Source organism: Sphaerodactylus townsendi, linkage group LG15 (assembly GCF_021028975.2).
Source record: "Sphaerodactylus townsendi isolate TG3544 linkage group LG15, MPM_Stown_v2.3, whole genome shotgun sequence".
NCBI classification, from domain to species: domain Eukaryota; kingdom Metazoa; phylum Chordata; class Lepidosauria; order Squamata; family Sphaerodactylidae; genus Sphaerodactylus; species Sphaerodactylus townsendi.
This window is the reverse complement of record NC_059439.1, coordinates 28,238,978-28,350,153: the sequence shown is the minus strand read 5'-3', so window position 1 is coordinate 28,350,153 and position 111,176 is coordinate 28,238,978. Positions and strand designations below refer to the sequence as shown.

At 49.0% G+C, this 111,176-nt stretch overlaps 3 protein-coding genes and 1 long non-coding RNA gene across 7 annotated transcripts; 2 read left to right on the top strand and 2 right to left on the bottom strand.

Annotated features, from left to right (window-relative positions):
• Window positions 1–20,732: 20,732 nt before the first annotated feature.
• CDC42EP5 (CDC42 effector protein 5) lies at window positions 20,733–43,329 on the top strand. 4 transcript variants are annotated; one of them, XM_048518106.1, is made up of 3 exons: window positions 20,733–20,753; window positions 33,969–34,342; window positions 41,983–43,329. In XM_048518106.1, the coding sequence occupies exon 3, from the start codon at window positions 41,983–41,985 to the stop codon at window positions 42,634–42,636; it is 654 nt and encodes a 217-aa protein (XP_048374063.1). In that variant the 5' UTR covers window positions 20,733–20,753; window positions 33,969–34,342; the 3' UTR covers window positions 42,637–43,329. The 4 variants fall into 4 exon arrangements, with proteins under 4 accessions (XP_048374063.1, XP_048374059.1, XP_048374060.1 ...); XM_048518102.1 differs by lacking the exon at window positions 20,733–20,753 and adding an exon at window positions 21,431–21,750; XM_048518103.1 differs by lacking the exon at window positions 20,733–20,753 and adding an exon at window positions 22,218–22,767.
• Window positions 43,330–51,655: 8,326 nt separating this feature from the next.
• LENG9 (leukocyte receptor cluster member 9) lies at window positions 51,656–55,468 on the top strand. The gene is given in 3 exon segments (XM_048517804.1): window positions 51,656–51,950; window positions 53,668–54,192; window positions 54,194–55,468. Coding segments are annotated over 2 exon segments (1,551 nt in total). The 5' UTR covers window positions 51,656–51,950; window positions 53,668–53,686; the 3' UTR covers window positions 55,239–55,468.
• A 2,672-nt stretch (window positions 55,469–58,140) lies between these two features.
• On the bottom strand, window positions 58,141–81,857 carry LENG8 (leukocyte receptor cluster member 8). The gene is made up of 15 exons (XM_048517070.1): window positions 80,955–81,857; window positions 77,699–77,873; window positions 77,036–77,146; window positions 76,246–76,359; window positions 75,633–75,912; window positions 74,234–74,372; window positions 72,628–72,813; window positions 71,521–71,835; window positions 70,569–70,697; window positions 69,957–70,245; window positions 68,488–68,589; window positions 64,876–64,944; window positions 64,392–64,521; window positions 62,300–62,507; window positions 58,141–59,934 (listed from the first exon to the last, which is right to left on the bottom strand). The coding sequence occupies exons 1-15, from the start codon at window positions 80,990–80,992 to the stop codon at window positions 59,772–59,774; spliced, it is 2,448 nt and encodes an 815-aa protein (XP_048373027.1). The 5' UTR covers window positions 80,993–81,857; the 3' UTR covers window positions 58,141–59,771.
• A 3,300-nt stretch (window positions 81,858–85,157) lies between these two features.
• LOC125444722 lies at window positions 85,158–90,004 on the bottom strand. The gene is made up of 2 exons (XR_007246243.1): window positions 89,922–90,004; window positions 85,158–86,790 (listed from the first exon to the last, which is right to left on the bottom strand). It is a non-coding gene; the product is annotated as an uncharacterized LOC125444722 (long non-coding RNA).
• Window positions 90,005–111,176: the final 21,172 nt, after the last annotated feature.

The following is a 111,176-nucleotide window of genomic DNA, read 5'->3' as shown; positions in this document are numbered from 1 at the left end:
TGCAGTGTAGGGGGCAATAAGAGGTCAGCGTATGGTTTTACAGATAGTAGAGTTTGGAAGCCATACACCATCTGTACAAAAACTTGAAAAGACAGGAACACAATACAAGAGTAACATCATTTGCATTCTGTTTTGGGTTTCCCTGATTGAAAAATAACTTAGCTGTTTTTATCATCCACAATGATGATAGCATCTAAGAATTTTTAAGCCCTGCGATCAATTCAAAACGATGTAATGATATTCTAGACTTCTCACAAGGGCAACACGAAATGAAATTAAGAGACGAATTAGTGGCAGAAGGGAATACCTGTCATTTTTTTTTCTATGCACAAGAATGATAAAGATTCAAAAATAGTCTTCAATTTACCTTACATTCCAATTTTAATATAAATTGAAGACTGTTGTGTTTAGTTGTATTTTCTCTCTACAGAAATTGAAAAAATGTATAGAAATATTCCAAATGTGTGTTGGGAGTGTGAACATCATGAAGGGTTGTGGTGGGTTTTCTGGGCTGTATGGAGATCCACCAGACCTGGCCACACAGCCCGGAAAACCCACCACAACCAGTTGAATCCGGCCGTGAAAGCCTCCGACAATACATCGTGAAGGGTCCTTCTATCATTTATGGTGGACTTGTAATAAACCTTTAAAAATTGAATATATATTCAATAATCCAAAAGACTAATATACACTTGAATCCAGAGACTTTCCTTTTGGGTCTTATGGACAGACAGTTTGCAAAAAGATACGGAGTTTTGTTTTTATATACAAAATTGGCAGCAAGAATGCTATGCGCACAAAAATGGAAAACTTCCCCATTGGCCATACAGGTGCTTGTTGGGACTGTTAACCTCCAAGCAGAGGTGGGATCCAGTAGGTTCTTACAGGTTCCCGAGAGTAGGTTACTAATTATTTGTGTGTGCCGAGAGGGGGTTACTAATTGGTGATTTTGCCACGTGATTTTTGCCTTAGTTACGTCCCTCCTCTCAGCAGTAGCGCACAGAACTTGAAGCAGTCTAGCAGGAGGTGCACCGGTGTGCGTGGCAGCCTGTGCCTGCGTGCATTTGTTTCCTGCCCAAGGACCGGCACAGCAGATGCGTCCTTGCCACAGCCCCGCCCAGGAATGCCCCTCCCCAGGAATGCCCGGCCACGCCCCCGTCGTGCCCCGCCTAGCCCAATTGGCGCTATGCCACAGTTTGAATCCCACCACCATGGGAACCTGTTACTAAAATTTCTGGATCCCACCACTGCCTCCAAGTGAAGCCTGGGGTTCCTCTACAATTACAACTGTTCGCCAGGCTACAGATATCTGTTCATCTGGAGGAAATGGCAGCGTAGGAATCGGTGGCATCAAATCCCCACAGATCCCCTTCCCTCCTCAGGCATGCTCTCCAAATCTCCAGAAAATTCCCCAAGGGGAGTTGGCAACCTCTAGTTGCTGACCAAGGACCCACCCTTTATTCAGTTTTCCAGAGTGTCAGCATAGTTTGTTTGTTTTGGATTTATATCACGCCCTATCCCCCGAAGGGCTCTGGGCGGGTTACAATTCAAACAATCCATAGACATTAAAATATAAACCCACACTTAAAACCAACCCATAACCATTCAAAAACCATTCAAAATAACTGATGCCATAAGTTCATTCTTCCCTATTAACTGATAATAATGGATGCCATAAGTTCGTCCTTTTCTACACTCCCTACAACCCCGTGCTTCTACAGTTCACCTCCTTCCTACGCAGCGTCTCCCATCTTTCCTGCAACCCCAAATTCATCGAAAACCACCTCTCCTCATCATATCCACTGTTGACGGGGATATGAAGCAGCCTGCCCAGGTTCTCTGGGATGGGAGGGAACAGATCCCAGCAGTTTATTTGGGAGAAAACATCTGTGGTTTGCAATATTGTGAGGGCTGTGGTAAGCGGCGTTTATGGAGTGGATTCTTTTCATTCCTGACGGAATGGCCCAAGCTCTGTCAGAGCGGGTCTCGGCCTGCTTTATGGGGTAGGGGGAGGAGATCAGCTCCTGTTGTGGGTTTAGAGCGACCCACTGTTGAAGTGGGGCAGGGGAGGGAAGGAACTCTACTTCAGCCACATCCGGGTACATCGCCAAAGTCCTGTGGCATTTGGGTGGAGTAGAGGAGCTTGGCGTGCTATTCAGAGACTGGCGAGGGAGAGTTGAAGAGGTTTCAATGTATTGTCGAAGGCTTTCACGGCCAGATTCAACTGGTTGAGGTGGGTTTTTCCGGGCTGTGTGGCCGTGGTCTGGTGGATCTTGTTGCTAACGTTTCGCTTGCATCTGTGGCTGGCATCTTCAGAGGTGTACTGAAAAATTTGAGGCCAACCAAGCCTAAAAAACAAGGACTGTATATATAGGGATCCAAGGCAATGAGGTATAAGCAGTTGGTTTGAGTATAATTTCAATAGATACTTCATAAACCATTCATAAAGATTATTCAGAAAGATATATTGTGATTATTTAACTGGATATAAAGGTAATAAACAAACATATAATGAGAGCATGTCATAAACATTGTCCATGAGGCACGAAACCTGCAATAGTCATATTGCGTTCCAGTCAGTTGAAAGAGTCAGTATCACCAATATTCAATGAATAAAAAATATTAAGACGAATTGTGGTAGTAGACAGCAGCAGCTCCAGCAAGCGATGAAGAAACTACGGCGGCAGCAGCCACATTCGCAGAACGCGTTGCGCGCTCGTCCACGTTTTCAACAGAAATGTCTTCAGTGCGTTCAGGTAAATCTATTAGAAATAGAGATTGGATTCTCTTATTTTGTGTTTAGCTAAGTAAAGCAGGGTGTAACACATTTCTCTCTGTGATACACCTCTGAAGATGCCAGCCACAGATGCAGGCGAAACATTAGCAACAAGATCCACCAGACCACGGCCACACAGCTTGGAAAACCCACCCACAACCAGTTAAAAAGGGCTGATTGTGTTTGGGAGAATTAACAAAGGTGTCAGGATGGTACTAGGAGATGCTGAAAGGGTGACTCAGGACTTAGTGAAAAGGAAGCACCTGGTTGCAGATGCCGTTCATTGCCACATATGCTCCTTCAGGGACATTCACACTGCTTATATCTTTCACAACTCACAGCATGCTCCGTTGAGCAACCAGCCCCACAAGGTGCCAGAAACCGGGCTGGGCTGGGAAGAAAAGCCAGCAACCCCGTCTTCTGAGCGGTATCCCTGGCCTAATTCTCACTTCTAAGGAGCATTTCTGCATCACTAATTTAAGGCTCCACTATGCAACAGAAAACAGAAAATACAAGGGTGGAAAGCGGTCTCGCCAAGCCTTCGGGAAGCTAGCATGTCTAGAATTATCTCCCTGCGATGCTAGATTTCTAAGTGTGGGGAGAGTTTTCTATGAGAGCTTTGTGAGGTGGCAGCTTGGGATTGTGACTGATCTGCAGGCAACAGAGGTCAGTTTACCTGGAGAAAACGGCCGCTGAGGAAGGTGAACTCGATGGCATTATATCCCACTGAAAGTGTTTCCCATCCCCAAATGCCATTCTCCTCAGACTGCACTCCCAAAATCTCCAGTTGTTTCCCAACCCAGAGTGGGCAACCCTACTTAGGGGGCTGGTTTTGAACCTGGGCCTTCGAGCTGCCAGGTTGCCAAGCTCCAGGTCAGGCCTGGGGAAATCTCTTGAAACTGCAATTGACCTCCAAGCTACAGGAATTGGTCGTTTCCCGCCCTCCCCAGAGAGTGTGGCTGCATTTTTGAGTGGAGTCTATAGCCGTCCCCTCCCCAAACTCCACCGTCCCAGACTCCAACTCCAAACCTCCAGGAACAACCCAACCGCAAGTTGGCACCTCTTCTCGGCTGCGGAGCCCTCACACAAACGCAGCAGCCACCGCTGAGTGTGACAATCGAGGACCAGAAGATGTGTGCAAGCTCTAAAACGGGAGATCTGTGCTGAATCGACCAGAGACAGCATTTGGCTGGGTTTGGAAATCTCCTGCTTGTCCCCCACCCCCCCACAAAAAAAATCCACTCCGCCTGCTTTCCCTCTCCCCTATTTGAAGCCCCAGAACTGGCTGCATCTGACCAGCCCCTGGGGGAACGGCGGCAGCTGTTTTTCAGAGTCCTTTGGCACCGGCGAACAATCTTGTGTTTAACCAAAAACATTTGTGTAGCAGCTCTGTTTTCATTCTGAAATCGGATCCCGTCAGCTCCAGCCTGACCCTGCAGCGCAGGCCAAAGAAAGGGGGGCGAGTGGGAGGAAGAGGCATGCTTGGAGGCCTTCCACTACCCTCCTCTTATCTGTGATGCCCTTTGACTTCCAAAAGACCCCACAAGAGCCATTTTCCTGATGTCCTCCAGGTTGCCAATCTCCAGGGGAGGCCTGGATTTTTTCCAGAATTATAATTGATCTTGTTAGGCACAGGGCGAAGGCCCTGTCCACAGAGCAAAAGCTCTGACCGGTTACAAAAATAACCATCCAAAAGCTTCTTCAGTGTTCAGAGATTCATTGTTTTCATTCAATTCTGTGCAGAAGAGGGAATTCTCCTCTGTTAGCCACAGGGAGGAGGTTCAAGGGGCTGTTGCTTGCGTAACATGATTTATACCCCCTTACAAATATCCCTCCTTGTCTTCTGACCATTGGTTTGAGTCTAGAAGACGTACAGACCTGGTCATCTCATCCCACCTTTTACCACACCTTGCCCATTCCCTTATTTATTTATCTATCTATCTATCTATCTATCTATCTATCTATCTATCTATCTATCTATCTATCTATCTATCTATCTATCTATCTATCTATCTATCTATCTATCTATCTATCTATCTATCTATCTATCTATCTATCTATCTATCTATCTATCTATCTATCTATTTATTTATTTATTTATTTTAGGCTTATATACCACCCAACCCCCAAAGGGCTCTGGGCGGTGAACAACATAAAATTCAGTACAAAAAACATAAAATCAAATATCATTTAACCCACTAAATACCTAAGTTAAAAGCAGCAATTCATACATAATACAATAATGCAATATAACAATGCCCGCTAGATCCCTCTTAGACCCTCCCAAGAGGGGAGAGAAAAAAGGGTGGGTTCTACGGGTGGTAGTGGACCCTGTACATAAGATAGGGAGGGGGGGGGGCAACTTAAGTCAAAAACACCTTGCGTAAAAGGTTTCTATAACAACTACTGGTTTCTATTTTATCTTTATCTGTATTTGTGAGCTTCTGCTAATTCTTTTTCTCCTTGGTGGGGCCCTGTTTTCCCAAACCACCCGAAAAACTCAGTGTCAGGCTGCCCCATGAGTTTTGTTTCTTCCAACTAAAGTAAGCTTCTGAAGTGCTCGGTGCCCAGTGAATTGCTCTCATATAACTTGTATGATTAAATACAATGGCTTAAAACATCATAAACTATATGTCCATATCAGTCTCTAGACTTACAGAGATCATTTCCCTGGAGAAAACAGCTGATTCGGGGGGGGTGTGTGTGTGTGGAGCAGCAGTGGCATAGGAGGTTAAGAGCTCGTGTATCTAATCTGGAGGAACCGGGTTTGATTCCCAGCTCTGCCGTCTGAGCTGTGGAGGCTTATCTGGGGAATTCAGATTAGCCTGTACACTCCCATACACGCCAGTTGGGTGACCTTGGGCTAGTCACAGCTTCTCGGAGCTCTCTCAGCACCACCTACCTCACAGGGTGTTTGTTGTGAGGGGGGAAGGGCAAGGAGATTGTAAGCCCCTTTGAGTCTCCTGCAGGAGAGAAAGGGGGAATATAAATCCAAACTCTTCTTCTTCTTCTTTCTTCTTTCTTCTTCTTCTTCTTCTTTCTTCTTCTCTTTCTTCTTCTTCTTCTTCTTCTTTCTTCTTCTTCTTTCTTCTTCTTCTTCTTTCTTCTTCTTCTTCTTCTTCTTCTTCTATGGCATTATGTCCTGCCAAAGCCCCTTCCCAAGAGCCGCCCTTCCCAAACTTCATGCCAGACCTCCAGGAATTCCCCAATCCATAGTTGGGGAATTCCAGCAGTGCCTTCAAACATCATCACTGTTTCCTCAAAGAATACAGCAGTCTCGGTGCGACGTAGGCCCTTCCGCACATGCAGAATAATGCACTTTCAATCCACTTTCAATGCATTCGGCAGCTGTGCGGAAGAGCAAAATCCGCTTGCAAACCATTGTGAAAGCGGATTGAAAGTGCATTATTCTGCGTGTGCGGAAGGGGCAAATCGCACCCCTCACGATTCAAATCTGTCAATTCCCCTCCCCCCCCACGCACACACACCCAACCAGTGGTGGGATTCAGCCGGTTCGCACCACTTCGGCAGAACCGGTTGCTAAAAGGGTGCTGGTAAACAACCAGTTGTTAAATTATTTGACTCCCACCACTACCCCGCCCCCCCCCAGTCTCCAATATTTCTCCAATATTTTCCCCTCCCTCATTTTGTCTTAGATGCGCTTTTTTTCCAAAGTCAGTTTACCTGCCTGGGAGCTGTGAATGAAATCCCCCCCCCCAAAAAAAAGAGGCCCCTCCAGGAACTGTTAGGGGCTGTGTGTTCATCTTTCCACTATCCGCATTATCTCTCTATGTCTTCTCTCTAGGAGCAGCAGTGGCGTGGGAGGTTAAGAGCTCGTGTATCTAATCTGGAGGAACCGGGTTTGATTCCCAGCTCTGCCGCCTGAGCTGTGGAGGCTTATCTGGGGAATTCAGATTAGCCTGTACACTCCTACACACGCCAGCTGGGTGACCTTGGGCTAGTCACAGCTTCGCGGAGCTCTCTCAGCCCCACCTACCTCACAGGGTGTTTGTTGTGAGGGGGGAAGGGCAAGGAGATTGTCAGCCCCTTTGAGTCTCCTGCAGGAGAGAAAGGGGGGATACAAATCCAAACTCCTCCTCCTCCTCCTCCTCCTCCTCCTCCTCCTCTTCTTCTTCTTCTTCTTCTTCTTCTTCTTCTTCTTCTTCTTCTTCTTCTTCTTCTTCTTCTTCTTCTTCTTCTTCTTCTTCTTCTTCCCATAATCCTGGTTTCTAGTGCGACTTTCAACAGTCTGAGATGGCCAATGGCAGTAGGCATGACAAACAGCCCCTCAGCCAATTTACAAAAATCTTCAACTCCCTCCCAGAGTGCTATGTTTTTTTAAAAAGTGGATTGAGACATGTTTTCCTGACAAGACATGCAAAAATTGCCAACACGTATTGGAAAGGGAGGACAGAAGTCCACCAGGAGAGCAGATAGAATCATAGAGTAGGAAGAGACCAGAAGGGCCGTCCGGTCCAACCCCCTGCCACGCAGGAACACACAATCAAAGCACTCCCGACATATTTTCATCCAGCCTCTGTTTAAAAACCTCCAAAGAAGGAGACTCCACCACTCTCCGAGGCAGGGAATTCCACTGTCGAACAGCCCTGACAGTCAGAATGTTCTTCCTGATGTTTAGGTGGAATCTCTTTTCCTGCACCTTGAATCCATTACTCCGTTCAGTGTGGGTTTTTCCGTGTGGGTTTGTTTGTGGAGAAGCCCCTGCCCGTTCCCTGTACGATCGCTGTGCATTGCAGAAGATTCTGGGTGTGTTCAGAACAGTGGTAGGAAAGTAGCACCAGGTCACAGCTGATTTACGTTACGACAACCCCTTCGGGTTTTCAAGGCTCCTGTAGGATTTGAGGTTGGCATTCCAACACACTAAACTGGGTGGCCCAAGCGAGCCCAATCTCATCCCGTTTCAAAAGCTAAGCAGGGTTGGCCCTGGATAGTACTTGGAGGGGAGACCACCAATGAAGTCCAGGGTTGCTATTCCAAACCCGGCAGTGGCAAACCACCTTGGAAACTGAATGTGCACTCCGGTTCACAAAAGCTTCTTGCTACAGTAAAGTTGTTATAACACGCCACAAAATTTTCCATTATTTTGGACAGCTGGCTGCTCCAACCAACAAGTGGGTTCCATTACTAAAGGTGGCATCATGCTAGTGTAACCCCCATGCTCAGAATGGGTTGACCCAGTAAGGGGTGGAGACTCAAAGCAGCAAGAGGCTGCAGACCTCATGTGGTTTGGAGGAGACAAGGTTACCAGACTCGGACCTTGGTTGTATAAGCCCTTAACATCTTGTTAAGGGTTTCTTTTTTTGTGTTTGTACTGGGTGAGAGTTCTCCTGGAAACCTTCATCATGTTGAATCCTGTTCACCAAGCCCTTGGAGTCTTCAGGAGCCAACTCACTTGCAAAGAAGAAATGGACTTGGCAGTATCAGTAGACTGTAAATATAAGGACTAGAAAATGGAACCTGAACAGGACCTTGAAGTGTGACGTTAAATGTTGATGTTTGATGTTATATGTTAAGAAAGTAAAGCATTTTGTTTTAAAAATTTGTTGTTGCAAACTCATTCCAAGTTCTGCCCCACAGAACCCACAGCTGAGGTTACACTAGCAGAGGGCAAAAACCTGCAGCAGCCATCCCTTGGGCCAACTTCTCTGCCTTGTCCTTCAGGTGTCAACATGTGCCTCTTTTCCTCCAGATCTCAAGGGAAGGGTTGTGTTGGCAAATGTCCATCATTATTCATCACCCTTTCGAACAGCAAAACGGCTAGCCCAGCCAGAAGGAGAGCTGCAACACCAGAGAACCCGTAGATGAGCAAGAGTTCTTGATGTATGTGGGGTGTGGTGGTTAAGAGCAGGTGGATTCTAATCTGGAGAGCCGGGTTTGATTCTCCACTCCTCCACCTGAGTGGCAGAGGCTCATCGGGTGAGCCAGATGTGTTTCCCCATTCCTAGATTCCTGCCGGGTGACCTTGGGCTAGTCACAGGTCTTTGGAGTTCTCTCAGCCCCACCCACCTCACAGGGTGTTTGTTGTGGGGGGAGAAGGGAAAGGAGATTGTAAGCCCCTTTGAGTCTCCTTACAGGAGAGAGAGGTGGGATATAAATCCAAACTCCTCCTCCTCCTCCTCCTCCTCCTCCTCCTCCTTCTTCCTCCTCCTCCTCCTCCTCCCCAGGAATGCAGAAACATATGATTTTGTGAATCACCACAAAGGAAGTCCTTCTGTCTGCCTGGTTCAGACCGAACACGCACCCAGAGCCCGAACATCCAAGTGCAGCTAAGAGTAATAATAAAAAAATAAAAAGACAGGCAGGCTGCATAGGAGGGCATTGCGTTGTGGTAGTGGAGATTCGGCTGGAGTGGTTTTCCGAAATTGTTCCCTGCTCCTGAAATTCCTCACAGGCTCCCAACTTGTCACCGTCTGTTACTGATCTTGCATCCACCAAGCACGGTGCCACTTGGGTTTCCCAGAATCCACTGGGGTCTCCTCCCTTTCTAACTTACCCTGACCCCGATGTGTAAAGGAACTCAGCAGGCCCGTGTGGAGAAGCAGCCGAGGGTGTCTCCCTCCTTCCCCACCCACTGATGTAAGCGCCAAAGAAGCGCTACCCTTTCGCCTGGGGGTGTGAATGGCTCTGTCTGGCTAAAGCAGGGTAGTCTTGTTGGTGCTTAATTAGTACTTCTGGGCTGAAGCATTTCTCACTTTGCTTAGAGCAGCTGTTTGCAGACTTTGCTTCTAGGAACCCTGGGGTTCCTCAAATGCTTGTCGAGACTTCCTCAGCAAAGGGGTCTGCTGGGCCAGCTTCCCTGGAAAGCAACACGTTGATTGCTGGTCTTCTTCTTGCAACTGTGGTACAGGGCACAGGATGTGTGTCAGACTAGCCAGGCCTGGTCCACACCAAATATGAAATGTGAGCATCCTATCAAGCTCATTCCCTGTCTGAATTGGCTATACAGGCAATGACCTGGAAAAGAATTCCCCGAGCCCCAGAATTATCAGGGAAATCCCCTGAAGGGAGCACATGTTGCTGAGCATATGGAAAGACTGTGGTGTGGGCAGGGTCATCTTTACAGCTCCACAGGCCCCCGGGCAAAGCACGGGAGCCCCTACCTACACAACCACTCACGGGAATAAATATGTAGTGCGTGAGATACACACGCATACATGCACGTGTGGTTGCAGAGGTGACCGTGATCCTAAATTGGAGGTGAATGCCAAACGCACACTTCTTATCATAAAAATTAACATTTAATATTGTTCATTACCTTAAGAAGAAGAAGAAGAAGACGAAGACGAAGACGAAGACGAAGACGAAGAAGAAGAAGAAGAAGAAGAAGAAGAAGAAGAAGAAGAAGAAGAAGAAGAAGAAGAAGAAGAAGAAGAAGAAGAAGAAGAAGAAGGGAGGAGGAGGAGGAGGAGGAGTTTGGATTTATATCTCCCCCTTTCTCTCCTGCAAGAGACTCAAAGGGGCTTACAATCTCCTTGCCTTCCCTCCCTCACAACAAACACCCTGTGAGGTAGGTGGGGCTGAGAGAGCTCTGAGAAGCTGTGACTAGCCCAAGGTCACCCAGCTGGCGTGTGTGGGAGTGTACAGGCTAATCTGAATTCCCCAGATAAGCCTCCACAGTTTAGGCGGCAGAGCTGGGAATCAAACCCTGTTCCTCCAGATTAGATACACAAGCTCTTAACCTCCTACGCCACTGCTGCTCCTAAAATACATGTAAAATATGCATTTAGTAAAATACATGTTAAATATGCATTTTCCAATAACAAATATTTACAGTTTCGTTTATAGTATTGATTGATTGATAGCAAGTCACAACATACATAGATTAGCAGGGAGACCCTATGCTTGTGGGACCCCCCGGGCTTGCCTTTATTTGCCCATCTTTTGTTTTGTTTTATTTATTTTTAAGACATCCCCAGTTGCAACCCTTCTGTGTTTAAATTATTAGGGCAAAAGTGTCCAATCACTTGTACAAAGCAGAGAAAGGGGGCCGGCATTGTGAACCCCTACAATGGAGACACAATATTCCCCAGACCTTCTTTTCCCAAGGATTGGGATAAAGATTTGAGCAGTTTTCCGGGTTCTTGCCCCTTTCTCTCCCTCCCCCCCATTCTGAGGAAAAAGAATTGCATGAAACTTAGGCTCATTCCGCACATGCAAAACAATGCACTTTCAAACTGCTTTCAGTGCTCTTTGAAGCTGTGCGGAAGAGCAAAATTCACTTGCAAACAGTTGTGAAAGTGGTTTGAAAACGCATTGTTTTGTGTGTGCGGAAGGGGCCAGAGAAAGATTGCAGGTAGCCCCTGGTTGCTCTGCAGAAAAACTGCACAAAAAATACTTCTTATTAGGAGCGATGAAAAAAAAAATCACACCACCATGTGCAAACATTCAAATGTCAAACCCTTTGTGAAGCCAAATATCTAGCTCAAAAAGGGAAGATGTATCCGGGCATGATAGAGTAGACAGCATCCCCGCTCCCAGGCTCATTCCGCACATGCAGAATAATGCACTTCAAACTGCTTTCAGTGCTCTTTGAAGCTGTGCGGAATAGCAAAATCCACTGGCAAACAGTTGTGAAAGCGGTTTGAAAATGCATTTTTTGCGTTTGCGGAAGGGGCCCCACAGTCTAGAAAAAAGTCTGTTTCAGGAAAGAGAACTTCAGACGTGATAAAACCTCTTAACCAGCATACAGGAGTCCCTCACAACAATATAAAGGACGGACAGGGGTGGATGGGAGGCCGTGGTAATGATATTCGGCTCACGGAGCAAAATAGCTTGAGTCAGCTATTTGGCTGGGATACACACTCAAATCCTCTGTGGTACGCAAGGCCTCCTTGGTAAATGCACAGGGGTTATACAGCTGACGAATCAGCGCAGAGCAGAAAGGGACTCCCGGGGAGAAAGAAGCTTAGAAGCCGCCGGCGGTTTCTCGATTTGCTACCAAAACCAGGTCTAACCACTTAGCGAGCATATTCTGAGCTTTGAAATCCTTGCAATTATAGTGTTGGGGAGTTAATTTGTATGATTCACGGCAAAGGAAAACACGCTGTTTGGAGTAGCTGCATGTTGCCCAAAAATGGGTCTTCTGAGCAGTAGGGGTGTGCACATATCAAAGGGAAAGTTTCCAAAGCCCTGACAGGAAGCAAGTCACTCCACATACAACACAGCCATGAAGCAGTTAGCTTTCGTTGCAGCGCGAATGGCTTTGGAGGATGAGTGAATTTCACATGGCAGCTGTCATCTATAGCCCTGGTCTGTGTGCTCTGTTGGGAGATCCACACCTGGTGCGTGTGTATCCCTTGAAAAGTAGCAGAGTGGCACAGAGGCTAAACACAGGGAAGCTTACCTGAGCACAAACGCGTGGTTGAGCTTGCTAGAGAGAACTTCAGACACAAAAGAAAGTCAGAGTCATTTGTAGTTTCTAATCTAATGAAAAGAGTATTTATCAGTGAACTCCATTCTGGATAGAAAGGTGGAGAGTTAGGTTCACTATCTAATCTAATCTAGCTGGATGGAGGCGGATGCGTAGGAGACACATCCTCTCCCTAGGCATGGTGAAGGTAAGATGGAGAGGGTCGAGAAGAAGGCGGAAGCAAGGGAGGAAGTCCCTAAGAGTATCAGTCTACATCAAAGGGATAGACTCAGCATGATAGAGTAAAGGTGACAAATTCCTAAGTCCCTATCTCGCCACTAGCTCACTAGTAAAAACCCCCTCTGTAGGATGAGGCAGGAAACAGCGTAAAGTCCCTTTTCTTCCAACATGCTCAAGCTCAGGCTGTTTGTGCTTCTCCACAGCTGCTCCAGAGAACAGAATCGCTGCCCCACACCTTCGCAGTAAATTTGACATGGCTCGCATATAACCACTGAATCCACCCCAAAAGCATGGTCACTGGGTAGGTGAGTTTGGTGCATTGGTGTCGTTCTGGCTCTGTCAGAACAGCTTTCTCCAAAAAGCCACGCCGAGAGAGCGAATTCCCTTTGGGCAACCCGGCAGGGGAGCTAGTAAACGCTTTTATGGACCAGTATCTTGTGCAGCCTTATTTGCGAGGCTGCCGGCTACAAAACGAGTCAAACAACTCCCTCCTAACGTGCATTTTGCTCTAAGCTTTTAATTGGCGGCTGGGCGGACCCAGGGCCTTCTCCAAGGAACCACCACCCGCGGGAAAGCTAGTTTGTTTCAGCCTGTCCACTCCTCGCCTTTTTATCCCTCCCCCTTGTCCTGCCTTGCTCGGCCTAGTAATTTCCCAGGCCGGCAAGGGTTAAACAATTTCCTCCTCTGTATATCTACCCTCAAATTCTCATGCCTGGTCTTCTTGCAAGCGAGACCCAGGACAGGAAATCCGCTCAGCCTTGGCCCCACAGGGGGATTAGGAAGGCCTGCAACGCATTTCCTGCCTTCAGTTCGGGCTTGGAAGGAATTGATTTACTGGAGGAAAGTGAAAAATTATTCCCTTCTGCAGTGTAGGGTATCATATCTTTGCAAAATATGTGCTGTTTCGAAAACAAAGCTGGCTAGATTTCTGTGGGAGAGATACCGATTACAGAGGGGGAAAAGAAGTGTGAGGGAGTGGATCACGGTAACGCTCTTTCCCTCTCCCAAAATACTATAATTCTGGGGCATCCAGTGAATTTGACAGGCGATAGTTTCGGGATAGGCAGAAGGAAGTACTTTTGCATTCAGCATAAGACTAAAATGTGGAATTCGCTGCCTGGGAGGACCTGGTTAGAAACAGTGAGGGCCATAAGCAGAGATTGCTTCAAAAGGAGACTAGACAAATTTAGAGAGAACAGGTCTTTGAGTGGCTGCTGTCCATGGTGACTAAAAGGAACCTCCACATTTAGCAGCAGTGAAACTCGGAAGCCCAGTATCTGGAGGCAACGCCTGGGGAAGGTCTCAGCCTCTGTGCCCTGTTTTTTGGCTCTCTACTATAACTGATTGGTCAGTGTGTGAAAAAGGATGCTGGACTGGGTGGACCACTGGTCTGATCCAGCAGGGCTCCTCTTATAGCCCCCTTCCGCACATGCAGAATAATGCACTTTCAATCCACTTTCAATGCACTTTGCAGCTGGATTTTACTGTGTAGAAGAGCAAAATCCCCTTGCAAACAATGGTGAAAGTGGATTGAAAGTGCATTATTCTGCATGTGCGGAAGGGGCCATAGTCTTGTGAACTCCTCAGTACTCTCTGAGGAGTGAGCGATCAGATGGGACGGTGGCAAAAGAAGACGATAACTGACTCTGCTAAATTTCGCACTAAGGGGTCACGGAGTGTGTCATGGAGGGGTCAGCCACTCAGGGGCCTCAGGCCAAGTTCAGTCTCTGGAGGATATCCCCAGTTGCCAACTCAGAGGCAAAACAGGACTACGGACAGCAGCCACTGCGACTGCATAGTTCACCTTCACTTTGGCCCCTTCCGCACATGCAGAATAATGCACTTTCAATCCACTTTCACTGCACTTTGCAGCTGGATTTTACTGTGCGGAATAGCAAAATCCACTTGCCAACAATTGTGAAAGTGGATTGAAAGTGAATTATTCTGCATATGCAGAGGGGGCATTCAGCAGGTGAAGTCTCTGTTAAGCCTCCCGGGTGCCTTTCATACTTTCCCTCTCGAGAGTGGCGTAGGAGGTTCAGAGCTCGTGTATTTAATCTGGAGGAACCGGGTTTGATTCCCAGCTCTGCCGCCGGAGCTGTGGAGGCTGATCTGGGGAATTCAGATTAGCCTGTGCACTCCCACGCACGCCAGCTGGGTGACCTTGGGCTAGTCACAGCTTCTTGGAGCTCTCTCAGCCCCACCTACCTCACAGGGTTTGTTGTGAGTGGGGAAGGGCAAGGAGATTGTAAGCCCCTTTGAGTCCCCTGCAGGAGAGAAAGGGGGGATATAAATCCAAACTCTTCTTCTTCTTCTTCTTTCTCTCAAACTCATCTGCATTTCCTTTTTTTAAAAAATAGCTTTTTATTAATGTTTACAATGTATTTGACAGACGTAGAAAAAGATGCTTCAGATCACTCAGAAGCAGAACAGAGAAGACATCTACCCAAGACTGTATTAATGTAACCATTACATCATGGAGCCGAATGTGACATTCTGATATTATCTGAGAAACCATCACAAAATATCTTTAAGTCACTGTCCACCAGCTCTAAAATGCCTTTACTGGCTAGGTCCCTTCCGCATATGCAGAATAATGCACTTTCCATCTACCTGTAATACTGCACAATACTGCACAAAGGATTATCGGCTGCCCTCTCCCCTCCTTGGAAGAAATCTATAATGCCCGAAGTCTAAATAAAGCCCAAAATATTCTAAGGGACCCGTCTCATCCAGCACACTCTCTTTTTAAACTGCTACCATCTGGCAGACGATACAGGGCCCTCAGAACTAGGACAAAGAGGCTTAGAGACAGCTTCTACTCTAGAGCTGTGGCTATGCTAAACTCCGCTGCTTCATATTGATGTATTTGGGGCTATGTAGGGATGGGTGGAGGATGATGATGTATGAGTCTGAAATTGCATGAGTCTGAAATTGTATGAGTCTGAAATTGTGTGCATCGAGGAATGCTGCTGTAAATTTCGTTGTGCGTGCACAATGACAATAAAATGCTTATATAGTACAACTTATATAGTACTTATATACTTTCACAACTGTTTGAAAGTGGATTTTGCTATTCTGCACAGTCAAATCCAGCTGCAAAGTGCATTGAAAGTGGATTGGAAGTCAATTATTCTGCATGTACGGAAGGGGCCTTAGTCTCTTATATCTTAATCATTATCAAATTATTAATTCTCAAGTTGTTTTTCATCTGCATTTACTTGTTATGGCCTACAAGGGGCTGTTTGGGTTCCCCGTTCCATCTTTCAATCAGATGGACTTTACAGATTCCCTTGAACAAGGTGCCCTTTTCTGACTGCGGTTGAGATGAATGGAGAGAATGCTATTTTCGAAGGCTTTCACGGCCGGATTCGACTGGTTGTGGTGGGTTTTCCGGGCTGTGTGGTCGTGGTCTGGTGGATCTTGTTCCTAACGTTTCGCCTGCATCTGTGGCTGGCATCTTCAGAGGTGTATCACAGAGGGAAGTCTGTTACACACTGTGTAAAGTCCGTGTTTTTACGCAGTGCAGACAGCCACGGCCACACTGCCCAGAAAACCCACCACAACCAGAATGCTATTTTCCCAAATGGAAAAGTGGCAAATAGCACCTTCTCCCCACCACCACCCCCAGACCATTTAAAATGGCGGCTGAAACTCCTCCCCAAATGAAGTGCTCCCAACCCAGATTGAATATGGCACATGGGGGAATTAATGGGAACCTGTAATTCATGTCTGACTGAAAGACGGAATAGGCCACCCAGATATAACCTGTGTAACCTGTGTTTATATTAATTTATCATTTTAAATGTTTCTCATTGTTTATGTTTCCAGGTTCACTGCCTTGGGGACCCTAATTGGGAGGAACGGAGGCCTGAAAACACCTTAAATAAATAAATTGTAACATGAGAATTCACTGTCACCTAGTTTCTAGGCAGGGCCTAAGTTGAGGTGAATTTGAGGAGAGGAAGAACTTTCTCACCTGATGTGTGCCTTACGGCCAGCTTCACGTTTATATTAACACCTCCCCTCATTTACTTTCCACAGACAGTCAGGAATTAATTTTAAATGCCATGACCTTTGCAAGATTTGTCTTTGCTAGATACTGGAAAAGGAACTGAACTCCAAATGAAAAGGAGTGGTTGAAAACTCTAAAGGAATGTGTGCAGTTGAGTAAACCAACATGTATGTTGGGTACAAAGTTAGATAAGTTTGATAGGTGGAATGTTATAGCAAGATAAACCGGACTTAATAATATCTGTTTTGTTTACAGAACGCATTTTAAAAGCTTTATATCCAACTTTTTAAAAACTGTATAATATTTTTATTTAAAAAAACACCTCAGCTCCTAAATGGGTCATGTTAGCATGCCGGCCTAGCGCCTGCCTGGACCATATATCCCTGAAACACTAATGCTGCGTGCCCAGGCAAAACTACCTGGTAAGACACCGGGCACCTGGAATTGTGCACAGGTGACCTCGTGTGCAGGCAGTGTGGCATACTGGTTAGAACACCAGATTAGTAGTCGCAAAACCCAGGTTCCAATTTCCATGCAGGCGTGAAGCTGATCGGTTGCACCAGAAACCCCTCTCGCAACAAAATTTACCTCACAAGATTGTTACGAGGAAGATACTCCTGAGCTTTCAGGTCAACCAGAGCCACCGAGGCAGCTAATAAATAACAGCAGAGTATTATAAAAGAATGCAAAACACCAATTAAGATCCAGAACTAAAATACACAGAGGTGTCAATTAAAAATAGAGACCTCTGGTTTAAAATATGGAGCAGCCTCTATCCCGAATCATGTTGCAGTATAAACTTGGGGGAGGGGGGGGTGTTGGTTGAATCTCTGCCGGCAGTCCAAAGAGGTTTGCCTAACCCTGGATTTAACTAAATTTGATTGACTGTTGATGGTTTTCTGGACTGTGTGGCTGTGGTCTGGTTGCTTTATTATTATTATGGTTGACTTCACACTACAGCTGCCAGATCTTTAGCTGGTTGTTGGCCTTTCATTACAATTCGAGCCTCACCCAGAGGCCTAGGAAGTTGTAATGTATTGACATAGTATTCGTGCAGATTCCAGTAAGGCTGCCTTCTGAATCTGACAGATGTTAATTTTGTCCATTTGAAGATGTTTCAAGTGCTGCCGTAGGGTTTTCGGGGTGGCGCCCAAAGTGCCGATTACCACTGGGATGATCTCAGCTGATTTTGTGCCATAGACGCTGAAGCTTGATTTTCAAATTGTGGTATTTTGCAACCTTCTCATGTTCTTTTTCAGTGACCCCGCTGTCACCGGGTACTGCTATGTGGATGATGGTCACTTTCTTGTCCTCGATCACGGTGATGTCTGCTGTATAATGTTTCAACATTGTCCGTTTGGATTCTTGACCTCTCATTTTTAAAATTATTTTTATTATTTATTGAATGTATTATACCGCCCATCCCTGAAGGGCTCTGGGCGGTGTACAATTACTCATAAAATACCATTAAAACCCTAATTTACAATTTAATATTTAAAACCATAAACCAATATATACAGGCATGGCAAACAGAGCTCCTAGTATTCCACCCGCATCTCTGGCTGCCATCTTTAAGAAGAAGAAGAAGAAGAGTTTGGATTTATATCCTCCCTTTCTCTCCTGTAGGAGACTCAAAGGAGCTGACAATCTCCTTTCCCTCTCCCCCCTCACAACAAAGACCCTGAGAGGTAGGTAGGGCTGAGAGAGCTCCGAAAAGCTGTGAGTAGACCAAGGTCACCCAGCTGGCGTGTGTTGGAGTGCACAGGCTAATCTGAATTCCCCAGATAAGCCTCCACAGCTCAGGTGGCAGAGTGGGGAATCAAACCCGGTTCCTCCAGATTAGAATGCACCTGCTCTTAACCACTGCTGTTTTAGAGGCATGTCACAGTAAGATGCACTCCTCTCTGTGGCACAATGCAAAGCAGTGGTGTCAAATATGTGGCTTGGGGGCTGCATCCGGCCCCTTGAGGGACTAATCAGGTCCACTAGCCAGGTGAGGCACTCCTGATTTAGCAAGCCCTGTTGCCAGGCCAGATCAGGAATTGGGGATTGCCTCACCTGGCTTGCGGATCTGATAAGGCCTCTCAAAGGCAGCCATCCCACCCAGCTGAAGGCTTGCCAGTCGGGGCAATGTCCCCACCCCGTGCCGTTCTGGGGTCGGCTGACGCAGCCACCCCGCAACCCCACCAGGCCCCGTCAAGTCACATTTATGTCATATCTGGCCCTTGAACCAAATCAGTTCAGCATCTCCGGTGCAGAGTGTTTTGTGCAGTAGAATATCTGTTTCCTCCACCTCCCAGTTGGGAGGAGGATGAGGCGTATTTGCATGCGTTCGGGTGGAGTTTCTTGGCAGTCGCAATTGAGTCTGACGGCTTTCAAAAGGCGGCAGTGACTTAATTTGTTTGAACAATCGCCTTAATCATACCGGGACTCCGGAGCTGACTGAAGTGTGACGCAACGCGGCCTGGAACTGGATCCTCCAAAGCCACTGATTGGATTAACAACCTCCCAGTGGGGGCAAAACACAACTAAGTTATTAAAAGAATTTTGTCAATTTCCTTTCTCGACGCAGTAAATAGAATTTCCGCATTAACGTTAATCTAATGGCCAAGTTTTGCTTTATTTTAAATGAGTTTTAATCCCACTCAAACATTGCTTTGGCTAGTAAATTAGTCCGTGTTCTTTGGTTTTTGTCCAACAGCAGGAAGAAACTGTGTTAGTGTATTGTTGAAGACTTTCAGGGCCAGAATCCACTGGGTGTTTGTGGTTTTCTGTGGCATGATAGTGGCTGTGGTCTGGTAGTTTTTGCTCCTCATGTTTCACCTGCATCTGTGGCTGGCATCTTCAGAGGTATGTCACCCATGCCACTGTCACATATGCCACTGAAGACCGTGGCCACACAGCCTGGGAAAGCCACAACACTCAACTGTGGTAGTCTTTAAAATATCAGTAGGATCCTGTTTGATTTTTCAGATTGTCAACTAACCAGATGACCACATAAGGCAAGGAGTGGTGTCCCATTGACTGGCTCTGTGTTAAGTCCGTGGCATTCCTTGGTGATCTTCCATCCAAATGCTAATTAGGGTCGACCCTGTTTAGTTTCGTGATTAGACCAAATCGGGCTAGCCTGCGCTATTCCCTTCAGGGGCATGCCCCTTTAACAAAGGGTTAATGCATAGAAATAGGCAGGCAAAGGTTTCCATGGCAGGGAAATAACAAACCTCCTACTAACTCTCTGTTAAAACAACTGGATATTATTCTCTGGGCCAGTTGGCAACCATGTGTTTTGCTACTACAGACTTAACACGGCATCCCTTTGAAATTACAGAATTTAAGGGTTTTCCTAAAAAGGGAAGTCCATTTCTTACTAACCCCCTCATAAATAGGCCTAGATGTACCCACTGTTGGGTGGGATCTTTTTCCTTTTTTATTCATTTAAGGCTGTTTTATACTTTAAGTTTATTAAAGGGCTTGGTTTAACAAGGGGCGGAGAAATTATCGTGTTTGTACGAAGATGGAGGAGGCCAACTTCCCATGAAATGTACTGGTTGACTTCAGTTCCACTTCAGTCTACCCTACCTCACAAGGTTGATGTGAAGGTAAAAATGACGAAGAAGAACGTAGGGAATATAAGAAGGGCCCTGCTGGGTCAGACCAAAGGCCCATCAAGACTAGCCTTCCATTCACTTAAGACCCCTTCCGCACATGCGGAATAATGCACTTTCAATCCACTTTCAATGCACTATGAAGTTGGATTTGACTGTGCGGAAGAGCAAACTCCACTTTCAAACAGCTGTGAAAGTGGATTGAATGTGCGTTATTCTGCATGTGTGGAAGGGGCCCACGGTTTCCAGACAGCTCTTTCCAAGAGGCCCACAAACACCCTGAGCTCCTTCCAGGAAGAGTGGGCAAAAAAAACTCGAAAAGAAACACCGGCACAGGTGCAGATACAGGTCAGCTCCACACACGTGCAAAGTTTCCACACAAAGGAGGAAAAGGAGGCAAGAGACTGACACCCATTTCACACGCTGCAAAAAAAAAGAGAGAGAGAAAATAATAATAATAATAATCATAATGCTTGCATGGCAGGCTTGCTGCTGGCCACGTGCAAATCGGAACGCCCTGCCCAGGGGCGGCTTCCCAAAAACAGGCGTGAAAGCTGCAACCAGCAAACCCTGCAGGACTTCCCCCACCCCTCTGAGCCCATAGGAGCTCGCCACACCCTATGCACACCTGAGCAGCCAGGAAAGTAAAAAACCAGATTTTATTCTACTTGTCGATGTCAAGGGTGAAAATACCGCCTGGGCCCGGCTCCTTTTCTCCACCCTGGCCCACTTCGGCTTTCCATTCAGGTAATGTGTGAAACATGTTACGATTTAGGCACCCAACGGGGTCTGCAACCACCCCCTTCCGCACATGCAGAATAATGCACTTTCAATCCACTTTCAGTGCACTTGGAAGCTGGATTTGGCTGTGCGGAAGAGCAAAATCCACTTGCAAACAATCGTGGAAGTGGATTGAAAGTGCATTATTCTGCGTGTGCGGAAGGGACCCATTGACTCCAGTTCATCCCAAGTGAGAAAGAAAAAGTCTGTGTGGTTGTGGTGGGTTTTCCGGGCTGCGTGGCCGTGGTCTGGTGGATCTTGTTCCTAACGTTTCGCCTGCATCTGTGGCTGGCATCTTCAGAGGCGTATCAGAGAGGGAAGTCTGTCCCACACTGTGTAAAGTCCGCATTTTTATGCCGTGCGGACGCCCCCCCCCCCCCCCCGCCCAGAGCCATCCCCCGGGTCTTTTCTTCCTTCTCCTCTGCATCGCAGCCCTTGACGTCCTCCGCCCCCCTGCTCTTCTCCCCCCAACTTTTCTGCCTCTCCCTCCCCCTTCCCATCTGGAACAGATTATTCGCGCTGGGAAAGGAACTTTTCTGCAGCGTTCAGGAAATTCCAGCCAAGGGTTGGGCTTTGCCAGAGGTGGTGCTATTGGGGTGGGGGTGGGGGGGGGGCTTCTTCTGCTTTAAATTTCCTTTTTCTTCTCCCCTCCCCTGCCCTCGCCCGTGCCCAGCCATGCCCAGCCCCGCCGCCTCCCTTCCCTCTTGCGCCCTGGCGGCGCCTCTACTCTAAACCTTCCCTGCGCGCTTCTCCCTTCCTCGTTTTTCCCGGTATCTCTTTAAGAACAGAGCCGAAAGGGGAGGGGCGGCGGCGGCTGGGCGTGGCCTCGGCCACGCCCCCCCTCGCTTTGTAACTGTTGGCATGCCAAAAAAAAATCCCCCGAAAAACTGGGAACGGAGTTTGCGTAACGAGGAGTTGCTGGAAGTGGATGGAGTCGCTGGGCGAGGACGGGATGGAGAAGGAGGTGAGGGCGCCGGGCTGGGAGGTGGGGGGGCAGGAGCCAGGGGGCAGCCGTGGGGCGCCTGGGCTCCCTGGGATTGGTTTGCAGGGTTTGCAGGTTCAAGATCAGCCGGGCGCCTGGGCTCTTTGGGTGGCGGGATGGGTCAGAAACGGGTGTTTCTTGGAGACTCTGGCAGCCGGGAGCCCCTCTCTGATCCTGCAAAAGGCGCTTGGATTGTAGGGAGCTGGGTGGATTCTCTTGAAAAAGAGCTCAGGAAACCCTTTGGTGTTGGTGGGATTTCAGAAGAAAAGTTTGGATTTATACCCCCCCCCCGCCCTTTCTCTCCTTTACTCAAGGCGCCTTACAAACTTTCCCCCCCTTTCTCTCCCCACAACAGACCCCTTGGGTGGGGCTGAGAAAGTTTTGAGAGAACTGTGACTAGCCCAAGGTCGCCCAGCAGGCTTCATGCGCAGGAGAGGGGAAACAAACCCGGTTCACCAGATAAGACTCCGCTGCTCATGTGGAGGAGTGGGGAACCAAACCCGCTTCTCCAGATTAGAGTCCCCCGCCTCTAACCCCTAACCCAGGCTGGCTGTTTCAAGAAAGGGAGTTTAGCTTGTGACTGAGAGCATTACAATAAGGAGTCTGGGACTGTCTGAGGTTATCTGGACTATTGGCAAGAGGGGGTTTGGAGCCACCTGGGGTGCTCCTGTAGTAGGCTGTGTCCTGGACAATTTGTGCTGGATGGCGTAGAGGTTTCTGTTTCTCTGTGTGGCTCCAATCCAAGAGGGTGGGTTATCGAAAAGAGGGCATGTGTGTACCAGAGGGCAGATGACAACCAGTCCAAGAAGAAGGAACAGATAGGAGGCCAGGCGTCAGGAGAAAACTAATAGGGTTATGTACAGATGTATCTGCTCTCTGTGTGTGTTTGGGTAAGGGTCTCCATACTCCTGCTTGGGAACACGAGTGACCGTGTGAGAAACGGGTTCTTCGATAAATACACAGTCAACAAGGATGTAGGCCGGTGGTTTCCAACCTGGGGTACGTGAGTGTTTGGGGATGCGTCAAAAAAGTTATGGGTTTGCTAATATGGGGGCACAATATTAGAGAAATGGGTTGCCACGAGATGCGTGAGTGGGCAAAGATTGGGAATGTAGGCTATAGATCTTGGGCAACAAGTTTGTATATAGGTCTGAAATGTCTGTGTGGGTGAGCTGGGGAGTAAATTAATGGCACCTAGGAAATTGAGGGTATGTTTGCACGCAAGGGAGTTGTGCAACCGTGCGCACGTGTGTGCTAGCATGTCCAATTATGGCAAGCTGGCCGACCGTCTCATATTTCTGGAACAGGACGCTTTCGGTGAACGAATCTCCGGGGGTTTGCTGTAACTTCTTGCATGTGGGTAGAAAACCATCGAAGGGTTTGTTTTGTTTTGTTTTGTTTTTTTTCACTTTGGCAAAGCCCATCTGCTTTCCCAGGCGAAACCTGCCCTGTCGGGGCACGGGCCCGCGCTGTCCCGGCCGCGCCTTTGAAGATTACATGGCGCGAAGCATGTTCCAAGCGTGTTCCATATCTCCAGGGCAGCGAGAGAGGGCAGGGCACCGTGTTATATAAATTGGCGTTCCGTCACTGGTGTAGGCCTGCGATTGAATTGTGTCATGTGATTTTCTTTCCTGCGGGCCTAGTTGATTGATTTCCCCCCCTGCTGTTTGCTGGTGTGGCCGCTAACGTTGTTTGTTAAAAAGGTAAACTGAGGTCTTGTGTGCATGCTCAAATATTTGCGTATGTTATTGCTGGTTTGCTCTCCTCTTAAGCTAACCCTCGGCCCTTTCCCAGAGGAAACAGAAATCCTGTTTCTCAGTCCCCTTCAGCTCTCGGTATAAGAACATAAGAAGAAGAAGAAGAGGAGGAGGAGGAGTTTGGATTTATATCCCCCCTTTCTCTCCTGTAAAGAGACTCAAAGGGGCTTACAAGCTCCTTGCCCTTCCCCCCTCACAACAAACACCCTGTGGGGTAGGTGGGGCTGAGAGAGCTCCAAGAAGCTGTGACTAGCCCAAGGTCACCCAGCTGGCGCGTGTGGGAGTGCACAGGCTAATCTGAATTCCCCAGATAAGCCTCCACAGCTCAGGAGGCAGAGCTGGGAATCAAACCCGGTTCCTCCAGATTAGATACATGAGCTCTTAACCTCCTACGCCACTGCTGCTACGTTGTTCTTTCTCCTCTGTTGTTCTTTCTCCTCCAGCATCCTGTTTCTGACAGTGGCTGCATGCAAAAGCTATTTTAAGGCCACTCCACTGTTTGACCTCAGTATTCTAAGGTATGCTGCCTGTGAACATGGAGGTTCCATTTTGTCAGTCATGACCAAAAAAGTGTTGATTTGGATGATACTGACCTCCTTAGCAGACACTGTGCTTTGGCCGCACGGCATGTGATAGAAACGTCTTATTTGCCAGCAGTTTCATATCTGAGAAGAGGCCCCTATCGTTCTCATTTCCCCTTTGCGCAGCGAGGGGAATTGGAATCCGAGAAAACAGCTTCTTTTAAGGCATTCAGCCAGCCTTCAGCCAAGCGGAGAACGAATGTTGTGGAATGATCCTCGAACACACTGCTTTATAAAGCCGCATAAGCGAATGAGATGCGCCCTTGCTCCAAGGAACTTACATGTGACCCTCATGTGATGTCCCCCGCTGTGGCCAGATCACACACACACACACACACACACCCCCGCTTCACTTCTCTCTCCAGCATCCCCAGGTTATTCCTGTTTGAGCCTCACTCCCTCAGGGCTTTTGCTGAATATCGGCATCGGGACAAAGTGTTGTGTTGGGGCCTTGCTATTTATTTTGCTATTTATACCCCAGTGGGGATGGCATACAACCTCCTCTAAACAGGAGCAGCAGTGGCCTATGAGGTTAAGAGCTCGTGTATCTAATCTGGAGGAACTGGGTTTGAATCCCCGCTCTGCCGCCTGAGCTGTGGAGGCTTATCTGGGGAATTCAGATTAGCCTGTGAACTTGGGCTAGTCACAGCTTCTGGAACTCTCTCAGCCCCACCTACCTCACAGGGTGTTTGTTGTGAGGGGGGAAGGGCAAGGAGATTGTCAGCCCCTTTGAGTCTCCTACAGGAGAGAAAGGGGGATATAAATCCAAACCCCTCCTCTTCTTCTTCTCCTTCTCCTCCTCCTCCTCCTCCTCCTCCTCTCTATTTTACCATTGCAACAGCCCTGCGAGGTGGGCTGGCCTTTGAGAATGACTGGCCCACTGTTGCCCAGTGATCTTCCACGGTAGAGTGAGGATTCGAACTTGGGCCTTCCAAATTCTGGCCTTGTCTAGAATGCCTCTTTTGGTCCAATCCAGTGAAGCTCTTTGGGGGTGTCTTGTGGGGCCAGGCTGTTCCTTTAGGAAAGGGCCTGACAGGCTGTTTCTCTGGAGGGTGACAGGTGACCAGGAGTGGGGCTGAGCAAAGCGTCCCCTGCAGTGTTGGCCGACTCATTATCATCATCATTATCACTGTGGCCAAAGGTCTGAGCCAAGCAAGTTCTCCTGCACCACAGGGGGCGTGTGACTCCGCTTGTTCCAGGTCAACTTTTAACATCCTAGTCCAGTGGTGGCGAACTTTTGGCACTCCAAATATTATGGACTACAATTCCCATCAACTCCTGCCAGCATGGCCAATTGGGGCTGATGGGAATTGTAGTCCATAACATCTGGAGTGCCAAAAGTTTGCCACCACGGTCCTAGTCCCTGTTCCGTTGACCTGGGCCCGTTATACCCTCTCGGTCTCACCTACCTCGCAGGGTTGTTTTGAGGATAAAATGGGTGAGAGCAGAATGAGGCACTGCCTTGAGTCCCTGCTGGGGGAGAAAGGCAGGGCATGAATAAAAAATTAAAATTAAAAAAAAGGAAAATAAATCTGCTGGATGTTATTGATTGCATATAGGGAAGTCAATTCCCTATATAAAAATGCACAACCCCCTCATTCCTGTTATAATTATGTACATATGTGTGGTATCACTTGTTAACAGTTGCGCAATGCTGCTCTTTACCCAATTCTTCCACATTTCTTTGCCACAGCTCTTCCCTGTGATGAAATGAAGCCTAAAAATGCATGGCTGGAATGCTGGCACATTCTTTCCCTGTTCATCCGTGCCTTGGGTCAGGGACAGAGGTGGGATCCAGCAGGTTCTCACCAGTTCCCGAGAGTGGGTTGCCAATTATTTGTGTGTGCCGAGAGGGGGTTACTAATTGAGTCGGCTTTTCCGTTAGAAATCCCATTAGGTCCAAAAATCATAAAGTCCTGTTGTTTCCTATGTGGCTGGTTAGCGAAGGTAGAAAATGGGATAATTCTCCCTGTTGGGCTGTTTTAAAAACATGTTTTAGAAATATGATCCCTTGTTTAAGGAAAGTATCCTTCTTTTGATTTCTAGAAACAAAATTAAGTATTTGAAAGTATTAAGTATTTGACAGGCAGTCAATTAGAGGAGAAGTAGTTGTTTCTGTTGGCAGTAGACGATAGGACTTGCTATGATGAGTTTAAATTATGGACAGAAAGATACCAGCTGGAAATTAGGAACTTTTTTTTACAGTAAGAGTTTTTTACAGTAACAGAGAAATTATTAATGCCACGCCCCCCGGAATGCTCGGCCACGCCCCCGTCGTGCCCCGCCCAGCCCCATTGGCGCTACGCCACAGTTTGAATCCCACCACCATGGGGACCTGTTACTAAAAATTTTGGATCCCACCACTGGTCAGGGACCCTGTTCTTTTGCGCTTTGTAAAGCCCTCTGCACTTTGATGGCTCACACACATAATTATGGTATTCGGCTGTAGTGTTCCTGTGTATTTGGATTGTAGGATCCTCAGCTTTCCCGTTTCTGACCTGGAACTCTGGTGTTCTGGCTGTTCGTCTGTATCTCCCTCCAGTGAGGAGCGTCTTCCAGATAGCAGTGGCTGGTTTATAGTATCCATGGCTGTGTGTTCCATTTATGAAAGCCGATCAATGAGTCACGTCGCAGAGCATCATATTGCTGACTCACCAGTGTGTGGGTAGGGAGGGATGGACAGACAGAAAATAAACATTTTAGATAACCTCAGATTGAACAGCTGAGACCCTGATAGCAGAAGCATCCATGGTTGGAAAAGGCCAACGGCTTTATGAAGTCAGGAGTCCAAATTTTCTGGGTCCTCGTTTACATACCCAATATTATTTAAACTTGGCAGGTGTGTGCATTTTTAAAGAAGTATTTCATAAAATCATAGAGTTGGAAGAGACCACAAGGGCCATCCAGTCCAACTCCCTGCCATGCAGGAACACACAATCAAAACACTCCTGACAGATGGCCATCCAGTCTCTGTTTAAAAACCTCCAAAGGAGACTCCACCACACTCCGAGGCAGCGTATTCCACTTTTGAACAGCCCTCACTGTCAGGAAGTTCTTTCTAATGTTTAGGTGGAATCTCTTTCTGTACTTGAATCCATTACTCCTTGTCCTAGTCTCTGGACCAACAGAAACAAGCTTGCTCCCTCTTCAATATGACATCCCTTCGAATATTTAAACATGGCTATCATGTCGCCCCTTAACCTTCTCTTCTTCAGACTAAATCTACCCAGTTCCCACAGGTTCTCCTCATAGGGCATGGATTCCAGACCTTTTAACGTTTTGATCGCCCTCCTCTGGACCCATTCCAGCTTGTAAATATCCTTGTCAATATCCTTATACCAAATTGCAGTAACTTGTCGAAAAAATAAATCAGTAGCTTTACTGTTTCTCCTCCTCCAATATTTAATAAACAAATAGTTCCTCAACTATTTTGCTGCAATTCTTAGATCTTTCAAACCATTCCTTGTTAGCCTGATTGGAACAGCTCCCCCCCCCCCCCCGGCCCGCATATTGGCCAACAACTTCCATAATATTGCCTGCACGTGTGCACACACACAAGAGTTGTGACCACCATTTTCTTAGAAATATCTGCATGCCAGGACCATCCAACCATATGTGAGAGTGTGATTGTCCTCTGTGGTTCACCATTGATTTAAAGAATTCATGTGTGCGAGATGTGGCAATATTCCCTTTTGTTAACTTTGAACAGGAAAGATTAAACAAGTTCTTGGAGAAAGGAAAAAATGTTTGCCAGGACAACTAGAATTGGAACCTCCATATTTAGAGGTCGTGTGTCTCTGGCCCATTCCGCACGTGCAGAATAATACACTTTCAATCCACTTTCAGTGCACTTTGCAGCTGGATTTTACTGTGCGGAATAGCCAAATCCACTTGCAAACAGTTGTGAAAACGGATTGAAAGTGCATTATTCTGCACGTGCGGAAGGGGCCTCAGAGAGCCGGATCCTTAAGACAGAAAGCTGGCTGACATCTTACCATGTTTCTGGAGGCAACGGTGTGAGACCATGTGACTTTTAATAGCCCAATTCTGATGCATTCCTGTTCTCTGTGTTGACACAGCACATTTTAAAATGTATCCTCCTAAGGACTTTAAATGTCATCTTGAGCAGTTCAGATAAGCACAGTTGCATACCGATCTGCCCAGATATTCTACCACATTTGTTCACTCGTGGCAGTAGGCGTCGAAGGAGATTGCGGTCTATGAAACAAGACTGTAGGACAGAATGACAGGGACCTGGAGTGGCCTTGCGTTAAGCGACCAAGCTGCGATCCTCCAGGTTCTGTGTTCGGATTTAATCTCTGCCATAAACTCGCTGGGAGGCGCTCTCGCTCTACCTCAGCTCTCTCATTTCTGTACTAATTAAAGGGTTGTTAGATTGCACAATGATTTATGTGACCTGAATATCTAGCAATATACAAATATGAATTACGCATCCTCCACAGTTCTTTAGAAGTCTCTCAGCCCCACCTACCTCACAAGGTGTCTGTTGTGGGGAGAGGAAGGGAAAGGAGCTTGTAAGCCCCCTTGAGTCTCCTTACAGGAGAGAAAGGTGGGATATAAATCCAAACTCTTCTTCTCTAGAGTTTGAGTGAGGCCACTTCCACACGTACATAATAATGCACTTTCAATCCAATTTCACAATTGTTTGCAAGTGGATTTTGTTATTCCACACAGTAAAATCCAGCTGCAAAGTGCACTGAAAGTGGATTGAAAGTGTATTATTCTGCACGTGCGGAATGGGCCTTAGTGGACGGCAGTGGCGTACCAGGAGTAAATGGTGCCCGGAGACAAATTGTCTCCAGGACGCCCCCCAGGCTCTGCTGCCCACCACCCCAGCTCCACCCCCTGATGCCCCCAGGCTCCACCCCCCACTCCTCGACCCGCCCATGTCACCATGGACATGGGCAAGGTCTAGGGTGCTTAGAGTCAGCAGGAAGTCCTGCTGCCTCGTCATTTTTGCATGCCTTGGTCAGGGTCGAGGCATGCGAAAATGACAAGACAGCAGGACTTCCTGGTCACGTGGGGGGCCGATTTTGCGCCCCCCACGTGACCAGAAGAGTGGCGCCCGGGGACAAGGGGTACCCCTTGTCCCTAGGCAGATACGCCACTGGTGGACGGTGGAGATAGTGTGAGGAGAAAATATAGGATGGAGGAGAGGGAGAAATTTGCCCATTCTTCAATGGTATTTTTACTAGGGGCAATGGCATCGCCTGAGCTATCTTTCTCAAGAGTCAACAACCCGGTGGCCTACGTGGACAGAGAACTAGAGTGTGAGGGGAAGAGGTATGGGAGGCGTTTTTTGGAATCATGTGAGACTGACTTCATGTGTGTTTGTCTCTTGAGAGCACATGCAGAGGAGGGTTACCCCGACCTGGATAGCCCCAGCTGTCTCCATCTTGTCAGATCTTAGAAGCTGAGGAGAACCAGCCCTGGTCAGTATTCGGATGAGGGACCACCAAGGAAGACCACAGAGGAAGGGACAAACCAACTCTGACAGTCTCTTGCCTTGAGAACACCACAAGGTCAAGAGAATGTCAGTTGTCACTCAACAGCACTTTCCATTCACAACAGAGATGGTTACGTTTTGAACTGCTGGTAAATGTGGGCAGTGAGTCTGTCTTGTGTGGTCCATCTATGAAGACTCATTCCCTTAGGATCAGCAGTGGCGTAGTGGTTAAGAGCAGGTGCATTCTAATCTGGAGGAACCGGGTTTGATTCCCCGCTCTGCCGCCTGAGCTGTGGAGGCTTATCTGGGGAATTCAGATTAGCCTGTACACTCCCACACACTCCAGCTGGGTGACCTTGGGCTAGTCACAGCTTTCCAGGAGCTCTCTCAGCCCCACCCACCTCACAGGGTGTTTGTTGTGAGGGGGGCAGGGCAAGGAGATTGTAAGCCCCTTTGAGTCTCCTGCAGGAGAGAAAGGGGGATATAAATCCAAACTCCTCCTCCTCTTCTTCTTTTTCTTCTTCTTCGTCGTCTTCGTCTTGTTCGTCTTGTTGTTGTTCTTGTTCGTCTTGTTCGTGTTGTTGTTGTTGTTGTTGTTGTTGTTCTTCTTCTTCTTCTTCTTCTTCTTCTTCTTCTTCTTCTTCTTCTTCTTCTTCTTCTTCTTCTCCTTCTCCTTCTCCTTCTCCTTCTCCTTCTCCTTCTCCTTCTTCTTCTCCTTCTCCTTCTCCTTCTTCCACACCAGCCGCTGCATTATCCTCTGACTATGGGCGATGGTTCAGCCAAGTCAACCCAAGTGACTGCTTGAGAGGCCGTGGTGAAAAGGACGGTAACGCACAGCACACTGTTCTGCTATTTTGTGCTGCTCTTCTGGCATTGTCTTTTCACTGTTTTGGGGTTTTTGTGTCGTTTTAGATCTGCGCTGCCTCTCAGGTTTTTCCAAAGAAACCGATATATGGATATTGCTGTAGTTAGGGCAGGATTGGCTGTGTGGGGAGTGAAGGGGTTACCTTCCGCCCTCTGTCCTGTCGTCTCTCTCCCCATTTTTTTACTCTGCTTCGCTGTTGTTGTTTTTAAAAGGCCCTTTGAACCTGGGATTCGTAAATGGAGATAATAAGGTCTTGACTCTGAGATTTATGAGTCAGGAGGACAACCTCTGTCACCCTTGCCTCCCAAGCCACGGCCAATACGTCTCCCCGTCTCCGCTAATCTTGCCCACCATCTTTCCTCCTCCTTCAGTCTGTTCATGCCCAAATTCCTCTCCTTCCTTCAATCAGTCTTCATTTTCTGTTCCTCTCCACATAAATCCATCAATTCTCCCAGACTCTGCCGTGTTTCCCCACCCTGTTCTCGTCTGTCTGCTCTTAATTTGAGTTAGCTGAGAGAAGTTCCATGTGACCCAGCCAGCCAGTCTTCAGGAAGCCCACAACCAGGTCACGGCTCTTGTCCTCCAGGAATTAATATTCTAAGGTATGCGGCCTCTGAATATGGAAGTTCCATTTCGCCATCCCAGCCAATCGCCATGGGCAGCCCTAATTTTCATGCAGATTGTCTGAGGTCCTCTCCAAGCCAGCAGTAATAACCTTTGCGACATTTTCTCACAGCGCAATTTCCATTTTGCAAATTAATTACATGAAGGAGAATTATTTTTTTTTGGCTGCTCTGAATGTCCTGCCAGAGGATTTTATTGTGTGATCCCAAGGTCTAGGGCAGGGGTAGGGAACCTGCGGCTCTCCAGATGTTCAGGAACTACAATTCCCATCAGCCCCTGCCAGCATGGCCAATTGGCCATGCTGGCAGGGGCTGATGGGAATTGTAGTTCCTGAACATCTGGAGAGCCGCAGGTTCCCTACCCCTGGTCTAGGGTTACAGGACAGAAAATTTTAATATCATGTTAAAGTAATCTTATAATTTCTCGTGTGACTTCTCATGTAACCTCTTGCAACTTTAATTTGGCTTTTTGAAAAAGGAGTTATTGTTAGATGTCTAAAGTTCGGTGTATTAGGACTTTTCTTTGCCTCTGAGCAGAATGAACAGTGCGGAAGGAAATGTATTTTGTGCATGCTCAGAGGTACACTTAACTGTATAGTTCACTGCAGAAGTGAGTTCGCACAAAGACCTCAAGGCAGGACTTAGACTGGAATCTGTTTTCATGATGGGCAGTGTGGTGTAGTGGTTAGTGTCAGACTAGGATCTATAAAATTATGCATGGGGTAGAAAATGTCGACAGACAGAAATTTTTCTCTCTTTCTCACAATACTAGAACCAGGGGGCATTCATTGAAAATGCTGGGGGGAAGAATTAGGACTAATAAAAGGAAACACTTCTTCATGCAACATGCGATTGGTGTTTGGAATATGCTGCCACAGGAGGTGGTGATGGCCACTAACCTGGATAGCTTTAAAGGGGGCTTGGACAGATTTATGGAGGAGAAGTCGATTTATGGCTACCAATCTTGATCCTCTTTGATCTGAGGTTGCAAATGCCTTAGCAGATCAGGTGATCGGGAGCAACAGCCGCAGAAGGCCATTGCTTTCACATCCTGCACGTGAGCTCCCAAAGGCACCTGGTGGGCCACTGCGAGTAGCAGAGAGCTGGACTAGATGGACTCTGGTCTGATCCAGCTGGCTTGTTCTTATGTTCTTATGGGGGGGCTCACGTTTGAATCCCCATGTCAAGGAAAGTCACGGGGGTGTCCTTAGGGCCGTGGTGGCGAACCTTTGGCACTCCAGATATGGACTACAATTCCCATCAGCCCCTGCCAATTGGCCATGCTGGCAGGGGCTGATGGGAATTGTAGTCCATAACATCTGGAGTGCCAAAGGTTCGCCACCACTGCCTTAGGGGGAGGGGGTCCCTCTCAGCCTGACCTACCTCACAGGGTCATTGTTATGAGGTTAAAATGGATAAGGGGGAAATTATGTAAACGTCTTTGGAGAAAAGTTGAGTTTATTGCCAAATAAATAAATGTCAGTGCTCATAAATCCCAAAACAGTGGTGGAAACAATCAGGAAGACAATGTCTCTGGGGGTGTGCAAGGGATCTTTACTGCCTCCCACACGTCGAGATTTTGAGGGCGGGCCTCTTGCCCTAGAAATTAATTGCTGTGCCTTATCAGCCCGATCCATTCATTCCAGCCTTCAAAGCCACCTCTCCTGTCTCCATTGGCCTTTCTGCCTCCTGTGTTTGCATAGCTGTTGCAGGTGCTGAGCGCCCAACGCAGTGCCAGCTGTGTGGCAAGGAAACTCCCAATGAAAGGGATGCAAATTTGGGGAACATCTGCAGCAGATGTGCTGACTCGACATCGGCTTGCACGATGGGCAGGCTTGGTTCCAGGGGCCGCCTTCCAGTTTTTACAGAAGTCTCCCAAAACCTCCACACAAGGGCAGTTGGGGTGCGCGAGGAGGGGAACCCACTTACGGGGCCGAGAAACGAGGTAGCCTTTCCTTTCCAAATGCCCATCTGCCCTTCGGATCTTTCTCTCCCCATGCTGCATTTTGGATGTCCCCCTCTAGACCTGAAAATGCTGCCCCTTTAATGAAGAAGAAGAGGAGGAGGTGGTGGAGTTTGGATTTATATCCCCTCTTTCTCTCCTGCAGGAGACTCAAAGGGGCTTACAATCTCCTTTCTCTCCCCACCCCCACCCCACAACAAACACCCTGTGAGGTAGGTGGGGCTGAGAGAGCTCCGAGAAGCTGTGACTAGCCCAGGAGCTAACCTGGGTCAGATGTTCACTCCATCAGCCTTCACCAGCATGGCCAATTGCCATGCTGACAGAGGCTGATGGGAATTGTAGTTCCTGAACATCTGGAGAGTCAGCAGGCTCCCCTACCCTGATTCAGCCTGTCACCCAGCTGGCGGTGGCAGTGCACAGGCTAATCTGAATTCCCCAGATAAGCCTCCACAGCTCAGGTGGCAGAGCGGGGAATCAAACCCGGTTCCTCCAGATTAGATACACGAGCTCTGAACCTCCTACGCCACTGCTGCCCTGACGCCCCACATACCCCTTTTCCTGCCTCTCTCCTGTCTCCCTTCTCACCATCTGGCTGCCTCATTGCCTCCAATTTGATTTCCCAAACTTCAGAGATCCGCTGCACAGGCCAAAGCCACGTTCCTGTCTTTCAAAATTTGCATTCCCCCTCCACCCCCCACCCCCACTTAGCCTGGTTTCCAAATACTGTGAATAAGTCCGGAAGTTAAGGAATGCGGGGAACTTCAGAAGACATGCAAAAGAGGTCCCCCCCTTCTTTTAAAGATTCCTTTCTCCTTTTTCCCCCCTTGAGATAATATTTGCCTTGGCTTCTGGGTTCCCATTCCTCTGTTGCATTTTGGGGTTTGCGTCTTTGTGTAGCTTCGCCGGAGCTCCTGAGCATCTTGGGTTTCGTCTTTTTAATGCAGGCATAAATAAATAAAAGATCCCGGGACGCCACCCAAGGAGGGAGGAGTGAAGGCGTGTGACGAAGAGGCTGCAGGAAGAGAGGGAGTATGAAAACCGGACAGATGGAAGGAGGGAAGAAGAGGAAACTTTCCGGGGATTTCTGAGAACGGCCAGTGGACTTCCTGGACGTGGCTGGACAGAGCAGCGACAGGCTCCAACTGTAGCGACCGGGAGGATAACAAGGGGTGCTTTTCTGTGCGTCTCTGCTGCTTTTGGCACGACCTCTTGGCAGGAGGCAGCGGATCAGGGCGACTACAAAAGCAGGAAGCAGCGAAACGGGACGGTCCTGTGAGTCACCCCGAGCTGTGGAGCGAAGAAGGCTTTTTTTGGAAAGGTGAGTCTGGCTGGCTCGGCAACACCTTTGCCGCAGCTGTGATGCCTTCTAGCAGGGTGCTTGGGAGGGACGGCCACGCTGCACGACGGCTCACCGATGCCGGCTGTCTGCCAGAAGAGTTGCAGGCATGCATGTGCTGGGAATGGGGGGTTTTATGCCCTGGGATTGTGGGGTCAAGGAGTAGGGAGGGCCCACTGGAAAGTCTTTGGGTGCTTGAGTTGTGGGGTCTCCCGGAAAGCCAGTGATCTCCCTCGGCTGAAGCTGGAAGCCGGAACCCCGCAGGGAAGAGAAGTCCGGGTTCTCTGGTGGGCTTGGAACCGGGATCCCGGGGTTGATTGGCAAGAAGGCAGGGGGGTCTTCTCTGGGACCGAGGAAGGGGTTCTCTCTTGGGCCTTATTTGCAGGAGCCTCGGAATCAGAAGGCAGGCGTTTCTCGCACGGCACTCATGGAAGGAGAGGGGAGTATTTTTATTTCAGATGATTCGGTGCCAAGCGTGGTTCGGGCTCCGTGTCAACGTGCAGCCTCCTCGCAAAATGTGAGCCTCTGGCTCTCGGCCTTTCTGGTGGGATGACTGAGCGAGGAGTCATAAATCATTCCACGGCTGGGCAGAAAGCAAGGGAGCGGGCGTGGGTTTGGGTTGCGGCTGAGCAAACGGCTCCCCGGTCAGAGACCATCGCATGGATTTCTTGGCACGTTTTCCCCCGAGACCTCTGATCCCTCTGCCCTTGTCTTGGTTCCCCTTGGCCTGTCCCCCAGGTCTCCCCCTTCGTCTTGCCAGTCAACCCCAGATCTCATGCCCTCACCAGTGGCCCCTTCATTTTGACCCTGCAAAGATTTTATCCCCCTTCCAGTGAGAGTCCAGGAACTCCAGATATCCCAGCGCCTAGAAAGCCATGCGTCGCTTTCTTTGCTCATAAGCTGTCAACAATCCTGGCTCCTCAGAGGCTGAGCAAGAGGAATTATTTTCCCATTCCCACCCACCCCCCAATCATTTCCTTAACTCTTTTATTCAAAGGACTTCATTTCTTTTTCTTTTCTTTTTTTTTAAAGAAGGAAATTCCGTCATTCTCCTGCGGGGCCAGTAACCGTATCTGTCATCCGCCGAGCGGGGAAACGTGGAGGGGAAAGGGAACAGATATTTTCTCCCAGGAGGTTGTAGAGTTGAGTTGGCCTGGCTCCACGCCAGGGGTATGACTGTGGCAGTTGTGATGCCCAGCTGTTGCTCGCATCTCGCTCGGTTTGTGCGCGCGCGATCGGCGCACGCTTATTGTGCACAATCCGTATGTCATCCGTCAACTTCTGTTTGGGGGATTTGCTTGCGTTTTTTCACCTCTCCCCCCCCCCCACCCACTAAAACATCCTTGCAAATAAGTTTTCAAAGGGTGAGGGTGCCTCTTCTCCTGTATATGTTTTCTTACTCTTTGGGATCCGATGGCTTCATCATCTTCTTTTCCCAGTTTCTTTCCTTACGCTTCAAAATCTTTGCAAAATCCAAAACGCGGAGCGAGACTCAAAAATTCGCCAAACTGCGACGTGCTTATTTCATAAGTACTTCATGACTCTCTATTTCTTCCACACCGATTATTAATCTTTAAACCCTCAAACATTTTTTTGGCATGGTCATTAAGCACCAAAGTAAAATTAAAACTTGAGTACTAATTTAAAAATCTCACTGTTCTCTACTAGTTTCTTATTTTATAATTCCTTCGCCTTCAAAACCATTAGTCATCCATTTTTCCCTGTTTAGTCTAAATACTCTATCAAGGATTTCCAGTTGTTCATAAACTAACCTGGATAGCTTTAAAAAGGGCTTGGACAGATTTATGGAGGAGAAGTCGATCTACGGCTACCAATCTTGATCCTCCTTGATCTCAGATTGCAAAATCCCTTTAGCAGGACCAGGTGCCTTCAGGGGAGCAGCAGCAGCAGAAGGCCATTGCTTTCACATCCTGCACGTGAGCTCCCAAAGGCACCTGGTGGGCCACTGCGAGTAGCAGAGTGCTGGACTAGATGGACTCTGGTCTGATCCAGCAGGCTCCTTCTTATGTTCTTATGTTCTTAAGTTCTTTTCCTTGAGTAGCAAAGTTAACTTGGCCATCTCTGGCAACTCTAATACCTTCACCCAACATTGTTCGATTGTAGGCATAGCTGGAGTTTTCCATTTCTGTGCATATATTATTCTGGTGGCGGCTGCCATCTGTGAAAACAAAGTTCCATGTTTTCTTTCGAGAGATCTACCCATAAGTTCCAACAGATAAGCCTCAGGCTTCATTTGTATATTTATCTTTGAAATCTTTTGAATTATTGTATGTCTTGACCTCCATGGCTTCATTATCAATCAGAAATGGGCTTTCTTGGCATCCGCACACCCCCTGTGGTGTGGACTTCTTCCAAAGAAGGCCTGCTTTTGGGTATTTGGTCCTTCTAAATGGACATTCAGAATATCTTTTACAGTGGACTTCCTGCAATTAACGTGTCTTCCGATTATTGATTTTTATGGGATACGTTCTTGGTTTCCCCCGGGTTGTTTTCTGAATGGTTGTTTTTGTTGGTCGGTTAGCGTGTATCCTCCTTCGAGAGTCCCAGACAGAAAACAGGATGTTGGGCTAGATCAGGGGTCTGCAACCTGCGGCTCTCCAGATGTTCATGGACTACAATTCCCATCAGCCCCTGCCAGCATGGCTGATGGGATTTGTAGTCCGTGAACATCTGGAGAGCTGCAGGTTGCAGACTCCTGAGCTAGATGAGCTCAAACATAGCCGTTCTGATAGCAGGTTGTGAATTCACTAAATAAAAATAACCACTTATTTTTCTTTCATGGCCCATATGCCCACACATACCTGCCCTACAACCAAAAGAAAAAGCCTCAAACGTTTGGAAAGCTTCCCTGTTTTGATACGCCTCTGAGGGAGTTACTCCTCAACTTCGGGCCACGAATTTGGTGAGAAACCAAGCAAGCGGCTTTTCGTCTGCCTTACAGTGCCATCCCAAGAGGAGCGATACCCATCTAAGCCTTAAGTTGACTTAAATTGATGCAGCAGGTGTTAACGCTGCTAAAGACGGCACTGTTAGTATAGTTCCCTCCGTGCAGGTAAAATGCCACGCTTATCCCGGCCCCCATCCTGTGTTTATGCTGCTGTTCTAGTTAGCGCGTGGAATTTGGCTACCTGTCAGACAGTAAATATTCCCTGTGCTTCAATTACTAATTACAGTGTTTTCCTACTTTTCCTCCAAAGGCCTGGCCCAAGGTTATCCAGTAAGTGCTGTTTTAAAAAAAAAAGAAAAGAAAACTGGAGACTGTGTCACTCCATTATAAAGCACGCTGCCACCATTGTGTGTGTGTGTAAAGCGCTGTCAAATCCCAGCTGACTTCTGCCAACCCAGGACGGATTTTAAGACGAGAGGTGTTCAGTGGTGGGTTGCCGTTGCCTGCCTCCACCTTAGGACCCTGGTATTCTTCGGGGGTCTCCCATTCTAGCAGTAGCCAAGACCAGCTTCTGCCCAGCTTTTGGAATTGGATGAGATCAGACTAGCCTGAGCTATCCAGGTCAGGGCGCTCTGGAAACAAACTCCACATATTGGAAAAAACTCTGGTTGCATCTAGGTCAGCTCAGCTAGGGACGGTTGGTTAAAGTCCTGTGCCTGCTCGTGGATGAGGCTAAAATATACTCTTCCCCAATGCTTTTTTTCACATGTTATTTATGGCGACTCCTGGTGGGTTTTCAAGGCAAGAGACGCTCGGAGGGGAGTTGCCGTTGCCTGCCTCCATGTCACAACCTTGGTGTTCCTTGGGGGTCTCCCATCCAAATGCTAGTCAGCACTAACCCTGGTTGGCTTCTGAGATCTGACAAGATCTGGACCATTGAGATGAGGGCCTTCCAGCAGTACCTTTCCTCAAAACAGGGGCAGTGAGGCGTGGGGGGAGGCGACTCCCTTCTGCATTTTCACCCCCTTTAACTGTTCACCTTTACTAGTCGCTAAATTAGTCTGTTCACCTTTACTAGTCGCGAAATTAGTCTCGCTGCTATTTTATTTCACTCTCCGTTTTCGCAGTTACATACAAACACGTTAATGCTTTTGCATGATGTCACATTGAAATCCATCTTTAAACCCGTACGGTATTACTACTAAGAAAGGCGGAAATAAGTCTCAACAAAAACTGAGCCCATCCCTGAAAGACGGAAAGAGAAACAGGGAGGAGTCTAACAAATTTCCTTTCTCCCCAATTCCTTACTTCAGCCTTTCAGTGGGAGAGTGATCTGACACTTGGGGGTATTTACGTGAAGTTACCTGTGTTCATTGCACTGACACTGCAAGGCACCCAGTTAAGTTGGCGATAGCTATGTAGAAGTACCCCTCTTGGTATCTTCCCCTTCCACCTCTTTGCAGGATCAGGGCAGCGATTTTGTTTTTAGCAGAGCACTTGCTGGGGCCCGCTGTGGCACTTTGAAGAGTAGCAATGTAGTCAGGTCCCCTGCCTGCACAGCAGTAGCGTACCTAGGCAAACTGGAGCCCTGGGCAAAACCTGAGTTTGATGCCCCCCCCCCCCCCGGCAGCCACCCTCCCCCACCGTGACCAAACAAAGATTTTTTTCCACCAGGTCATTTCAAAGTCACCATCACATTATATTAAAAAATCCCACAAACGAACCTGCAGTTTTTATGCTTCCCAATAAGTGTGGGCCTTGGTGGCAACTGCCCACTTTGCCCAATGGGAGGAACGCCTCTGCCACAAAGAGCTTCCAATCTTATATTTTGACGCCGGTGAAAAGCCGAGAGAGAAGGAACAGGCGCGAGGCTAAGAGAACAGGGCTAAAAGCTTTCAAGGGTGTCGAATAGAAGTTAACACTTCTGTTTGGGGCTCTCTGTGCAGAAGGGCTCTGATTTCCCACCCCCATTTTGTCACGACTGTAGGGTTTTCGCAAGAAAAGACCTTCCAGGGTGGTCTGCCCTTACCTGCCTTTGCATAGCAATCTTGGACTTCCTCATTAGCCTCCCATCCAAGTGCCAACCAGGTCTGACCCCGCTTAGGCTTCTGAGATCTGATAAGAGCAGGCTAGCCAGAGCTAGCCAGGTCAGGACCCCCTAATCCCTGCAAACCCTACAAAAAGATTTTGGTGCCTGAGAGTTAATTCCGAAGCTTCTGGCGGCTGAAGCTTCTTGTGTTCTACAGCGAGGGGGTGTTGTCCAGAGTGGAGGATTCTGGGAAACTGGACTCCTGGGCTCTTCCCTCACCTCCTCCCAAGCCACGTTTTTTTCCCCTACCAGCCATTGCTGACTCGGCTTTCTCTCTCCTCCCCAGCCTTTTTCCACTCCCGTCAGCACTTTTGATCTCTGTGGTAGGGAGAAACTTGTTTGGGTTTTCTTCTTGGTTTCCCTCCTCACCCTCTTTGGCCCCCCCCCCCGCATTTGCCCCGGGCCATTACCCCCAATGTGGCACTGTCTTTCCCATGAAATGTGGCTCATCTCAAGCTTCTAGATCAGGGGTAGGGAACCTGCGGCTCTCCAGATGTTCAGGAACTACAATTCCCATCAGCCCCTACCAGCATGGCCAATTGGCCATGCTGACAGAGGCTGATGGGAATTGTAGTTCCTGAACATCTGGAGAGCCGCAGGTTCCCTACCCCTGCTCTAGATCATAGGTGTCAAACTTGCAGCCCTCCAGATGTTATTGACTACAGTTCCCATCATCCCCTGCCAGCATCATGCTGGCAGGGGATGATGGAACTGTAGTCCATAACATCTGGAAGGTCGCGAGTTTGACACCTGTGTCCTAGATCATCATACCATGGGGAGAATTCTGTGCCATGAGGCACATTTGGGGGGGAGATGATGAGAAACCCCCTGTGGTGTAGGGTTTAAGTCCGTGGTGGCGAACCTTTGGCACTCCAGATGTTATGGACTACAATTCCCATCAGCCCCTACCAGCATGGCGCCATGCTGGTAGGGGCTGATGGGAATTGTAGTCCATAACATCTGGAGTGCCAAAGGTTCGCCACCACTGGTCTAAGGTTTCTAGCCTCTATACAGGACCTGGGGAGATCTCAGCCTTACGGCTGACAGAGATTGGTTCCCTTGGAGAAAATGGCTGCTGGTGGGGAGGGGGGTTGACTCTATGGCATGGTACCTTGCTAAGGTCTCTTATCAGTCTGTACCCCTCAGATCTCCAGGTCTTTCTCAACCCTGAGCTGGCAACCCTATTTGGATATCTCCAGAATGACAACCGATCTCCACACAATAGAGATCCATTCCCTTACACAAAATGGCTGCTTTGGACTCAGGCATCACAGAACTCTCTTCCCTGGTATCCAAGAGCTGGCAGTCCTAACTGAGGTCTCCTCAGCCTTCTTTGATGCCCCTGGTGCTCTCTGTCCTTGGGGTGATAGCAGAGGAACATGGAAGACTGGGCTTCAGGAATTTCCAGCGAGACTTTGCTTTCAGCAGAAGACTTCCAGTCCCATTCCCCCAGCCCCAGATGCCCTAGATCTCTCTCCTAGATCTCCTAGATCTTTGGGCCTTCGGAATCCTGGCTTTCTTGCCATTCTTCCCTCCGTAGCCATCTCCCATCCTCAGGAATCCAGATGTTCTGCGACCACCCCAGCCTTAGAGCAGTCAAAACGTTCCTCAACACAAGGAACTGGTTGAACAAGTTGTTGGGCTGCGGATTCCGTGGATGGGAGCAAGACACCTGGTTTGGGACTGGAAAGGTTCTTCCTGGCATTAATTCCTTTTGACCTATGGCGAAATCTGCCATCTCAGTCAGTATCCTAAGGGACAAATCCCCCCCTTCCCCCCCCCAGTGCCATCCTCCAAGATTCCTTGTGATGTGGGAGTCTTGGGTCTCAGACCCTCTGCACTACGCCCCTGAAGCGCTCTGCGTAGCCTCGGAGCAATGCCTTCTGCCCAACCTACCTCCTGGGATGGTTGTAATGATAAAATGGGGCCGTCCCCGTCCTCAGCATCCTGAACTTCTCGGAGGAAGGGTGGCACACGCATTTTTAGCAGGAGAATTTTTTAAACGATAAGCTCGAGGGCAGGGCACGCTCTGTTTTGGCTTTTTCGTTTTCCTACAGCACCCAGCTTAATTCTCGGTAACGCTTGATAAAATAATAAATAAGCTTCAGCCTGCCCCAGATCTAAAGTCCAGCTCGGACCGGTTTGCTCCTAATTTAAGGCAGTGGCGTTCGTTTGCACAGGCTGTTGTGCAGTCTTGCCGTTCCAACAGAACTCGCCTCTCTCCCGCCCCTCTGCCCTCCCCCTCTTATTTGAGATACTGGCTCAGGCATCGCTGGATGCATTTTATGGGAACTGGGTGGATTTCGTGGCTGTTGTTGTTGTAAGCCGCCCTGGGCCCCCCAGGGGAAGGAAGGCCGGGAAATCAAATTATAAATTAATTAATTAAAAATGCTGACAGTCCTGTGAGGCAGGGTCACTGCAAAAGCAGTTCCCATTTTGCAGATCGAGCAACCGAGGGTGGAACTTTTTTTGAAGAATTTATGGATGGGTGTGAGGTAATTACTTGCCGAATGATGGATCTGGTTGCCCAGATTTCTGCCACAGGAGCGGCAGGCCCTACTGGCTTTAATGGGAAGACTGCTTCTCACCCTCCTTCTCACCCTCCTTCTCTTCCTTTCTCCCCAGATGCCCATCCTCAAGCAATCTCCGGTCTCCCACTCCAAGAAGCGGCCCCGCCTGGACCGGGCCATGATCAGCGCCCCTTTGGGGGACTTCAGGCACACGATGCACATCGGCCGGGGCGGAGACGCTTTTGGGGACACGTCGTTCCTCAGCAACCACGGGGGCTCCAAGGCCAACGGGCTGGCCTCGGAGGTCTCCGGGTCTCCAGACCACCTCTCTGTTTCTGGAGCGGATTCCGGCCATTTTGAACTGCTGTCTCCCCCGGGGAAGGGGGGAAATGGCGTGATCCAGAGCCCGGCAACGTCAACCCCTGACGGAAGCTATGTGGTCATGGAAGACCAGCAGCCGCAGGTGGCCCACGAAGATGCCAGCTGGAACCTTCACCAGAAGATCTCCTTAGAGAGCCCCGCTCTGGAGTACGGTGAGTCCTTTCTGTCCTTCCAGCTGGACCTCGGGCCTTCCATCTTGGACGAGGTCCTTGGAGTGATGGATAAAGACTGGGACAGTATCAAGGACCTGGACCAGGGACCACTGAGGACCGAAAGCCTGAGCCCAGTTGGGCACCATCTTCACCATGCCGTTGATGATGAGGACGACGAGGGAGGGAAGATGACGATGAGGAGGACATGGGGCAGTCATACAGCTTTGAGGGGATGAGCAAAGGCAAGAGATTAATATAGGGAGGAAGGAGTGACACCGGTCTGTCTCTCCTTGGCTTCTCTACTCCTCTTCCTTCCTCCAAACACTCCTCTCTGCAGAGTTTCCCAGTAGTGGGCAGCTAGCCGCCCACAGGCCACTAGCCTGTCCTGCAGATGACCGCTGGTTGGCCTGCTGCTTCTCTTTGGCCCTCAAAGAAGCCTGATAGCTTTACAACCCCTCCTAGCTGACTCCAAGAGGAAGACGGACAGAGGCACACCAGGTGCACTCCCCCTCCGTGACTGCTGAAATCTCCCGTTTGAGGAAAGGCATCGGGCTGGTTTCTAGGTCTGGCCATGGCGAATGAATGAACGAACGAATGAAGGGGAGAAAGGGAAAGGACTTGGCTTCTCAGCTTGGAGATTGGCCTTCAGGCCAGCCAAGTGATACGTGAAAGAACACTCGCTCTGAAAAACGGGGTTGCGGTGCAGGCCCAGTAGTGGTTTTCCTTTCTCGTACCCCCTCACAAGGCCTGGAATGGTAGAACTCTTCCACGCACACAATGTTTGGCCCCTGCTGAGAAATGCATCTTGGTTCCTAGCCGCCTTGTGTCTGTCGAACGGACGGACAGCACGTGTGGACGTGTCGAGAACTCCTCCGTGTCACTGTCTTCCCATTCTGCCTTTCATTTCTCAGAACGCCATTTTTTTAAAAGCATGTCCCAGCAGGACAGTATCTTACTTGGTGGTTGTTTGTCCTACCTTGAGTAAGCTTTGGTCGAGAAATAAGAGGAAGGGACACAGCATGGACTGAAACGCTGAAACAGCCTAGCCGCCAGAATAGCAGCCCCCTTTCTGGTTGGGTCCCAGCCGAGTAGCTCCTGTAGCATTCTGGGAATTTCCCCTGCCAGTTGAAGAGACGTCCTGCCCCTGGACGGATGGTACAATAACTTACACACTTGGAAATGAAAGGACGGGCAGAGAGGAGAGATCTTTTTATTTATCCCTTTATTTATCTCTTTGTTCATCTCCATCAAACTATCCTGTCGAACTCTCCGGGGACCTGGGTAGCCAGTTTTCCAATCTGAGTCTCACTCTTTTCGCCCACCCGTGGATCCTAATGCCGTTCCGTCTGTCCAGTTACCCATTTGTGGGTTGAAGAGTAGGCAGGGAGATCATCTTTTCAGTCTACAGATGTGCTGCCAATGCCCCAAGACACCCTTGCTGTGGAATTCACACTCTGGTCTAATGTAAAATTGAAGGGGGAAGGAAAACACTGAGGAATTTGGAGAGGAGGAAAACACTGGCTTTTGGGTGAAGGAAAACAGGGGAGGCATTTCCTTGTTTACGTTCTAAGGGAGGCGGTCAAGAGAGAGGGTGGGTAGGTGAATGAATTAAGATTGTTTTGGGCATAATGGGAACAGATTGCCGGGCAGGTTTGTCAGTAAAGTTTGCGTGGCACATTTCAGTTAAGAAGAATCTCCTCCGGGCTAAGTAGGAAGTAGATCTTTTGACAAATTGGAAGGAATTTCCTTCCTTCCCCCCCAACCCCCTTTCAATCTATCCACGTTCCACAAATGACTAACACAAGTACCTTTGGCCTGGGTGGGTAGTACTGTTTTACTGAGGGCTGGTAACTTTTCTGGACTTATTTGCAAAGGGTAAAAACTGGGAATGAAATAACTGGGTGGAGAAATAATGTATATTTTGGTGCTGTGTGGTTTCCGGGCTGTATGGCCGTGTTCTAGCAGCATTCTCTCCTGACATTTTGCCTGCATCTGTGGCTGGCATCTTCAGAGGATCTGATGGATCCATCAGATCCTCCGAAGATGCCAGCCACAGATGCAGGCGAAACGTCAGGAGAGAATGCTGCTAGAACACGGCCATACAGCCCGGAAACCACACACCACCCCAGTGATTCTGGCCGTGAAAGCCTTCGACAATACAATGTACATTTTTTTCTCTGGAAGTTGCGATGCGGCCCAGACGAGTGATCTGATCACTGGGTCGCGCCAACGGACTATACCTCTCTCCACCGGGAACTGGATTGCATTCTCCTGTGAGCTACTTGAAGCTGAATGCCATTTCGTAGACTTGCCAGCTAGGATGCAAGGGAGCTTACTGGCTGATATTGGATAGACCCTTTTGAAAGCTGTGATTCCAGAGCCCCAATTCATCAACCTAAACGCCCCGCCCTTTTGCCCTTTGCCCTGATCTGCCTTTTGTTAAAGTGACGCACACCCAGGCACACTCGTCTTTTTCTTTTGAACATCTCTGGACCTGTCTGCACCGATACCAGGACAGAGGCTTCTTTGAACTGTGGGTCGCTCCAACCCGCACGTCTCAAGAGGCGGCAGCTGATAAGCCATCGGGAGGCCCACCTTGTTCGTTTCTCCAGCAGCAGCGGTGTCTCCTGAGTTACCCTTTCGACTCCTCTGTTGGTGCCGCTACTTGTCCGTGCCCCCCCCCCTTCCTTATCCGTCACAGTTTAGCTGTACTGTGATTTCCAACCACTGCATTGCTCAGGTTTAGTTACCCTTTAACACAGTTCCTGTTGACAAAGGGATTTGGAAAAAGTTGCCTGTTTTTTTGGCGGCGTCTGCTTAGGGATGGGGATCTAATCTAGGTTAGGGGTTTCTTTTCTTCGTATGGCAGATTTCGTTCAGAAAAAACTGAAACGGGTTTGATTGTCACGTGAATGGGCGAGCGTTTTGGCCGCTGCAAAAAAATAACTTCAGACTCTTTCTCCTCTTGCCTGTCCTGAATGACGGGGACGCAGTTTAAATATCTTGGGAGGATGGTTCTGAGTAACATTATCGTTGTCCATTTTGTTATTAATTCGTATTATCTGTGCATGGCAAGCCCTTGATATATAATGCTGCCTGCTCCGGACTGGGAAATACCTGGATATTTGAGAGGGTCAAGGGGGGCGGTTTGAGGTATAATGTGGTAGCAGTGGCATCGTGGTTGAGAGCAGGTGCACTCTAATCTGGGGAACCGGGTTTGATTCCCCACTCTGCCACTTGAGCTGTGGAGGCTGATCTGGTGAACTAGATTACCTTGTGCACTCCAACACATGCCAGCTGGGTGACCTTGGGCTAGTCACAGTTCTTTGGAGCTCTCTCAGCCTCACCCACCTCGCAGGGTGTTTGTTGTGCGGGGAGAAGGGAAAGGAGATTGTAAGCCCCTTTGGGTCTCCTTACAGGAGAGAAAAGGGGGGTATAAATCCAAACTATTCTTCTATAATTCCATGGATTCCACCCTCCAAAGCAGCCCCTACGGTGAGATGAATCTTACATTTGAAGTGGTTTGAAGTTAGCTCTCTGAAAGGAGTTGGAGAGTCTTCTAAGCAGAGAGTTGGGAGTCCTGCAAAGGGCCGAGATGTGAGCAGACAAGATGGTTGGCGAAGATGATTTAAAAAAAAAAACCTTTATTATCTCCTATTTTATTTTCTACCCATCTACGTAGAGAGGTGGCATGATGTAGAGGCGAAAAGACTGAAGCTTCTGGTTTAAATGTCACCTCTGCCAAGCTATAGTATCTCCCACTAGCAGTAAGAGGTGAAAAATTCCTGCCCTGCAGGATCGTTGTAAGAATTACAAAGAAGAAAATGTGTTATGTGAAGCTCTTTAAATGCTCGAAATGCTGAAGTATTACGCTGTCTCGGAAATTGTCCTTTTCTCTTCCCGGGGAAGTTGTCCTTTTCTCTCACTGTCGTTAAAGCAGGAAAGGTGGGCGCAGTTTCCTTCGGCAGAGGTTGTGTCTCTCCCCACTGATACTCTTTTAAGACTGCTTGACGTTTGCATCGAGGACCACCGGCCACTGACTATGGTTGCCAAATCTGGTTTTGGAAATCCCCGAAGATTTGGGGGTAGATCCTGCAGAAGGCTGGGAGGTGGGTCAAGACCTCCGCAGGGTACCCGTTTTCCAAAGCCGCTGTTTTCTCCAGCAGAGACCGTTTTTAATTTTGGTCAGTGGTTAAGCTCAACCTGAAATCGGCAACCCTTTGACTGACTGCAAAATGAATTGGGGCTGGGCTCTGATTGTCCTTCTCTTGGAGGGGGCAGGGAACAACCTCTACCTGTGTCCTCATTTATCCCCCCCCCCCCCCGCCCCCACATTTAAGTCCAAAACCTCTGTGACTTTCATGGTTCATGCAACGAGACGGTTCTGTCTGTATATCTCTTTATTTTGTAATAGCTCATTTTATGGATTGCGATGTATAAAATGCCTATCCTTCCCCGCCCCCCCCAACCTCATGTTAAGTTTAATTCTAGTAGCAGAACATTTGAATGGTGACCAAAATGTAATTAAAAGAATATTAGTTTCAGATGCTTCGTTTTCCATTTGTGCATCCGCGTTTCTTGCCGCGCTTCCAGGACAAAGGGTGTTGTGGGCGGTTGGTTCTCTGCATCCACGCAGGACTCGTGGCAATCGGCGTAGGTGGCCCGTTCTCGCGGACACCCAAGTAGCCCTAGATTCCAGAGCGGAAACCATGCAGTCAAAATGGCACGGAGTCATTTGGTGGCACCTTGAAGGCTAGCAGATTGTTTGTGGTTGTGTCTGAGGCAGGGTTGGGACGGCAGTCGCTCCGTGCCCTTCTGCATAATGCTTCCATGTTTCCGCACAATTGCCTGGGTGTGGGACTAATGTATGCACCCTGTAAAAAATGCCCTTGCCCAGATGTGCTTTTTAAAATCGCCTTTCTCCATCTCTTCCTGCCCTTCCTGTATGACAGTGATAAGGTTTTACAAGTGTCAGCAAAAAAAGGGGGGGTGAGATCTCTCAAAAAATGTCACCGCAGCTGTTTCGGCTGCTGGCGAGACACAGCCACGTCCCTGATGGAGCAGAAGCCATTTTGTTCTGCACAGGTCCCTGATGGCGCGGAAGCCATTTTGTTCTGCACAGGTCCCTGATGGAGCGGAAGCCATTTTGTTCTGCACAGGTCCCTGATGGAGCGGAAGCCATTTTGTTCTGCACAGGTCCCTGATGGAGCGGAAGCCATTTTGTTCTGCACAGGTCCCTGATGGCGCGGAAGCCATTTTGTTCTGCACAGGTCCCTGATGGCGCAGAAGCCATTTTGTTCTGCACAGGTCCCTGATGGTGCGGAAGCCATTTTGTTCTGCATAGGTCCCTGATGGAGCAGAAGCCATTTTGTTCTGCACAGGTCCCTGATGGTGCGGAAGCCATTTTGTTCTGCACAGGTCCCTGATGGAGCAGAAGCCATTTTGTTCTGCACAGGTCCCTGATGGAGCGGAAGCCATTTTGTTCTGCACAGGTCCCTGATGGAGCGGAAGCCATTTTGTTCTGCACAGGTCCCTGATGGCGCGGAAGCCATTTTGTTCTGCACAGGTCCCTGATGGTGCGGAAGCCATTTTGTTCTGCACAGGTCCCTGATGGTGCGGAAGCCATTTTGTTCTGCACAGGTCCCTGATGGGGTGGAAGCCATTTTGTTCTGCACAGGTCCCTGATGGCGCAGAAGCCATTTTGTTCTGCACACGTCCCTGATGGTGCGGAAGCCATTTTGTTCTGCACAGGTCTCTGGTAAGTGAAATAGGGTGCCGGCCCAAAGGACTGTCATCTCTTCGACGCCACCACGGAGATGGTGAGCCAGGCTCATTCCATTAAAACAGAGTGTTATCTCCACTGGCCCAAGGTCACCCAGCAGGCTTCATGTGGAGGAACAGGGAATCGAACCCGGTTCTTCAGATTAGAGTCCCCTGCTCTAAACCACGACACACCACGCTGCAAGGAGATACGTTAATCCCACCAGAGGCCCTTCTTCCTTCCCTCTCCCCAATGTAGTTGAAGAAAGAAAACTTGGTGTGTTTAAGAAACTGCCATATTCTAACTTAATCAAATTTGAGCAACCTCTTTTACATTCCTTCTTAAAACCATTTCAGTCAGCAATTGGCTTCGTCAACATGAAGAAGAGTTTGAAGAAGAGTTTGGATTTATATCCCCCCCTTTCTCTCCTGTAGGAGACTCAAAGGGGCTTACAATCTCCTTGCCCTTCCCCCCTCACAACAAACACCCTGTGAGGTGGGCGGGGCTGAGAGAGCTCCGAGAAGCTGTGACTAGCCCAAGGTCACCCAGCTGGCGTGTGTGGGAGTGCACAGGCTAATCTGAATTCCGCAAATAAGCCTCCACAGCTCAAGCGGCAGAGCGGGGAATCAAACCCGGTTCCTCCAGATCAGAGTGCACCTGCTCTTAGCCACTGCTCTTAGCCACTACGCCACTGCTGCTCATCATGACCACAACACCTTGTTTTCTTCTCCCCTGCCTTCTGCCCCCCCCCCCTTTTCTTATAATGTTGGTTGCTCAAGGCACAGAAACTGCTACAGACCAGAAACATTTGTCCTCTCCTTAGGGGTGTTCCTCGGTTGGTCTGCCTTGACCCTTGCCGAGCCCAGCTACCCTGTTTCCCCTAATATAAGACATCCCCGAAAAATAAGACATAGTAGAGGCTTTGCTGAAGTGCGAAATATAAGGCATCCCCCGAAAGTAAGACGTAGCAAAGTTGTTGTTTGGAAGCATGCCCGACGAACAGAACACAAAAAAACAAGACATCCCCTGAAAATAAGACACAGCGCATCTTTGGGAGCAAAAATTAAGATAAGACACTGTCTTATATGCAGGGAAACATGGTATTGCTTTTGGATGTAATCTTTACATGTTGATCCAGACTTATTTTTCCCTCTGGAAATATCTGGAGCTTCATTTTGGTTTCTGACGCTCAGTTATCGCACCCGATCAATATAGTGATGTCTCCTGGGGTAATTTTAGAGGGGGGGGGAGATGTTTGGGGAACCTTAAGAGGGCCTCTTGAAGAAGGCCAGACTGGTGACTGTGGAGGATGACGGCCGGACCTTCCCTCCTTGGCCCCTTCCGCACATGCAGAATAACACGCTTTCAATCCACTTTCAGTGCACTTTGCAGCTGGATTTTGCTGTGTGGAACAGCAAAATCCACTTGCAAACGACTGTGAAAGTGGATTGAAAGCGTGTTATTCTGCATGTGCGGACGGGGCCCTTGTGACCAACATCACTGTAGCTGCGGTTACTGCAGATTTGTTCGGGAAGCTCAGGAACGGAGCTTGAATTCTCCAGCTGTAGCATCTCTTCCCGGCCTTATCTGGGCGTCTGGTGCCTCCGCTGGCTGGTCTCTCTCTCCCAGCTGTGCATTTCCTGCCGGAGGATAAACAGATCAGGGGGCCTCCAGTGACACAATCCAGACTTGGCGGGATCAAGGGAAGTCATGGCAAAGGCAACCTGTGAAGCGCACCAGCTGGAGGAGAAACCACGGGGAGGCCTTTCCCCCTCTCTGCTGGGTCGTGGCGCCAAGCCTGGACTCCGCAGTCTTCCACAAAAGGGCTGAGTGTGTTAGTTACCAGTTGACATGATACGGTTGCGCTCCCAGCTGCTTCAGTAGGACTTTGGAGCCAGTTCTTGAGAATTGGCCATGCAAGCGGACACTTGGCCCCATCTGGAGCGTCGAAAGCAGCCTTCTGAGGTGGTACAAAGAGCCCTTCAATCCCTTTCCCACCGTGTGACAGATTCATTTGCAGAACTTTTCTTTTCAAAATATAGATCCTGTCAGGAGCGAACGGTAAAGTTCACAGCTGCAGTTCAGGGCAAAACAAAATGTTGAAAACACTAGTTACCAAAGTACTCAGCCTTTGACAATAGATCGTTATAATGATTGGTTATATGCTGGTCGAGAGAGGGACGGGGTCAGCGCTTGTAATTCATGGCTTTGGCCACTGGAGGGCAGCAGGCAGCGTCCTGGCCTCGTGCGAAGCTGCTGCCCTCCAATGGCCAAAGCCATGAATTACAAGCGCTGACCCCCCTTGTGTCCCCCCCACCAGCGTATAACGATCGTTATAACGGACCCTATCCCTATTACAAGCGCTGAGGCCCCTCGGCGCTTGTAATAGGGATAGGGTCCGTTATATGATCGTTATAACGATGGTCGAGGGGGGACACAAGGGGTATCTGCGCTTATACTTCATGACTATGGCCACTGGAGGGCAGCCTTCGCACGATCGTTATAATGATGGTCAGGGGGGACACAAGGGGTATCTGCGCTTGTACTTCATGACTATGGCCACTGGAGGGCAGCCTTCGCACGAGGCCAGGACGCTGGCTGCTGCCCTCCAGTGGCCAAAGTCATGAAGTACAAGCGCCGACACCCCTTTGTGTGTCCCCCCCCCTCGACCCCCTTATAATCGATAGGAACCTATATAACGCTGGTCGAGGGGAAACATAAGGTCGGCGCTTGCAATAGGGATCGGGTCCGTTATAGCGATCGTTACAACCATGGTTGGGGGGGAAAACACAAGGGAGGTCGGCGCTTGCAATAGAGATGGGGTCCGTTATAGCGATCGTTATAACGATGGTCGGGGAACACAAGGGTGGGTCGGTGCTTGTAATAGGGATAAGGTCCATTACAACGATCGTTATAGCGATCGTTATAGCGATGTTCGAGGGGGAACACAAGGGCGGGTCGGCGCTTGTAATAGGGATAGGGTCCGTTATAACGATGGTCGAGGGGGAACACAAGGGCGGGTCGGCGCTTCTTCATGACTTTGGCCACTGGAAGCAGCAGGGTCCTCAGCGGCTCCCCTGCCCAAGGAGGCACGTGTGGCCAAAGCCAGGGCTACAGTTTGCCTTGTTACGCCCCTGGGCCCAGCCTTGCTTTGCTTCTGAGATCTGACAGGTTCCAGCTAGCTTGGACCATTCATGTTAAGAATTTATTTTTAAAAAGTAGTAAACAGCATTTCCAGCCCCTGGAGGAGAAAGAGAAATATGGGCAGCACACTCCCCTCTGCCCAGCATACTACTTGTGATTACTTCAGAATGGTTCTCTTTAATTAGCAATACTAATAGGACCTGCTATCCTCATAGCAAGCCCATCTGGAGTCGAACACCCTCTGGTTTCAAGGTCTTAATCAGCAATCCCTACAATCTAGACACCAGCTTGTCAGTGGTGAGGGAAAAAACTCTGTCCATGCTCGAGGGTAATCCTCCCCTTATGCGCCAAAACTAACCCCTGGGGCAAATGAAATCCTGCCCAAAGGGCTCTTGAGCACGTTAAAAGGACGCCAATTGGGGGAAGCGCGCCCTCTGCTGGCTGCCTGTGGGAATTGTTGGGTGGGTGACTTCAACATCCCATCATGCTTTCAAGAGGTTCCCGTTAAGGTCCGCCTCCGCCCTTGTCTCCAGGAAGGACAGATCAGGAAACAAAACAGCGGTGGAGATCGACTGATACCTTGGGGATCGCCGTCAAAGAAGGGCGTGTGGGGCCGGGGATCGACTGGCTGGCTGGGAGAATAAGGTAGGTTTTGGGTCTCCGATTTGGGCTGTCTGTTCTCCTCTTCGCAAAGCATGTGCTCGGCGCTGTACTTGCCCGCAAGAGCCCCCGCCCGCATTCTAGGGACAAGGCATTTGTGTACGTGAGAATGAGTTGACCCGCGTGTAGAAGAGCGGGCAGAAAAAGAGCTAGGCTGGGGCAGGGAATGCTCAGGGAGTAGAAGAAGGGCGCTCCCAGCACTTGAGGAAGCAACTCCGGCTTGCCCGGGCAAGTCCCACCCAGCTGTGCATGGGGTTGGGACTGGCTGTCATGCTTCTCTAGTCTCCTTGTAGGTATTTGGATGACTCTGCAGTGATAGAAGCTCCTCTGTTTATGATATATTCTGTCTTCCCTGCCTCCTGGGGATGCCAACCTCCAGGCCAGTCCCCCCTTGTCAAAAAACAAACTCAGGGGAAACCAGAAGATATCAATACAACCACTTTGCTCCACTAGCTAGAAGTACAACAGTACTGAACAAACTTGCGCTGTATCTTGTTGCAATCCAGATTTGGCCTGAGTAAAAACTTATTCAGGTCAATCGCGGCTTCCATATTTTTGTAAGAAGCTACTTAGTTCCCACAATCAAGTTACACAACTTCAGATTATGTTCAAAAGCAAATACAGTGTCATCGTCCACAACTAATTGTTCACAACTCTGTACTTCACCAAAGGAACGTGCTAGTCGGGGATGGGGCGGTATATTAAATCAAATTAATAATAATAATAATAATAATAATAATAATAATAATAATAATAATAATAATAATAATAATAATAATAATAATAATAATAATAATAATAATAATGAGGATTTAAGGATTGAACTACAAAGACTCTGGCACAAACCAATAAAGGTGGTCCCAGTGGTGATCGGCACACTGGGTGCAGTGCCTAAAGACCTTGGACGGCACTTAAAAACAATCGGCGCTGACAAAATCACCATATGTCAGCTGCAAAAGGCCACCCTACTCGGCTCTGCACGCATTATTCGTCGATACATCGCACAGTCCTAGATGCTTGGGAAGTGTCTGACGTGTGATGTAATACAAAATCCAGCATATTGATCTTGTTTGCTGTGTATAACTATTTTTGTATCAATAATAATAATAATAATAATAATAATAATAATAATAATAATAGTCAAATGTTATGGTTCACCGAAACAATGAGTAGAGAAACTTCATTTGGCTTAATGTGAGTAGAAATTTTATTTCGCGTGATTGAGGCTTCGGTAGCGGCTTCTTACAAAAATATTGATGCCTTGATTGAGCTAGATAATTTTTTATTCGTATTACAATTGAATTATGGTAAGAGTCAGCCTTATATGGCACACGTTTGTTTCATACTATTGGCCTTATAGCCAGTGGTGTAGAGTAGCTGTATTGATAACCTACAGGTGGGACCGTGCAGTGTCCTGAAATTACAGCTGATCTGCGGTCTAAAGAGGTTGGTTTCACTCCAGAAAACGACAGCTTTGGAGTGTAGCCTCTTGGGCATTAACACCTGCTGAAGCCCTGCCCCAAATTCTGCCTCCTTAAGCTTCCCCCAACCTCCAGGAATTTCCTAACCCAGAGTTGGCACCCTTACAGTGCCCATGGCCCCTTAATTCCACCTGTCCCGCATTGCCCCGATGCAATTGGTGAGTGAAAACAGGAGACAGGTCAAATTCCCTTTCCCGATTCTAATTCTGTTCCTCCCACAGAGCCATTACCTCTTAAGCAATGGCAGAGTTGCCACTCCCCGCTGCTGGGAATCCTGCCACCCACCCTTCTGACGCTGCTGCAGAATCACCGTCACCCGTTGCTGATTCAACACCAGGTGAGAACGGCACGCTCGAGGGGAAAACCCCGTGCCGTTTTTTCAAGGAAGGGCGCTGCCGCTTTGGGACTCGTTGCCGCAATCTCCACCCCACTGATCCAGGCAACACCTGCAATTTAGAAGACCACAGACCTCCCAGCCAGGAACTTTCCCTGCACCCTCCCGCGGAGAAAAAACCTCCCATGAAAACTGCCGAGGACGTCATCTCCCTTCGCATAGAGGCTGCGGATGGGACCCCCGGGTGCCGGGCTATTGAATCGCTTTCCACCATCGGGCTACCTGATCGGCAGTATCTTAAGCTGACCTTAGAAGAACCTTTTGCCGCTTTCTCCTGGGAGGACCTGGCTTCGGCCGCGCCCGGGGTGCTGGCTATCCCCAAACATAGAATCCAGTACTTCAAATACGGGGAGCGTGTGGGACAAAGCCAGCCGCACAGACGACGTCTTTGGGTCTACAGGCGGCGGGAGAACCATCTTACAGGTGATAAAGGAAGAAGAAGCTGCGGCAGAGGCTGTTGGGGGAAAGGCGCACGGCCGTGCTCCAGATGAAGGAGGAGGGAGAACGGGAGAAGAGGGCAGTCTTGATTCAGCCGGAGATGTAGAAAAGGGCTTGGACGGAGCAGCCGGCAGACAGGAGGCAGTTGAGCAGTTTGGGGAAACGGTGGAAAACTTGGATGGAAGTGCAGCAACCGGGGAGGCAGGAGGAAAAGTGGCCGAGTCGGGCACAGTAGGACATCCCGAGGAAGAGTTGTCCACGTTGGTTGGCATGAAACAGGAAGATGAGCCAATGGTAGGGGAGGAGGATGAAGAAAACGGGGCTTCTGAAAGCAGAACTGGGAGACACTTTCCTTGTCACAGACAGCGCCCGACCCACTTCCTGGCCATCCAGGTCACAAGTTCTGAGATTCGGAAAGCGGCGGGGCATATCCAGAGTACCCTTTGCAAGGTCCGCCCGGACTTAGCTGAATTCTGTGTGCCTCTGCCTACTCTCCACCTCACGTTATGCCTGCTGCGTTTAGACACCCCCGAAGAGATCCACAGAGCTATTGCGGCTCTGCAGGAGCTGCAAACGCACAACCGTCGGCTGCTGCCCCCTGCCTTGGTCACGTCCTTCCAGGGGGTGGAGATGTTCCATTCCCGCGTGCTCTACATGTGCCCGACCTCTGTGGCTGATCTGGGAACACTGGTCCGCACTTTGGAAGATGCCTTTCGCAGGAAGGGTTTGACGGTGATTCCCCCTCCCAAGCAAGATACGTTCCACTTGACGGTGGTGAAGATCCCCAGGAAGCTGGGGCTGCACTTGCCAGCGGATTCTTCCTGGCTCCCTCCCATCGAAGATTTGGAGAGCCAGGCTGTAGAGGCAATATGCTTGTGTGAGGTCGGGCAAGGGAGGAAGACGGATGGATTTTATACCACTGTGTTGAAATTAGATCTGTACTGGGAAGGGAACGGGTAGCAGCCGGCAGATAAGTACGGCTTGGACTCTGGGCCTAGCTTCTGTCCACTCTTGAGGGAGGGAAGGGTCTTCTAATAAGGCCGTCTCCTCATCCCACTTGAATTCATTCTGGATTAAGAGTTGGATTTATATCCCTCCTTTCTCTCCCATAAGGAGACTCAAAGGGGCTTACAATCTCCTTTCCATTCCCCCACAACAAACACACTGTGAGATGAGTGGGGCTGAGAGAGCTCTGAAGAATTGTGACTAGCCCAAGATCAGCCAGCTGGCGTGTGTTGGGAGTGCCTAGGCTAATCTGGTTCATCAGATAAACCTCCCCAGCTCAAGTGGCACAGCGGGGCATCAAACCTGGTACTCCAGATTAGCGTGCACTTGTTCTTAACTACTACACCATGCTGGCTAACAGAGGAGTGTGCTAAAAAGGATAATTTAGAGTGGAATGGGAAGAGTGGGCAAAACCCAAAGAATTCCACTGGAACTGTTATAACACAGCAGTGGGAATTGGAACCTTTCACTTGGATAAGAGGGAGGTGATCTAATGGCTTTAAGGACAGAAGAAACCCAGGAAAGCTCTAACCCTCATTAATAAGTCTCAGGCTTTTTGGACAGCACAAAGAAATGCCCAATATGTAGCAAGGTTTCCTTTTGTTGCATGAGAGGCCCTTAACACCAAGTGGTCCCAATTTAGGCCCTTTCTAAGTGAAATGGACTGGAAAATATTTTGGCTGCCTCCTTTGAGATGGTGGCCTTAAAATCACCCTATGCCTGAATCTCTGGCTTCCCTTGGGAGGAGCTTTTGACCAGTTGTTGCTACGGGTGAACGTGACTGAAAACATTTACAGGCAGTTGCCTTAGAGACAGATCATTGGGTGTGTGCATATCTACAGGTAAGATGAACACTAGTTTGCCGACACTGGTTTCACAATGCTGACATCTGTAAGGTAAGATTGGCAGCGGCAGTCAACACTGACCTCTTGTGTTCTGTTGACAGAAAAGGTGTAGAAGAGCAAGACTTGACTCCAGTAGCGCCATAAAGACCCAAGATTTCCAGAGTGTGAGATTTCAAGAGTCAAGATTCCTTTCTCGAGACACTTTGAGAGCCTTGAGTCCTTACTCTGGACATGATTGGTCTCTTAAGGGGCAACCGGACTTAAATCTTTCTCTTCTACTGCAGACCGACACATTCGGGCACCTGAAACTATTTCCAAGATGTAGAAGAAATAATTGCACTTCTTTGCCAAGGGTGATTTTAGCAATTCAGTTAGATAGTTCTAACGTGTGGTAATGGTCAGAAGGGAACTAAGATTCAGGTCTAGACTAACAGACCTGCCCCCCCCCTCCCCCCGACACACAGAAAAGCTGGCCAGCTCTGACTGGAATGGGGGAATTTGAGTGAGAAGAAGAGCTCCTGCCTTTCTTACGTTTACATGAAGATTTGGATTCCCCTGCAGTGAAGTTTGAATTCAAGCTGCAACAGCCGATAGTCAAGGTTGGCTGCCAGGTAGACCTCCCCTCCCCTCCCCAGTTTACCTGAATTCTGCTCTGCTGTGCCTGTCAATCACGAGGCAAGCAAGGTGGCCTCTGCCATTTGCCTGCCACTCAGAGCTGCAGCAGCTTTGCAGGGAACGCATACGAGAGCAGTCTCAAATCTGCTTTCCCCCTCCGCCAAGAGTACACAGTGCTCCTTCTACTGGATCTGGCACAATTACAACTTAATCCTTTCCCCACCCATCTAACAAGAGGGTATACAAAAATGGATTGGGGGGGGGGGAAGAGAAAATGAAACAATGCCAAAGGGAGTAGAATATATTGTCAATCAGTGAAACTTGGTGAGGCAGGAGGTACCAGCCAATGTCAGGATTGTAGTTTTTCGGCCGTAAAGGTCCAGCTAACTTATGGTGCCCCCTAGTGGCGCTTTCAAGGAAAGAGGTGTTCCGAAGTAGTTTGCCATTGCCTGGCTGAGTCACACCCGATATCCCATCTGAATACTTGGCAGCCTGACAGGGTAGGACTAGCCCAAGGTCACCTGGCAAGCTTCCATGGCACAAGTGGAGATTCAAACCTGGTCTCCCTAGTTATTTCAACACCTTAGGAACTATAGCCCCCTGGCTGTCCCCAAGTTGGAGTACACAACTTTAACAACAGCCAGGCTCCTTACTGGAGCATCAAGTAGGGACTGGATTATGCCAGTCCCATACCAGATCCACTGGCTGTCGATCGAGAACCAGATCATATTCAAGGTGTTGGTGTTAACCTTTAAGGCCGTGAGTGGTCTTGGACCTGCGTCCCTGCAGGACGTCTCCCCGCACTGCCCCGCTAGGTCCCTCTGCTCGTCAGAGGGGAATTTGCCGGAGGTCCCTGGCCCACGAGATAACCAGCTGGCTGCCACGAGGCCCAGGTCTTTTACGGCCCTGGTCCCTACCTGGTGGAATAAGCTCCCGAGCGAGATCAGGGCCCTGTGGGACTTACATTGTTTCCACAGGGCCTGTAAGATGGAGCTTTTCCACCAGGCATTCCCATCTGGTCAACCGGACTGACTTAACTGTTACCATCATTGACCTTCCGTGGGTATGGTGGGGGGACGGGGACGTTGCCATCTGTGGCTGTTTTTATGCATATGAAATGGTTTTATGGTTGCTTTATTGAGCACTGCCCTGAGCCCTGTTGGGGAGGGTAGGATACAAATGGAAAAATTAATAAACAAGTCTCCCATCTCAGAAGCAGAAATGCGGCGTGCTTTTATCCCACAGGTCCTTTGCTGGCCCCAGCGCAATGCCACCCTTCCACTCCACTCAATACCTGCCTCTGACCTGTTTTATTCTCAGACGCGAGGTCGAAAGGAGGCGGCCCTGCCCCGCCGACCCCCGGCACAGCTTCGCACCACAAAACGATTTTTGCCAACTGCTTTAAAAAGTTTTGCTTTTAATCAAATGAGGAAGTTCAAAAAGGTTTCTGAAAAGGAAAAAAAAAGAAGCAATCTTCGAAAAATCCAGCCCGGGCCAAAAAATATCCCCCAAATTACACATATTCAAAAAACAAAAAGAGAAAGGAGTTAAGAGCAAAAGGAGAAGAGAAAAAGCGGGGGAAGGGTCGTGAGAAGCTAGAGAGGGGGAGAAAGGGAGAAAGAGAAAAATAGAGGGGGGGGGGGGAAGACAATTAAGACAATCTTCCAAAAGTTTAAAAACAAAACTGAACCAATGTGACGAACGATGGTGAGAATGGGGTGGGGTTGCATTTGTCTAAGTTTACCTGTAAAGAACTGAGGACAGAGGGAGGAAGAAAAAATAACTTAAAATACTGAGCATGAACAACTCCGGAACACAATAGGAAAGGCGGAGGTTGCGAAATTCTTCTTGCGTGGGGCCGATTTGATTCCACGGCTACTTCGAGGACTGCCTTGATGTGATTTCTTTTAGCTTCGCGGTGCCACTTCCAGCTGGGGGCGATTGACAAAAAAGTCTTATTACATTCTCCGCTGCATAGGAAAAAGTCTCTGCGCAGGCAGCAAATGGGCGAAGGCAGGTTTGGCTTTGCTCATCCTCCTCAGGCCGGGTTTTTTTGTTTTGTTCGTCTGGAGAGGTGGCATCTCTCGTGCGCTCTTTCGGAGCCGGGCCATAGCTCGGAAGAGGAAAAAACTGAGACAGTGTTAGTTTCTTTTTTTGTTTGTTTTGTTTTCAGCAGCACAAATGTAGAACACAAAAGCGCGCACAGAACAACCTGGATTTTTCATCTTCAGAGAAAACCCCTCTGCTAAACACATTATAAAATATAAAAAGTAGAAAAGCAGGAGTTTATTTCCTCTTTAAAACAGTGTTTTTCCCCCCTAGACATTATTTACAACTCGGAGCTTCTGTACAAAATCATATTCTACATATATACAAAGGAGCCATCTGCTCTCACGGTGCCCCTGATTTCTAAGAAGGGCGGCAAACGGAATCTCATTGGGATCCTGCCTCTGGGAAGTTGTTATTGCCTCGTGGTTTAGAGAAACTACTGCAGCTCTAGCTCTTCTAAATACCTCGGGGAGGGGGCGGGCGGGCAAAACACCACTGAATGAAAAGGCAGCAATTAAATGCACATCTTCTAAACATTTAATGACAACCCCAACCCCGTCCTCCCCCCCCCCCCCCCCCCCCCGCTTTTTCTTGACTGGTGGATGGTGCGTTTGCAGCCGTATTTCTCACATGCATCTTAACAGGAAGGGAAGAAAAACAGACAGTTGTGAAAGAGCTGCCGCTGCCAAAACATCCCCCACACACCTCCCTGCCCCACTGCTGGCAAAAAACCCCATAATTGTTAGACCAGGCTCTCCGCTCTTCTCCGTTTTCCGACGGTCCTAGGTGCCATCCGGCGTCCATGGATCTTACCCTCTTCTATCCGTGCATGGAGTGGGCAGTGGGAAAGGTGGCAGAGCGAGGCTCCGGCAGGCCCGCAGCAGCCCAATTAATCTGGGGTCATATATACAGACATATGTACATGTTAAAAAAAACAAACAGGGTGGGGTACGACAAGGAAGTGGGGGGGTTTAGACTTTCAGAAATTGACCAGGACCGCCAAGCTCTGCTTGCAGTCAATCTTGGTGGCGTCGGGGCTAGTATACACGAGAGACAGAGCCGCGAGGAAGGCCTGGCACTCTTCCTCGCTCTCGAAGGCCAACTCTGACACAACGTAGGAGACGAGAAGCACCGGGCGGAAACTGAGGGAGATAAAGAGAGACACTGGTGAATGGGAAAAGGCAGCAGACGAAAAGCAGGCTGAGACGACAAGCGGAACACGGCTCCCAATTAGTGCGTTTTCGGTTACCTTGGCCACCGTAATTAAACCCAAAGAACTTTTCGGGGTGGGGTTTCAGTTCCTAGTCCTTATGGTCAAGGTGAGCCTGAAAGAGAAACTTGGGGGGATGCGACACCACAGGTGGCGCTTCGTTTCGGAAAAAAACAAGATGCGGGGGCACTGTGATGTCCAGCCTGCCCGTGACTCTTGATTAGAGAGGCACGGGGTTGGTTAATGGGGCATTTATAATAAGAGGGCTGAATATGGCTCAGTGCTGCTTGGAGACTTTGACAAAGCGTCGCAACCGCCCTCTGCATTCCTACTGTAAACAAGGAAGGATCTGACTTGGACATTCAGAGGCCGTGTTCAGAATATGGAGCCAACCCAGACCTCTCAAGGCCCCTGGAAGGTCAGTCCCCCAGCTATTGTTAAGCACTGTGCATGCAGATGCCCCAGAACTGAACCCAAAATCTTTGCATGCAAGGCACGAGCTGTAGCCCCTGCCAAAAGGATTTAGGGGAAATAGCTGCTAAAAGATGTGATATGGATCAAATACAGTCTTCAGCGCACAGGGGAGGGGGGGGGGGGAAGGCTGCCCTTATTTCAGCTCAGTTCCAGGACATGGGAACAGTTCACAATTCAACCCTTCCCCGATGTGCCGTTGTTGGACCTTCGGAGGAAACTGTTGGTCGTTTGCGAATGTTGGACTAGGTACAGTGGTGGCGAACCTTTGGCACTCCAGATGTTATGGACTGCAATTCCCATCAGCGCCTGCCAGCATGGCCAATTGACTATGATGGCAAAGGCTGATGGGAATTGTAGTCCGTAACATCTGGAGTGCCAAAGGTTCGCCACCACGGAACTAGGAGGACCGCTGGTCTGATCCAGCTTAGCCCTTCTTAAGTTCTCCTCCTTTCCCAGACGCAGTCTGGTAAGTGTGGAGGGCGATATTATTCCTCCCAGGTTGTCTCCAAAACTCCCAGCACCACACCCAAATGGCAAATCCCTGGAATTTGGGAACTGGAAAAAGATCCTCTTCTATCTTTATGCCATTCCCCCCATCAATTAGAAGACAACCTGGAGCTGAGCCACTCAAGAAAGGAGAAGAAGAGTATGGATTTATATCCCCCCTTTCTCTCCTGTAGGAGACTCAAAGGGGCTGACAATCTCCTAGCCCTTCCCCCCTCACAACAAACACCCTGTGAGGTAGGTGGGGATGGGAGAGCTCCGAGAAGCTGTGACTAGCCCAAGGTCACCCAGCTGGCGTGTGTGGGAGTGTACTGAATTCCCCAGATAAGCCTCCACAGCTCAGGCGGCAGAGCTGGGAATCAAACCCGGTTCCTCCGGATTAGATACACGAGCTCTTAACCTCCTACGCCACTGCTGCTCCTTCTGAAAGAAGGGGCATAATATCCTCCCCCGCCCCCGTACATACACACACAAGCTTACTGTTGCTTGGCATGTTTGCACTCCAAAATCTCTTCCACTAGGCTTAAAAATCCCTCAAAGTGATCATGGGGAGAGGGCGACCAGAGCTGAAAGAGGCCCCTACATATGGAATTCACCGAACGGCATGTATCTTGCACTGCGTCGCTTTCAGTGGAATGTGTGCTCTGATGCGCGTCTGCCCATGCCAATTCCAAAAAAAAATCCCAAAAGAGAATTTTATGTAAAGCAATACGATGCTTGTGTTTTTACAGAAAGCTGCTTTGGACCACAATTGAAGGGTAGGATGGCAGGGTATACATTTCTCAGGAGGAGGGAAAATTCTCTGCCTCCTATTCCTCCTTTGGGGGGCGAGTTCCAGTCAAGCAAGAAGGAACAACATTCATGAAACAAAAGAAAACAAAACTACTTCTTGCTTCAACAAAACACCCCAATTGTTTTGCGGATACTGCCCCTTGTTTCTTTAAACATTCATGTAAGCCCTCCTGTTTATTTCCTGTATGAAATACCTTTCCCAAGTAGGACTAAACAGTCAAAATTTTGTACAGAAAAATTCACTTAGAACCTTCAGTGGATTCAAATCACATCCCAAGTCTGCAAATGAGTTTCAAACATTAAAAACTCAACTGTGTCCTTGGCAAAAAAAAAGAGAGTTGTTTCTCCACTTACCTGCACAGGGCGTGGCCCTCTGGACTATGACTGTGTGAACATGTAACCACCTCTGGTTCCCCTCCCTCTACAAGGCCTCCCCCCTCTCCCTCCAAGATACGAGACAGGAAGGAAGGAGAGGTAGGGAAGAAAAATACAAGGGTGTGGTACGGTCCCATCCCAACTCCACATACGTTTTGATCATGGCTTTGAGGGCCGTTTTCCTCTCTCGTTCAGCAAACTTGTCAATGAGGTAGCCAGACATGCAGGGGGCCTGGCGGTAGAGGCAGAAGAAACGGTGGTAATTGGACAGCGCCCAGGCCGCCCGCAAGGCGAGCGCATGCGCCACGCAAGGGTCCGCTTTCAGCTCTTTTGTCAAGTATGCTAGCTCCGTGGTGATGTCTGCAGGCAAGAGGAAAAGCCACACATTAAAAAAAAAACACACACACACATCCCCTGCTTCTCTTTCGCCTTGGCTTACTCTCAGCCCCCCATTTGTTAGGCTTCAATATTTAATATTTAGGTTGTTTCAATCGGCCAATGAAAACCTTTCAGCAACCCCTGGCCGCTGGCCCTGGTCCCTGCCTGGTGGAACGCTCTGTCTGGGGAGACCAGAGACCTGTGGAATTTAACTCAGTTCTGCAAGGCCTGTAACACAGAGCTGTTCCACCGGGCATATGGTTGAGGCAGTGATGGTAACATATCAAAATAGCACCCTCCCCCTGCCCCATGGTCCCGTTTATATCAAATTGAATAACGGGACAGTAATAGCAGATGGGCCCACGTATTAAGTTAGAGCAGTGTTTTCCAACCTTTCTGACGTCACGGTACCCTTGACCTCACTCTTCATATCTCACGGTACCCCTGCCATCCTCCCCCCACCTTCTCCTCCCAGTTTTCCTGCTTGCCACCCCCCACCTTCCCCTCCCAGGGTGAAGGGAAGCATGGGGGTGGGGGGCGGGGGTGGGGGGGAAGTGGCTGCTGACCTTGCGGCAGGCCCTGCCCCCTGGGCCAGCTCCATATTTTTGCTGGTGCCGGTGGGAGACACCGCAAAAGTGAGGGGGGCTGGTAGCATTGCCGCGGTACCCCTGGGACATGCTCACGGCACCCCAGGGTACTACGGAACCCTGAGAGCATGAGTTAGAGCAAGAACCTGCGAGAGTTCTTACTGATTATTTTTTGGCTTTAAACGATGTTTTTCGTATACATGGTTTTAAAGTATTTATTGTTCCCTTATGGGCTGTTTTATCACTGATGATTGTAAACCGCCTCTGGGCTTTCCGGGGAAGGGCGGTAAACAAACCAAATAATAAATCGATTAAAAAAAATTCCCCACCCCAGTGTTCCACATCACTTCTGTCTGGCTTACAAGGTCCGACGAAATCCGTCCAACAATATGAAGCCTAAACACAAAGGCCACACAGCAGCTTCTCCGAGCTGTACCCCTCCCTGATGTGAATGTGAGGGGGGGAGAAGAGCCAGAAAAGAACTAAAGTGGGTGGGCAGGCTTCTGCCTGACTCCTAGGATGATGGGCAAAGGAGTGACAGGAAGCCCTCCTTGTCTCAAAAGCAGGGGGGGACTGGGCGGAGCTGAGGGCTCTCACTCCTGAATCCAGACAGAAAGAGCAAAGCTTTCCCCTACAGCAGTGATGGCGAACCTATGGCACAGGTGCCAGAGGTGGCACTCGGAGCCCTCTCTGTAGGCACGCGCACACAGAGTTCGTCATGTGGGGGGTGGAAAATCACCACACACACACATCTAGGCTGGCCTGGGCCACTGAGCACGACAGGCGCGCACCACGGTGAGTAGGGAGGACTCAGCTGGCGGGCCTGGTGCCTGTGCTCTGGGTGGCTGCTGCCCGGGGGGAAGGGGTGCAGAGGAGGCAGAGATACTAGAGAGGCACAGAGTGGTGCGCAAGGGACTTGCTGGAGGCTAGAGCAGGGGGGCCCCTGCTTGAGCGGGTGGGGCGGAGGAAGAGGGAGCCAACCGTTTTTTTCTAAACCAAAACCTCAGCATGCAGGTTAAATTGCCGGGTTGGCACTTTGTGATAAATAAGTGGGGTTTGGGTTGCAATTTGGGCACTCGGTCTCGAAACGGTTTGCCATCACTGCCCTACAGGATCTGCTCTTTGAGGCAAATCTCAGAGACCGGCAACTCCTGAAGGAACTCTTGAAAACCAAGACACACAGACTGAACCCGCAACCTCATCCTCCCTTCCGTTTTAGCACCGCACAACCAGATTTGGAAGCAAGCGGCCCTCCCGTGACATACAACCCCTCACTCACCCCCTGAGTTCTTGGTGAAAATGTAGTAGAGGAGGCGGTAAGCAGTGAATTCCCCAACGTTTCCCGGGAGGTTCTCTGCATAGAGGGATTTCAGCTGCGTCTGGCACTGGTTGAACTCTTCGTGGTCACCCTGGAGGAGAAGATAATCCGGGGTTGCTGCAAGTCCCACGCAAGTTGCTGTGACAGCTTCCAGAACACATCTTTGGAGTCCTGGTATTCTACTGTCAGGTAATCGGATACGTTCTGCTGCTCTAGGGGACTTAACTCATTCAAGTCTGGCGCTCTGAACATCAACACATCCAAACTTCAAATACATGTGTTTCCCCTTTTAATGAAGAATGAGCAGGCAGACGAAAAAAACCCAACAGTCTGTGCTCTGATAATACTTTGTTGCGTCCTGTAAGCTCAGGCTGGGCCTCTGCTTGCTCTTGGCAAGAGTTGGGAAAAGCTGGCGAGCCCTCGGAAAGCCCCCCTGCCCCCTTACCTTCTCCAGCGCTATCCTGGCGTGGGTTTCGTACACCTCCACAGTGAACTCTGTACGGATTCCCTGAACCTAAGCAGAAGAAACGGGGTTACCTGAGCAGCAATTCAACAGCCTTCCGATGGGGAGCGGGAAGAACACCGTATGTGGCACGAAGCACCATATTCAGCTGCTTTTAAACGACTGTAATATCAGGCGAACCGAAGATGCGGCCAAATTTCTTGTCTCTATTTTACCAAATGTATAAAACTGAACAATTTTAATATATTACATTGATGGGCTCCAGCCACGCTGCTGCTGTTGTGGCAATTGTCCTTCTCCTATCACAGTCCTAAGAGCTCCGGCCACAGATGTCCATGCAGGTTCAATGATCCTCAACATAGCCTTTTGGGGTGGTCAAATGCAATCCCTCTTTCCCTTTTCAATTCACATTGTTACATGGTGGTGTCTTTTTTTTAGTATAAGGTAACCCTTTCCTTTCTACAACGGAACTGTCCAGAGTGCGAATCCCGCTGTCCATGAGGCTGGTTGACATGCACAGTCCTGGCTTGGGGAAGGCAGAACTGGGGCAAGGAGGCTATCCCAGTCAGGCAGCAGAGGCAGGGTGGTGAGGTATTCAGATCGAGGCCAGCTCCCTGGGTTCTTAAAGGGCCATGTGCAAAAGAAGCGGAGCCAGTAGTGTTGGTTCGCCCGCACCCTGCAGATTTTCTTAGAAGAAAAAGGCAAACTCCAGCTCGCTTTTAGTAAAAGAGAGCTGTGGCGAATATTGGTGAGGAAGTGGGTAAGTGAGTGAGGAAGTGGGTAAGGGTAGAGAGCAGCAGTGGCGTAGGAGGTTAAGAGCTCGTGTATCTAATCTGGAGGAATCGGGTTTGATTCCCAGCTCTGCCGCCTGAGCTGTGGAGGCTTATCTAGGGAATTCTGATTAGCCTGTACACTCCCACACACGCCAGCTGGGTGACCTTGGGCTAGTCACAGCTTCTTGGAGCTCTCTCAGCTCCACCTACCTCACAGGGTATTTGTTTGTCAAGGTGAGGGGGGAAGGGCAAGGAGATTGTTAGCCCCTTTGAGTCTCCTGCAAGAGAGAAAGGGGGGATATAAATCCAAACTCTTCTTCTTCTAAGTGGTGGTTGGATGTGAAGGAGGGCAGAGTGAGGTGTGTGATGTGTATGAAAGTATATGTGTTATGTGGTAGCAGTGGGTGAGGCACAGAGAGTGAAAGTTACCTGCGTGTGAGGGGGGGGGAACCCCACCTGGTGTCTCACACGGCAAAGTGTGTATGTGTTTCACTTCCAGTCGTATTACCTAACAATGTTACCTATTAACTATTTTAACTGCTCATCTCTGCCCATCTGCGTGACCAATTGACCATGCTGGCAGGGGCTGATGGGAATTGTAGTCCATAACATCTGGAGTGCCAAAGGTTCGCCACCACTGTTCTAAGCCCTCATCCCAAGCCCTCAGGCCACAGACAGACAGGCTGCATGAACATTCTAAGGATGACAGTTAAACACAGACAGCTTCATGGCCTGGTGCGCCAGGAAAAAGACGTTTTACCTGGCTCAGGTATGGACTTTTGGCAATTTGAAGGTCCAATTACCTGCCCGCAACAGGGAGGAACGTCATGTGAAAATTTGAGGGTGATCCGTCCAGCAGTTTTGGCGTTATGGAGTGACTAACAAAGTCACTGTTTGCTTTTTATATATATAGATTACCCTTGATCCTTTATCTAGGCCATTAAAGGTTAATGAATGAACTAAACCCCATACGGAAAATACTTTAAATAAATAATAAAACCAGAGGGGGAAATGGGTGTTGGGAGTTCAGATCTAAAACTCTGTGTGTGTGTGTGTGTCTGTGCACGTGTGTTCGTGCGTGCATGTGTGTGTTCTCGTTCAGTGCCTTCCAACTCATGGGGACCATATGAATAGATATCATCCAAAACGTCTCATTGTTAACAGCCTTGCTCAGAAAGTTAAGTAAAGAAATTACATCCCAGCACTCTGAACCAGAGACAGAGGAACAGGAAGGATGCCTGTTTCCTTTTCACTCCAAACACCAAAACAAAACACCCCTGAACACAACCAGCAAGCCTGCCAAGTTTCGAGTGTCCACAGGACTGCAGAACTCTACATCGGTTACATAAGAAGATGGCAATGACAGCCCGAGTCACCTCTGGAGCTTTCATGTGGTCCAGAGCCCAACTGCTGTTACAAATGACGGCCCTTTCCCCTTCCCCCAGCACTTCACAAAAGGAAGGGAACAGCCAGTGCCAGACAAGGACGAGAGAAACGAGCCGTTTGACGAGGCACGGGTGGAACGAAGCTGACCCAACTTGAAAAGTTACATACCAGCTGGTCAGAGCGGGCAAAATTTGTGGGTGGCGGAAATTGGAGGAGCCCTGCGGCACAGAGTGGTAAACTGCAGTCCTGCAGTCAAGACTCTGCTCGCGATCTGAGTTCGATCCCGAAGGAGTAGTGGCTCAAGGCTGACTCAGCCTCAGCTTGCTGGGGGTGAAGTGTAGACAACTAGGGAAGGCAGTGCCCCCCCCCCCTCCCCCAACATGGTCTGCCAAGTCGACATTGAGACATGATGTCATCCCATGGGTCAGTAATGACCCGGTGCTTGAAAAGGGGACTACCTTTACCTAGAGCTTGAAAAGGGGACTACCTTTACCTACCTTTACCTAGGTGCTTGAAAAGGGGACTATCTTTGCCTAGAACCTAGAGGAAACTGGGCTACAGCATGCATGTGCTAAAGTCAGGGAAGAACAGAAATATGTCAGCGCTCTTGCTGCAGTCTACTCAGACCCAAGGAACCTTACCTTCATATTGCTCTGCCCTAAAAAGAAATTGCTCTGCCCTAAAAAGTGTGCCCAGACAAACTTTCTTGCACAGAAACTGGGTCAACTGCTGTGGCCTGTACGAACAGCACAAATCAAGTCTGCAGGTGTCCGTGTCTTGGACACTGTTCATATCCGAAAGGAGCTGTGAAAGGGATTGAAAACCCATAGGCCTCACACTTCATTGCCTATGAACTTTCAAGCTGACCTTGCTGGTTTTAAGAGTTAGAAATCTGATTTATTTAAAAAAGAAAGGGACCTTTGAGTTTCAAAAGCTTAACACCCCCCCCCCCTTCCAATTTTGTTGTTCTGTAAGGTGCTACTGGATGCAAATCTAGGTCTTCTGCTGTAGACCAATATGACTAAGAGGAGAGAGAGAAAGAGAGAAACCCCTTCTGCACATGCAGAATAACGCACTTTCAATCCACTTCCAATGCACTTTGCAGCTGGATTTTTACTGTGCGGAATGGCAAAATCCACTTGCAAACTATTGTGAAAGTGGATTGAAAGTGCATAATTCTGCATGTGCGGAAGGGGCCACAGAAAGAGAACGAATGAGAAAAGAAAAGCTGAATTTGGGTCTAACCCCAATGTTTGCAGGCCCCAGTTTGCCTGCCAGAGAACCCAGGAGCCTTAACTCTCAACTGCCTGCCCAAATGCAGGGCAATTACAAGCTCTGCCCGCAGAAGCAAAGCTGATCGAGACTTCCTCCCGTTGCCACGGCAATTCCCCTGAGGCATCCACTCCCAGCCTCCGACATCCCAGCAGGCTCTTACTGTGAGGTCTTGCCGGATGGATTTCATCTGTTCACAAGCGTAGGCATAATCCTGTTTCTCTTTCCAGTGGGATTTCACCATGGACAAGGACTTTTTGAGCACCTGGGAGGAAGAGGGCAAATGAGGCAAGTAAGAGGCCGACCCCATGAGCAAAAAGAAAAGTCATCTTGGGAGTTCAAGCTAGAGCAAGACTGAAACCAGCCCTGTGAGCACAGGAAGAAGAAGAGCAGGAAGAAGAAGAAGAAGAGTTGGATTTATATCCCCCCTTTCTCTCCTGTAGGACACTCAAAGGGGCTTACAATCTCCTTGCCCTTCCCCCCTCACAACAAACACCCTGGAGGTGGGTGGGGCTGAGAGAGCTCCGAAGAACTGTGATTCGCCCAAGGTCACCCCGCTGGCGTGTGTGGGAGTGAACAGGCTAATCTGAATTCCCCAGATAAGCCTCCACAGCTCAAACGGCAGAGCGGGGAATCAAACCTGGTTCCTCCAGATTGGCATGCACCCACTCTTAACCACTACTGCTCCAAAGAGCAGGCATAATCTGGATTATAGCGGACTGACAACCATCAGTGAGAACATGGACACAGATCTGCAGTAGGTTCTCCTGGCTGGCAGGAAAGCTGCACTTGTTCTCCACCTACACCCAAGAGTATGCCCTGGACCATTCCTCTTGCCTCCACAGCCCACTTCGTCTTCTCCATCATGGCAGATTTGAATGCTTCCTTCAAGTGCTCGGCTGTGTGGCAGGTCCGACTCTGGCTACAGGGCAGGCCTACCCTATTCTAAATTTAAACAGCCTGCCTAGGGTGAACTGCTCAGCACCTGAGTCACACACCGCACTGCGCAACTGAATCTCTGTGGCTTGGCTCACCATGGGCATTTTATCACCCATTTCCTGTTTTTCAGCTGGGGCTCAGGTGTGCAAGTCTTCCCCTTCCTACCCTCCAAGAACTGATCATAGAAAGGCAGAATATGAACACAGAAAACCAAGTGGTGCAAGATACACGGTGTGTGTGTGTGTGTGTGTGTGATTGTTTTTTTACAGCATGCAGCTTTCGGAGCCTGTGTGTGTGTGTGTGTGTGTGTGTGTGTGTGTGTGTGTGTGTGTGATTGTTTTTTTACAGCATGCAGCTTTCGGAGCCTGTGTGTGTGTGTGTGTGTGTGTGTGTGTGTGAGATTGTTTTTTTACAGCATGCAGCTTTCGGAGCCTGTGTGTGTGTGTGTGTGTGTGTGTGTGTGAGATTGTTTTTTTACAGCATGCAGCTTTCGGAGCCTGTGTGTGTGTGTGTGTGTGTGTGTTATTGTTTTTTTTACAGCATGCAGCTTTCGGAGCCTGTGTGTGTGTGTGTGTGTGTGCGCCCGCTGCAGGTTGTTATTTTTTTTATTGTTTTAGCATGCAGCTTTCAGACAATATTATTATTATTATTATTATTATTGTCTTGTGGTATTTACAACACGGAGCCTCTCACCGAGACGGGCCGGACGGTCGAGGGGTCCGGCGCACAGGTGAGGCGCAGGTAATGCTTGGTGATCTCCTGAGAGGTGCCCACAATCTTCAGCTCGTTCCAGTCGAGGCTGTCGGAGCCGGTGGCGTCCAGGCTGTTGATCTGCAAGATGAGGGGCTCCAGGCGCAGCTTCTTGGAGTGGCCCCCGTGCTGGAAGCGGGCCGCCCGCCGCTCCTTTTTGAATTCCTTCTCGGGGTCTTCGTAATCCATGGTGTTGCGCTTCCGGTTGCGCTTCGAGAGGCCCTGGTCGTGCCTGCAAAGACCGGACGGCCACGGTCACTTAGGCAGAGAGGCATCGTCCCAAATGCGTACCAGATCTGGTCTCCAAGGCCAAAGGAAACTTAATAACTGCACAAAGCCACCACCTCTCTAGTAATTCAGTATCCAACAATGCTGGATCCCAGCAACCTGACCCTGTGCTCTCTTGAGTGACGAGCGAAAGAGCTTCACACCCAATTCTAAGACATGGCAGGACTGGTATTTCCTTCCTCTGTCACAGCAATGCCAACCGCTTCTCACCCAAAATCAAGGCATCCCTTGGCAAGAAGCACATGCCCTTTTCACCGCCCCGTGTACCTTTTCCCCCGCTGGGCTCTCATCCGGCCTCTATCCATGTGGCCTCCACGGCCCCGGTTTCTCTGGGTATTCCGGCGGCCACCCAGTCGACACTCACTGCCCGAGAAGGAGCTGTCAGAGTCCGAATCGCTGTGAGGGAGAGAAAAAGTTCGGCCTTTAATCCCCTCGCCCCCCAGGAAGCACTGTCATTTAACTTCGGGACTGTCTTACCCCATATGTCCCGCTGCACTCGGCAGAGGCCAACCTGCTGGTGCGGCTGGCCTCCACTCGGGGCAGGGCCTTTACGGCCCTGGCCCCTGCCTGGTGGAACAACCTTCCTCCAGCTGTCCAGGCCCTGTGGGACCTTGGTGTGTTCTGCAGGGCCTGTAAGACCGAATTGTTCCACCGGACTTTTGGAGGGACCAGCCGCTGATGCAGCCCCAGCCCCACTTCTGATCGTCCCCATAACTTCTGAGGGACCCCCCTCTTGGGAGGGTTTTAGTTCTCGGACGCGAGATTGCATTGGAACGCTGTGTTTTAAATTTGGGTTTTAACTGTTTAATCCTGATAGAGCCATATATATGTATAATAGCTGTATTTTGTTATTTTTTAAACTGTGCTCTACTTGTTTATATTCATATGCTGTGCACCACCCAGAGCCCTTCGAGGGAGGGCGGTATACAAAACTAATAAATAACAACAACTTCTTCTTCTACAGGACACAAAAAAGTTGCAAGGAACGTCGACCCCTCCACATAGCCACATATGGCTGGTTGTAAAAGGGTGGTCCCAGAACACAATCCGATTGGCTAAGAATCTAGGCTTCTACCTTTCACCCTTTCAATTCAGTTTCCAGCCCCATTACTATTCAGCTCCCACAGTCATCCTCTCACACTGGACTCCACCCTCCTTCATGACGCGATGCCTAATAGCAGAGAGTCAGAGGCACCTACTGCAGTCCTCTGAGGCTCACCTCCTCCGAAAGTGGCGGCTGGGCGACCGCGACGAAGACCGCGACCTGGAGCGCGAGTCGACGCTCGAGGACGAACTGTGGTCCTTCATGAAGACGTTCCGGTTGCCAAACTTGGTGGGGAAGCCGTTCCCGCGGGCGCGGCCGGCCCCGGCTCCTCCACCGCCTCCCCCTCGCGGGGGCTGAGAGTTGCCGCTGCCGCCCCGCTGCTGCTGAGAAAGGGCGGACTGCACGGAAGCCCGTGGCGAGTGGAGAGAAGACACCTCCCAGCGCTGCGGTTTCTTCTTGGGACTGTCGCCCGTGTTGTCCCGGCCCAGGCTGCAAAGAGAATTTGAATGCTCCTAACCTTGCTGGACACCACCGATTTTTCCTTACTGAAGACCCCATTTGCCTTTAAAAGCTAGCCAGCATGGTGTGGTGGTTGAGAGCAGGTGCACTCTAATCTGGAGAACCGGGTTTGATTCCCCCGCTGTGCCACTTGAGCTGTGGGGGTTATCTGGTAAACCAGATTAGCCTGTGCACTCCCAACACATGCCAGCTGGGTGACTTTGGGCAAGTCAAAGTTCTTCAGAACTCTCTCAGCCCCACCTACCTCACAAGGTGTTTGTGGTGAGGGGGGAAGGGCAAGGAGATTGTGAGCTCCTTTGAGTCTCCTTACAGGAGAGAAAGGGGGGATATAAATCCAAACTCTTCTTCTTCTAGAAACTATGGCTCACACTCCCTTCTCTGGCCTGGATAGCCCCAGACTAGCCTGATCTTGTCAGATCTCAGAGCAAAGTAGGGTCTGCCCTGGTTAGAATTTGGATGGGCAGCCTCCACAGACGACTGGGGTCATGGAGTGGAGGCAGGAGATGGCAAACCATTCCCAAAGACTCTCACTTTAAAACCCCCACTAGGGGTCACCATAAGCCAGCTATGACGTGATGGCCATAAGTCAGCTGACACATACACACCCTTCTCAAATCTCACTTCCTCTCTCAGTTGCACGCTTAGCTCCTCCCACTCCATCCAGGCATCTGACTCACCTGAGCCTGTGCCCCACCGTTATCGCTGCCTCCCGATCGTTCCTCCCCCTTCCTACAACCCTGACTCGTCTCCTCAGCCACTCACCCTGGAAGCGGCTCGCGGCTCCAGTCGATCGTGTAGGCGGTGCCGTCTTGCAGCCTGGCCTGCAGCACTTCCTTGAGGAGCTTCTCGGTGCGGTCCTTGTCCTCCTCCGACTCGCAGGCTGAGAAGCAGCGCTGGACGTACTCCTTCATGTCTTGCGGCCAGTCTTCCGACTTCCCCGTGGAAGAACTGCAGGGAGGGACGATTTAAGTCTTCCGGTCCCCCCAATAGTGCTCCCACTGACTTCACGTGGGGCTCAAGCCACAGAAGCCTTTGCCACGAAGTCAGTGGCGAGTGGCAGAATATAGAACAAAGGATCTGGGAGAAACGACATCCTAGCCGGGGTGGCCAACCTATGGCGCTCCAGATATTCCTGGACTACAATTCCCATCAGCCTCTGCCAGCACGGCCAACAGGCTGATGGGAATTGTAGTCCATGAACATCTGGAATGCCACAGGTTGGCCATCTCGGTCCTAAAGGAACTTAATGATACCCTTTCAATCAACATTGGGGCAATATGCCTTCTGGGGACGGATGAGTTTCTCCACAAGCCGCCCAACTCCAGCCTTCCAGAGAAAATGTTCTTGAAACACCCTCAGGTGCCACCCCAGCTTTCCTGAAAAGCTCTACAGAAAAGCGGTTCCGCCCGTGCATTTCGTCCCAAGCCAAGGTGCAAGTTTTGGGAATCGATACCGTGTTTCCCCGAAAATAAGACAGTGTCTTATATTAATTTTTGCTCCCAAAGATGCGCTATGTCTTATTTTCAGGGGATGTCTTATTTTTCTGCTCCACAGCTGCATGCTCTGGTCGAACGGGCATGGTTCCAAACAAAAACTTTGCTACGTCTTACTTTCAGGGGATGCTTTATATTTAGCACTTCAGCAAAACCTCTGCCACGTCTTATTCTCAGGGGATGTCTTATTTTTGGGGAAACAGGGTATGTGCCATCCTTTAAACAGATGCTACTTTCCTGTCGACTGTGACTTGTGCTGCTTGTTAGATGCTGCCTGAAAATCCAGCCCCGAAGACACAAGAGACTTAGCTACGGTGTCAGAACACAACAAGAATCCCGCTTCCATACAGCCGCATTGGCGGCGGCGAGGGTGGGGGGATGATTTCTTGAGGCTGGAGAGCTAGCCCCACCGAACAGTGGCCTCTCCTGCCTCAGCCACTAGCCGGCCAAGGTCATCTTTTCATTAAACAAGGGGTTCTGTTCACATGCTGGAAGGAAGCATCAGAGATGCGATGGGAGGGGGGGAAAAACCAGAGTCAGAATAAAAAGCTTCTCTTGTGCTTCCTGCTTAGCTGCAGACACCCCTGTTAAATAAAGCTTGCAGGAACCAGGCAAGGGGTGAAATGCAGCCTGTGAGACAGCAGTGACCTTTTTATACTTGCACCATCCAAACATGAGAGCTAGAAGCCTTCTCAAAATGAAAAACTCAAGCTCTGAGACATATGGAGACTTCACCTACCCAAGGAGACAGGACACAGTTTCAACCACCATTGCAGACGGGTGGTTTTCTCAAACCCACTCTTCCCTTCTCGAATGGGCCTCCCGCTTACGAACCAAGCAGCGCAAAGAGCGACGCGAGCAGAACAGACCCCCACCTGTGATTGTGACGCTTCTCGGAGTTCTGCTGGGAGCCGAAGTTGCCGTGCTGCTGCTCTGAGGAGTTGAAGTTCTGACTGGTCATCACAAAGGGGCGTTTGGGGAGGTTGAACTTCAGGCCCCCGGACCCGGGCGCTTCTGTGGGGAAGGAAGCAAGAGCGGCGCATTTTACAAGAAAGCAGAGGAAGGCTCTGCCGACACGGAAGATGAAACCTGTGCCCACAAACAAAGGGCCACAAATTCAGGTTGCGCTTGGGAACCTGGGACACTCTCACTTCCTGCTCCCCAGAGGCAAAGAACATCTCTCTTGCCCCCATAGCACAGCAAAGCAGTTTTGCGCCATGACTGTTAACTTGCACAATGAGATGATCGCCCCCTCCCCACTCGATTGTTCCCAAATGACCAGGAATTCTGACCCTCCACAGAAACTCCAAGCGGACCTTGATAAATTAGGTGAGTGGGCTAAGAAATGGCAAATGCAGTTCAATGTAGCAAAATGTAAAGTGATGCACATAGGGGCAAAAAATCCAAACTTCACATACATACTACAGGGGTCAGTGCTATCAGTCACAGACCAGGAAAGGGATTTGGGCATCTTAGTTGATAGTTCCATGGGAACGTCAACTCAATGCATGGCAGCTGTGAAAAAGGCAAACTCTATGCTGGGGATAATTAGGAAAGGAGTTGATAATAAAACTGCAAGGATTGTCAAGCCCTTATATAAAGCTGTGGTGAGACTGCACTTGGAGTACTGTGTTCAGTTCTGGTCGCCACATCTCAAAAAGGATATTGAAGAGATAGAAAAAGTGCCGAGAAGGGCAACAAGGATGATTGGGGGACTGCAGCACCTTCCTTATGAGGAGAGGCTGCAGCGTTTGGGACTCTTTAATTTGGAGAGGAGGCGTCTGAGGGGGGATATGATTGAAGTCTATAAAATCATGCATGGGGTAGAAAATGTTGACAGAGAGAAATTTTTCTCTCTTTCTCACAATACTAGAACCAGGGGGCATTCATTGAAAATGCTGGGGGGAAGAATTAGGACTAATAAAAGGAAACAATTATTCACACAACGTGTGATTGGTGTTTGGAATATGCTGCCACAGGAGGTGGTGATGGCCACTAACCTGGATAGCTTTAAAAAGGGCTTGGACAGATTTATGGAGAAGTCAATCTATGGCTACCAATCTTGATCTGCCTTGATCTGAGATTGCAAATGCCTTAGCAGACCAGGTGCACAGCAGAAGCAGCAGCAGGCCATTGCTTTCACATCCTGCACGTGAGCTCCCAAAGGCACCTGGTGGGCCACTGCAAGTAGCAGAGTGCTGGACTAGAGGGACTCTGGTCTGATCCAGCAGGCTAGTTCTTATGTTCTTAAGCTCCCCTCCCCGAGAAGCTCACGTTTCATGCGGTTCCAAAGCTGCTGGCCTTTCTTGGGTTTGCCCCCGTCCTGGTAAGGATGCTGCTGCTGGCCGTAGGAGGCGTTTGACTGGTTCTGCTGGGGGTGTGGCCCTCCAGAAGGCCCCCCCTGTGGCTGCCCCCCAGAGCCCATCGGGTGATTGCCGTGCTGTGAGGGGTGACCGGGATGTTGCATGGGGGACTGCGGTGGATTAGGGACCGGAATTTGCTGCTGCTGGTTAGAGTACGGCATCCCTCCGTCTTCCATGCCAGGGACAGGAGGCTGGGAGAGAAGAAGAAGGAGAGTTTGGATTTATACCCCACCTTTCCCTCCTGTAAGGAGACTCAAGGTGGCTTACAAGCTCCTTTCCCTTCCTCCCCTCCACAACAGACACCTTGTGAGGTAGGTGGGGATGAGACAGCTCCGAAGAACTGTGACTAGCCCCAGGCTGCCCAGCTGGCATGTGCTGGCGTGCACAACCTAATCTGGTTCACCAGATAAGCGTCCACAGCTGAAGTGGCAGAGCGAAGAATCAAACCCAGTTCTCCAGATCAGAGTGCACCTGCTCTTAACCACTACACCACTGAAGCTAAACAAAAGCTGCAGGTCCATTACCTGGTTCATGTTCCCTTGGTGTTGGCCAGGAGGCGGGGGCTGTTGGGGCCCTGTTGAGGAGTAAGCGCCTGGGACGCCATATTGTCCGGGAGAGCTGTATCCGGGGTAGACGTTCTGGGGAAAGCAGACAAGCCGTGGAACCAGCTCAGTGCAGCAAACGGGCAAATTCTAAGAGTAACTTTTAATTTAGCAGTAGCCACTCCCTCCCATTCTCCTTCTAAAGGTATAATTTTATAATTAAAAGTTATGGGCAGAATCGCATTTTGCGCAAAACTGTTTTCTGGCTCTGCATTCCGGCGTGTCTTGTCTCTAGCTTTTTGACAACTTTTTAAAATCCTGAATTTATTCTAGCATCTCAAAGTCAGCACTTGGAGCTGCCTGCATCCTCCAACCTCATCTGGTTTCGGATTATTTGGTACAACTGGAGGGCCCTGGCTCAGAGGAAGAGTATCTGCCCGGCATATGGAGGTTTCCAGGCTCAACCTCTTGATTCTCAGTTGGAGATGCTGGGTAAGTAGGTCACGTGGAAAGACCTCCACGTGAAAACCAGAAGAGCCACTGCCAGTTTGAGTGATGCGTGGCATCGCTGGCCTTGATGGACTGACTTCAAGGTGAATATTCTCAGTTATGCAAACAAGCTTTCTTACACGGCCTCTGGGGTGATTTCTTGCTCTGAATTGGGACACTGTTTGGCCCCATGTTTTAAAAAAAGGTTGCTGACCCTTGCCGAAGCCACTGGGGGATTCATAGGGCAGAGGCACGGAGAAGTCGGCCTGCCGCTGCTACTCACCATAGGGTAATAGTAATTGTAGGGGTAGACGTAGCTGCTGTACTGATACCACTGATAGTACTGCTGCTGTTGCTGCTGTTGCTGCAGGGATTCCCCTTGCTGGGTTGCATACTGTGGAAAGAAGAACAAACTTTCAACATGCCAAGAGACCGATCGTCCTTTGCCAACGCCGCAGGAAAGCCACTGGACTAAAAGAAAAAAGGCTCTCCATCTAACACACTTGGGATCTTTCTTTAGCATTTGAGAATGGGAGACTGGCACCCGACTGTCTTGGAGGATCCAAGGGTCCCTAGGACATAAACCCCAAACGTCCCCCAGAGAGCTGAAGTCTTTAGGCCAAGTAAGTATCCCTGAACCAACGCAGACAATGCGACAGAATGCTGGCAGCTTTCAAGCTTGCTCCCACCCACGTAGCAGGTGCCGCAAAGAAACAGACCAAGCGCACAGCCTGGAGCTCTACAGCGCATCATACCCCCCCCCCCCCCCCAAGAAAAGATAGCTTGACAGCTGTGTTGTGACTCTTGCGGGTATGTTACCCCCATCCCCCATCCCAAAGGTTTATCAAAAGCCTTGCCCAATATTAAGCCCGCAAAATCAGACGCAAAGGACTTTGTGCACTCTCAGATTACTCCTTGCCGAGCAGAAGCGAGTAGGCGCTCTCACCTGCGCGTTCACTGGCCCGCTGGTGGCATTTTTGCTGTTGCCGGAAGCAGCAGCGCTGGCCTTGCTGATGCTGGCCAGAGCTTGGCGCGCTTTCTCCCATTCGGGGTTCTCGTGCATCGGGCCTTCCATGCCGTTCTCTCGGGCGCTCCCGTTTCCCAGGTTGTACTGGGGAGCCCTGCGAAGGGAGACGACAGCGGTCTAGTTGCAAATTTGGTTATCACCACAAGCTCTTTTATTACTGTCTTTAATGCAACTCTAAATAAGCATTTTCCAACCTTTGCATCTGCCCTTGTGAACAAATACCTAAGCACACCACTGTTTGCAGTATGGCATGGGAAAGACGACTGAAATAAATCCAGTGGGTCAGCCTGAGCAAGCATTATTTGAACCCGGTCTTATTCAGAAATATACTTTTTCAGACAGTAAACCATCACTTCAGTTCCATCTGTGGGAGCAAGTAGAAGACGACTTGGGGTTTACATCCCACCTTTCTCTCCTGTAAGGAGTCTCAAGGTGGCTTATGGGACATGGTACCACCTGAGACCTTCTCCAGAGTTTTATGGGAAGGGTCTCATAGAGTAAAAGAGGAGGAGGAGGAGGAGGTGGTGGTGTTAGGATTCATTCCCCATCTTTCTCTCCTGTAAGGAGACTCAAGGTGGCCTACAAGCTCCTTTCCTTTCCTCTCCCCTGTGAGGCAGGTGAGGCTGAGAGAGTTTGGAGAGAACTGTGACTAGCCCAAGGTCACCCAGCAGGAATGCTGGGTTCACCAGATAAGCCTCCGCCACTCAGGTGGAGGGGAATCAAACCCAGTTCTCCAGATTAGAATCCACCTGCTCTTAAGCACGACACCATACTACTCTGACAGCTCTCCCATTCCAGCTAAAGTTTCCAAGATCGTGCAAATGATCCAATTGGACAGCCCCCAATGTGCCACTACAGATCAAGGGATGCTCCCTTCAGATTTTAAAATTTCCCATGTCCTCATAAGCAAGGCTCTTGTAACATCAGAGCTCCTGGATAAACAGGAAGGTCTTGACAGCAGGGGGCGGGAGGGGCCAAACCACAGAATCACTCCTCAGGGTAACAGAACTGTATTGTGACATCGGAAATTGTCAACAGACTCAAAACAGGCAGACAGAGCAGATGCCCAGGATGCAATCAAGTCTAAGCAAGTGTAATCATAACTCTCAATTCAGAGATGCCCTGACATTTCTCTTCTGACAGTCCTGTGCTTTCCTGCTCTTAGATTTCAGCTATATTATTCTCTCACTCAGAAATAACCAGTGAAATTTATTCCACTTCTGTGACAACTCCTCCTCTACCAGCCCATCTGCTCCAACATCATATATTGGTCACATGCGACCTAAGTTGGGGACGACAGAGAGAAAATACCAGATACTGTAACATCATCTTGTTTTGTCACTTGGAGGCAAAGTCTTACTCACCAAGTAGCCAGATGAAGTGCTATTCTAATCTCTGAGTTTTGATCTCTGAGTTCAATACACTGCCTTTATTTAGAAAAGTGCTTTCTTTTCTGATCAGTTTTTTAAAATCTTCCTGTAATATTCATTGCCTCGAAGCTATTATCTACCTTAATCTCTTAAATTAAATATCTCCCCCCGCCCACCCCCCTGGTAGCCTCTTGCAAGATGCTCGCCACCCTTAACACCAAGAATTTGCTCACAAGGAGGTAAAAGAACGTTTGCCACCAAGCCTTGTGAAAACATTCCCTCACTCTGATGACACTTAATTTTTATTCGCCCAAAGGCTTATATTTTGCTGAAGTGATCATCTGAGCTGATAGAACACTCGCTTGAACAAGCGATGCGGAAGGGGCAAGAGGAAACCAGGTGTTACGCTTTGGCAAGCCTTCCTCACCTGACCACCTCTTCTTGAAAGCTTGGCAGGCAACTGACTAACTGTACAGGCCAGCAAGCCTGCAAGCTGGTAAAAACAAGCATTATGATGTCACAAGTAGTAATGCTGATCTCAACAAGGATGCTTAGCTTTGGGTGTGATCACACCTTGACTCTACCACTCTTTAAATGGTGTACTTAATCGCTGGGCCAACTTTTACAACATTCATATTCGACCACTGATTGAAACATGTGCGCCAGGTACACCCTTTTGGCGCAAACATCCAGCCAGTTCACACACAAATCCAGATATGAACTGTTACCAACATGCCTGTGCTATCTGCAGTATGTGAGAACCCGAACCATTTTCCTGGTCTCTCATTCCGTGGGACTACACACGTCTTCCTCATTCTCAACGTTTGTTCAAAATGCTACAATATTTATAAGAGCCTCTATAGAATGGGATTTTCCCGCCATCCTATATTATGAAAAACAAAAACTCCAAATTGCTCACTGGCACATTTACCACCATTTTGTCTGGGCTCAACCTTCATACAAGAAAAGACTGTCAGACCAATCAATTTCTATTCTAGAAGCTTAAGTCATTTCATTAAGACACACTCATCAGGCAAGTATGCCATTCCACACATTCCTATCCTTCCAAAGCAAGAGAGGCAGTTAAGTGTTCAGTCAATACTGTCTGTATAACCGAGGAAGAGTCAAATAGGATTAAAATGTTTTCAGCTAGTTTTCCAGACTCAGTCAGAAAGTCAATTTTGTGCAGAGCTCACGGGATTCTTGAGCAAACACCCCCCCCCCCACCCTCTTCCAGTCAGGCAGGATTTCACAAAACAAAATAAACCAGAGCCAAAGTCTCTTTTGAAATCAACAAGAACTGCTTAACAAACTTGAACGATTTCAGGCACTCTTCACAAGCAGCAAGTTTGATCCTTATTCACCAAGGACTGAAACAATTCCAGAACCCAAAGTTGTACAGTCAAAAAACATCTATGTAACTAACTTTTTTGGAAAAGAGTTTAGCTAAGTTTTTTTTTTCTCTTCTCTTTTCAGGACTCGATTTTTTTAAAAAAAATTACTCGCCCTTCCAACTGAGAATCTGTTACCCATCATTGGTTTAAAAACTCAAGCTGGTACCTTGGTTTAGAGCACTACCTCACCACAACATCTGCCCAAACCATCCCACCCCACCCCACCCAATCATTCAAGTCAGGACTCGATTTTTTTTAAAAAAATTACTCGCCCTTCCAACTGAGAATCTGTTACCCATCATTGGTTTAAAAACTCAAGCTGGTACCTTGGTTTAGAGCACTACCTCACCACAACATCTGCCCAAACCATCCCACCCCACCCCACCCAATCATTCAAGATCCTGCATTCACCATTCTGAAGCACGCTGGTCTCCTATATTGGTAGCCATCCTGAAACAGCAAACTGTGAATTTCCAAAGGCGGGAGTGCCTCTTGAGAGGGGCTGGGGGGTTCTCCCCCCCGGCACGACCTTCCTTCTCGACTCTTCCACAGGCAGAACTCAAATAAAGGACGTTAACAGGGCATGGCTTACATCACACTCTCTGCAGGTGCCAACTTGTAGGAATGCCCCCTTTTTTTTGCTTTAAAATTGGATTTTAAGGGCCTCTGGGGCCCAGATTCCTCAACAGCACAGACAAGGCTAGTTTGAATTCTTGACACCTTCCAAGTAGAGGGATTTCACCAAAGGGAGCTAGGTGCTCCTGCCTTCCTCCCTGCTTTTCTGACCCAGTTAAGTCTTTGCACACCACTTGTTTTCCCTCTATGCTACAGCTGGGACCTTATATTGCAATACCGAGCACCTCGCTTTGGAGCAGAAGGCAGAGACCCCCCCCCCTTCCTGGACACCCCCTGCCTCAAAATCGTCCAGCAAACACGTGACTACTCCCTCTGATGCCAACCCCCCAGCTGAGCTTCCCTAGTCTCGCCCTGAGCCCTTGAGTTGCCCACTTACATCCGGGTCTTTCTTCCCTCGCGCCCCCACCCCACTCACATCCGGGTCTTTCTTCCCTCTCCCACCCCCCTCCTCCTCCTCCTTCTTTCCTCTCCCCTCAGCCTAACAAAGCAACGACTCTCTCGGCTTCAGCTTCGAGGCGGCGGCATAAAACGGCCGGCCGGTTTGGGCGCCGCAGTTCGGAAACGGGTCGCCAGACCAGCCCCGCTCCCAGAGGACGCCTCTCGCTGCGCAAAATGGCGCCCGCCGACTCTCTTGCCCGCTCCGTCTGCCTGTCTCTTAGCCCGCCGCCTTCCTTCCGGTTGGCCGCAAGGAAGGGGCGGGTGCAGAACGCGGGGACGTTGCTGCGTGACGCCACAATGGCCTCGGCCGCCTCAAGTCCCACCCACCTGGCACTAGGCGTCAATCAAATCGAACCACACCACAGCGCCACCTGGGGTGTCGGAGGTCTCCGGGGTGGACGCTCGCATGCGCCAGCGAGTCTCTCAGCCTCCTTCAGTCCATAGGGGAAGAAACGCTGGCCTACCTTGCGTGGCTGTTGTTAGGGCTGTTGCTGTGACTATGTTGAGGGCCTTGATTACTGAGTGCCACTCATAAGAATAACAGTAATAACAGTGCATTATGATTTTAGCGCTCTTAGTTTTATGTCAGTATTCTATTTTTATATGCCTGTAAGCCACTCTGAGCCAGACCATGGTTGGGAATGGTTGCGGTATAAATGCAGTAAAATGTTTCTATCTTTTATACTGCTTTTATATTACTGTATTGTTCTATTATATGTTTATATGTAAGCCACCTTGAGTCCCCTTGGGAGATTGGCAGGGTAGAAATATAAGATATATGTCCTCCATGACATTATTTATATATATATAAATAAAAATAAAACACTGCATTGATTATATCGTAATTGTATTATTAGGTAAAGGTAGTCCCCTCTACTGGGAGAATCCACCAGTGTAGCCTCATGCCGCCTTTATTGGCGGTTCCCCCCACCCCTCGGGATTAGGCTGTGAAATACTAAAACAAAAGTCATAGGTAACCTTTCAGATCTTTTCGAAATCAATTGCTCCCAAACCTACCAATGACCACTTTTTATTAGGACCTCCGCCGTCTTCACTTTAAGCCTTCGCTCGTTCTACCAAATGGGAATTTAGTATGTATTGGACGGCTGCTGATTTTTAATTGTTTTATTTCCAGCCTCAAAACACTTTAAATCAATCGCCTTCTGAAGCGATTCTCTTCTGAAGCGATTTTGAAAACGTCTTCAGTTGCTCCGTGATTTATTGACTACGTTTCCCATGCTTCTCTGAACTTCCTCCTCCATGACACTTTCTGAGATTCATCCCAGTCTCCCTCACCTGTTTTATTTCTCTGTTCTTTTATTTTAAGGAGGGCCAATCTTCAAAGCCTCAAGTATACGAAGAACAGAGAACGCAGCACAAGCCTATGAAGCGTTGAAGCGTCAGTTCAACATAGAACTCAAAAAAAGAGGAGGGAAAAATCACATAATTGATTTTTATTGCAGCCTCCGATCGATCGCCTGGGGAACAACGGGAAGTTTGCAGAGCAATTGTAGAATTCCATTCCTGGATGAGTAAGCCCCGCTGAATAAAATGAGTCTTGCTTCTGAATAGATCGGCTTTGGATTGCTCCCTTGGGCGGGCAGCCAGTTGTAGCCTTAGATTTACCTCCGTCTGCAGGGGAATCGAATGCTGTGTTTGGGACGAGTTCGGCCTCATAAGCATAGCCGTTGCCTTCCAGAAAACGCTTGTGTTGGTGGGGTGTGTGTCACAGAATCTAACAAGCAGTGCTCTCAAGCCGACGGACGAACGGACCGTCAGTTGATTCAAAAGAGATTAGAATTGCAAAAACACTGCCATTCTAAACAGGAGCGGTTGCTAGCAGGAGGTACTCTCGAAAGGAAAGGGCTGAAGCAAGGGAGCTATCCTTGCACATGGACCAGCGAATTCAATAACCTGGGATTTGTGTAACATCCTCCTCTGCTGGAAAGAGAATCCATTATCACAGCAGGCGCCACATGGAGAGGGAACTGTTGGGCCTTTTGATGCTTTGCTAAATTTAGTCCCGTTGAATCGCTGGCAGGGAGCAGGAGAGAGGAGAGCAGATGATGCGACCAGCTTGGGAACAATCTCTGCTGCCTTCGAACAGGTTTTCAAACTGTTTGACATAAGGCTGGGCTACCTGGTCCAGTGCTGAGATATTAATAACTCTTGGGGGTAATGTCACCTCACAACATTTACCATGTTCACAGGGTGGTTTGCCATTGCTTTCTTCAGTCGTCTACACTGTACCCTATCAGGTAGCGCGCCTGACATCAAACGGGGCCATGGTTTCTGTAGTGATAATGTGCTTCCCTGACTCATGGTTCCTGCCACCTTTGTACTTTGTAACCTGTAGTATGTAGATTGTGCCCAAGCACCAATTGGGCAGTGGCGTAGGAGGTTAAGAGCTCGTGTATCTAATCTGGAGGAACCGGGTTTGATTCCCAGCTCTGCCGCCTGAGCTGTGGAGGCTTATCTGGGGAATTCAGATTAGCCTGTGCACTCCCACACACGCCAGCTGGGTGACCTTGGGCTAGTCACAGCTTCTTGGAGCTCTCTCAGCCCCACCCACCTCACAGGGTGTTTGTTGTGAGGGGGGAAGGGCAAGGAGATTGTAAGCCCCTTTGAGTCTCCTATAGGAGAGAAAGGGGGGATATAAATCCAAACTCTTCTACTCTTCTTCTGTCGGCTTGAGAACAACCAATTGTCACCTTCTTGCTTTGTAATGCTCTGCTTTGATGTTTCCGGGGACGGAAGGAAAGGGGGGCACCTTTGGGGTGTGAAACGGGTGCTAGAAGAGTCAGTTCTCAGAACTGGCTTCTTCTAGGGCTATGCTGATGCCTGACAATAAAGACTTCTGATCATAATCACTGAGTCCGATAAGAACATAAAAAGGAGCCTGCTGGATCAGACCAGAGTCCATCTAGTCCAGCACTCTGGTACTCGCAGTGGCCCACCAGGTGCCTTTGGGAGCTCACATGCAGGATGTGAAAGCAATGGCCTACTGCTGCTGCTCCTGAGCACCTGGTCTGCAAAGGCAATTTTGGTCCAGATCCAGGACTTGACATACCTTTCCTCACCTCATCCCCAAGCTGAGTACTTCTTTCACCAACCTTGGAAAGGTGGCCGAGCCAACCTTGAGCCGGCTACCTGAAGCCGACTTCCTCAGAATCAAATGTGTTAACGTAGGAATCATTTAATGGCTTCATCTCATCCCCACATGTCAAAACCTAAATTTCAAAAACCTCCCCTGCAAGTTTTTGAGCACACAGCACATTTCTGTGTTGCTGTGAGTGTATCTGCATTCGTTTCCAATTTGCGCATTAAGATCTGCTCCACCCCGTGAATTCCAAAAGGCAAATTTTCAAAAGCTTACTGAAATTTCAGACTGAAAATCTTTCCAAATCCAAATATTTGCTTCCAAAACCACACAGACTTGGAATGTATGCAGGGGTTTTTTTGTACCTTACAGCCCCTGGAAGTGTCCTCAATAACCCCACGCTGTGCAGAACACAAAACACACACAAAATTAAAAGAATGTAAAATAAAGTTTCCCTTTTATTTTAAACTGGGCAAATTCCAAACGCTTGTTAGTGCTGAGGGGGCTCTAATCAGGAACAAGGAGGCTGGTGGGGAGGAGGGTGTCTCTGGACGTCAACTGGACTCCCCTCTTCCTTCTGTTCTGGTCTCCCTGGGGGGTTCCAGCAGTGTCCTCCGATTCTTCTGGTCTACCCAATATGGGAGCACGGAGCAGGGCAGCGTCCTCCTCGGATGGTGGGACAACACACCCCATCGTTTTGTGACTTGCCACGAACTGACTCCCTCGATCTTTCCATTCATCCCTCCTTTCACTCATTTGCTCTGTCCCTCCCTTCATTCGTTTTCTGCATGCACACACTGGCCTTCCTATTCTTTTGCTGTATTTTTTTGACTCGCTAAACCTCTCGCCTGCTCTTTTCTAAAACGGGCTGTTGCTTGCTGCAAAAGAATCCCATAACACCTGAAAGACTGCCTTGTTGGTTGCTGCGTAAGGTTTGGTGGGCCAGAATCCGCTTTGTCGGATGCAGAGAGCGGATTCCCCACTCGTTCTTTTCTAAAACGGGTTCCTGTTTGCTGCGAAGGAATCCTGTTTGCTGCGAAGGAATCCTTACTCACTAAACCTCTCGCCTGCTCCTTTCTAAAACGGGCTGTTGCTTGCTGCAAAAGAATCCCGTAACACCTGAAAGACTGCCTTGTTCGTTGCTGCATAAGGTTTTATGGGCCAGAATCCGCTTTGTCGGACGCGGAGAGCGGATTCCCCACTCATTCTTTTCTAAAACGGGTTCCTGTTTGCTGCGAAGGAATCCTGTTTGCTGCGAAGGAATCCTTACTCTCAAACCTCTCGCCTGCTCTTTTCTAAAACGGGCTGTTGCTTGCTGCAAAAGAATCCTGTAACACCTGAAAGACTGCCTCGTTTGTTGCTGCGTAAGGTTTGGTGGGCCAGAATCCGCTTTGTCGGACGCGGAGAGCAGATTCCCCACTCCTTCTTTTCTAAAACGGGTTCCTGTTTGCTGCGAAGGAATCCTTACTCACTAAACCTCTCGCCTGCTCTTTTCTAAAATGGGCTGTTGCTTGCTGCAAAAGAATCCTGTAACATCTGAAAGACTGCCTCGTTTGTTGCTGCGTAAGGTTTTATGGGCCAGAATCCGCTTTGTCGGAGGCAGAGAGCCGATTCCTCCCTCGCTCATTCGTTCATCACCATTCACTCCTGTTGTCTCGCCCAGCTGTTCTCCGTTGTCCCAGCTCTCAATCATACCTCTTTTTTATGACACCTCTCTGGGACCCCCTCCTGTTTGTCTTTTCCCACTCCTCATTCTTGCCCCGTCCGTGTCCCTTATGCACCAGCGGTGAGACCTTTCCCAGCTCCTCTTCCTTTGCTTTCTTCCAGAGGCCAGGCAATTTAAGTGTGAAGAAGAGATGCTGGTAAGAGGGCAACGGGGCGTGGCAATCGGGGCGCTTCGTTTGCACTCTGATATAAAATTGGAGAGGGGGAATCTGCTCTGTGTTAGTCAGATGGTGTGGATGTGGGTAGGGGGGGTCTTCTGGGATGCATCTAGGGCTGGTGTCTGGTCCGGTAGGGGGGTTCCACTTCTTCGCTAGCACCGACGTAAGACGCTCGCATGCTGGGGGAATACTGTGGGACAACAGAGAAAGCAGTCGGGAGGTCGGCATCCAAACCGTATATCACAATAGCAATCGGAAGACAAGAATGGGATTCGACGGAGTGTTCGCGGAGGGAGGCGTCAGGCCCGCACGTGCAGCATAACGCACTTTCAATCCGCTTTCACAATTGTTTGCAAGCGGATTTTGCTCTTCCGCACAGTCAAATCCAGCTGCAAAGTGCGTCGAAACCGGATTATTCTGCATATGCAGAAGGGACCTCAGTTAAGTGGGGCTGGGAGGAAAGAGATGAGGGTACAGGAGGGTTGCCAACTTGGGGTGGGGAAATTACTAGAGATTTTTGGAGGTGTTGCTTGAGAAGAGTGGCATTCGGAGAGTGGGATATAATGCCACAGACACTACGCTCCAAAGCGGCCGTTTTCTCCAGCGGAGCTGATCTCTGTAGACCAGAGATCACTTGGAATGCTGGGAGGTCTCCAGGCCCCACCTGGAGGCTGGCAACCCCAAGATGCTCCCTGTGCATTTCCTGTACCCCGTTGTGGACATTCTGAACAGATACTCCCAATTTACTGTGGTTGATTGCTTGTTAGCATCATGCAAAGCCGCCCTGCCATTTCTCTACGTGCTCATCGCAGGGGAGTTTTAATAGTTGCTCACTTTAGTCTTCTGATTCCTAGGAACGGTCACCCAAAGTTCTCCTAACCATCCGGTCTCCTTTGCAGCTGACAACAGCAACTCTGAAGGATCCCTGTCCGACAAGGCCTGTACCATGTTCTCCCCCTCCCCAGTTTACGTCCTTCTATTTTGCACAAACCACAGAGCGTGAAATTCTGGCTGAACCAGTTAAATTGTGGCCACTTGCATTCCCTTTCCGAAGACTTAACAGCGCAGTTCCGGGGCCTCACCGAAATTACTCTCTCTCCTTTTGGAAATGCAACTCCTGGGACTGCTCAATCAAACATTTTCTAGGAACAAAACGCCACTTTGGCCCCTTCCGCACATGCAGAATAATGCACTTTTAATCCACTTTCAATGCACTTTGAAGCTGTGCGGAAGAGCAAAATCCACTTTCAAACAATTGTGAAGGTGGACTGAAAGTGCATTATTCCGCATGTGCGGAAGGGGCCTTTGAGCTGCCTCTACCCCTGCCAGTACTCATATTTCCCCCCCTCAGCTAGGCTATAAAACAGTTCAGTCGGAGTTGACTTTTTCTAGCAAGAAAACAGTGGGCAAAGAAAGGCTTAAAAAGTCCTTCCCTCGTTCGCTTTCCATGCTGCTCATTCGCTTGAGAAAACAATCCCGGAAGCTGCGCTAGCAGAAGAAGAAAAACCCCTATGATTTAGGAAGAAATTATAATGTGTAGCTGAGGTCTAATACACACTTCTTTGCTGTGACTCTGCACCTAAGGCAAGGTAACCTTCTAGTACAGTGGTTCTCAAACATTCCTAATGCCACGACCCTTTAATACAGTTCCTCATGTTGTGGTGACCCCCAGCCATAAAATTATTTGTGTCTCGGTTCCTAAGACCACCAGAAATATTTGTTTTCCGGTGGTCTTAGGCAACCCCTGTGAAAGGGTCGTTCAACCCCCAAAGGGGTCGCGACCAGTGGTGGGATCCAAAAATTTTAGTAACAGGTTCCCATGGTGGTGGGATTCAAACAGTGGCGTAGCGCCAATGGGGCTGGGCGGGGCACGACGGGGGCGTGGCCAGGCATTCCGGGGGCGGGGCATTAATAATTTCTCTGTTACTGTAAAAAACTCTTACTGTAAAAAAAAAGTTCCTAATTTCCAGCTGGTATCTTTCTGTCCATAATTTAAACTCATTATAGCAAGTCCTATCGTCTACTGCCAACAGAAACAACTACTTCTCCTCTAATTGACTGCCTGTCAAATACTTAATACTTTCAAATACTTAATTTTGTTTCTAGAAATCAAAAGAAGGATACTTTCCTTAAACAAGGAACTTTACCATATTTCGAAAACATGTTTTTAAAACAGCCCAGCAGGGAGAATTATCCCGTTTTCTACCTTCGCTAACCAGCCACATAGGAAACAACAGGATTTTTGGACCTAATGGAATTTCTAACGGAAGAGCAGACCCAATTAGTAACCCCCTCTCGGCACACATAAATAATTAGTAACCCACTCTCGGGAACTGGTGAGAACCTGCTGGATCCCACCTCTGGTCGAGACCCACAGGTTGAGAACCGCTGTTCTAGTGGAAATATGTTCCTTGCAACATGTTAGCTGCATAGTCGACCATCGAAGAAACAAGTTTTGACTCTTTTTTTAACCTTTGGGCCAGTGTGACTTCTTGTGTGAAAGGTAGATTTGGGGGTGAGGGATAAAAGACTGCAGCATCATTTCCGCAGTGGATGCGCTTTGCCTGTGCATCTGACACATGCATACTAAAAAGGATAATCTCAGCCCTAGCACACCACCGGGCAGGGTTCTTCTTAGGAAACTGCAGGGTAATAGTGTGAGCTTCCTCCATAGCCTTCCCCACAGTTGTCGAGATGTAGCTCCGTGGCAGAAGTAGCTGCGTGGACCACACTCCCACACCCGCGTCCCTGCACAATTCTTTCACACTATACAGGAACCTCCAAAGCAAGTTCATATCTACCAGCACCACAGAGGCGTATCTAGGGGAAATGTAGCCTGGTGCAAAATCTGAGTTTTCCCCTCCCCCCAGTGTGGGCAGCCACCCTCTCCCCACCATGACCAAACAACGCATTTTTGCACCAGGTCTTGAAGTCGTGTATGGACCCGGGGGGAAGGAGAATGGGTATGGGGAGCGATTTTCCACCCCTATGTTACTAAATGGCCACAGCCCGGGGACGTTTGACCCCATGTGACCCCCTGGGCGGTACGGCCCTGCAGCGCCGGCTTCGGAAGAAGAAAGCTTTTGCTGATACTTCTGCCCCTGCTAGGGCTTCTCTGTTCCTGCACAGAAGTCCTGGCATCAAAAACCGCCAATCTGAAACACGGGCCACGAATTGTGGTTCATCAGAGTCCTAACAAAACTCCATTTTCCCAGCCTTGGGCCCCCAAACCAGAGAGGGTTGTTGTGTACTCGAGTGCATCTGGTGTGTCCTGTCCAGCCTCGGTGTTACACGAGACGAGAATCCATGTTGCCAACTTACCGAAGGGGGTGGGGAATGACGGTCAATGAGGGGGACACTTTCAAATCGAGGACTGCCACTGAACGAAGCGCTTTGACTCCTGCAGGCGACATCGACAAAGAGGTTGATAACGCACCTTCCCCCTCACCAACCACCAGCTTCTCCCTCTGCCCCAGATCCGGTAGATCGACTGATCCCCAGATGCCACCAGAGATACTTGAAGGCTTCACTCTGGCAGCTATTCAGAGGCTGCCTCTGATGACGTGGCAGTTAATAAATTCCTTGGTTTGTTTTGATCACAAGATAGGATGCCAAAGCCCCTTCCACACATGCAGAATAATGCACTTTCAATCCACTTTCATAATTGTTTGCAAGTGGATTTTGCTATTCCGCACAGTCAAATCCAGCCGCAAAGTGCATTGAAAGTGGATTGAAAGTGCATTATTCTGCATGTGCGGAAGGGGCCTGAGTTTGAGTAGGTCCTAGTTCACAGGTGTCAAACTTGCGGCCCTCCAGATGTTATGGACTACAGTTCCCATCATCCATTGAAAGCATGATGTTGGCAGGGGATGATGGGAACTGTAGTCCATAACATCTGGAGGGGCGTGAGTTTGACACCTATGTCTAGTTGACATCTTAGGCTGTGGATCCTTTTGAAACTTGCCTCCAAGTTTACCTGGTGTGCCTATAGGAGGAACATGACTTTATCATACAAAAAGAATCCACACCCCAAGTTTGTCCACTGGGCCTAGGACAGATCTGGGTCCACCCCCTTCTTTTCCACGGGGATTTGGACCATTTCTCTGATCTCAATCTTTCAACAGAGGTCAGAGCAAGGGGGCAAGAACAGAAGCAAGATGTACAGGAGACGAGGGAGGAATATAAAGTTGACATTTTGGAGATTTCAGAAATTCAGCTGCAGGCGAGCGGAGGAAGCAGAACTGAGAATCTGCTCAATGTTAGAACGGACTGAGAGGGCCACGGTGTCATCTTCAGAACAGCATCGCCCAAATGTTCTGCAAATACCTTGCTGTGGGACAGGATGGGCTAGTGGTCGGAACGAGTCCTGGATCCATAGCACTAGGTAGGAAGAAAGGGTGGGATGGGAGCAGATACGAACCGGTTGATGAGTGACTGCAAGCAGGGACAGGGGAGCAAGACGTAGAATGGACAGACAGAGGCAGCTGATGAAAACACAAGGAAATCCTCTCCCGCTCCATGATAAATGGACCGCAAGCCTAAATGCATGTACACGTTCCTCAAGTTTTCAAGCAATCAGGCCGGTGCTGCCAGTTGCGCATTTGGAGCTCGGATCTCAGCTGGGGATTTGAATCGGAACCACAGTGCATGGGGAACAAGGACTCCGGCCCCTTCCGCACGTGCAGAATAGTGCACTTTCAATCCACTTTCAATGCACTTTGCAGCTGGATCCAGGGGCGTAACGAGGCAAACTGTAGCCCTGGGCAAAACCTGAGTTGGATGGGTGGCCACTCCACCGCGACCAATTTCTTTTTTGCACCAGGACATTGGTGCCTGCAGGAGGTACATTTTTAGACATATCAGCACCAAAAATTTCAGCGTATCATCAGGAGACTGTCCTTATGCTACCCCCCAGGTTTGGTGAGGCTTGGTTCAAAGAGTCCAAAGTTATGGACTCCAAAAGGGGGTGGAAACAATGGGGGATGGGGGCACCCCCTTGGGGAGTCCATAACTTTGGACTCCCTGAACCAAACCTCACCAAACTTGGGGGGTAGCATAAGGACAGTCTCCTGATGATACGCTGAAATTGTGGTGCCGCTAGCCTAAAAACTGCGCCCCCTGCAGGCCAAAAATGGAAAACCACTAAAATACCCAAATACGAACCCTGCATTTTGATGCCCCCCACAAGGTGGTGCCCTGGGCAGCTGCCCACCTTGCCCAATGGGCATTACACCCCTGGCTGGATCTGACTGTGCGGAAGAGCAAAATCCACTTGCAAACAATTGTGAAAGTGGATTGAAAGTGCATGATTCTGCATGTGCCAAAGGGCCTCAGTGAAGTCAAACCCATCGTCTACCCTCGGAAGAGGCTGCCCCGAACTGCTGAGCATGCCATTGGTTTTGTTTTGTGGGCCAGCGAGCTCAAATCATGGTAGTTTGGGAATGGCTGGTCCAAATAATAGCATTCTGCTTCCCCAAGTGAGTGGGGAAAGCACAGGCAGATTCATGTATTATGTAAGCTCCCAGGGAGCATCTGTGGGAAACATGTTCCATCTTTCAAAGCCAAGAACTCTGACATGTCTGGCATGAGGGATTTTGGTTTTTCTGCCTTCGCTCTTCCCAGCGTTGGGAACTCTTGGGCAGAGGGAGAAGCAAACAGAGTGGGAGGCATGATAGCATTTCTCCCACCTTTGGGAGAAGGGATGCCAAGAGAGTGCAGATGGTACCCCCACCCCTGTCTCCATATTGACAACCGCCCCCTCTATTACATCTCCACAAGACAGAAAGGGATCAGGCGTTTCTGAAATGAAAAAGAGTCACCGACATCTCTTGCAAAACAACTTGGTTTGGAAAGGCTCTGAGACACGACTGATGTGCCATTTTGTTTTAAGGTCCCTTCTCACAAGTTGGTAAAATTGGAGGAAGTAGCGGGAAAATTCCTAGTCCTTAAACGTATCCACGTTTGCTTTTCCTAGTCCTTCAAAGTCCCCCCCCCATCTCTGTGCCTCACCCACTGCTACCACACAACACACATCCAGCTCATCCTCACACACCTCCCACTCTGCCCTCCCTCACATCCAACCACCACTTACCCACTTCCTCACCCATATTCGCCACAGCTCTCTTTTACTAAAAGCGAGTTGGAGTTTGCCTTTTTCTTCTAAGAAAATCCACGGGGTGGGGGCGAACCAACACTACTGGCTCCGCTTCTTTTGCCTGACTGGGATAGCCTCCTTGCCCCAGTTCTGCCTTACCCAAGCCAGGACTGTGCGTGTCAACCAGCCTCATGGACAGCAGGATTCGCACTCTGGACAGTTCCGTTGTGGAATGGAAAGGGTTACATTATACTAAAAAAAAAGACACCACCATATAGCAATGTGAATTGAAAAGGGAAAGAGGGATTCCATTGACCACCCCAAAAGGCTATGCTGCGGATCATTGGACCTGCTTGGACATCTGTGTGGGTTGCGGACTGTGATGAGAAGGACAATTGCCACAGCAATGCGTGGCCGGGCCCCGCTGGTTTAAATATAATTTCAGTGAGATCTCAGTCAGGGTCAGTGACAGGGCACCTTGGTTGGTGTTCCTGTGACAAAATTTATTTTGTCAAGTCAAGTAAAAATAGAAAAAATAAATAAATTTTCAAACCATCACTTGGGTGGGGGGAAGGTATCTCAGAACAGGGCACACAGCAGCCAAAGTCTGGTATCTTAGAGTCAATGTGGTGTAGCGGTTAAGAGTGGTGGACTTGAATCTGGTTTGGCATTCCCAGCAATTCTGCAAACTGAATTTCCAGGAGTATGGAAACCTGGTTGGGTGGGGGTTTAAGCCTTCGCCCTCTACCGGTTTCTCTACATGAAATAGCTTTGGACAGCTATTGGGCTAAAAAGGAATGTAGGAGTGCAGAAACACATCTGGTTCACCAGATAAGCCTCCACAGCTCAAGTGGCAGAGCGGGGAATCAAACCCAGTTCTCCAGATTTGAATCCACCTGCTCTTAATGACTACACTACACTGGAGGACAGACAAAAAGCAAGAGAGCATGCAACATTTTGTTGTCCCGGAGAGCAGGAGCTAAATATTGTTACTATAGAACTTCCTGAGAGACTTATAACCTGTTTTGCAAGTAATCGGGCCAACCTGAAGGATTTCCGAGGCCAAACTTACCAGAGTTTGGTTAGCCTAAAAATCATACTGTGAAGGTGTCAGCAAGACAACGTTTTAAGCAACACAGTCGCAATTGTTTGGTCTGCAAGCAGTGTGCTACTTTTGAGTTTAAATACAAAGCTGGGTAGCTGATTTTCATTTGTCAAAGCTTGTTCGAGAATCTGTACTATTGTATATTTATGAAATATTTGTGAAATAAATTCATATATTTATGAAATTTCGAACATTGCAAGTGATTTAAAGAAGCAAACCTTGTGGGGTTTTTTGTAGCAAGAGAGTTAGCCTTGGGTACAGAGTGGATTGTTTTGCTTAGCGTTGGCGCATCACCCTGGAGGTAGGCAACCCTATGGCCTTCCCCTCTCCCCAAGCGCCCACCTAATTCTCTCACCGGCCTGCTGCCTTCCCCCTCTAAACTTCGCCTCTTTCAGTCACAACAGGCCCTCTCTTTTCCCTTCTCCCTAAATCTCATTTCTATGTCAACCTCCTCCCCCTTCCTCCTCTCACAGCTTTACAGAGAGGCGGTGCCATTCATAGGATAATCACGCTTTATCATTAGAGGGGAGGCCATTCCCAGACTCAGGGGTGAGAGGATCAAAAGCACAGGATGGGGGGGGGGGAGCAAGGTTTTGGCTCTGCTCCCACCCCTCTGCAAGACCCTCTGCTATCATTCTCCTCCCAGAAGGATCTTGGCCCCCATTCCACCCTTCCCTTAACCCACCAGATTTCACCCCATCCTTTTTCAAAATCCTCACTCACAACTGCGGCCCCTCAGGTCTAACCCGGGTTCAAAAGGTGTGGAGTTCTCTCTCTCTTGTAAATCCTCACTTTCCCAGCAGCACTGAGGAGAGATTCTTCCAGTCCACCTGGGTGAACTGAGGAGGAAGAGGGGGAAAGGAAGGGCCCCAGTTCTGGGATGGGGGGGGGGGGACCGTGGCTCTATGGCAGAGCGCCCGTGTAGATGAAACAGTACCACTGTGAATGCCTGCCATAGTGTAATATCCAGTGTCTTGTGAATGCAAAAACTACTCCTGTGCCTTTCAAGACGACATACACACAACAACAACTCTAAATTCGTGCCCCAAAGGTTTCTTGCTTGCGCAAGAACTCTTGTACACCTGCCAACATCATCTCAACAGCCCCCAGATGTTCGGGGTTTAGCTGTGGTCTAGCAGAGGCACAGAAGTGGAGCAGAAGGTTCTTCCTGCACCCAAGATGGGATAATTTCTTCCTGACTTTCTTAGGATGTCTCTGCCAACACTAGAGATGGGATATTGTGTGGCACAAAGGTGGAGTTAGTTAATATTGGTTGTGGTGGGTTTTCCGGGCTGTGTGGCTGTGGTCTGGTAGATCTTGTTCCAAACGTTTCACCTGCATCTGTGGCTGGCATCTTCAGAGGTGTATCACCTCTGAAGATCCGTGTATCACCTCTGAAGATGCCAGCCACAGATGCAGGCGAAATGTTAGGAACAAGATCTACTAGACCACGGCCACACAGCCCGGAAAACCCACCACAACCAGTTGTATACAGTCGTGAAAGCCTTCGACAATACATTAGTTAATATTCCTTGGGGGGTTGATGAAGGGGCTGGTTCACGTGTATATATAACCATCTCTCGTCATGTGATTACAGTTGAGAATTCACAACAAAAAAATGTGTAAACGGACTCCCTTGAAAACATTGTGCCTGAAAAGGAAGAGAGATAGAATAAACAGTCTCCTTGTGGTATTTGATCCGTGAGGGCTGCTTTTGAATTGCTATTTCGCGGTTTGGCGTTTTAGTCAGAAATTCCTTTTGGGACGGTGGATTGGACCAAGACAGCACTTGGCCTCCGACCATTCTGTGATTCTGATCTGCTCCCTTATGCTGCCCTAAGGAGCAGCAGTGGTGTAGGAGGTTAAAAGCTCATGTATCTAATCTGGAGGAACCGGGTTTGATTCCCCGCTCTGCCACCTGAGCTGTGGAGACTTATCTGAGGAATTCAGATTAGCCTGTACACTCCCAACACACGCCAGCTGGGTGACCTTGGGCTAGTCACAGTTTCTCGGAGCTCTCTCAGCCCCACCTACCTCACAGGGTGTTTGTTGTGAGGGGGGAAGGGCAAGGAGATTGTCAACCCCTTTGAGTCTCCTGCAGGAGAGAAAGGGGGGATATAAATCCAAATTCTTCTTCTTCTTCTAACTTACAAATCGGTCCACTGAGAATTCAGACTCTGTATCCTAGTCAAACTCACCAGATCTCTCTCTCTTTCCCTCCTAAGAAGTTCTGGCTTCAGCTAGAGTCTCTTCCCTGATGAGCAAATGGCCAATCATTGCTCTGGGCTGGTTTCTGTAGCTGCAAACGGGTGGCATCTGGCTGCTGGACCCTTCCTGCCCGTCGAACCGGAAGAGTTATTTCTCCCAGGGCTAGATGAGAAAGGTCCACATGCTAAAAATATATCTCAGCCCTACAGAGTGCAAAAGGACCTCATAGGTCATCCACCCAGCATGAGGCTGGAGTAATGGTTCCTTCTGCCTGGGCAACACAAACAGGTTAAAGGAACCTGTGTTGCCCGAGTCGCCACATCTTGATGCCGTTTGTATGGTGGGTGCAGGAGCCACCCAGGATCGCTGGGATCCCGGCCTCAAGATGCGGCATGGTTCACAAAGGAAGCGCTGTGTTTCCCTGTGAACTGCACATCAGATAATCCCCTCCCAATCCGAGAATACCCCTCCCACACACACACTTAATGGCAATGGCGACCGCCTGGAGAATCCACCATAATGGTGAGTTGGGGGAGCAGGGAATAGAATGCTTCCTGCTTGCTGTAGTTCACACAGGCAATCAGGAAGTGACTGAACCCCAAGTTAAAGGAGAATTTAGCCTGGGTTCAGTCAAAGGGCCCCTACGCACAGCAGAAGCAACTAGAGTTCGACTCGTGTCTTCGGAAATCGTTACCTGAGCTCGACTCCTCTGTTACTCCGCACAGCAGCTGACTCGTGTCTCCGGAGCCGAGTTCAGAGGGCGGGATAACCTCCTCGCGTCTTCTGCTCCTCATTCCCAATTGGTTGCTGTTCTATGGCGGGAAACGTGAGTGCCGGTCCCTTTTTCCCCCCATTTACCGACGTAGGAGCTACGTAGGAGGATTTTTTAAAGGCGCGCTTCTCGCTGCCACCACGAGTCTCCCGTTCTGCGCATGGCCGAAAATACTGCACTGTGATTGGCTGGCTGGCAGAGTCAAGGCGAGGGAGATTCCGCACTTCACCAGCTTTGGCTTGAGTGCAACCAGAATTCGCTCGGAAGTTGCACCTCCCAGTCGAGGTCAAAAATTTAACAGTAAGAAGAGGGGGGGAGCCGAGACAGACACGAGTTGAACGCTCCGGCTGTGCGGAGTACCCGGGTCAGACCTACGTTGAACTGGGAAGGTTGAATCCTACAGTGCGGAGGGGCCCAAATATAACGGGTTAGAAGCATGGGGGGGGGGTGAGTTCTGTGTGAACTTCTCTCCAGTAACATGTTGTTCACACACCTGAACCCATTATATTTAACCTGTGTGGAATCACCCAAAGCTTTTATATGTTGTGGTTTTGTGATGGAAGGACCCAACTGAGTGGCAAGACAAGATGTAGGGTGGTGGTCAGAAGAACTATCAAGCCTCAGTGACTGATGGCAGAAGAAGAGAAGAAAAAGAGTTGGACATATACCCCACCTTTCTGTCCTGCACAGAGACTCAAGGTAACTTTCAACCTCCTTTCCCTTCCTCTCCCCACAATAGACACCTTGTGAGGTAGGTGGGGCTGAGAGAGTTCTGAAGAACTGTGACTAGCCCAAGTTCACCCAGCAGGAATGTAGGAGTGCGGGAACACATCTGGTTCACCAGATAAGCCTCTGCCACTCAGGTGGAGGAGTGGGGAATCAAACCCGGTTCTCCACATTAGAATCCACACCACACTCTTAATCACTATACCACAAGGCCTGTGATATGGATCGGGGCCATAGCACAAAAAAACAGTGCTTTAACTCTTTCCTTTCATGATGGTTCCTAAGTCAAAAATCCCTCCCCCCCCCGCTTGATTTTGAGCCCTAATAGAGAGGGAGGAGGCACAATATCGACACGTGTCTTTTCTCTCCCCAATCAAGGCTGAAAGCTGTTTAGGGGGTCGAGGAGAATGATATAGAGGGGAAATTTAGCTTTCACTTTTCCCAGCACCAGAGCCCAAATCAATACCAAGGCTCACACAGAGGTACTTCTTGCAGCTAAACTGCACGTCAGGGGATCTCATAATGAATTTCTAAAGTCATATGTAGTTCGGCTCTTTGCGGGAAGCCATGGGGAGTTAAGACTGGTATAAACTCGACATCCGCATGTGGAGCAGATGTGATCCTAGGAATCGGCAAGGAGGTTGGCTGAGTGAGAAAGTAACGGCGAGCATTCCACACGCTAATATAATTCTAGCCAGCAGGGACTGAGCAAGCATGCGAAACAAGGGAACCGTCATGCGCTAACAGCTACTGACTGCTAATTAACAACGGGCTGCTAATTGACAGAGCCAGGGAAAAGGGACTCAGTGTTTGCTGCAACTTTCTCGATGTGATGAGAGAGTCATAGTTCTCGAAGGGAGAGAGGAATGATGACAACCCATAACAAGCGAGGAACGCAGCACTTGCAGGCAACAGATAATGCCCCGACAATGGGAGATTTAGCAGCTCTTTGTAGCAAAGCAGAAGTAGAGCTGCCGTCGCGCAAGGGACTGGTAATCCTCCAGTAACAATGGACTGATAAAGATTCAACCAGGGCATGCTAAGCACGGCACTCCCTCCTTTAACACTGTGGTTATATTCCTGCTAAATGAAGCAGATGTATCAGAGGGATTGATAACACTGGTTCGGCGTTGAAACGAGAAAAGAAAGTCCTTCTGATTCTTCTGCGATGGTGGCCAGAAGAATGGGAAGAACTGCTGTGGTATGGGTGGGAAAAGGTGGGAAGGAGCAAGAAAACCTGAAGAAAGCTTAACTCATATAGATCTCCTTCGCCTCCCCTGCGAAGGGGGAGAAAAAGTCACGCTTTGAGAACTTTTGGAAACCACCGGGATTTTCTGATCTGAAATGGTGGCCAGAAGAGTGGGAGGAACTGCTGTGGTGTGGGTGGGGAAAGGTGGGGAGGAGCAAGAAAACCTGAAGAAAGCTTAACTCATATAGATCTCCTTCGCCTCCCCTGTGAAGTGGGAGAAAAAGTCACGCTTTGAGAGCTTTTGGAAACCACAGGGATTTTCTGATCTGAAATGGTGGCCAGAAGAGTGGGAGGAATTGCTGTGGTGTGGGTGGGGAAAGGTGGGGAGGAGCAAGAAAACACACACAAAAAAACCTAGTGTATATAGATCTCCTTCACTTTCCCTGCAAAGGGAGAGAAAAGGTGCACTCTGACAGCTTTCCAAAATCGCAGGGATTCTGCGATCTGGGAGCTCACTGAGTTCCAAAGAGGGAAAACAGGTGCGTAACCAAAAATCCAGCCCAAAGGGAATGAACACTCAATGCGAAGGAGACCGCGAGTACGTAAATAGCTTACGATTCAGCCATAGATTTTGGGATGAATCCTACCGTGTTTCCCCGAAAATAAGACAGTGTCTTATATTATTTTTTGCTCCCCAAGATGTGCTATGTCTTATTTTCAGGGGATGTCTTATTTTTCCGCTCCACAGCTGCATGCTCTGGTGTTCAATGGGCATGCTTCCAAACAAAAACTTGGCTATTTCTTATTTTTGGGGGACGCTTTATATTTAGCACTTCAGCAAAACCTCTACTATGTCTTATTTTCAAAGGATGTCTTATTTTCGGGGAAACAGGGTAGTGTTACTTTGCTAGACCTGGTCAGTTTCATACTGGAAGAGACCTTGTGCCTTGGCTTGAAACCAACCCTCCACCTTGGCTCCCCTTGGCTCTAATCAGAGATGCATTGACAGTATCACCAATTTGGTCAGTGTGCCGGCCCGTCATGAAAGCGGCTGAGCAACGACTCCACATCTTGGTAGCACGCATGATTCTCTGGACACTGGGTGCATTCCCTCTTTGACCACATCCCCAACGACATGGTCCAACAACAATCTGGCATCGCGACTGTCGAGGCAAAAATGAGAGAGAGGCGCTTGTGCTGGTCTGGCCATGTCTGAGGAGCAGCCCCCAGACACTGTCGCCAGCATTGCCAATCACACTGAGGTTACTGGCTGGCTGGTGGCCACTGGGACGGCCAAAGCAAGGATGGCAAGATACCATCAAGGCAGATTTGACAGTGACACGCCTGCGACCAGACAAGGCGATCGATTGAGAGAAGTGGCATTTAAAAATCCAAGAAGTGAACCCTGAAATTAGTGGGACAACGCGAGGAGGAGGAGGAGGAGGAGGAGGGGGAGGAGTTTGGATTTATATTCCCCCCCTTTCTTTCCTGTAGGAGACTCAAAGGGGCTTACAATCTCCTTGCCCTTCCCCCTCCACAACAAACACCCTGTAAGGTGGGTGGGGCTGAGAGAGCTCCGAGAAGCTGTGACTAGCCCAAGGTCACCCAGCTGGCGTGTGTGGGAGTGTACAGGCTAATCTGAATTCCCCAGATAAGCCTCCACAACTCAAGTGGCAGAGCGGGGAATCAAACCCAGTTCCTCCAGATTAGAATGCACCTTATTTTAACCACTATGCCACTGGAGGGGGAGGGGGAGGGGGGAGGAGGAGGGGGAGGAGGAGGAGGAGGAGGAGGACAAAAAGAAGAAGAAGAAGAAGAAGAAGAAGAAGAAGAAGAAGAAGAAGAAGAAGAAGAAGAAGAAGAAGAAGAAGAAGAAGAAGAAGAAGAAGAAGAAGAAGAAGAAGAAGAAGAAGAAGAAGAAGAAGAAGACGACGACGACGACGACGACGACGACGACGACGACGACCAGAGGAGGTAGCAACCACCAGCTCTGCTACAGCATCCCAGGAAGCCTCTCCAGGAAGCCTCCCACATCAAGGCTTCTGTGCAGGACTGCTGCCAGCTCTGCATCTCCTACTGTGGCCCCATTCGTCAGTCATGTGTGCCTTTGACAGATCTTCTGCACAGATGACAGGTGTCTGTCCTGCCCACATTGGCACAGGGCACTTCGGCCACATTTACTTCCAGCTTTGACTTGCTCACATTTACTTCTGGCTGGAACTCATCGTACCACAGATCTACCACCCTGCCCCTCCCCACATTTTACTTTTAAAAATTACACCCAGAATGAAGCACGTTAAATGAAACGTTTAATAGGTGCTTAAAAGTACTAATACCTTTATAGTAGGTATTACTATACATTTCTAGCAGCATGGGGGGCTGGTATGCTACAGTAGTAAGAAAGGAGTAACAACGATGCAGTGCCCTCACACTGGAAAAAGTGAGATAAGGTTCAGGCAATGTGGAAGTAGTAACCTTCTGGCAACAGCCCAATAATAGCATTCAGGAAAGGCTGGAGATATTAAACAAGTTGTTTCACAAAGTGAAGTTTCATAAGTTTCATAAGAAGTGAAGAAAATCTAGTGACAGGGGAGTATTAATTCTCTAATAACCAAGAACTTCTCTAATAACCAATTCTCTAATAACCAAGAACTCTCATAACCAAGAATTCTCTAATAACCAAGAACTTCCAAAAAATCTTGTAATACTAGTCTACTGCTGCTGCTACTACTACTACAGCTGCTGCTATTAAACTAGTTCAGGGGTCTGCAACCTGTGGGTCTCCAGATGTTCATGGACTACAATTCCCATCAGCCCCAGCCAGCATGGCCAACTGGCAGCATGCTGGCAGGGGCTGATGGGAATTGTAGTCCATGAACGTCTGGAGAGCCACAGGTTGCAGACCCCTGAGCTAGAAGTATTGGTCACCAGCTTCGTGCATAAGGATTTGCTAAATAATGTGTGATCAGTAATGTTCTGGTAACAAAAGGCTGCAACTCTCTAACAACAGATGCAGCCTCTAGCGACAGGGAACTAATAAAATGTTCCTGCGACATAACATAACGATTATTAATAAAGTCAGACTTAGTAGTTCTCATAATGTGGAGTTGGTAGCATGTTAGCAACAATGAATATATTACATGTAACAGGAAGTGTAACTCGATAGCAGACAAATTGAGTCAAGTTTTACTAACACGGACTAGCCTCAGGATGTAGTATTTCTGGATCAATGCTCTCGTTGGGGAAGTTAAGGTGGCCTGTTTGGAGGCGTCCGATTAAAGGACAGCAGAATTGGTAACATAAAATTACATTTTTGCTATCATTTGGGCTTTCTATCGGAGGCACCAAAATACCTCGAGCCTTCTCTGTTTGCAAGGCAACCATAACGCCTTAGCAATGTCTTGTCACCAAGAGATATGGCATCTGGGCAGTGGTGGGATCCAAAAATTTTAGTAACAGGTTCCCATGGTGGTGGGATTCAAACTGTGGCGTAGTGCCAATGGGGCTGGGCGGGGCACGACGGGGGCGTGGCTGGGCATTCCGGGGGCGGGGCATTCCTAGGCGGGGCTGTGGCAAGGACACAGCCGCTGCGCCGGTCCTTGGGCGGGAAACGAATGCACGCAGGCGCAGGCTGCCACGCACGCCGGTGCACCTCCTGCTAGACTGCTTCAAGTTCTGCGCGCTACTGCTGAGAGGAGGGGCGTAACTAAGGCCAAAACCACGCGGCAAAATCACCCATTAGTAGCCCCCTCTCGGCACACACAAATAATGAGTAACCTACTCTCGGGAACCTGTGGGAACCTGCTGGATCCCACCTCTGCATCTGGGGTTTGAGTTTTTCGTGTGGTGGAATGTGCCGTCAAGTCACAGCTGACTTCTGCCAACCCCGCAGGGTTTCCAGTGTCCAGAGGTTGCGTCTTCACTACCCCGATGGAAGAAAAGGCGCCTGCTGGAATTCTCCCTTTTGCACAGTCGTGGACGGGACACAGGAGTCTTGCCTTTTCCTGCATCTGGCAACCTAATAACGAATATCCTCACCTCACCCTGACTTGAACCATGACCCTGGGGCTGTCACTCATCAGGGTATCAACAAGCAGCCGATGTCCCAGGGAGGTGAGGGTAACAAAACACCATTAGCATAAACAGTGTGGCATGTATGTAAAGCTCGGGCCCTCGCCATGAGGCCGAAGCCACCGCTTGGCAACCCCTTCGCAACGGCTTTTTGTCTCTCGCACCATGGGCCGATCCGCCTCCATAGTGGGGGTCTCTTTGCTGCAGGAAGGATTTGGGACTATTGTGATGTGGGGCTGGGTGTCTTTAAGCAATCCTTCCCCACCCCCCCCAACCTACCCCAATTGGGGCCAAGGACACAGAGGAACCATTGTTCCATCCATGAATGGGTACAGTCTTGGTATGAATGGGAGCCTTCTTTTTGTGGTTGCTGGGCTTGTTCCCAAAGCGGCTGGGAATGGACCCCGATGCGACCCTTGTCAAATCAGGACAGGGGTGGGGGGAGGGGTTCTTGTGGGGGGGGGCAGGATATGAGTTTCACTTTTCCTGGTGTGAAAGTGGGAATATTGGAAAGAAACTCTTACTCCAAAGATTGGTTTATGATGGAGAGATGCTATAGGCTAAGAGATGTTCCTTCTGGGGATCTCTCTCTTTGACCCTGTGCTGCAGGGATTCCTGATCCATTCTTCACCCCGGTGGGTCTGGACTGGGGGGGAGCACAGTGATGTCACAGCGGTGGAGGATTTCCTGGGAAAGTTCACACGCCAGAGGGGGGAACATCAGTTGTGGCAGCCTCAGGATGTATCATTTAACTATACCTGTTCTTCTGGTCCTACCAGGTTTTATTACACGTGAAATAGCTTATCCTTTGACAAATGCAGTGATCTGAGATGGGCAGAAACCCATTGCAGTATGGGATCCAGGAGCTAGGGGCCTACTGGAATCTTCTACTTGAGGGTCAGTGTGGGGTAGCGGTTAAGAGCAGGTGGATTCTAATCTGGAGAGTCAGGTTTGATTCCCCACTCCTCCACCTGAGTAGTAGAGGCTTATCTGGTGAACCAGATGTGTTTTCACACTCCTACATTCCTGCTGGGTGACCTTGAGCTAGTCACAGTTCTCTCCAAACTCTCTCAGTCCCACCCACCTCAAAAGGTGTCTGTTGTGGGGAGAGGAGGGGAAAGGAGCTTGTAGGCCGCCTTGAGTCTCCTAACAGGAAAGAAAGATGGAGTATCAATCCAAACTCTTCTCTTCTTCTTGTCTACTATGTAATAATGGTTCCAGTGGCTCTCTACTTTCCCACTGAGTTGGTCTCGATGACACTAAAAGTAGAATGCAGTTGGAGCTCCTATTGGTTTTGCATAGCGGATACTCCAGAAGGGACAGGTCATCTTTCCAAATGCCTTCCGGCTGGGATTTGAGGTGGAAACTGCTTTGGTCACATGGTAAATAACCTGTACCAGGCAATGGATAGGTGGGATGACTGCTTGGTGGGTCTTTTGGACTTCTCAGTGGCTTAAATTACCATTGACCAGATAGAGATTTTGGATCTCAGTGGGACCATTTTGTGGTGGCTGTAGTCTCCTAATGAGCAGATACCAGAGCACAGGTGTCAAACTCATGGCCCTCCAAATGTTATGGATTACAGTTCCCATCATCCCCTGCCAGCATCATCAGCAGTGGCGTAGTGGTTAAGAGCAGGTGCATTCTGATCTGGAGGAACCGGGTTTGATTTCCTGCTCTGCTGCCTGAGCTGTGGAGGCTTATCTGGGGAATTCAGATTAGCCTGTGCACTCCCACACACACCAGCTGGGTGACCTTGGGCTAGTCACAGCTTCTCGGAGCTCTCTCAGCCCCACCTACCTCACAGGGTGTTTGTTGTGAGGGGGGAAGGGCAAGGAGTTTGTAAGCCCCTTTGAATCTCCTACAGGAGAGAAAGGGGGGATATACATCCAAACTCTTCTTCCTCTTCAAAATTGGTTCAGATGAGATTTATAGGGAACCCATCCTATAACCCTGTTTGCTTTTGGGCACAATTTACGCAGCTTGCAATATCCTCTAAAGCCATCAAGCTGTTTAAGATCAGGGTACCCCAAAAACTTTATCCATTCATTGGCACCTACATCCTCTTCTGGGCCCCTGCTGTTTATGCTACCGTGTTTCCCCGAATATGTCTTATATTAATTTTTGCTCCCAAAGATGTACTATGTCTTATTTTCAGGGGATGTCTTATTTTTCTGTGTTCGGGCATGCTTCCAAACAAAAACTTTGCTATGTCTTACTTTTGGGGGATGCCTTATATTTCACACTTCAGCAAAAACCTCTACTACGTCTTATTTTTAGGGGATGTCTTATATTCGGGGAAACAGGGTAACAGTAACAGAAGAAATAATGAGGCTGGACACACAAGTTAGGCTTTTTGCACTGACTGGACTGAGTATATTATTTGGACTTCCTTCTTCTTCACCTTCAGATGTCACGTTAAGACCTCACCATTCCAGAAGATGAATTGTAGCAACGGATGCCGATTATTGACTCTTTTATGGGTTTATCGCTGCACCGGACTTTTTAAAATCGTCATTTTAATGGTGGTATTTTTGTTATTTTAACTGCATGCTTTTCCTTGAATTGGTTTGGTGGGTTTTTTGCACTACTTTGGAAATGGGCACGAATGTCTTTGATACCAGTTTGGGCAGCAGAAAGGCAGTATCCAAAGATCCTGAACAGATAAATAAAAGAGCCTGTGGCGTCTCTGCAGCCCTCGTTCTCATTTTGCAAGTACAAATTAGTTTTGGATGTGCATAACAGGTCTCCTTGAAGTCTATTTTTGAAGCGAGAAATCCAGGAATCAAATGGAACCTCTGCTGATCTCTTTTGTCTGGGCCAGCCACATCTAGCATTCTCTGAACTTAAAAGAACCTGACACTGTGTCTGTTTAATTAAAGGCATTGTAAACCTTGCTTGTTATATTTTCCTCACCCTATAGTTAAGGACAACTCCTAATGGAAGGAAAAAATGAAAGGTACTGCCAATATGCATGTATTCTCAAAGGCAACAAAAGGATTCCAGGATGGCGTTATTATTAATATCATAAAGATTGATTGGGATACCACGTCATTATCCCTCCCAATTTTGCAGAGGTCCACAAAGAGCGACAAAAGACACACGGGCGTTTCCACCAAAAAAGAGGCTAGTTAAAATGTTTAAAACAGTGGGATACTTTAGAGTCCGAGACGCTAAGTTTTTTGGATGAGAACAGTGTCTTGAGAGCTGGAGAAAGGGATTTGGTGTTTTGAAGATTCAAAATACAAGTTTCTTGTGTAGCTAAAGAAAGGAGACGTGGTTCAGGTACCACCTGAGACCTTCTCCAGAGTTTTATGGGAAGGGTCTCATAGAGTAAAAGAGAAGAAGAAGAAGAAGAAGAAGGAGAAGGAGAAGGAGAAGGAGAAGGAGAAGGAGAAGGAGAAGGAGAAGGAGGAGGAGGAGGAGGAGGAGGAGGAGGAGGAGGAGGAGGAGGAGGAGGAGGAGAAGGAGGAGGAGGAGGAGGAGGAGAAGAAGAAGGAGGAGGAGGAGGAGGAGTTGTTGTTGTTAGGATTCATTCCCCATCTTTCTCTCCTGTAAGGAGACTCAAGGTGGCCTACAAGCTCCTTTCCTTTCCTCTCCCCACAACAGACCCCTTGTGAGGTACCGTGTTTCCCAGAAAATAATACAGTGTCTTATATTGATTTTTGCTCCCAAAGATATACTATGTCTTATTTTCAGGGGATGTCTTATTTTTCCTCTCCACAGCTGCATGCTCTGGTCGATGGGCATGCTTCCAAACAAAAACTTTGCTACGTCTTACTTTCGGGGGACGCTTTATATTTAGCACTTCAGCAAAACCTCTATTATGTCTTCTTTTCAGGGGATGTCTTATTTTCGGGGAAACAGGGTAGGTGGGGCTGAGAGAGTCCGGAGAGAACTGTGACTAGCCCAGGGTCACCCAGCAGGAATGTAGGAGTGAGGAAAACACATCTGGTTCACCAGATAAGCCTCCGCCACTCAGGTGGAGGAGTGGGGAATCAAACCCTGTTCTCCAAATTAGAATCCACCTGCTCTTAACCACTACACCACGCTGGTGAGAGGAAAGAGGTGTGTGTGTGGATGCAGCATTAAAGCAGGACTCGTAGAAGATCCTTTCCTCCCAGAGGAAGAGCAGAGTTTCAGTCTGCCTTTTATACTGTAAATCAGGGCATCCGAGTGAGTGAAAGGCGTGCTGGCTTAGCTGCCGATTTCCCCCCATCTCCTCATGCATCAAGCAAGCAACTCACCTCTTCTGCTTTTTAAAAGTGCCCTACTGTGTTGTTTATTTTGCAAAAGTGCAATCATTTTTTTTAAAGTTGCAGCACTGTCTTGGGGACGGGGCGGGGGCAGAGGTGACTACTGATATCTTAGCCCCGGCCAATTAATGCTGTCATGGGAAAACTGCTCATTGGAACTGAACGCCGTGAGTGCGCTTCAACAGTGGCACGCATCCCTATTTTAATCAGTGGAATATTAGAAGTTATGAGGTTCCTGGCTCTTGAAACTGATTTGTTTTTTGTTTTGCTTTTTTTGCTTTGCTCGGGGGGGGTGGTGGGGTGGGGAGCAGGGGAAGGCGTTTCAGTCCCATGCAAAATTGGGGCGGGGGGAGGCAACCGGGAACGGGCAATGGTGGCGGGAGACGAGCGGACCTGGCAGGGATTTTGTAGGAGTGCAAGTCCTGGAATAACAAACAGACAAAGGAGCCTGGCGAGGCGGTGACGGGACAGAGAGAATGGGACACAATTTCTTATTCTAACTATGGAACAAGAGGCCCTTTGTGGATTCAGTTCAGAAAAAGGGGGCGGAGTTGATGGGGAATGAATGGACATCTAGTAGGAGAGGCAGGAGCGGACCATCGGAGGGTTGAAAGAAGCAAGGGAGGGCAGCGGTCTTTCAGGGGTTAACGTCTAGATGAGAGGGGGATGCTGGGGGGGGGCAGCGTTTTCAGACTTTGGAGTGCGCCACAGATTGATAGACTTTCACAGTGACCTTGGAAAAGGGAGGCTAAAGGGCTTTCCCCGCCCAGCTCCGTTCCCAGATTAGCTAGCTGAGGTGGGGAAACTGAGGGACCGCTAAACAAAGCAGGTCCTGTCGAGAGGCTGGGTGAAAGTGTATTTAGGACGCTAGTTAGGTAGAGGAAGAAGTTCTAGACAGCTGTGTAAAGCATGTGTCCCGTACAAAAAAGGCCAAGTGGCTTGAGAGATAAAACAGCATCTCTATAGGCCCGCACATGCAAAATAATGCACATTCAATCCACTTTCACAATTGTTTGGAAGGGGATTTTGATATTTCGGACAGTGAAATCCAGCCGCAAAGTCCACTGAAAGTGGATTGAAAGTGCCGTATTCTGCATGTGCGGAAGGGGCCTCTGTAGCATCACATCATCTCCGGGGACCACCCCAGAATCTCCATGAGTTTTCCAAGCCAGAAATGGCAACCATACCTGCAAGCAGTCTTTAGGGTGGTACTGCCAAGGAAGAAGAGAAGAAGAAGAGTTTGGATTTATATCCCCCCTTTCTCTCCTGTAGGAGACTCAAAGGGGCTTACAATCTCCTTGCCCTTCCTCCCTCACAACAAACACCCTGTGAGGTAGGTGGGGCTGAGAGAGCTCCGAGAAGCTGTGACTAGCCCAAGGTCACCCAGCTGGCGTGTGTGGGAGTGTACAGGCTAATCTGAATTCCCCAGATAAGCATCCACAGCTCAGGCGGCAGAGCTGGGAATCAAACCCAGTTCCTCCAGATTAGATACACGAGCTCTTAACCTCCTACGCCACTGCTGAACGTATGCCTGTAACTTTTTCCACTGACAAAGTGACACACAGAGTCTGTTCTCTGCTGGCACAGCTGGGAATTTGAGATGGTCATAGGCCATTTATGCTCTCGTGGCCACCTTCACGCTGATCGTTTGCTTCTTTTAGATTGGATTCTTGGATATATACACATTTCCCGCTCTCCCAAACTCACTGTGCTTCAGATCACAGAATCAACACCGTTTTGGAAACTTCTGAAAGCCCGACTTTTCCTCTTCCTTTGCAGGGAGAGCGAAGGGAATCAACGTGCTTTTTCACTTCCTTTGAGTTTTCTCGCTCCTCTCAGCTTTTCCCGCCCCCACATGATTTTTCTGGACACCTCTCCAGAAAGGCTGAAAGGGCTGATCGTTGTTTTCTCAAGCTGAGAAAATGGACCCTTGAAACTGACCCAAAACTTACCTGGTCTAGCAAAAAGATGGCGCCTCGCAAAAAAAAAAGTGGCTGGCAGCCTCCTCAGCTGGAGGTTGCATGGATAGAACAAGGAAGTGGGGGTGGCAAAATGGAGGATTGGCTTGGCTGGGGAATCTTGTTTAAACAAAAAAACTGCAGGAAAACCCCGTTATGAAGCAAACAGCCACAAGGTAAGCACTGCATGCATACAGGACCACGGTGTCTCCTTCTGCTCCAAAGATTGCCATTTTAAAGCTAGGACTCATCAGCTGCATCTAGTGCACAGGTGTCAAACTCACAGCTCTCCAGATGTTGTGGACTACAGTTCCCAGAATCCCCTGCCAGCATCATGCTGGCAGGGGATGATGGGAACTGTAGTCTACAACATCTGGAGGGCCGCGAGTTTGATTCCAGCGAAGAAGGAGAATAGGTTAATAAAGAAATTACCAGCAGATGATAACGGCTGCCACGCAGCTCCAGGTGACACAGCAAACCCTTTGAGTCTTGGTTTCCTCCTCATCTTCGTGGCTGCAGCAGCAGAAGCGGATCAGGTAGACACAGATGAGGACCAGGCTGATAGCAAAACATAGGCCTGAGATGCCGGCCAGAAACAGCAACGCCTAAAGATGAATAGAGATGACCGTCAAAGAAAGGGGATAGCAGATCTTTGGTTCGTGGGTCCTTTATGATTGCGAAAAAATAGGATTGATCAGTAATGGCAGCGTGACGCAAGAACTGCAAATCTTTTCTATTTGGGGCATGTGTCTAGTCCTCGTGAATGGGGAGGGTTTTTTTTTAAAAAAATAATAATCTGTGTGCATAAGGAACAAAGGTACTCCAGCCTCTCGTTTCTCTAGACCACAGGTGTCAAACTTGTGGCCCTCCAGATGTTATGGACTACAGTTCCCATCATCCCCTGATGATGCTGGCAGGGGATGATGGGAACTGTAGTCCATAACAACTGGAGGGCCAAGAGTTTGACACCTATGCTCTAGATTTTTTTGAGATGGTGGTCACCTCTGGAATTCTGACACAGGCGCAACCACAAAATGGTCATCGTGGGAGGTGGAGCGAGCCCCAAAATAGCCCCTGTTGGAGCGAGCCACAAAATAGCCCCTATCACCACACACAGAAAGCCCATGTGCTGAGGATGTGAGTAGTAATTTTTAAAAATACACTGGGAAAAACAAATGTGTGTGACAGAAAAATGCCAACACTGTGGGGTCAGCTGTTGCGGAAACCAAGTTATTTTAACCTGCACAGCCAATCAGATCTCTTGTGGCCAAGGGCAAGTGGCCCTACAACAGACCGCTTGTGAGGGAGGTGGGGCTGAGAGAGTTCCGAGAGAACTGTGACTAGCCCAAGGTCACCCAGCAGGAAACACATCCGGTTCACCAGATAAGCCTCTGCCACTCAGGTGGAGGAATGGGGAATCAAATCCAAATTAGAATCCACCTGCTCTTAACCACTACACCACGCTGATATCTCCTGTCAACCCTATTTACTTATTGGCAGCCTCTACCCATTCCTATACCTCTCACAAATATATATTTATAACACCAGCGAAACATGCTGCATTCATGAATTAACCTGTCTCAAGTCAAAGGGAAAAAACATTATTTCTACCACACTTCCTAGTGGATCTAACTGGCCAGGGGGGAAGACATTTTGAGGAAAATCCTTTTCTGCACCTGTACTCAAACAATCTTATTGCTTATTTGAAGTTGATTATGTTTTGTACTGAATATGTTGTTCACTGCCTCGAGCTCTTTCCTTCCAAAAAGGTAAGGAGACGTGAATATTAAAAATGCATAAAGGGGGAGGCCTCCGTCAGCATCCTTCAGAAAACATGAAAGACCTTCGTCTTCCAGAAACATTTGATGAATTTTTATGAGGTCATACATATTTGAGCACGATCTTTGGGGGTTTTAGGAATAATTTTTAGCGAGAAGCTCTTTACGTTGACTTTGCTCGCATTTGGGGTGGCCCCATTCCGCCCACACCCCTGCCAAACTGAAAACGTTTTGAAAATTTCAGCGAAGTGGGATAAACAAATGATAATGATGACAATAATATCCAAACTGTCTAAGTGGTTGGGTTGAGGGTAAAGTGTGAAAATGAAGGCGGCAATCCTATGCAAACTTCACCGGGTGTAAATACTGTTCAATGCGGCAGGATTTAGATACAAATAAACATATACAGGTTTAGGCAC

Excerpts from the sequence above, each read along its gene's own strand:
- CDC42EP5 (XM_048518106.1), top strand. The coding sequence starts at position 41,983 with ATGCCCATCCTCAAGCAATCTCCGGTCTCCCACTCCAAGAAGCGGCCC.
- LENG8 (XM_048517070.1), bottom strand. The coding sequence starts at position 80,992 with ATGGCTACCAATATAGGAGACCAGCGTGCTTCAGAATG. Across the intron at positions 64,522-64,875 it reads CCAGGATAGCGCTGGAGAAG|GGTGACCACGAAGAGTTCAA; the intron begins GTAAGGGGGCAG and ends CTTCTCCTCCAG. Across the intron at positions 59,935-62,299 it reads CTCAAAGCCATGATCAAAAC|TTTCCGCCCGGTGCTTCTCG; the intron begins GTATGTGGAGTT and ends TATCTCCCTCAG.